The following is a 144,179-nucleotide window of genomic DNA, read 5'->3' on the forward strand; positions in this document are numbered from 1 at the left end:
GGTGTGTGGTGGGCTGTCATTATCTCTCCTTGAATATTCTTTTTTTTTTTAAGATTTTATTTATTTATGTGACAGACAGAGATTACAAGTAGGCAGAGAGGCAAGCAGAGAGAGAGGAAGGGAAGCAGGCTCCCCGCTGAGCAGAGAGCCCGACACGGGGCTCGACCCCACGACCCTGAGATCATGACCTGAGCCAAAGGCAGAGGCTTTAACCCACTGAGCCACCCAGGTGCCCCTCTCTCCTTGAATATTCTTGTCTGATCTTAATATCAGGGAAATCTGGCCTCATAACACAAGCTGGGAAGTATTTCCTCTTCCTGTATTTTCTGAAACTGTGGGAAGTCTTATATTTGGTTTTATATGAAGATTTTTAGTTCTTTAATAGATACAGATTATAAAAGTTTTCTATGTATTCTCCTGTTAGTTTTTGTAATTTATAATTTCTATCTACCTTGAATTTGCCTATTTCATCTAAGTTGTTAGACTTACTGGTATAAAGTTATTATTATTATTATTTTAAAGAATTTATTTATTTGACAGAGAGTGAGAGAAGGAGAGAGAGCACAAGCAGGGGGAGCAGCAGAGGGAGAGGGGGAAGTAGCTCCCTGCTCAGCACGGAGCCCAATGCAGGACTTGATCCCAGGACCCTGAGATCATGACCTGAGCCGGAGGCAGAGGTTTAACCCACTGAGCCACCCAGGTGCCCCACTGGTATAAAATTATTTATAATATCCCTTTTTTCCCATTAATTGTTGTAGAGTATATAATGATGTCCCCTTTGTCATTCCTGTTATTAGCTATTTGTGCTCTATCTCTTTCCTTCATCAGTCCTGTTTGATAATTATCAATTTTATTACTCTTTTTAAAAACCCAATTTTTGTAACATTGTTCATTTTTCTGTTTTTGTCTATTTTCTATTTCACTAATTTCAACTCCTATCTTTTCTAGATCATTTCTTTTACTTATGCTGATTTTAACTTGCTCTAATTTTGCTAAGGTCTTAAGTTGGAAACATAGGTCATTTCATCTTTCTTTCTAATATATTGAATTTTTTTTTTTTAAAGATTTTATTTATTTATTTGACAGAGAGAGAAGTCACAAGTAGGCAGAGCAGCAGCAGAGAGGGAGGGGGAAGTAGGCTCCCCGCCGAGCAGAGAGCCCGATGCAGGGCTTGATCCCAGGATCCTGGGATCATGACCTGAGCCGAAGGCAGAGGCTTTAACCCACTGAGCCACCCAGGCACCCCTAATATATTGAATCTTATAAAAATAAATATAAAATTATAAATAATAAAATAAAATAAAATAAGCTCATAATATAGCTTTCTATTATGACTATATATACTCTAAGCATTTATATTTGAAATATAAATCTACCTCTAAGCACAGCTTAACTGCATGCCACAAATTTTGAAATGCTGTTTTTTAATTCTTATTCCATTTTAAATATTTTTAATTTTTCTTGTGATTTCCTCTTCAGTCCATGAGTTATTTAGAAATGTGTTGTTTATTTCCCAAAATATTTGGAGATTTTTTTTAGATTAATAACTTTAGTGACATCTTAATATTATTAATTCTACTTTAGTACTCTTGTGGTCAGAAAATATACTTCAAAGATTTCAACCTTTGGAATTTATTGAGACTTGTTTTATAGTTCAATATATCATCTATCTTGATAAATTTTCTTTATTTTTATCTTGATAAATTTTCTATGTTCAATTGGAAAGAGTTTATATTCTCTTATTTTGGGCTATAGTGTTCTATAAATGACAATTAGATCAAGTTAGTTGATAAAGTTTCTCCAATCTTCTGTATTGTTACTAATTTTTTGTCTACTTGCTCTTTCACTTACTGGAGATGCTAAAATTTCCCACTAGATTTGTCTATTTCATACTAATTACTTCAAGCATTTTACATATTATCTTCTGTTTTATTATTAGGAAATGTCTTTTATCTAGGAATAGTTTTTGAAGAGTCTGATGTATGTGTCTTTGTGGTTTTCTTAGTGGTTGCTCTGGGGGTTACAATACACACCTTTAAATTTCACAGAGTATCTCCCCAAAATGTCTATTATTTCATCAATAGTGTAAGCACCTTATAGCAGTGGAGTTGCCTCCCTTCCCTCTCTTTATGCTGCTCTTCTTTTATGTCTAATTTTATGTATTATATAAACCATACAATATACTTTTTTAATTTAAGGAATCAGTAATTTCCAAAATAAAATTTGAATATATGTGTGTGTGTGTGTGTGTGTGTGTGTATGTGTGTGTGTGTGTGTGTATGTGTGTGTATTTTTTTTTTTTTTAATCTGGTGACATTTCTACCTGGCATATTTTCTCTTCAGTCTCAAGAAATTCTCTTAGCACGTCTTTTTTTTTTTTTTTAAAGAGTTTATTTATTTACTTGAGAAATAGTCACAGAAATAGGGATAGAGATAGTGACTGAGAACAAGAAGCAGGCTTGCTGCTGAGCAGGGAGCCAAGCATGGGGCTTGATCCCAGTACTCTGCGATCATGATCTGAGCCAAAGGTAGATGCTTAACTGAATGAGCCACCCAGGCACCCCTCTTAGCATGTCTTTTATTGAAGATCTGATGAAGATGAGTATTTTCCCAGTTTTTCTTCATAGACAGATGTGTTAACCTTCATTTTTTAAGACATTTTTTGCTAGATATAGAATATTAGATAACATTTTTTTTTCTTTCAGCACCTGAAATTGCTCTATACTCTTCTAGCCTCCATTTTTTTCTAATGCGGAGTTAGTCAACATTCTTATTGCTGCTCACCTGTATGCCATGTATTTTTTTCTCCAGATGCTTTCAAGACTTTACCTTTGAGTCTTTCAGCTGTTTGATTATGATGTGCCTTCCTTTAGTTCACTTTATATTTATCCTGCTTAGGGTTTGCTGAATTTCTCAGATATGTAGATTAACGACTTTCATCAATTTAGGATTTTTTGGTTCCGTTTTCCCTCTGTCCTTTTTCTACAACTCCAATTACGTGTATTATTGACTTATCTCAGATATGTGTTCCCCCTTTTCTTTCTTTCTTTTTGTGTTTCACTTTAATTTATATTGACTTATCCTTAAGTTCATTAGTTCATTCCTATGTATGGTGCATCCTCTGGGCTTATAACCCTATTGATGAATCTTTCATCTTGGTCATCATAATTCCATTTCTAGGACTTCCATTTGGTTCTTTGTTATAGTTTGCATATATTTTCTGAAACTCCCCATCTTTTCACATATATTGTTCATTGTTTTCATGAGTTCTTCTAACACTTCCTATTATGGCCACATAGTTGCGTTAATCATTCACCAGAGTTTCTCTCTTTTGTGTCTTTGATTGGCAATACATACCAGAATGGCAATAGTCAAGAGATAGGTGTTTGGCCCACAAAGGTACAGCCAACAGAACTAACTGATAACATAGCATTCTCCTAAAACTCAAATTATAAACCACAAGTCTCTTAGGATTAAGAACATTGCAAAAATTACTGGCCATCTTACTACACTGCAAAAATGCATGCCAATTTTTCCTCAGCTTTCATATTTATGTTGCATTTGAGGCATAAATTGAAATCATTGGATTAGTAGAGATCAGAATATTACCTTTAGATATGTTTGAGAAGGAGAGAAGTCTTTCTTCCAAAGGCTTAAAGGAAAGTAGATTCCTCAACCCTCCCCAGTAAATTTGTTTGACATTTCTCTGATAGGCATATATTTCTTTTTTCTTTTCTTTTCTTTTCTTTTTTTGACAGACAGAGATCACAAGTAGGCAGAGAGGCAGGCAGAGAGAGAGAGAGAGGAAGGGAAGTATCCTCCCTGCTGAGCAGAGAAACCGATGCGGGGCTCAATCCCAGGACTCTGGGATCATGACCTGAGCTGAAGGCAGAGGCTTTAACCCACTGAACCACCCAGGTGCCCCAGGAATATATTTCTTAAAAAAAATTGTGCACTGCTGAAGAACAGTTTTGTTTATTATTTTCTAAAGAGATTGCTAATAGTAATCAGCATGGTTTTGTGGGGCAAAATAATGACATATCTGAAGATTATTTCTGAAGATTTCAAAGAGGCTGGTTTAGTAAAACAGAACAAAACAAACTCAACAGTGATAAAAACAATGCAACAGACATTTAAAATATTTTAATAATTATGAAGCTAAATCTTTGGGGTTTATGTTGTGAAACTGACAATTTAGAAGAGAAGACTAGAAGAAAAAGAAGAAATCTCCATAATTATCAACAACCTTTGTTAAAGGTAGGAGAGAGGCAAGATGGCAGAGGAGTAGTGGACTGAAATGACATCAGGTTGCAGGAGTTCAGCTAGATAGTTATCAAACCATCCTGAACACCTACAAACTCAATAGGAGATCCAAGAGAAGAAGAGCAACAATTCTAGAAACAGAAAATTGAACACTTTCTGAAAGGTAGGATATGTGGAGAAGTGAATCTGAGGTGATGGGAAGTTAGACTGCAGGGAGAGGGGCAGCTCCTGGCAAGCGGTGGAGCAGTGGAGCACAAAATCAGAACTTTAAGGAGTCTGCTCCACTGAGGGACATTGCTCCAAAGGCTAAGTGGGGCTGGAGCCCTTACAGGGACAGTGTGGTCTCAGGACTCACGGGGTCACTGAAAGATCGGGGTGTCTGAGTGTAGCAGAGCTCCCAGGTATCTGAGCAAGGAAGCTGACTACAGAGACAGAGCTGAGGAGTGAGCTCTCAGCTTGGGGTTATCTTAAACTGTGATCCACAGCACAGTCAGACCACTGCTCTTTGAGCAGGGACCCCACAAGTGGCAGATCCAGGGAGACTCACCTTCCTCCTCTGAAGGCAGGAATCTGCTGGGTTTTGCACTGAGGAGTGGGGCCCTGAGCTCTCATCCCCTCTGGGCTGGAGATTGGGAGGCTGCCATTTTCATTCCCACCCTCCAGAGCTCTACGGAAAGTGATCAGGGAACAAAAGCTCCCAAGATCAAAACCAAGCAGATTACTTAGCCTGGCCCCTGGCAAGGGCAGTGCAATTCTGCCTCTGACAAAGACATTTGAGAATCACAGCAACAGGCCCCTCCCCCAGAAGATCAGCAAGAACATCCAGCCAAGACCAATCTCACTGATCAAGGAGAACAGTGGAATTCCAGAGGAGGGGAAAGCAAAGAATGGAATTCATGGCTTTCTCCCAATGATCCTTTAGTCTTGCAAAATTAAATTAAATTAAAATTTTTTTCTTCTAATTTTTTAAACTTTTCCTCTTTCCTCTTTTAACGTTTTTTAGCTAGTTTATCTTAACAATACCTTTCCGAAAAAAAAAAAACAACCACTTTTTAAACACTCATTATCATAGTCATATTTTATCCTTCATTGTATTTAAACTTATTTTTTGTATACATACAGGGTTTTTTATTTCTAAAAATTTTGGGATACAATTTCTTCTAGTAGATCAAAATATACTCTAAATCTAGCATAGGGCTTTGTTCTAGTCTCCAGCCTGAGCACATTCCACCACCCCACCTCACCCCCCTGCTTTTTCTTCTTTCTTTTTCCAATCAACTTATCTTATCAATTCTTATTTTTTAAGATTTTATTTATTTATTTGACAGATAGAGATCACAAGTAGGCAGAGAGGCAGGCAGTGAGAGAGGAGGAAGCAGGCTTCCCAATGAGCAGAGAGCCCGACATGGGGCTAGATCTCAGGACCACAGGACCAAGACCTGAGCTGAAGGCAGAGGCTTTAACCCACCGAGGTACCTAGGCACACTTATCAATTCCTTTTTTAGAATTTTTTAAAAAATTTTCATCTTTACAGTCATATTCCATCCCTTCATTGGTTTACCCTTATTTTGGACTTATTATGGCTCTGTTCCATTCACCAGTCAAATATATATCTATATATCTATATATATAGATATATATATATATAATTTCTTTTTACCCCCTTTCTTCTCCCCTAGTTTGGGGTCTCCTCTGATTTGTTTACATTTTTCTGGGATCTTTGCCATCCTTTTAGTATTTTATTCTCTCATTCATGTATTATTATCTGGATAAAATGACAAGGTGGAAAAACTCACCACAAAAAAAAAAAAAAAAAAAAAAAAGAGCAAGAGGCAGTACCAACGGCTACATATTACCCAAACATGGGTAATATGTCAGATCTAGGGTTCAGAATAATGATTCTCAAGGTGCTAGCTAGGATCAAAAAAGGCATGGAGGATATTAGAGAAACCCTGTCCAGAGAAATAAAATCCCTTTCTGGAGAAATAAAAGAACTAAAATCTAATGAGGCTGAAATCAAAAAGGGAACTAATGAGGTGCAATCAAGAATGGAGACTCTTATTGCTAGAATAAATGAGGCAGAAGAGAGAATTAGTGATATAGAAGACCAAATGATGGGGAATAAAGAAGCTGAGCAAAAGAGAGACAAGTTCTGGACCATGAGGGGAGAATTTGAGAGGTAAATGGTACCATAAGATGAACCAATATTAGAATAATTGAGATTCCAGAAGAAGAGGAAAGAGAGAGAGGGGCAGAAGGTATATTGGAGCAAATTATAATAGAGAATTTCCCTAATATGGCAAAGGGAACAAGCATCAAAATCCTGGAGGCACAGAGAACCCCCCTCAAAATCAATAAAAATAGGTCCACACCCTGTCATCTAATAGTAAAACTTAGTAGTTGAAGTAACAAAGAGAAAATCCTGAAAGCAGCTCAGGACAAGAAGTCTGTAACACACAATGGTAGAGATATTAGATTGGCAGCAGACTTTCCCACAGAGACCTGGCAAGCCAGAAAGAACTGGCATGATATATTCAGAGCACTAAGTGAGAAAAATATGCAGCCAAGAATACTATATCCAGCTAGGCTATCATTGAAAATAGAAGGAGAGAAAAAAAGCTTCCAGGACTAACTAAATTAAAAGAATTTGCAAACACCAAACCAGCCCTACAGGAAATATTGAAAGGGGTCCTCCAAGCAAAGAAAGAGCCTAAAAGTAGTAGGCCAGAAAGGAATAGAGACAATATACAGGAATAGTCACCTTACAGGCAATACAATGGCACTAAATTCATATGTCTCAATAGTTACCCTGAAGGTAAATGGGCTAAATGCCCCAATCAAAAGACACAGGGTATCAGAATGGATAAAAAACAAAACCCATCAATATACTGTCTGCAAGAAACTCATTTTAGACCCAAAGACACCTCCAGATTTAAAGTGAGGGGGTGGAAAAGAATTTACCAAGCTAATGGCCATCAAAAGAAAGCTAGGGTGGCAAACTTATATCAAATAAATTAGATTTTAAGCCAAAGGCTATAATAAGAGATGAGGAAGGACACTATATCATACTTAAAGGGTCTGTCCAACAAGAAGATCTAACAATTTTAAATATATATGTCCCTAACGTGGGAGCAGCCAACTATATAAACCAATTAATAACAAAATCAAGGAAACACATCAACAATAATACAATAGTAGTAGGGGACTTTAACATCCCCCTCACTGAAATGGACTGATCATCTAAGAAAAAGATCAACAAGGAAATAAAGGCCTTAAATGACACACTGGACCAGATGTACATCACAGATATATTCAGAACATTCCATCTCAAAGCAACAGAGTACACATTCTTCTCTACTGCACATGGAACATTCTCCAGAATAGATCACATCCTGGGTCACAAATCAGGTCTCAACCAGTACCAAAAGATTGGGATTCCAATCCCAATATCATTTCCTGAATATTTTCAGACCACAATGCTCTGAAGCTAGAAGTCAATCACAAGAGGAAAGTTGGAAAGAACTCAAATACATGGAGGCTAAAGAGCATCCTACTAAAGAATGAATGGGTCAACCAGAAAATTAAAGAAGAATTTAAAAAACTTATGGAAACAAATGATAATGAAGACACAACTGTTCAAAATCTGTGGGACACAGCAAAGGTGGTCCTGAGAGGAAAGTATATAGCCATACAAGCCTTTCTCAAGAAACAAGAAAGGTCTCAAGTACACAACTTAACCCCACACCTAAAGGAGCTGGAGAAAGAAGAGCAAAGAAAGCCTAAACCCAGAAGGAGAAGAGAAATAATAAAGATCAGAGCAGAAATCAATGAAATAGAAACCAAAACAATAGTAGAACAAATCAATGAAACTAGGAGCTGGTTCTTTGGAAGAATTAATAAGATTGATAAACCCCTGGCCAGACTTATCAAAAAGAGAAGAGAAATGACCCAAATAAATAAAATCATGAATGACAGAGGAAAGATCACAACCAACACCAAAGAAATACAAACAATTATAAGAACGTATTATGAGCAACTATATGCCAGCAAATTTGACAATCTGGAAGAAATGGATGCATTCCTAGAGACATATAAACTACCACAACTGAACCAGGAAGAAATAGAAAACCGGAACAGGCTTATAACCAGGAAGGAGATTAAAGCAGTCATCAAAAATCTCCCAACAAAAAGAGCCCAGCTCTGTTCTGCAGAGTGCCTGCTTCCTCCTCTCTCTCTGTGATCTCTTGTGATCTCTGTCTGTCAAATAAATAAATAAAATCTTAAAAAAAAAAAAAGAGCCCAGGGCCAGATGGCTTCCTAGGGGACTTCTACCAAACATTTAAAGAGGAATTAATACCTGTTCTCCTGAAACTGTTCCAAAAAATAGAAAGGGAAGGAGAACTTCAAAACTCATTTTATGAGGCCAGCATTACCTTGATCCCAAAACCAGACAAAGACCCCACCAAAAAGGAGAATTACAGACCAATATCCTTGATGAACACGGATACAAAAATTCTCACCAAAACACTAGCCAATAGGCTGACTCATCCTTGTATTCTGGGCCCTGTTATCAGGAACTGGCTGACCGGGCCTTATATTCTGGGCTCTGTTATTAGGAACTGGCCAACCATATTTTACTGGTTTTCCAGACTTGCTTCTAAGTTTCTCTGGGGTGGGGGGGGGGGGTCAGTTTAAGTTTTACTGCACAAACAACAAAATGGCTTTTTAACCAAGATGGAGTCGCTCTGGCTAAATAGGTCCTTACATTAATAAAGATAAAAAATTAAAAAAAAAACTGGACTTCATTAAAATTAAAAACTTCTGCTCTGCAGAAGACTGTAAAGAGAATGAAAAAACTCAAGCCACATAAGCACCATGTCCTACCTAAATATCCTGGCCAGTCATAGATTTCAATGTCAAGTTCAGTCCACATGCTGCCCTTTTCCCCTTGTCCTTTGACCTGCACCCCTTCTGTTTAATAGTTGTAATGAAAGGCATCTTTAAGAAGCAATCTGTTTTATCTCATAGATTTGCAAAAAACCCCCACTATGTTCCCAATTTGTTTTTAGTGATTCTTGACAGTATTAACTAAATGTTAGTAACATCCAGAGCCATCTTTAAAAAAAAAAGACATTTCGGGGCGCCTGGGTGGCTCAGTGGGTTAAGCCGCTGCCTTCGGCTCAGGTCATGATCCCAGGTCCTGGGTTCAAGCCCCATATCGGGCTTTCTGCTCAGCAGGGAGCCTGCTTCCAATCCTCTCTCTCTGCCTGCCTCTCTGCCTACTTGTGATTTCTCTCTGTCAAATAAATAAATAAAATCTTAAAAAAAAAAAAAGACATTTCAAATGTGGTATCAGTGTTAACAATTCATGATGAAGCACCAGTTTGATCAATGGCTATTTAAGTAGGTTTTAAAACTAAATTATATGTTTATCCTATTGGCTTGTCATTCTAGGTATTAAATAAATTGATTTCATACTGAAAAAAAAAAAAAAAACTAGCCAATAGGATCCAACAGTACATTAAAAGGATTATTCACCACAACCAAGTGGGATTTATTCCTGGGCTGCAAGGTTGGTTCAACATCCACAAATCAATCAATGTGATATAATACATTAATAAAGAAAGAACAAGAACCATATGATTCTCTCAATAGATGTTTTTAAAAAATTTGACAATGTACAGCATACTTTCTTGATCAAAACTCTTCAAAGTGTAGGGGTAGAGGGTACAATCCTCAATATCATCAAAGCCATCTATGAAAAACCCACCGCAAATATCATTCTCAATGGGGAAAAACCAAGAGCTTTTCCGCTAAGATCAGGAACACAGCAGGGATGTCCACTATCACCACTGTTATCACTGCTATTCAACATACTACTAGAAGTCCTAGCCTCAGCAAATGGACAGCAAAAAGAAATTAAAGGCATCCGAATCAGTAAAGAAGAGGTCAAACTATCACTCTTTGCAGATGATATTATACTTTATGTGGAAAACCCAAAAGACTCCACTCCAAATCTGCTAGAACTTCTACAGGAATTCAGTAAAGTGTCAGGATATAAAATCAATGCACAGAAATCAGTTGCATTTCTATTCACCAACAATAAGACAGAAGAAAGAGAAATTAAGGAGTCAATCCCATTTACAATTGCACCCAAAACCATAAGATACCTTGGAATAAACCTTACCAAAGAGGCAAAGAATCTGTACTCAGAAAACTATAAAGTACTCATAAAAGAAATGAAGGAAGACACAAAGAAATGGGAAAATGTTCCATGCTCATGGACTGGAAGAACAAATATTGTGAAAATATCTGTGCTACCTAAGGCAATCTACACATTTAATGCAATCCCTATCAAAATACCATCCATTTTTTTCAAAGAAATGGAACAAATAATCCTAAAATTTATATGGAACCAGAAAAGACCCAGAATAGCCAGGGGAATGTCGAAAAAGAAAGCCAAAGTTTGTGGCATCCAATTCCAGACTTCCAGCTGTATTATAAAGCTGTCATCATCAAGACAGTATGGTACTGGCAGAACTTGGCAGAACTTCAAGGACAAATAGATCAATGGAACAAAATATAGAGCCCAGAAATAGACCCTTAACTCTATGGTCAACTTATCTTCAACAAAGCAGGAAAGAATATCCAATGGAAAAAAGACAATCTCTTCAACAAATGGTATTGGGAAAATTGGACAGCCCATGCAGAAGAATGAAACTGGACCATTTCCTTACACCACACACAAAAATAGATTCAAAATGGATGAAAGACCTCAATGTGAGACAGGAATCCATCAAAATCCTTGAGGAGAACACAGGCACAACCTCTTTGACCTTAGCCACAGCAACTTCTTCCTAGAAACATCACCAAAGGCAAGGGAAGCAAGGGCAAAAATGAACTAATGGGACTTCATTAAGATCAAAAGCTTTTGCACAGCAAAGGAAATAGTCAACAAAACCAAAAGACAGCTGACAGAATGGGAGAACATATTTGCCAGTGATATTTCAGATAAAGGGCTAGTATCAAAAATCTATAAAGAACTTATCAAACTCAACACCCAAGGAACAAATAATCCAATCAAGAAATGGGCAGAGGACATGAACAGACATTTCTGCAAAGAAGACATACTGGTGGCCAACAGACACATGAAAAAGTGCTCAACATCACTCGGTATCAGGGAAGTACAAATCAAAACCACAGTGAGATAGACCACCACACACCAGTCAGAATGGCTAAAATTAACAAGTCAGGAAACGACAGATGTTGGGGAGGATGCGGAGAAAGGCAAACCCTCCTACACTGTTGGTGGGAATGCAAACTGGTGCAGCCACTCTGGAAAACAGCAAGGAGGTTCCTCAAAAAGTTGAAAATAGAGTTACCCTATGACCCAGCAGTACAGGGTATTTACCCTAAAGATACAAATGTCTGAAGGGGCACGTGCACCCAAATATTTATAGCAGCAATGTCCACAATAGCCAAACTATGGAAGGAACCTAGTTGTCCATCAACAGATGAATGGATAAAGAAGATGATGTATATATATACATATACATATACATATACATATACATATACATATACATATACATATACATATACATATATATAATGCAGCCATCAAAAGAAATGAAATCTTGCCATTTGTGATGATGTGGATGGAACTAGAGGGTATTATGCTAAGTGAAATAAGTCAATCAGAGAAAGACAATTATCATATGATCTCCCTGATATGAGGAATTTGAGAGACAGAGTGGGGGTTTGGGGGGTAGGGAAGGAAAAAAATCAAACAAGATGGGTTCAGGAGGGAGAGAAACCATAAGAGACTCTTAATGTCACAGAACAAACTGAGGGTTGGGGCACCTGGGTGGCTTAGTGGGTTAAGCCTCTGTCTTTGGCTCAGGTTATGATCTCAGGATCCTGGGATCAAGCCCTGCATTGGGCTCTCTGCTCAGCAGGGAGCCTGCTTCCCTTTTCTCTCTGCCTGCCTCTCTGTCTACATGTGGTATCTGTCTGTCAAATAAATAAATAAAATCTTTTAAAAACAAAACTGAGGGTTGCTGGGGGGAGGGATGGATGGAGAGGGTGGTTGGGTTATGGACATTGGGGAGGGTATGTGAAATGGTATGTGCTGTGAAGTGTGTAAACCTGGCGATTCACAGACCTGTATCCCTGGGGCAAATAATACATTATATGTTAATAAAAATAATAAATTTTTTAAAATTTGCAAAAAAAAAGAACCTTTGTTAAATGTGTAATAGTGATGTGGTAGGTATTATATTAATTTCTGTGCAAAAAGTTCAAGGATCGGGGTGCCTGGGTGGCTCAGTTGGTTAAACAGCTCCTTTGGCTCAGGTCATGGTCCTGGAGTCCCAGGATCAAGTCCAGCATTGAGTGCCCTGCTCAGCAGGGAGTCTGTTTCTCCCGCTGATCCTCTCCCCCTCACACTCTCTAACTCAAATAAATAAATAAAATCTTTTAAAAAATAAGTTCAGGGATCATTATTATATACATCAGTTATCTTTTGTTGTATAGCCAACTACTCTAAAACTGATGATTTCAAAGAGGAAACACTGATTAATTCTTAAAGCTCTGAGTGTCGCTTTCTGTTTTGTTCCAGCCAGGTCAGGGACCACTCATGTTTGGTGCTTGGCAGGTTGGTTGATCTGCACTGGGGCTGTTGGGGGTGCAGAGCTCACTTTCATGTGTGACAGTTGGCTCAGTGTCAGCTAACAGGATGGCCACAGCTGCTCATCATCCAGCAAGCTTAGCCTGGGCTCATGCACTTGATAGAGGAACAATTTCTAGCATCAGGAGAGGACAAGCCCCAGTGCCTAAGACTATTCACGTTTCCCTGTGCACCATGTTTGGTAATAATCCACCGGCCAGAGCAAGTCATATACCTACATTCAAACCTCTTGCAGAGGTGTAGATTCTTAGTGTAAAATAGATTCTTAGTGTAAAAAGGCTAAAACTGTAACTAGGATCTGATTAAAAACTCAGCTTCAGTGTTGGGCATCTCATTTAGTCTCAACAGAGACCTCTTACTGGTAAGGGACAGAAAGGGATTAGAGAAAGGGCTATGGTGCAATTTCCCACATCACACACCTTTGTTTGTAGTAAATATCAGGCAATAATTGCTATTGTATTTGAGTTGGGAAGAAGGTCAAAAGCACAGCTTACTACAGGAGATTTTATACATCTGTATCTTTTTTCTTTTAACTTGTGTTTGCTACTGGGAAGAAAGTGTACAAATCTTAAACATTTACAAGTCAATGCACTGGCACAAAAGACAATGTGACACTCACACCTATGTCTGGAATTAGAGCAATGCCAGCATCCCCATAGTCCCATTTATTCTTTCTTTCAACATTTCCTACCTTCTCCCCAAAAGTAACCACTATTCTGACTAGATTCATTTTGCCTGTTTTCTTACTTCATATAGTTGAGAACATATAGTGTGTGCTCCTTTGTGTTTGACTTCTTTGGTTCACCATGTATGCTCTCTTGATTTATCTGTGTTGTTGGACATAGCTATGGTCTCATTTTTATTTCTGTACAGTATTCCACTGCATTAACTAATTTATTTATCCAGTCTACTGTAGTTGTACGTTTGAGCTGTTTCCAATTTTTTGCTATTAAGAATAATGCTATTATGAACATTCTTGTAAACATCTTTTGGTGAACATGTGTACACATTTCTGTTAGGAAGAAAAAAGATTGAAAATGTCCACAGTGTTCTTTAATGTTTGTGTATCTAGGTACCCAAGATGCAGTGTCTTTTTTTTTTTTAAGTTTTATGGAGGTATAATTGACAATTGACAAATAAAATCATGAGGTATTTAAAGTATACAAAACGATGATTTGATGTATGTATACATTGTGAGTTCCTCCTCACAGATAATTAACCTATCATCCCGCTTCTCACTTTTTTGTGGGAGAATATTTAAGTTCTACCTTTTTAGCAAACTTCAATTACACAAAGTAGTATTATCACCTATTGTCACCAGGTTATACATTAGACCTTCAGACCTCATTCGTCTTATAACTGAAAGTGTGTACCCTTTCACCAACCTCTCTCCACTTGCCAAGGGTGTTCTACTATATTGTTGAACACATAGGAGTGGAATTGTTGGTGAATAGGGAACATGTACATTCAAAATTAGCTGATACTGTCAAACAATTTTCTAAAATGATTCTACTCATTTATACTCCCTCTGCTTTTTATATATCTTACCTCTAATACACTCTTATGCATAAATTTTACCTTCATTTTGGTGTCCCAGGTTTTAAGCTAATATGTTCTTGAGTTTTGGTTTCTCATGCCCTATGACAAAAAAGTTACATTTGGACTCCAATTGAGTTAACAGTAGTTGATCTGAGTTTAAAATTTCACAAAACCCCACGAATCCCGAAGTGCGTAAGATTATTCTGCTTAGCAATAAACCAAAATATCCTGCTTCCTCATTCCTTCTTCAAATGCTCATTGAGCATCTACAGGAGATTTTTAGATTTGAATCTGGAGATACAAAGGAATGTAAGATTGAACTTCTGACCTCTGAGAAATATGTACAGTAAAAGATGACTTTTTTTTATCAGCAGCTACCAGCTCCTCCCCAGTGCCTCCCACCTCTCCTATCACTTCTCCAATACTTACCTCTAGCCTAGATGAGCAATTCAGGATCTTTCATTAAGCGCAAACACAATTTTTCCTCCTCTCTTTTCCCTCTTAGGGCTAAATACCCCTAGGAGTTTCACCTTCTCCCTTTTTAGACAAAAATTAATATTAGGACATAAGCAAAATTGTTCCCAAAACTTGAGGAATGGTGGCAATATTGACTTTTCACATTTTTTCCTGTATTTCAAGGAAGAGTCTGCAGGTATTTGTATATAATGGGATTTTCAGGCTGCTTATGTGTAAGATTGCAAATGTTTGCAGTGTTCTTACTGTTCAGTACTTCATATTGTAAAATGATCAGGAGGATACATTAGTTGTTAAGGTAAAGTATCTTTGTGGCTTAAGGGTGGTAATATAGCCCTCAAAATAGTTGCAGTTAGTCCTTTTCATTGGTAATATGAAACCAATTTTTGTTTGTGAATTGACCTGTTGCATCTGTGCAATACATTTCAAAGCCCAAGGAGAGTCCTGTAGGAAAAGTGAGGTTCTGTTATTTATAGAAATAGATCACTAGTAATAAAATTTACCTCATTTAAAATCACTGGTAATAAAATTAACCTCATTTAAATCACTCATTTAGATGTTTCCGTGAAGTATTAAGAGCCATCCACAGGTACTTTGTTGTATTTTTTTCCCATAGGTCATCTTTAGTGGGTATACATTTATTTCCTTCTAGCCTTCTGTAAGTAAAAGTATGCAAGCAAAAATATGGCGAGGTGGGAATAGCTGCCCAAATGATTCCATCCTGTCCATCAAGAGGAATCACCATGAATTAATACAGATTTTTTTTAATCACAAGTGGTATAAATCAGAATCAAAGTAGCTTAAATAGAAAAAGGATTCATTAACTCACACCTGGGAAGTGTAGCTTCTGCCACAGTTCAGTTAATCTGGGGACTCAAACAGAATTGTTTCCTCACCCAGTGGGGGGCTGCTCGCTGTTGAGTGCACTGGTCTGTGGACTGGCCTTTTCCCTAGGACTATGGTTGCTCCAGCTTCAATAACCACCCTTCTTGCTCTGTTGACCCTTAGACATGGTCCTGTGTTTCATGCTCTGAAGTGAAGAATAATTGGGAACGATTCTGAGTGTACCAGCTTGGGTCACATGCTCATTCCTGAACCAATTCCATTGTTCAGGGGATTGGATATTCTGTATGGCCTGGCCAGGGAGGGATTTTGTTGGCAAGTTCCCCAAATTATTGGATCAGAGAGAAGAAATCATCTTTCGACAGAAACAGCAACTGTTCGGTACAGCCTTCATGGGGACTTCTCATGTATTGGTCACAGAAATAGTGGGGAAAGATCTCTGGTTACAGTGCTATATAGAGTATGGGACTCATAAGGACTTTTAATTCATACCAGATACTTGTTCCAGGAAATAGTCTTACTTGGTGGAGATAAAATCCCATTTGGCTAATCCTTTAGGCCTTATAATGCATGAAATTACTGATTAAATGTCCAGTTAATTCACTTCAGCAACCATTTGATGGTCACTGAAGTGTTTGATCAAAAATTAAGATGTTTAGATACTGGATAATCTAATTCTCTATTGTAGGATTAAAAATAATAAAATAGTCACAGCTCATTGTTTTCCATCTCTGAAATGTGTTGGTTATAATAAGTAGCTACAGTGATAAACCAGAACCTATAGGAGACAATCACATTAACAGGCTAATAATCATGCTACTGTTTGCAGAAAACCTACCTCTTAAAATGTCAACTAGAATGTCTTCCCTAGAATATCAGAAAATTTTGCTAAACAAAAACAATTGAAATATTACTGTCCACTATTAAATATTAAATATTAAATAGAATATTAAATAGTCTCTTAAAACAAATCTTGCCCTTGCAAAAAGAAGAGGGCAGTATAATAGACATAGCTTTATATGAATAGGCACAGTGGTTCGTCCAGAACAAACACTATCATTGTGATCCACTGAAGAGTATTTCCTAAATGCTAGGTCTATGGTTATGGTGGTCAACTAGGGATACTTTGCCTTGGAGGGCATAGTTGGCAATGTCAGGAGACAATGGATTGACCTTGTCAAGACTGGGAACCTGGTGCTACTAGTATCTACCAGTTAAGGTCAGGGATGCTGCTAAACATTCTACAATGTAGTAGTGATCAAAGGATGGCAGCTCCTAGAACAATCATTAAGACAGGTTGAACTTGAACTTTAAAAAAATTTTTTTTATTGTTACGTTAGTCACCATAAAATACATCATTAGTTTTTGATGCCGTGTTCCAAGATTCATTGTTTATCTACAACACTTGAACTAAAGAAACTAGAATAACAGGCTGGGAATTTATATTTATCCTGAAAGCTGGAGGAGTCATTGAACTTCCGTGTAGAAGAAAGTAACAGGATGGAAATAAGGATTTAGATTATTGAAGTCAGAATCGAGGTAGTTTATAGGTGGTCACTGCACTATTCTTTTGGTTTTTCTGAATAGCTAACATTTTTCAAAGTGTTAAGTTTTTATTTATTTAAGATTTTATTTATTTATTTGACAGACAGAGATCACAAGTAAGCAGAGGCAGGTAGAGAGAGAAGAAGGGAAGTAGGCTTCCTGCTGAGCAGAAGCCCAATTCGAGGCTGGATCCCAGGATCTGGAATCATGACCTGAGCCGAAGGCAGAGGCTTAAACCCACTGAGCCACCGAGGTGCCCCAAGTTTTTATTTTTTAAGCTTTGTTTTCCCTTGCAAGGATTTAGGGTCAATTGAAGACAGGGCCTGGGGGCACCTGGGTGGCTCAGTGGGTTAAAGCCTCTGCCTTCAGCTCAGGTCATGATCCCAGAGTCCTAGGATCGAGCCCCACATCGGACTCTCTGCTCAGCAGGGAGCCTGCTTCCCTTCCTCTCTCTCTGCCTGCCTCTCTGCCTACTTGTGATCTCTCTCTCTCTCTGCCAGCCTCTCTGCCTACTTGTGATCTCTGTCAAATAAATAAATAAAATCTTAAAAAAAAAAAAGACAGGGCCTGTTTACTTTTTGCTCTCTCATTGGAGCAGTACTTGGTACACAGGAGGATGATGTATAAACTACTGTCCAAATCCAGGGGTGTCTGGTTGGCTCAGTTGGTTAAGCATCAGACTCTTGGTTTTGGCTCTGGTTGTGATCTCACAGATCCTGAGAGGAGAGCCAGCCCACAGTGGGTTCCCACATTCAGCAGGGAGTCTGCTTGAAGATTCTCTCCTTCTGCCTCTGCCCTTTCCTCCCTTTCTCCCTCTCTAACATAAATAATAGATCTTTTAAAAAGATACTGTTGCAGTTTGGTGGTTTGGGGAAAGGGGAACTCAAAAGTGATGGGAGATTAGTGGAATCAGCGGCAGTTAGAAAGGCTGAGGATCTGAGGAAAAATGAATTGTATTTTGGATATACGAAATTTTAAGGAGTAGGCCAATGAAATACAGAACAAAACTTGGCAAAAGTTTTAGAGCAAGAGGGACTGCTGAGGTTAGCGAAGTAAATGAGTTTTCTTAAGAAAGATGATAGGACTTATCCTCCCACTCTAATGAAGAGCAGAAAATGAAACAGTGATGAGGTTTGTATAACGAACGCTGTCATTTCAAGATTAAATAATAAATAGCTTTTGAGGAACTACAGTGGAATCACAAACTAGCTATTCAAAAGGCAATTCACCTGAAGGGATCATTTTGTTTGGACTTTTAACAACTTCGGGCTGTTTTGATCTTAAAAAAAAATCACTGTCAACATTTAAAAATCAGGAGTCATATAAAAATCCTACTTCTTCAATTCTCTTGAGAATCAGGCAGCTTTGTCAATCTTTGGTCTTTTTTATAGGCACAACTGGATGGAGCTGAGTAACTACTGCTGCCTTTCAGTCACTCCAGCTCATTGCCCAAGCTGATTTATCTTATTTGTGTTATCCCCTGTATTCGAGTTTGCAATTCTTGGTCTACTGGTACTATGTCAGCATTTATTGACCAAACAACAACAACAACAACAACAACAACAACAACAACAACAACAAAAAAGACCTTAACACTGAGCATTTAGCTCCAGGCCCTGTTCATGCCACAGAGACCATTCACTATTTAAGGGAGTTACCATTCTACCACTGTCCACAGGAGGAAATGGACACAAATGGAGACACCAAGGGTAAAGGTCCTGCCCAAGGCAACAGCCAGCAAGTGGTATAGATTAGATAAAAGCCTAGTAAGACTTAAATGTGCAGTTAGCCAAATAGTTTTCAAATGAAATGGTAATAAATTACTCAATATGAACCTGAGTCTTTTCCTAAAAGCAAGTGAAAGAATAGGGGGGGGGGGCGATGATAAATTTGAACAAAGTCAGTACATCTGAAGTTTTGATGAAGTTATCGGATTCCTAGACTAGCACTACTAGAGAGAGTGAGTGGGATGGGCAGTGGTCAAAGTACGATGCTTGAAGAAGAGCTTTCCGAGATGGTGTGGATTTTGAAGTCAACATAAGGTGAATGACCATGGGTGCAGGTGGTTGGGGATACAGTAGGGATAGAGAAACCTTGGACGCCGAGAAGTTGAGAAACTGACAAACAGTGAGTAATGGCACGCAATATACACAGGACTCAGCTGATCTTCAAAAAATGCTAATCCTAAGAAGTAAAAATTCAGAAACAGCAGACATAGTCAACATGTTTCTTGTCTGCATTTTAAAAGGATGAAAGTGGAAAAACCTGCCCAAATGGCAGGGCGGGGCATCTGAGCCTGTCACATTTGATGTGCTAGAAATGCACCCTGAAGGCAAAAAAAAAAAAAGTCCATTTCTGCCCCAGGCCCCTATTGACTGTGCCCTGATATGACTCAGTTATACTCAGATATTTTTCTGCTTGAAGGGAGTTAGGTGTTAACTGCTTTTGTTAAAAATAAATAAGATAGTGAGGAGAAGAAAAATCCAACTAGTTGGATAGGAAACGTTAACATAAATTCCCAGGCAATATTTGTTATAAATAAACATCTATACTTCAGCAATCCCTTCTGCCTGGGTTCTCCCCACAATAGTCCACAGGGTTCAAGGTCTTACTTCCTTCAACAATCTGGGCAAACATCACCTTATCAGAGATCTCTGACCTTCTTATGGAAAATTACCAACCACCCCAAACCCCCCAGTATCATGACCACATTTCCCTACCATAGTATCAGCCCTGTTAAGAGTTGAAACTCTTGTTTTTTTCATGGTTTATTTATATTCCTAGAATAGGTCTGTGTACATAATAGAAGCTCAATATTTGTTACATTTAAAAAATTATCTATTTTAACAAATCTTTAAGGTCTTAACGACTTAATAAATCAAATGATTTCCCATTTCTACATTTAGAAATTATAAACTTAAAGTGAAGAAAATAAGCTAAAACTTCTATTCCAGTTTTCTTCCTTTTTACCACCCCCAAAGACCAGTGTTCGGTTACAAAAATAAACTCTCATTTATTTTCTTTTAGGGCTCATAGCCTACGTGTAAATAAATCCGATTTGCTAAGCTTCATAGTTTTGTGAAATGCACTGTGTCCATGACAGTACCTTCTAATGACAACTCAGCATCTTCTAACCACCACAGTAGGAGAAAACACTAAGAAGAATTTTTTCAGGCTGTCATATTCAATTAATGCTCTTCTTCTTTTTTTTTTCCCCCCCTCTTGCAGGGGCAGGAGGATAGGAGGAGAGGATAATATTTATTTATATGGACTTTACTGTTATTTATACTCAAGTTTTTGAACAAAAATAAAAAACATTTTGAATCAGAGAATGCCTGAAAGTCAAACATTGAAGATGGTGGTCCCATTATTCTTGAAACCAGACATCAGCTAAAATGGACTTTATGTACTTTAAAAGTGAACAAGCACAAGCAGTCTATTTGGTAAGTAGGTTAAATGTCAGCAAATCTAAAATTTCAGAGGCAATATTTTATTTCAAAAGTAATAAATAATATGGTCACATGTTAACTGGTGAGAGTTACAATGATGGAAACCTTCAAAATTCTTAAAAAATTTGGAATTATTTCACAGTTAGGCTGTTCACATTTCTCATGACTATATGTTTTCCAATGACCTATTAACCTAAATTAAAAGTTAAATACACATTACCTTACCAACAATGATATAACTTCAAGGCTGAGAAAAAGCACTAATCACAAAGAATTTCAATTAAACATTAATCTAGCAGTCCAAAGAGAAGAAATGTTATTGATAAGTCCTAATTCTAAATAATATAGCTATGCATCTGTTTAAAAGACTAATATACCCTTAGCTTCATCAAAACACTTGTTAAAAAAATTATACATACCTACTTTGTTCAAGATGTAATATAAAACTTGAAATAATTCCTATTAAAAAAAAAACGGTGACTCCTAAAAAGGTTCATAGCATCTCATTGACAAAGCAAAAATATTACATTGAAATGGTTCATCTATTTTGGTCTCTAGTTATTAAAAAAAAAAAAAGCCACTGATAATTCATTATAATAATTCTATAAACAACTGATAACATTATCAGGAAAAAAAATTTTGTCAATGAAAAAAATCACTGATTCAATGAGCATTTGATCATTTTATTAACAAAATATAAGCAAGAATTACATCCCTCTCTGGTGAAACTTCTCAAATAATTTTATGTGGAGGGCCTTGAGATGTACCAATTATAAAACATGTTAAAATGAAAAAATTTTTAAATGTACAAATACAAACCAGTACTTTATACAAGAATTCTTATAAAGTTCGTTAATATAAAAAATAATTTGTTTCAACTGAATATAAGGCATGTTCAGTTTCTGTAATTTTGTAGAACTATTTTTTTTGCTTTGTTGGAGACTTTTCTCTTCGCCAGTCCTGATGTTTGTTTGATTCTCTGGATTGTTTAGAGTATCTGCTAGATTTTTCCCATCGCCTTTCGGCACCATTCTGATACCTATCTTCATCACTTCTAGAACCTGAATGTTTTCTATTCTTTTCTCTTGACTTTGATCTATCTTTTCTTATAACATTTTCACAGTCTTTATTTCGGTGTCTGTGCTCATTTTCAGAAAAAGAGTTTCTTCTCTCTCCTCTCTTCTTTTTAGGATCACCATACTTATTTTCCAAATCTGTGTGTGCTTCTTGGTCTCTGTCATTCATGATTCTACTGTAACTATTTCGTTCAGAAGGAACACCTCTGTCTGAAGTGTACTTTGTTATGGGATCTCTCCAATTTGGATCCCTTGAATTTTTATCTTTATGTTTTTCTGACCTTCTTTCTCTTTCAGTCCGTGTTTCCCGATGCCTTTGCTCTGGCCTTCTTTCTTCTTGTTTCCTATCATGGGTCTGTTGTTTCCTGATCAATTTATCTACTTCCTTACTTCTGGTGTTTCCTTGTCCCTTCTTTCTTCTATCTTTATCTGCATACGTAAAATGAAATCGTTAGCTTTTATTTTAATCTTTAATTTAATAATTTAACAATTACATTTATTAATCCACTGTAGGTTTATTAATTCAGACAAACTGGATGCAAAACTAAATTGAATGGCAAGTCTTACAACAGGATATTTTACAAGATGAGTAATTTTTAAGAATATGTATCTTATCACCAAAGTACTGTTTTGATCCTTAGACTCAAAGCTATAAACAGAAACTTTAAATAAACTATAGCAAATGTAAAATTTTTTTATAAAGTGACTAACAGGTACATTTCCACTTATAAATTTTATTCAAAAACAGAAATTCCAGCCCTGTGCATTATGTCATAGGGAATATTATTCAGATCTGACATGTTAAGAAAAACACAGTGAGCACACATGTGAACAACATCACTCCTAAAGGTGGGGAAGTGGGGTTACTGTGTTTGTTTACTGTGTTTGTTTAACAGCATGAATATGTATTTTTCAAATAAAAACCTCTTCCTACAAAAACAATAGTTCTGCTCTCCAGTGCTATCAGAGAAGCAGTATCTACACCAGGAAGAGAAGCTTGTTAAGACATATAATCATAGGGGCGCCTGGGTGGCTCAGTGGATTAAGCCTCAGGGTCCTGGATCAAGCCCCACATCAGGCTCTCTGCTCAGCGGGGAGCTTGCTTCCCCCTCTCTCTCTGCCTGCCTCTCTGCCTACTTGTGATCTCTCTCTCTGTCAAATAAATAAATAAAATATTAAAAAAAAAAAAGACATAATCATAGGCCTTATCTTGATTTCTGAGAAAACTCTTTTGAAATGGCTGAGAACAATTCAATCTTACTGATACAATCACAAATGTAAATATTAAATAATCACAGTGAAATTTTAAGCTATAAAACAAATTAAATCAGTTTATCTGTGTTATTTACTTTGGGTACATAAATCAAAGGTGCTGAGAAGACCAAAAGTTTTGTCAAATTCATATATATACAGAAAGAAAATATGGTAGAAAACTGCCTACCTTCGTCCTGTCTCCACCTAAATCTCACTGTACCAACCTGTATTTCTTCTGCCGAATGCCTATCCTTGGCATAGTCCATTGGTTTGCCACTAAGGATTTATTTCTCTGGTTCCTACCAAGCAGCTCAGCTGAGCTGCAGCTACCCAAGCAGAAACCATCTGGCTGTGTGCTAAATCAACATCTCTCTGTCCCTACTATTCACCACTCTCAGGGCAGTGCTGACATAAAACCCTGAGCCCTACCATAATAGGCAACCAACCCACTGTTGGGTGTTTGCTTTACAATTTTCTAATTTTGGGACAGTTCATATTGCTTTTATGCTACTTAATATTTTACTAATAAAACAGAAAACTCTCTACTGAAATTGTATGATGAGGCAAATTAATTTTGAATCAGCAAGATTCCTTACTGCAGCAATTCAAGCTGTGTTATCACCTGTTCTCAAAACAGATATCATGAAATACCAAATTCTTTAGAATTAAGAGGTGAGTATTAAATGATCAATGTTAACGTATTTTAATTCAAGAATAAGACTTCCTGTGGGCAAATGCAATCTTGCTCTAATAATATAAAATACTGAGAGTCCCACAATTCTGGCTGCCACACACACTCTTTTAAGTGCAATAAGCCAGAGAACAAGAGTGTAAAGATCAACCTCCCAACTACTTTTTCCTGCCACTAAATATGCATTAAAAAGTAAGAAATGATATGATTTTGGACAATAAGACTATCTCTTATTCAGGCTAAGATACTGTGATGGAAGAAAACAGGGTTGATCCTGGGGAAAACAAAACAGACCTTCTCAGAAAATGGCATATTTAAAAAAATCCTTTACTACTGCATTTCTACTTCTAGGAAGGATGGAAAAAGCTGTGGAAGACCAGTGCCCCTGCTGAAAACAACTAGAAACGCCAGATAAAAATTTAAAATCTTCTGCTTAAAGGCACTAAAGATCTTGAACAGCTTGAGATATTATAAAGAAAGGCAGTGCTCAAAAAAAAAAAAGGACAGGATAGGTGTATGTTGAAAGAACAGAGGGTCAACTTGAAGGAGTTCTAACTGCCAAAGCTGAAATGACCTGAACAACAAAATAAATTATAGTAATGGATTTTAACTAATTCAGTAAATACCCAAGAGTCCACACTGATAAAATATAAAGTTAATAAATAAGTGGGGGTGGGGGAGAGGGATAATTCTTTCTTGCAGAAGAAATTCAATCACTAAATGCAGAAGAAAAAAGACAAATGGAAAAATCACATTCGGCAAACACCACAGTAGTTAAGTATTGCAGACAAGATCCAAAGAAGGATGCTAAAATTAAAGAGCGAAAGGTAGAGGAGAAAGAGAAGATTTGCATAGTATCAAATTATTTCCCTACAAGACATTAATTTATAGAGAAAAGGAGTTTCTGTCCTTTTCTGCTCAAAAGAAATTGAGCAGATATCACTTTAACCAAGTGATCAAAGTTAATGTCACCAATAAGACATATCAATATTATGAACTCCAAGATAAGCTGCATTAAGAATACATTATTTCTATGGTATTCTGTCCAAAAATGCATAACCTCATTCTAATCATGTAAAAACATCAGACAGATATCTGAGTTGAGGGACCAATTCTAAAATATAAGTGACTTCAAAAGTCTCAGAGCCATTAAAGCCAAGAAAAGCCTGAGAGGAATAGGTTATAGAGGACTAAGAAGAAACTCAGTTCAATCCAAGTAGGATCCTGGAATAAGAAAAAGGACATTAATGGAAAAACTGGTGAAATTCAAGTAAGAATATGTTTAATGTATTGTTACAATGTTAATTTCCTGGCTTCGGTAATGGAACTCTGGATACATACAATACTAACACTAGGAAAAGTTGAGTGAAGGCTATATGGGAATTTTCTGTACTATTTGCAACTTTCTTTTAAGTTGATTAAGGGCCAGCATTCTAGAGAGGGCAGAACCATGGAGAAGTAAGCTGACATTCTACAGCCACTTTCTCCCTATGAGCATCTGCTGATCCAGGGTTACTGCTGAAGGACAGAGAGACCAACAGAGCTCTGGCAGCTGCACAGGCTGGGAGAGACAAGAATGGAATGGAACTAGCTATTTGCAATACATACATGTGACAAAAGATACATATCCAGAAAACCTAAAGAACAACAAATTTATAGAAGAGACAACTTCATAAAGCAACAAAAAGGGGGGAAGGGTAGCAAAAGATTTGAACAGACACTCAGAAAAAGGAAAATACCCAAATGACCAATAACATTATAAAATAGTGTTCAACTTCATTAATGATCGAGAAAATGCAAATTAAAACCACAATGCAATACCATTACATATCTACCAGAATGGTTAAATTGAAGAAGATATCCAACCAAAGTGCTGAGAGGATGGGAGCTACTGGAACTCTCAAACATGGCTGATGGAGGTGTAAACTGAAATACTGACTTGCAAAGCTGGCAGTAACTACTAGAGCTAAATATACACACAACCTACAACCCAGTGATTCCCAAGACAAACCCAACGGAAATGCACATAGGTACATATACACATATTTACCGAGTATTAATAAGGATATTCACAGGACTACTATTTATATATCTAAATTCCTTCTGAGTAAAAGGGATGTTAAATAGACTGTAGCATATTCATACAGTGGAAAACTATACAGCAATAAGACTGAAGGAACTATAACTAAATGCAGTATTACAGATGAATCTCACAAAAGTAATTGTGAAAGATAAGCCAGACACAAAGGAGTTCACAAAACACAGTTATAAAGTTAAAAACAGGAATAATGAATTACGGAATTACAAATGAGAGTAGTAGCTGCCCTGAGGCAGTGGACGGGAGGAGTGGCAGTAGCTAGTAACTCTGGTTATGGGTAGCTAGCATGTGGATGTGTTCTCTTCATGAACATTTACACTTACAATGTGTGCAATGAATGCATGGCATTTTTCGGTAGCTAACATGACCTCACTACAGTAAAAAACTCTTTTTAAAAAATTTTTTAAAAAAATAGAACTACCAGGGGCACCTGGGTGGCTCAGTGGGTTAAAGCCTCTGCCTTCGGCTCAGGTCATGATCCTGAGGTCCTGGGATCAAGCCCCACATCGAGCTCTCTGCTCAGCGGGGAGCTGGCTTCTCCCTCTCTCTCTCTGCCTGCCTCTCTGCCTACTTGTGATCTTTCTCTGTGTCAAATAAATAAATAAAATCTTAAAAAAAAAAAATAGAACTACCAGGAAAGCTATAAACTGGACTATAGGAACTATGAATGAATGGCATTTCAATCGTCACTCAAGTAAGTATTTGCAATGAAATATCTTCATTTCTATGAAGAGGATTCCAATAGGTAATCTTAGCATTATAAATGATGCAATTCACTACAGGCTCCAGCAGTGATAGATGATCATTTATATTAGTAATTGTGGCTTTTAAACAACTGAACTCTAAAATAATCAAGCAATCAAATTATTTTCTTCCCTTGCTGTAAACATCACCAGCAATATACTTGTTAGAAAAGAGCCCAATCCATTAGAAGTGAGTTTCCATACCTGAGGCAGAGCTCTGACTACTGCTGGATGAAGACCCGCTGTCTTCGCTGGAAGACTCTGAACTACTGTCACTGCTGTCCGAGTCAGAGGCAGAGGAGGCCGACTCTGAAGAGGAGGACGCGGAAGAGGAAGAGGAAGAGGAAGGGGATTTATTTGCCTCAACATCTGGTTTCTGTGCCACAATGACCTTCGGTGTGTTTTTGAGATGCTCACGCAATTCATCCCTAATTAAAGATATAATCTCTGTTAGTTTCTGCTTTGAAGGCACCTGTGAGATAATTTTATAAGATGAAAATAAAATTTTGAAAACTATCCTTACGTTAAACCTCCAAGACCTATTGAAGTGAAGAAGTTGATGGCAAACCGAGTGTTTCTTGGATTATCTCGGGGTAATAACCCTTCAAAAAACGGCTGTAGGGTTCTAAAACAAGAAAAGAAAATGAACAAAAGAGAACACATTGCTTAAAGATAAAAAGGCAAATTTCTTATATTATCATTTTTCAGATTTTCTATGTATTTTTAAATTGGTAAATGAAATACAATTAAGTAAGCAATTTACATAATTTATTAGATTAGGCTACATGCTATTTAAATGAAATAAGTAGGGTCAAGTCATAATTTACTAAACTTACAACAGAGGAGGTTTTTTTAAAAAAGATTTATTTATTTGAGAGAGAGCTTAGGCACACGGGCATACAGGGTGTGGGGCCTGAGGGAGAGAGGGAAAAAGAATCTCAAGCACCTCCTCAAGGAGTGCGGAGCTCAACACCAGGCTTGATCTCACAACCCTGAGATCATGACCTGAGTGGAAACCAAGAGTTGGATGCTTAACTTACTGAGCCACCCAGGGGCCCCACAGAAGTTTTTAAAAACTTTTTTATACATCACGCATACATACATATTGTATAACATACACAATCAATCACACACACACACACACACACACACATACACACAGTACGTGAATGTATACAATAAAGTAAAAACAAATCTCTGTTGTATATATACACACACACATGCACGCACAGCACTGGGGGATGGGAAAAAACAGTCAACAAAAGGGCGAAATCATGGATGAAGACTGCATACAATCATTATTTCCAGGGATAGGAACAATACAAGGTGGTTTGGACATGTTGTTCTGAGTGCCACACTGAATGACTAACCAGCAGGGTCAGGACAAACTGTTACACAGAAAAAAGTGACATACAAGAAAAATAATTAAGAGTTTTGCTGGATAGACCAAAAGAGGGGATTTCTAGCTCTGGAAATAGAGGTAAGGAAGCATGAACAAGCTGAGCAATGTTGGTGAAGTCTATGGAGAGAGAGGAGATAAACCTGGTGAAGTAGACAGGGACCGGTAAGTTAGTCTATGAAACCAAGAGGAGCGATGGACTAGCCCAGAGAGGGCATGTTGAAGCCAGAATGGAAACTGTGGCAAAGAGGAGAGGTAGGCTGAAGAGTAGAGACCATGAAGAGTGAGGCAGAATGAAAAGAAAGTGAGGAGCCACAGTGAGCAAGTGGCCAACTGCATTAGTAAGGCCGGAAAGTCCGGGGGCAGGAGGATTGAGAAAAAGTACTTGACTTGGCAGGCAGTCACTAAGAAATCTGAAAGGATGATTCAGCAGTGTGAATGAAGTAGAAGTCAACAGTAATATCTGAATAAATTGGAAATAAGAAAGCAGGTGTAGGGATTACATGATAGTCCTGGAACAAGATTCTCATTCAGTGTAATAATTTGAACTACATGACTGAGTCATCTAAATACATTTATAATTACCATTGATAACAAAAATTAATTAATTTTCTAAGGTTCAAAATTTGGGTTAAAAATGAAAATACGCGGGCGCCTGGATGGCTCAGTGGGTTAAAGCCTCTGCCTTCGGCTCAGGTCATAATCCCAGAATCCTGGGATCGAGCCCCGCATCGGGTTCTCTGCTCAGCAGGGAGCCTGCTTCCTCCTCTCTCTCTGCCTACTTGCAATCTCTGTCTGTCAAATAAATAAATAAAATCATAAAAAAAAAAAGAAAAGAAAACTGTAATACTCATTAGAAAACTCCAGTGAACATGCAAAATAATTGTGTGTTCTAACTAAATTAAAAGAGGCACTGCTTTATAAACATATATTTTTATCCCCAGGGTACAGTGAAATAAGTCAAGCAGAGAGAGTCAATTATCATATGGTTTCACTTATTTGTGGAGCATAACAAATAGCATGGAGGACAAGGGGAGATGGAGAGGGGAGTTGAGGGAAATTGGAAGGGGAGGTGAACCATGAGAGACTATGGACTCTGAAAAACGATCTGGGAATTTTGAAGGGGTGGGGGGTGGGAGGTTGGGGGCACCAGGTGGTGGGTATTGTGGAGGGCACAGATTGCATGGAGCAATGGGTGTGGTGCAAAAATAATGAATACTGTTATGCTGAAAAAATAAAAAAATTAAAAAAAAAAAAAAAAAAAGAGGCACTGATTCTGTGTTTACTCTCCTGCAATTAAAATCCAACATTAAAAAACCGCATGTTGTCCTGTGCCACAGAACATGAGATTCAGAGTAGTAACTAATGGAAGAACAAAGACCTAGGGGCTTAACTCTTGTTTTTACAACCAAGTGTGGATTTAGGTTGCTACAATGGAGGAAAATTCCTGAGGACAGTAAGAATAAAACGTGCATAATGATAAACTTACTCATCCTTTAATCTTGCATTAAGTTTAGGAAGACCCATATATTCACACAGTTCTTGGAAAAATATTTTAACAAAAATTCTACTGGACGATGTAGTGGTTTCTTCACTTAGCTTTATACATTCAAGAACCTGAAAATTAAAATTAAAAGACAATTTTATTTTGTTCTAAAGATAAGACAAAATGACCAACACTTATAACTTTAAGCCTCTCTAAAGAATTATCTGGGAGTATCTTTCTTTGTCCTAGTAAGTATTATTTTTTGGCAAAGTTTAAGACTATCTCTCTATGCTAATTTTCATAATGCTAAGACACTACAGAAATAGAGTTCATTCTTTCTTGAGTAATGTGCTTTTATATTCTGCTGTAAGTATATAATGCTGAAGCAAAGATTACTAGCTCCTAAAACTCACTCATCAAAATCTGGATATATATATATAGGGGGTTTGGGGCAAAATGCCACTTAACACATTAGGCTACAGTTTTGTATAGTACATATACAATAAGGGTAAAGACAGGAAGAGTATGGTTTGTTCTGAATACTAAGATTGAGGCTTAAAAACTGAAGCCAATAGAGATGTTTTAGGACAAATAAAACTAAAAGTAACCTCCAGTTTCTATGTTCCAGGAACCCGTTTGCTTCGATTGTTTAAAACTTTGATTTCATTTTCATTCCCAGAGGGGAAAAAAGAAGTAAAAATATTATTATAATCAGGCTCCTAGGCCAGCTTACAAAATACCTATTAATGCAGCTAGACATACTTAGTACTTACAATATTATAAGAATCTATCTAACGTTTATAAGGTCACTTTGCTGCCTCATTCTACCATCAGGTTGTGGTATAGTACAGTGTGATCCTCTTCTTTCTTTCTTTCCTCTTGGATGTAATTTCTTTCTTTCAACTTCACTTTTCTTTCAACTTTCAACTTTTCTTATAACCTATCACTTGGTATTTTGTACTGGCACTATGGGCATATCTTACTTTATGTATTTCTTATATGGTATGTTCCTTTAAAGCAGAGATCATATATAGTTCACTTTGGATGCCCAGTATCTCTCTGAAGTGACTAGGCACAGAGCTGGTAACTAAATGAATGGCTGTTGGATGAACAGCAGTTGTACAATAAATTCCAGTGTCACGAATGCATTTTAAATTCCAGTCCAGTATTCATTTGTGTATCAAGGATATCTTATCTTGTTCTAAAGAACTGACTATATGATGCATGGACCACAAAGCTATTCATGTATGTGGGTATGAGTATATATGCACGTGTGCACACACAAAGAAGAGGAAAATCTCTATTTTCCCCTGAAAGGACCATTAGCCATCACTATTAAAAAGCACTATTGAAAAGGGCTGTTAAAATCATCACAGGTAGTGTTTCTTACACTCACATTATTTACCTAACTTCTCAATCCCATGTTGTATGAATATAACCTCAAAGATAGCCATTACAATAAAAGTTTGCTATACATATCATTTTAAAGTACATTTCCTACATAGGAAAACTATGGTTATATTATACTTAATACCTATTTGAGAATAATGGGATAAGGAAGGAAGAATAAATATCAGTTCATCTACTTACACTCCATGGAAGTGAATCAGTGTACAAAAGGTGAGCAAACATCTTGGCAACATTTCTCAATTTGTTTGTTTCCAAGCGATGGATGGTATCATATTGTTCTTTGAATATACTTTCAAAGGATTCCATGTATTCTTTTTTTAGCATGCAAAATCGCTAATAAATAAAAAAACTGAAGGTCAGTATCACTAAACACTGACTCTCAATACCATTATGAGCATATTAGATCCTTCTAAATTTACTGAATCAAAAATTAGTAAATATTTTGTATATCCTATCACTCAATCTTTCTGTGCTATATGATGGAATGCTTAAAAAAGAAGGTAATATATATCATCCCTATTTACCTGGGATTTATACACTAAAACAAAATTATATAAGTAGCTTATCATAGACACATACATTTATATACTATGCAAATATATTTCTCTGTGGGTACAGTTTAGATTTAAAAACTTATTTTAGCTCATGCTCTATTTGTGTTGCCTGAATATGTACTTGACATCAGAAAATGCTTTGAGATTTTGAAAAGGCAACATTTAATTGTCCTCTTTGGGAAACTGTTACAAAGCATATAGAATTTCAAAAAGTTCTGGAAGAGTCATAAACAATGTTAATAAGGCACTGCAAAATGAAATAGGAAAGGAGGAAACTACAGAGGATGGGAAACCTGAGGGAAGGAAGAGCAACAAGCTCTTAGCAAAGACTTGCTCTTATATTAGACAAGACCACAAAGCAGACACGTTAATTCACAATATTCATGTTATGGATTCCCTTAGTGATTCTACTAAATTCCAACAAGAAAAATGAGGCTGTAACTCACCCCAGCTAATAAGCCAAAAAATTTCTCATATGTCCTTTGTTGGGCACAACAGTCAAGTATCATGTTGCAGAGTTCTTTCTATTTGGAAAAAAAATTGCATTAGTGATTCACAAAACAATGAATCCATGCTGTATAGTAATTTATCAATATGATAGAGACAGTTTGAAATTTTAAATAAGGTTTTAAATACACAAAACTTCCAAAGCTTTGTGAGCTTAAGTTATCAGGACAAAATTAAGAAATTCAATCTATGTCAAACCTGTATAGTTTTTCAAAGCCTTTAGCCTGGCTGACAGTTTCCATAGTCATCCATGCTAATTAGATTGATTATAAAATTCTAAATTTATATTAAGTATGAACCACCTCAAGAATATCTACTATATGAAACAGATATACCATGAAGAGACTACTGAATAGACTATATTCTAAAAAGAGCCTACACAAAAACTTTAAAAATACAGATCAATATGCCACCTAATAATCCAGTTATATACCTTTAAACTCAATTATTAAGGAATATATTTAATTAGTATGGAAAAGGTAGAACATGAGTCTTCATAGAAGCATAAATAAACATAGTTACAACATTAACTTAAATGATACTCTGGTTAATAAAAGGTCTTTTTAAAAGAACAAAGGAAATAAACACCTCTGTGGCTGGATTTTCTAGCCTCAAAATAAATGCTACACATATAGATCTATTGATAAATCTATACGAATAGATCAAATCATTCCATAACTACCGGAGTAATACACTGTCTAATCAGCTATTTTTGTGCCTTGACAACTCCTGTGCAAAAATTCTGTTGAGCTAATAAATGCAAGAGTTAATCCAGGACCAGAAATACCATCATCACAAATGATTTATAATTTTAAAATATTGTAATGAAGTATGTATTGATTATATCAATTTCATAGACAAAGAAACTCAGACAACATGGACATATCAATGGAGACAAAATTTAAAAAGGCCTAAATTCATTCTTTGACCACTGCTGTAGAATTGACTAAGTATATATTTTTCTACAAAACATTTACCAAAAGTTAAAAATTATTTTTTTTCCAAACATAGTAACTGCAATGTATTTGTGTTCTATAAATGGAAAATATAAATATAATAATATATTTATTATATAAAATATAATATATACCCTTTCAGTTCATTTTTACTTCTATTTAATTTCACCTTAGTATTTTAATGAGCAATTTTGACATTTTGTCATATTTAACAATGTGAGACGCAACCTAAGTAAATATGTAAATATATTTTCTTTTATTTATTTGAGACAGAGATATAGAGAGAGACAGCATGAGCAGGGGAGAGGTAGAGGGAGAGGGAGGAGCAGATTCCCTGCTGAGCCAGGAGCTCAATGTGGGGCTCAATCCCAGGACGCTGGGATCATGACCTGAGTGGAAGGCAGATGCTTAACCATCTAAGCCACCCAGGCACCCTACTGTAACTATTTTTAAAACTTAGGTCTATCTATATTTACTGCATATATCCATGTGCAAGAAGGAGGAAAAGGGTCCTAAAGAAGCACAGAACAGATACTCTAGAACTGTGCTGTCTAGCATGTTAGCCCCTAGCTAATTAATTAAATACCATTATATAAAATTAAAATTTTCATTCTTTTGTCTCCCTAGCCACATTTCCAGTACTCAAAAACCACATGTGACCAGTGGCTACCATACTAGACAGTGTAGAACACAAACATTTTCACCATTGCAAAAGTTCTATTGGATAGCGCTGTTCTGGAAGTTGATAATCTACTTATAAAACAATCTACTTAAAAGGCCTTAATTCACAATTTGAAGTTGTTTTCAGATGTCATTACATTACTAAATGATTATTTTTTTATGATTAATCATAACTCACCTCAATTAAACAAAATGCTTATTAATGAGTAAGTTCTGAAAAGATGTACTATGTCAAAATTTAATATAGTACTAAAAAGTTAAAATGAGGTTTTCTGAGTTCTGCCACATTACGTTAATTTGATATATTAAAATGCATTTTCAACTCTTTCTACTAACATTGTATTTTACAATAACATAACAGTTAATCGGGTTTTAAACAATATAACATGGTATATTTGGTATATATATATGATATGATATATATGGTATATATATGGTATATATGGTATATATATATGGTATATATATATAAACAATATAACAATATTTTAAACAATATAACATGGTAATATGCTGATAGCCAGTGCTACTTGCAAAACAAATTACTTTCTTCCCTAGACTAAATGCAATTATAAGAGTTATTCCCTGTGGCTTATCATAATCAAATATTTTAACATTTTAATTAAATATTACAGCAATTTTAGGAGAGCCTTTTGAGTGAATGAAAATAGATGCACCAAGACATTCTTCCAAATGCTATCAAAATATGTTGAGGTTAGTTCTAGAACAACTACCCTCTGAATTAATATTAATAAAACTTAAAATGACTTAATTATACTCCTCTAATAATGTGACAAGATCATATAGTAATTTCAGTTTCAATTATAATTTTAAAGGTTAATTCACTAATTTATTTCCTTTCAAAAGTGAACAATGAAGTGCACCCTGGGTACAAATAGGTACACGGTTACTAATATACTAATAAACAAACTTTAAGAGGGGGAAAAAAGAACTTTTTAAATTTGAAAAGAATAATTTCTTCTCAAAATTACGTATCATGGCATTTCAAGAAGAAATTTATAATCTAGAAAAAGATTGGTAAACTTTTTCAAAGGCCAGATAGTAAATACTTCAGGCTTTAGAGGCCATAAAGTGCCTGTTGCAACCAGTCAATTCTGTTGCCATAAGGTGAAAACAACTATACACAATATACCAATCAATGGGCATGGCTGTATTCCAATAAAATTTTGTTTACAAAAATGGATAGTGGGCCTGGGCCACCGTCTGCCAATCCCCGTAACAGATCATATTCAGAGCCTTAAGACAAAGCACTTACACCTTAACGGTAACAGCTCAGATAGTCAAGATCTTTTAGAAATAGAAACAGCCTAGAGTTGATATATTCACTCTAGCATCTCTGCTGGGTCTACCATGTGTAAACCAGGGTGTAAAAAACAAAACCCCCAAAGCCTTGGCTCAATGGAGATGGGCAGGGAACAATCTAAATAAGAATGCAATTAGAAAAAACACCCAAGATAATCTACTCAATCCAGTCTTTATCATTTTTGGCATTAGGGTTCTATGATACTTTGAACAGTGAAGTATACACTAAGTTGTAAGATTATGAGTCCCATGGACTAAGGGGCGGGGGAGGCTAACACGTACTGGATTATTGAATCCCTGGTATCCTGTAGAGAGTCTGACATGTAGTATACGCTGAATACATTTTGTTGCATTAATGAATGAAAAAATGACAGTCTTCTATATCCAATTTAAGTGATATAACAACATGTATGGGGCGCCTGGGTGGCTCAGTGGGTTAAGCCGCTGCCTTCGGCTCAGGTCATGATCTCAGGGTCCTGGGATCAAGGCCCGCATCGGGCTCTCTGCTCAGCAGGGAGCCTGCTTCCTCCTCTCTCTCTGCCTGCCTCTCTGCCTGCTTGTGATCTCTCTCTGTCAAATAAATAAATAAATAAAATCTTTAAAAAAAAAAAAAATAACAACATGTATGGTGATCATTATAATTTCTACCACAAAAGATGCTTTAGTGCAGTAAGTAGATAGAGTAGGCAATTCATTAAGGAACAAATTTCCTATTGTATTTTAAGCTACCATTTGATTTACAGGCAACCACTCAAAATTTTCTGTAAAGTTCAATGGATCAGAGACTTCCTCCTTTTCCTACATCCCGTTTAAGCAGCCAATTTAATTCACTGCAATGAGGAGCATTTATGAAGCACCCCAGAACTAATTTTTAAGTTATTTAAAAATTTTAGAATATCTACATTAAAAAATGAATATTCAATACCGAGTTATTATTTCAATTCATAAAACCTATATTAACTGTCTTAAACATTTTTATAAACAATATTATTGTGACTTACTGTTTGGCTTTCAGGGAACTCCATTTTAAGCAATTTGTGTGCACATTCTTCAAAATCTAAACTGTAGAGACAAAGTGGTCACAACAGTTAGGTTAAAAACTTGCTCTTTCATAAACAAGGATCTTACTTCAACAATTGTTTAAAATAACTTTTTAACTGTAACTTCACAGTACTGTGTCCTGTATGTAGAAAAGACATAGCTCTTAATTCTACAAAGAATGAAGTACTGAGACGTACTACAACATGGATGAACTCTGATTTACGTGAAGTGAAAAAGTCAGATATAAAAGGCCACATAAAGTATGATTCCATTTATATAAGATGTCCAGAATGGGCAAATATATAGACAGAAAGTAGACAAATTTTTATGATGTTGCTAAATATTTCCACTTATCTCTGACCCAAGACAGGAAGAGGGAAGAGATGTTTCAGAGCCCAGCCTGACATCTAGTACTTAATTACCACATTTACAAGTTATCTTGATTCATACCCAACCACAGTGCTTCTACATTTTCAAAAACTAAGTATAAAAATAGTAAATAATCAAAATCACTTACAAGGAAAAAAATTTGCTTTTATACAACATTCATTAAGTTTCATTAAAAATATTTCCAATATACTTAAGAGAATTACCAAATTTAATGTGAGCTCAATACATGAATAATGCTAATGTATTTGTACTTTGTGTAGAATGTTCAAATCTTCATTCTTTTGCTATCAGCAGTATAAAATAAATAGTCACTGAAATAGAATGACTATAAATTTAGTTTTATGGTTCATCTAATTCCTCAGCTTCTGATACTGAGTTTCTGTAAACATAACAGAGCAATAGCCCAGGATGGTACAATGTAATGGAATTTAAAAAAAAAAAAAACCTAAAATGAATAAAGAAATATATCAGAAAGCACTTCTGCAACAGGTAATATTAAACAATATCTGGCACTAAGATTAAAATATTAAACTGTAGTTGATAAACTTCAACAATACAGCAATATTACCAAAAAGTATTTTGAAAGATGTGACACTTTCTTTCCTAGTTTTGATTTAAAAACAGAATTAATATGCAGGAAGAAACCCTGCAATTTCTGAAAAATGAGTCAATTAATTAAGAAAAATACTTTACAACTTTGTTTATCTAATAAGTACCAGTGAGTTAGCTGTATGACAGTCTATTTTCCTTGTTCTTGTTTTATTTGAGAAGTATCTGGTAACACCTTACACGAGACTGTTTTGAAGTTGTACTAAATGTAAATATTAAATGAATTAAATTTGCTTGATATTACAGTTATCGTACGTTGCTAAGTCAAATAAATTTCAGGTTTAATACAAATAAAAAGTGACTGAGGGGAAGAGTAAAGAAAAATGATTTTACGTGATGCTAGTTTTCCAGCTGTGTTTACAAAATGGTTTTATTGATGTTTCCATCTAAGAAACTTTGGTGGGAAAATGATAGACCCACCTCCCTCTGATGCTAGAGCTTCAATAATGAAAAATCAGAGTGGAGCAACATTTGAAAACAAGAACAAACAGGAATGTTTACTTTTCAATAACAAAACCAACTGTAACATTTTATGTTTTATGTAAATGAGAGAGGGTCATTAAAGAGCCAGGATAGTAAGAAGTTAAGAGTACTGATGAGATCAGTCAACAAATATAAAAGGAAAGAAATTAAAAAAATAAAATCACCACACAGTTCAGTTGTCAGACCTTAGTTCTGTCTGCAAGATTTCCAAAAGCAAACTGTATAAAATGCCCTCACTGCCATCTGACTAGATGATTATATTTCATTCTTGATTTATATTATATTTGGTAGAGACTGGTTTACACATAAGACTTTTGAAAAATACTAAAAAAATTGGAAAACACAGACACAAAAAAACCAATCTCTTCTCAAGGCAACCATGGTTGATATGTTAATGTATCACTTCTAGAATCTGTCTACCTATCTAAACACTTAATACTACTGGATTATATGTTTATAAAAAAAATAAAAATAATTAATAAAAAAATACTACTGGTACAGTACTATATAATCTATGCCGTTTTTGCCCCATTTCACATTAAATCAGAACACTTGCCCATACCAATAACAATTCCCCATTAGCCTAACTTTCACTAGTGGCATAAACTAGACATTTGATTATTTGTATTGGACAAGATGGTCTTTTTCTTTTTTGTACTGAACAACTCCATATAATTCTCTGTCAATTTCGAAAAATGGTCAAATGGCATCAACATTAAGCTCCTGATTCATGTTACTAAAAGGCTTTCCATAAAGAGCGTATCAATTTAAATTCCCACCAAGGTCTACCTGTATCTCCCTAAAGTCATTAATATTGAGGGCTGTTCCTTTGAAGAAAAAAAACACACAGTAAATCACTTCAGCTGTTTTAACGACCAATAATAGCACTTCTTAGTCTAGATTGATATTTGTTTAGTAACTTTATGATTCAGGATCCCATTACATGAATCCCTCGACCACGTCCTTTAAACGTCTGGTCTACCAAAGTCTTTGTGGTTCTTTCTAAAATACGTATGAGATTTTAAGTATAGTAAACTTTGTCATATATATGTTATTTTTACCAGACATTTAGGGGCTCAAAACGCTTAACAAATACCGACACATGAAATGGTATTGCCATTACTAGAGTTGATACCACTCGTAATTCCGACTGTCACCTGTCTAATGCTTTCATTTTTAAAATATTTTCTGTGGTTCAAGGACTATTAAGGTTTGGTAAACTAAAAAAAAAACAGTTTCCTTTAAGTAATTATCCAAACAGCTCTACTGTAACTCTTCAAAGTTAATGTGAACACCAATATTAAAACAGTGAATCTGCTATTTACAACAGATTACTGTTGAATTTCTAAAAATGGATAAATGAAAGGTCAAACTGTAAGAATTTTTACCTATGACAAAAAATTCTCATTTTCCACTTTAAGTTTGTATGAAAACATAGTTAATGGATTTTTCTTCCATGCAAAAGGCAAAGAAATAGGTAAGGATAAACCAAAAGTATTTCTAGCCAATGTTTTGCTTTGTAACATTTCTCTTTCTGAAGATGAATCTAAGCCAAAAAGTTTTCAGACAGAATAAAAACAGGATGACTCCTACGTATGAATCATTTTTGCTATTACATCATACTAAATGGAAATATACAAAACCTAGTAAGAAAACAAAACTGAGAAAACATTCCTCCTCCGGTGCAAAATGTAAACACTGTGCCATTAAATCAATAGGCTGATTTGCATAAAAAATAACAGATGTACTAAGCATTTAATATTTCATTTATTTCTCTTCCAAACCAAACTCATAGCCTTCAAAGGGAATAAGATATTTACATGACATCACAGTAGTTCTTACTTAACATTACTTCAAAGGGTCCTCAAAACCTTCCTAATTCCTATTTCCATATATATTCATTTCCATCTGCACACACACAAAAATCAGTGTCCAAAAGTTATCATAACAGTGTTTCTCTGCTTAGAATCAGAATTAGAAACCAAATAAAAAAAATAATAAATTTCCACTACAATTACATACTGTGCCAGCTCTGTAACACCAAGCTGTCTTCAGGTTTTTATTAGTGATATTTAACTATAAGGAAGGACACAGTTTAAAAAAAAAGAAAAAAAGTTAAATTCTGTGACACAATTAGACCTTCCAAACAAATAAAGGTAATTTTCTCTTGAAACAAAGAATCAACAGCAGGGATCTATGAAGTTGGGCAGGTAGTCTGAGAATCCCTAAAGTGCCATCTAGTTTTCTGTCATCAGATTGTAAAAAATCCCATCTTCTTGTCCATCCTCTTTCAAAAATAAAGATCAACTGAGCTACAGTATCTTACCTTGACTGAATGGCAAGATAAATTGTACGACGAAATGAGACTAGATTAATTTCTGTTTTGTCATGAATAGTCACTTTCTGTCCTGAAAGAAATTAAACATAACAAAATTATGAAACTACAAAAATAAATGTGAAGGACTGAAAAATGTATCTCCAGATAATAATCTTTCTTTCCTTTTTTTTTTTAATAAAGACTTTATTTATTTTTAAAGATTTTATTTATTTATTTGACACACAGAGAGAGATCACAAGTAGGCAGAGAGGCAGGCAGAGAGAGAGGGGGAAGCAGGCTCCCTGCTGAGCAGAGTCCGATGCGGGGCTCGATCCCAGGATCCTGGGATCATGACCTGAGCTGAAGGCAGAGGCTTAACCCACTTAACCCACTGAGCCACCGAGGCACCCCTAATTTTTCATAAGTATTTAGAATCTATGAGTAACAGTAATGCAATTTTCTACAGTGTAAAATAGTTTTTGTGAGCTCAAAGTAGCCATTTCTAGTCTTCTGCTGTATCTTAAAATATTTTAATAACTTTTGTCAGTTCAAAGAAGTCCAAAATCAAGCCAGAAATATTATTTTTGTTTCTGTGTCGTTTGCTCATTTAGACATAAAAGGTAGCACTCATGCTGTTGTTTGGCAAAATATTATTTCCAGAATTATAAACAGTAGCTTGATAATTTGGAAGAACTGTAAATTATGGTTAGAAATTTAGTCTCAGAAAAAACTGGATCATCGTGACAGACTAGATGGGTCCAATATAAATATGTGTATTTGTCAAAATTTTCTCTTATCTAATGCATGACAACTTCTATATTTAGTATTTCTTATTTGAACAGTATTTTCACGTAAAGAAATTCTGAAGCTAAATATAGTACACAGGAAATGTTTTATGTAAGAAAGACACCAGAAAAAAACTGAATTTATTTTTATAAAATATGTTGTAGAAGAATAATTACATTTTAGGACAGAACTAAAATATGTTTTGTCCTAAAAGGGAAAGACATACTTTTAATATTTTCAAATACGCAATTTAAGTAAATAATGGCCAGTCTTATGTATGTTCTGATGTTTTAACTAAGACTTAACCAAAATAAAGTTCTGAGCTTATTTTTCTGTGAAATAAAGCAATCGAAGCTGAAGAAGAACATCATGCCTGCTTCGTGCAGACACAGCTTTTGGCCTCCCCATTCTATCTGCCAAAATGAACAGCAAATAAATACCTGGCCACTTTCATCAGTCACATTCACGTCTGGGCTATAGAATCACATGCACTCAACACGAATGCATCTTTTTCACAGTTTATACTCAAAGGCATAAAATGTCAACTTAAAATTATGCTGATATTACAAAATGATTTCCTTGTTTAATACTTTTAGAGCAGGGTTTTTCAACCTGAGCAATACAGACATTCTGGGCTAAAGAACACTCTGTTGTGGTGAGGGCAGTCTTGTGATTTGTAGGATGTTGAACAGCATCCCTAGCCTTCACCTACTAGAGGCCAGGAGCAGCCCCCCAGCCCTCCAGAGATTGGGAACCACTATTTTAGAGGACTGCTTTAGAATTAATTTAATTTCAGAGTATTTTACAAGATTACTTGAATGAGCTATACTTTTACCTTCTTCATCTTCTTCTCCCTCTTCATCCTCTTCTTCCTCTTCCTCTTCACTACTTCCAGCATCTTGGTCTGTGTTTGAGTCACTATCTCCCTCATCAAGAATTTCTATCAGAACAAAGTATGGGAAAATATTAATGAGCAAGTGATACACGTGAATCTCATTCTGAGAAGATAATTCTCAGTTCACCAAAATCCACAGTGGCTACAGTTTATCACCCAACAAAGTGAGCACATGGGCCTGTGTTATTGTTTAGGTGGTCAGAGAACCATCTGTATCATTCTTCTGCCAAGCAGAAAATGGTCATAAAATAAGGGCAGGAAGAGAAGAACAAGAACAAAAAAAAGTAGATGAAGTTTTCCAAAAGAGCAAGAGCACCGGAAAAACAAGATTGGAAACTAGTACCTTGGAGTCAAAATATTATTAGTTCAGCATCAGAAAGGAGACAGTCTATTATACAAAGCTAAAGTAGATATAGAAAACAAGAATTGAGGCTATGAAAGACAAAGAAGGGAGAAAAAATAATTGCATAATTTAGTGTTTACTTTAAACAGTAATGAGATTTTTATTCTAATGTGTACCTATTAAATAGAATATTATAGTTAATCTTACAACTGTCCATATCAGAAACAGAAGTCTAAAAGCCTTAAAAAAAAATTGGTAAGATGAGCACTTCACTGGAAAAATCACTTCTTAAAATCCAGCTTACGTCTAGAACTGGATGAAAACAGTGATGTAAATAAGAAACTACCTAAGGCTAGTCATCACATTAATAATTAACAAATGAAAAAAACTAAAGTTATATTTTGCCGAATGGTGTGTACTCTGTTGATCTGATAAAGATTTTACAAACCCGGCTAACACTTCACTTCTGTATTTCTTTTAAAATCGGAGTTTCTAAGATAAAGTTTTAGGGTAAACTTACTTTTAGGGAAATTCTAATTTCTTATATTTAACTGAGCATTATAAATCAGCAGCCACATATAATATTTAATGCTATCAGAAAACATCATACCATGAAAAATAAATCATTTTATTGAAACAAAGAGCTGTCAGTCAGCCCTTAGCTGACACACAAATCCCAGGAATATCTCTACCAAATGTGACCTCAAGAAATAATCTGAAGTGTCTAGTTTCCTATTACATAATGTGGCTCAGACAAAAGAGGAAACTATTTAGTATTCAATAGTAGGAAGACAGGCACTCCTGCTGTCTTCCCAAATGCTGTAAAACCTAAAACACAAATGCACCTGGGTCACGCTAAGGTGCTAATTACTAAAGCTGAGCCCACTTCCTGCTGTGGCCATTTTTTTATGCCAGTTCTAGAAGAACATTTTATGAAAGAATGAAGGTCAAATGAATTGTCTAGTCATTTACATCATCCTCTCATCTCTCCACTTAAGAATCTACTTACTGAAATCACTTAGTCAATGACAACTGGGTTTCACTAACTGAATGAAGCAGCACTTTCAAGGTATGGTCTGTGAGTCCCTGGGGGATTGGTTAGACCTGTCAGGTGGTCTGTGAGGTCACAACTATTTTCCTAACAACACCCAGACATTATCTGCCTTTTCTCTGTGCTGCCATCTACAAGGGTCTGAAAGCAATGGGAGTTGAAACTGCTGCAATCTGAGCACAAATCAAGGCACCAGACTGCACCAGCCGTCACTGTGCTCTTTACTGCCATGCTGTTGGAGGCGGGAAAAGAGCCAGTGTGACCTGAGGATGCCCTCGAGGAGGAAGTAGAAAACCACTAATTTCACTGAAGCTCAGTTCTGAAGGGTAAACACAAATAACCAGAGTAGCAAAACATGAATTCATACACAGCCTTTCTGTTAAAGACAGATGCACAATGGTGATGGTTTCCTCAAAGAAAAGCACTTGTGTGACTCTTTGACTTGTAAGGTCAATTAGTGAAGTTTTCCATTTTTACTTGAAAGAATGGCTGGCAAACTAGAATTGTTAGGCATTTGGCAGACATTTTCTCAAATATAAACAAAGTGAGATTGTCACTTCAAGGAAAATAATTAACAGTACTTACTACCATTACAAAATAGGAGTTCTCAAGAGAAAATTAGAATTTTGGAGAACTTGGATCCATTCCTGTGAGCTTGATAGTTTCCCAATACTTAGACTTCTCTGATGAGGTAGGTGGGAATACTAATAAATGTGATTTCTTGATACTGTGTTAATGTGTTAATTTAATTTTGATAATGTTAACACATTAACACTTAGAAGATATGCATAACTGATGAATGGGTATTTTCTAAATGACCAATGGAACATGCTGCAAAATCATACATGGGTAAAAGATCCACTCAAAGTGACAGGCCAATGGATTTTAAGGTAATAGAGTATGAAAATTCATGAATATTGTTTCAGGTTTCACACTGCAATTAATCTTGAAGAAACAATTAGCTTTTAAATACTGGCACAGTATTAAGGAAGAATATACACACTATCTGGAAAGGTTATTAAAATGCTTCTCTCTTTTCCAAATACATATTATCTATGAAGCTCAATTTTCTTCATATACTTCAATAAAAACAACCTATTGCAAGAGATTGAAATCACCAACAATATGAAAATCCATTTCCTATTAAGTCAGACATTAAACTGTATAAAATATATAAAACATGGCATTTTTCTTAAATTTGTTTCATCGAGTAGTTATTTTCTTAAAAGTATGTAATGTATAACACTGTTTATTACTCTTACTTTGAAATGATTTTAATATTCTCAGTTTTAATTTCTAATAAAGTAAGTGTCGACAGATGTAACCCACACAAACAAAAGCTCTTTGGGGTCCTAAATAATTTTCAAGAGTATAAAGGGATCTTAAGTTCAAAGAGTTTAAGTGCTACAATAAAGAAAAGTACTACTTTCCTGGCATTGCTCAACCACAGATATCCTAAACAAATGGATATGGAATTTCCAAGTTAAAAAAAAAAAAATCCTACTAGATATGATAAAAATTCCATAAACCATTTAGAATCTTTGAGTGATACTGTAGAAAAAGAAGTTCATAAGAAGGCAAAATGGGTCTAAGGAATTCTCCATGTTTAGAAACTAAATTGTAATAGCAAAAGGAATCTGGCTAATGCAGTGAAATGCCCCTAGGAAATTGGCACCTAAGGAGAGCAATCTACTTATTGTACCAGATTTTTAGAATAATGTATAGAAATGGAAAGCTGCTTACACCTTACTTTCTACTTCATTTTACTTCCAAGTCTGGACTAAAGCCAGAATGCAGGAAATGACAGAGCCCTAGGCCTCCTACTGTCTTCCTGAGCTTTCAGAACAGTAAGTACTTCTCACATAAAAAAAAAAATCACAACTCAAGGGAAATACAAATGTCCAAAAATAAAAAAAGCATTGCCTAAATCCTTGCTCTATGATAATACAAAACACTATATTTTATTTATCCTTAAACAAACAAGTAACTTTATATCAAACAAATAATTTGTACCAGGTCACTTATCTAGTAATGGCACAGACAAAATACAAACCAAAATCTGTCCAAAGTTAGTGCTTGTAATATACTGATGATGTACAAATGATAATAATAATCAATTCACTAATTTATTGAGCACTGATAGCCTATCTGGAATTATGACTGATTTTATCAGGACATCAATCTGCTCTCAAGAAATAATGAAGTATAGCACTTTATAATAAAAGTATAGCATCTAGTTGAATATTATATCGGACATCAATTTAAGCACCAATTCTTAAGTGGTCGTGAAGTTCAAATAAGGGCTACTAGTAATATATGAACATTTCTTTTTTTTTTAAAGATCTATTTATATATTTTAGATTTATTCATTCATTTATTTTATTTATCTATCTTAGAAAGAGAGAGCGCGAGAGCATGCACAGATAGAGGGGCAGGAGAGCGAGAAAATCTCAACCAGACTCCCCGCTGAACACGGAGTCTGCCACAGGGCTCAATCTCAGGACCCTGAGATCATGACCTGAGCCAAAACTGAGTCAGAAGCTCAATCGAGCCAGCCACGCAGGCACCCCAATATAGACATTTCTTAAAAGGAATGAGACTTAAGCGTTGTACAATTTAAATAGAGGGAAAGAGGACAGGGACAATGAGGTAAACAACTGAGAATGAAGTAATACCACAAACGAGAAACAATAATGAAAAGAAAAATAATGAATGGAAAAACAGGGAAGAGAATGGCATCATAATAGCAGAGATTTCATTAGGTCAGTGATTTAAGCTTTCCTACCAGTATTACATATCTACATGAATTGCTTCTACTTATCCAAAATAGATTATAAAATTCCACATACCTTTCTTAATAGCTTTGTATTTCTCTTCATTCTCCATAAAATTAGGATCCATCTTGAAAACATCTTAAAAAAAATTAAAAATTATTTATTTTCTCTATTTACATCTGTTGGTGCCCCACTTCCCAACTCACCCTGTAGCCTGCCCCTCCCCAACTCTAACTCACTAAGAACATCTTCTGGATTATAGTCATCTTCCAAAGGGAGCATATGGGTAAACTGATCATCTTCTTCCACTAAGTCAAGGCCTTCTAGGATAACTGGGTGGTCCTTGAATCCATCCTTCCGTACAGCAAACATCACTTCAATCATATATTGAACTCTTTTGTCAATTTCAGACTCATGGAGAATGTTTCGGAGGCGCTCAAATATAGCTAAAGTGAAAATGAAAGAAAAAAGCAATAAAATAAGCAAAAGATATTATAATACTCAAACAAAAGCTCAATATCAAACCAAGGTAATATACTTACCATTGATTCCTCTTGGTGACACTTGTGTTAATTTGAGGCCACATTCCTTGAGAAAACCAATAGCTACTTCAACACTATCATCTGTTGGTCTTTCTAGGAGCAAAGTGAGCATCTCTAGGCATAAAACTTCATGTGCCTTAAATAGAATGAAGACATATGGAATTGAGAAAATGCTTTTACATATATTAACCTACTATTGATAGTAATTAAAAAAATTGGCAAATCTGGTTTTTACAGCAATAATATTATACATATGATGAGCAAAGTTTTAGAATGCATACAGAAATACTCCAAATATGGGATATAATTTTTCTTTCACTCTTATTATGTCTGTTAAAAATTTCCAGATGATTGTTCCAAAAATCTAAACTGATTACATTAAATACAACTACTTGATTTATCTCCAGAAGAAATAATTCTTATATATTATATAAAGGAAACAATAAAATATCTATAGGAAATGCCATTAGTTTCAAAATAGAAGTTAAAAATTATGCTACACTTTTTCTAATGCTGTTCTTCACAACCACAACTCTTTATATCTATTTCCTAGTTCATTCTATCATCCAATTCTGTTATACAGAAAATAGTTCTTAAATTACATGAACAATTTTATCAGAAAATATCTGGGACTCAAGGAAGGTTTTAAAATACTTCCCTCTTTTTTTTTTTAACTAAATCAAGTTATTGACAGTGACTATGCTAAAAATTTAATACTTAAAAACAATGCCAGGTAGGATGGGAATAAAATTCTATTGAGCAGCTTTGCTGTGAAAAGGAAATGTACTAGGAAGCATTTTCAAGCCACCAGTACATAAGCCTTCCTAAGGTCAGATACTTTTTTGAGATGGGGGAGTAAACAGTCTAAGTCTTAACTTAGGAAGATACTCTTTCCATTGAGCACAACATCTAAAATATATATTGCTTTTATTTTGTAGTATGGTGTGGAGGTCTAACAGTCTTAGTCTTGTATCAGTGATAAGAAAATATTGCCCTGTACCACAGCTGAAAGACCTAACATAATTAACATTTTAACAGTTTTGTGGCAATGCCAAAAATATTTTCAATATAAATGAATACACATTCAAAAACCAAAACTTACTTTCTGTGCTTTCACATAGATATGTGAAATTAAGTCCCCATGGTCTTAAGAAACAAGTTATCATTGTAATAATAACTTAACTCATTACATTAAAATCTAATGGGTTTTTAAGAATGAATACAGGAATTTCATTTGGAAAGAATGAAAATAATGGTAAATAAATTAAGATTAAATGTGACTTCAAAATTCTTCCTCTTATATATAATTAAACATAATATACATCTGAAGGAAACCTTTGAGTATGAATAAGAGAAATCCTATTTTTCATTAGTTTAAATAGAAGCTAATTCAAAACTCTCAAATAAAAAAAAACCATCAAATAGGTGAACGAATGAATACAAAATAAACACAAAACCTGAACATAAAGAGAAAATTACTTGCAATTAAAACAGATTAAAATTATTTCATTTACATTTTATAAACTGATTCTTTTTTTTTCTTTTTTTGATTTTATTTACTTATTTGAGACAGAGAGTGAGAGTGAGAGAAAGCAGTGGAGAGACAGAAAGGGAGAAGCAGGCTCCCTGCTAAGCAGGGAGTCTGATGCGAGACTTGATTCCAGGACCCTGAAATCATGACCTGAGCCGAATGCAGACGTTTAACTGAGCCACCCAGGTGCCTCTATAATCTGATTCTAAGAATATATGACTATATACTAGTTGTTGCAGAGAAAAGATTTTTTTATAGAATATCAGATAGTATTACATTCTCAACAATAGGTACGGGAAAAAAGAGTGGAGGAAATATTAACTTTATTGTCTTATAAATATGATTAAATTACATTCTTTGAAGGAATAATTTGTAGCTGAATAACCACGTACAATATTAAGAGTCAGATCAATTTGATAAAATATTTGTTCTGAGTTCCTTTTTCTATTTAAGAATATTAAACACATTTATTACAGTTTTAAAACTAAAATATCATCTAAGATTCTCTTCTGAAAGACCACAAGGCAAAATAAAGATAGAGATGTGTCAATGAAGTGGCATCAAGCATGTGATGTCTAATGCCACTGCCTGGTACCAAATTTTGAGAATTACTTACCACATTTTGGTTAATAAGATGTGCCACAAATTTTGAAGCGGTAAGACAAAGTTGCTGAAAAGTGAAGGCAGAGACAATTTAAACTATAAACTAAAACCAATTTTCATTTAACTACTAAATCTATAGCTTACTTATTACATACTTTATTTAAAATACATAGCACACAGGATAATTTTTATGATGTAAGAAAGTTACAAGACAAAAACTATTAAATGTGAAATAGTGTCATTTCTGGCTAAATAATTATAATCCTACAGTTATAGCTATCATTTCTGTGGCTCACTGTTAGCAGCCAGAGATATTTAATGGAACAAAAAAAAATGTTCTCATGAAATGCAGTTTTTAAAAAGAATTCCTAAGTAACAATCAACATTGCTTATCACTGTTGATACTGGATTATTAGTCTGTCCCTATGTAGCTGTCGACTTAACATGCCCATCATATATACCTTATCATTTCTTCGATAGCCTTTTCGGAAATTAAGAATTAACCTCTTAAGGATTAATTCCCCAATCTGTGGAAATTTTGAGTTGATAATTGCCACTAACGCTGCATAAACATGGGTGAAGATTGGAGAAGCACTCTGCGCTTGCAAAACAGATCTGGACAGCAGGCCTCTGTTTATAAAAGAAAAAAAAGTCAACAAGGTTCCACTTCTAACTCATTTTGAAATGACCATGGTTCTATATGCATTTGATAAAGGGAGAGATGCAAAGTTATTTCTAGCAATGTAATGACAAATAATTACTGGACTGCCAAAAGGCAGGAAAACAGTTTATCTTAATAGTCATCAGGTTTAACTTTGACAACTGAATCAACAGAGTAGAAAATGAGAAAAGAAAACCCAGCTTATATAAATTGTGAGATCTTAAGCAACCCATATAGCCTCTGCTGCTTTCTGACTAAAATGGGAGCACTCTACCAACCTACCTTTGAGGACAAGCTGCCTCTTGGTCAACTTTCTATATCCCCACAACATGTTACATCTTACTTTACTTGCTCCCTCACCAATGTTTTGGAAATGATAAATCAGAGTCATGTGAAATGACACAGGAAAATATCCTTCAGATTTCAAAATAAAAAAAAAATATGACATATTTTTATTTCTTGATCCTTTTAAAATCACAACCAATTAAAACTACACAAAAAATGACTGTCATTCCCTTCGGCTTTTCTAACATTGATCACTGATTTTCTTACACCTTCCCACTTTTCATTAGAAATTAAAATTATATATACATATATAAATAAAATGTTCATTATTCCTTATGAGTTTAAATTATTGGAAGTATTCAGTAAACAAATGTCTACACAAAAATCATTGTGACATTAGACCTTTTCAAAAGCAAAAACTGCACAATTTCTAATGGTGAAGTACAAGTTATTTGTTAGTGGCCGTACATTTTTATAAGAACTGCTTTTTATATAATTACTCTCAACTACTACTGAAGTAGCACAATAAATCAACAATTATTGTCCATGTAGGTATTCTGTTCCTTTGAAAAACTGCTATGAAATACTTAAATAAAATAGCTGATGCTTACCTTCCCCTAACTATGTTTTCTTGAAGAAGTTCTTGAATAATAATACCTATATTAGAGATGTTGACTTTGTTGATAAGACCATTGATTGACTTCTTTAGGGCCTCCCAGCTCATCCTCTGGTATGCCAAGCTAAAAAGAATTGATTTTAATAAACATGAAAACTTAGTCAACAATTACAGTAACCAGAGATTATAATAAGAACATAAAGAGTACTTAGGCTTCCTTTGTTTTTTAACATTATTTTCACAAAATGACCTCAAAGTGCAGTAAAATAAATGACTATAGGAATACCTGAACCTATATTTGATGTTCTGTATATATGCTCAACTACAGATCACTTCTCTTTAATAACATAATAAAATTATATAAGGATATATAATGTTTTGTTTTTACATCCACGTATATTAGAAATTATAACATTCATTTATTAGATTCAATACATACTTATTTTACATTATAATACTTCAATTAAAATTGTCTTTATATTTAATTTTAAAATGACAACTTTAAAAAATTTTAAATTATAATATGAAGTATCCAAGTATAAGCCTTAAAAGGAGATTTTTATCTTGTCCTTTTTTATAAAAGCATGATAAGGAAAACAAGATTAAATATTTTAAACTGTAAAGAAATGGCAATAAATACAGGAAAAGGGAGTCACATGAAATCATGGGGCGGAAGGACTGTTGTATTTTAAAGAACATGTCCGCATTTAGGCAGTAGTCCCACATCTGTATTGCTTGTTTTTTAACTCAGACCTTAGGCAAATAATTTAGCCTAACTAGATTTATTTAGGTTTAACTTGGTAACACCTAAGGTCTTTTAAGCTCTGTAATTCTATGGTTTTTATATTTATTTCCCCGTGGAATATGGTTTCAGCTGTAGAGCGTCTTATCTTCCTCATCTTCCTTATACTTCTCTGGTAGTCTCGTGAAGCTGAAGGACTTTTTTGGAGTAATATATATAAATATATAGAATTACAAAGGATATCAATCTATTTAAATAGTTTTCAAAGCATGAAAAGAAAAAAGTTTGATACAGAATTCTATGTGGTTCTTAAACATTAAATAACAGAAGTGGTGGTAGAACTAATAACTTCTTTAATTTCCAAGTAGCATGGATATAAGCAATATTTTCATATATTTGCAGCAAATACTCTTGTTAATGCTAGATCTACTGCCTACATTATTCCTGATAAAAAGAAATGCTAAATTTTAGTTAGAGGAAAGTAAAAATAAAGATGCAATTTTTTCTTTCCATTTATGTGTTGCCAAATTCTACCTTTGCGCCTCTTGAAGGTCTGTAGGTTAAGGATCCCTGTTCTGGAGTGGTATACTAAGGGAGAGGTGGTGAGAGCAGTCTACTCTGGTGGGAAGAGTACTTTATCACTGACATTGTCCTCAGCAGACAGTGAGGATAAAATGCAGACTGATCTGCAGTTAATTATATTGTTTTTAAATTCCTTATAGATCATGTACTTCCTAAATGCCTGCATTTGAGGTGGGTGCAACACTTCCAGGGGCCCCCAACCCCAACCCCTTGGTATGCTACTATTTGAGAAACAAGATCAATGGCTTAAAAACTAGCCTAATGAGTAAGACTGCTGATATATAATCACAATCTCTCCTATTAAACTTTGGTCAAACAAACAAAAACTATAATCAAGTACAACTGCACTTCCTAATTAAGAAGCCTAAAATTCTCCTGACTTAGTATCTACTAAAAGTAAAGTCTATAGACTTCTCTTAAGAGACTTCTACTTCACCTTGTCCCCTTTACAGCTATGAGCAGATTTAAACTGTATGAAATTATCTTCTAGGAATCAGTGTAAAATTACGTGTACTGGGGACTCATCTCCACCCACTTTATTTATAAGGATATAAGAAAGACATGGCTTAATAACAATGTTTCTGGTCTTTTATAATTAGGATTGCTTTGGGCTGGATTGGAGACAATGACTCTCTCACTAAAGCTACCACCATTGCCTCCTCCTAAGAGCAGAGAGCAGAAGGCCTACATGCTCACGAAACTCCTGCTAACCACAGAAGCCATCTCCAAACTCCTTCTAAACATAACACTGCAGGCATTATTACCATGTACTGGAATATGACACATACAAAGAAACTTACTAATTAGTTTTAAATTTAATGTCATCTAATGTCCCTTTCTAGCTCATAAATTTTAAAAATTTTATTTCAAATATTTATACTTTATACATGACATTTCTACTTCAAACTAATTCATGAAGTAAATTTAGATTTCATTTATGTAAGGGTCTCAAGTACTTTCAAGTTGCCATTAAAATACCTATGAAAGATGTGGGAATACTCTTTCTTGGCTCACTTCGAAATCTATTTTTCTCAAAGTATAGCTACCCTTTGTCCCAATCTTTTTGTTACCTAACTGGCAACTGAGTGACCATTTCAATCCTGGACCACACTTTCTGTAATTATCCTCTTTCATGCCGCTGAAGAAAGAGGTCCTGAAAACTTAGCTATACTTTCATGTATAGCTCCTCTCATCTCAATCATTTTGAAAAGGAAGTGAAGGTGTTTTGAGGGTGAATGTTCATAAATGAATTTTGATTGTTTGCCTTAGCAAAAAATTACAGTCTGAAATGGTATGGTCTAAGAAAACTATGGAGTAGAGAAGATTCAACTTCATTTCATGGTCAACTTCATTTCATAGATTAGTATAGGGGTTGACAAACTACATCTATGACTCAAATGCAGCCTACAGCCCATTTGTGTAAAGAAAGCTTCATAGGAACAGAGCCACACTCATTTAAAGAAGCTGAGCTAATGTCAGGGCAAATAGTAAGCATAGCTCCAAAGGAGCTTATGGAGTAAAGAAGAAAAACCTAATTTGAGGTCTCTACCACTGTGGACTAATAATGTGAACTCTCAATAGCCCATGTTGATTAGTCCACGGTTGACTTTTTTTCAGTGAGGGTATCATTACTTTAAAACTCAGTGATATTGACATGCCTGTTTTTATCTGTAATTTGCTCTTGCATCATCCTGAGCTTTGCAGGAGGAATATATGCTCCACCCGTGCGAGTAAGAAGAGGATCCAGCTCATCTTTCTTCTTCTTTGCAGTAGGTTCATCCTGAGCAGAGGAACTCTGGGTTACTGATGGTTCTGGGCTTCTTCTCCCAGGAGTTGGGGATTTCCGAGACCTTTTACGATCCGTATCTCTTTCTCTTTCTCTGCGTTTTTCTCGGTCCCTACTTCTGTAATATTAAAATTTTTTTAATGGAGAAAAGATAATATAAATTACATACATTACATTTTTTCAAAGGTTTTTATTTATTTGATAGCATAAGTAGGCAGGGCAGCAGGCAGAGGGAGAGGGAGAAGCAGGCTCTCTGCTGAGCAGGGAGCCTGACGTGGGGCTTGATCCCAGGACCCTGGGATCAAGACCTGAGCTAAAGGCAGAGGCTTAACCCACTGAGCCACCGAAGCGCCCTATAAATTACATACTTAAATGAGCTGCATACCAAATGAGCAAGACCATTTGCAGGCCACAAATTCAGACAAGGGCAAGTGGTTTGGAATGGTGAGGAAGTGCTTCATAGAAAAAATGTAACTTAAACTAGGGCTTCAAGGCTTGACAGACTTTATACTGGGGCAAGAGTGGGAAGGTGGAGGAAGAAGGAGGACATTCTGCAACTAGTGAACAGAATAACTACTGGAAAAGGGAGTAGGATGTTCAAGTTATTAAGTAGTACTGTCAGAAAACAATAAAGAGTCATGTATAATGGTAGTTGGCAAGATGAGTTTGAGTCAAGGTATGAAATTTTAAGACAAGAAACAGACTTTAAGCTTTTTATAATAGTCAATGGAGACTCATTAATAGTTTCTGAGTACGAGAGTGACATGGAAACAATGTTTTAACAAGACAGTTTAGACCATGATGTACATAATAAACTGTATAAAGAAGAAACCAGAGCATACTTCTAATAATGGCAATCCAGGAATAAAAAATGTCCTAAAAAACTGTAACATTTGAAATTACTTTTTGATAGAACTGGCATTTAAAACCTCAGAATATCAGAAACATCTGGTTATTTGAGATGGGAAAAAAATAACTATTTTCCTGCTGTAACTCTTCCTGACTATTGTAGGTGAGTATCCTTTCTTAAGGTAACATTTTTTTAAAAATCAAGGTTATTATTCTCTGAAACTATCAAGAACTAACAGGAAGAGTAAATTCTTGTTTTTTTGCTATCATTTCTGAGAGAAGAGTCTGTCCACTTAGCTGTTTGTTTGTTTTTTTTTTTAACCTATACTGCTTTGGAAACTTAGATCATTCTGCTCATGCTTTGTGCAACCATTAGTTAAATGAATACAGTAAATAAAAACAAGTGTTATTTATCATTATTACCAGGAAACCACTCGATAGATTTTTAGCTAGATCTGGGGGGTCTGTAATTGAGATAGTCTGTCTTAATATATAGTAATACAACTTACAAAGAAAGAGAGAAGGAGTCACCTAGCCAGGTAGATTCAGAGGAGTTGTTTTGAACCTGAAGTATACCACTGTATACGGGAAGACAGAGTGAACAGAAGGGGGAAAAAAGTAGTTCCAAATAGATATCCCAGTTAGTTACAAAGGCAGGTGCACTGCAATCTAGGCACTGATTTGTAACTGAGTTGCTTCTTATTGTGAGTGTAGAAGGCTTCAAGAGAGTAACTACAGCAGGGATTTACTGGCATTTGGTTATCATTCTTCTAAGAAACACTAGGTAAGACAGCTAACTGGCTGATAAAATTGCATCTTTACAATTTCACTGTTTGTTCCTGTCGAGTGCAGAGATGACAGAGTCTTCTTCAAGTCTAAATTTCTCTTCCAATGCTTTCATACTGTTAGCTTTTATTTTCTACATAATACACAGTCTGCTTGATTCACAGTGTGAGTATATGAATCAAATGAGACTTATGTACATATACTGGACCAAACACAGTTACAATGAAGTAATACAGTCAGAGATTATGGAAGAAAAAATGGGTTTTGGGAGTCAAAATTGAGTTCAAATCCCACTTTCATTGTCTACCAAGTAGGCAACTGCAAACTCAGGTAAGTTACATAATCACTTCAAACCCACTTCACTTTTTTTTTTCCCCTGAGAAATTGTGAAAAATAATATCTAGTTTGTAAGAGTCTTAACAGGATTTGAGAAAGAATGCAAGATGCTTAGCTCACCAATTATGGTAGCTGGTTCTCCCGAGGGGTCGTTAAGGTGACAGCAGACGAGTTTGGCTTTTGGAGGCTAATTTAATCTGACATTTTACTTTTAGGTATATATTAAAGTAGTGAGAAGGAAATTTAGGTTGCAGATAGCAAATAATGTGATTAGCTCCAAACTGCAAAGGAGTTTCATCAAAAATTTAGCGGGAAGTATAGTTTTAATAGTCATGGAATGGGTAATATGAGGGAGACATCAAAAGGATACAGATCTTTGTTAACAATAACATTTGGTAGACAAGTTTTTGAAACTGGATGACTAACAGGGTGGGTAGCCAAATTCTCCAAGGCTCAAGAAAGAATAAGTTCTATTTAGATAAAAATTAGACTGGTAACGTCATTCTCACTGTCCCAGTGCCATCATGTAGGAAAGTATATTTTGATCACTCTATGTCATATGATGTAAATGACTTTCATTCAGTAAGGAATCTAAAAAACTCACACTGCTAACTCCTCATACAATACAGTCCCATATAATGAATAAGAGCTTAGGCTCAATGTCAGACCAGGACTTTCCACTGACATGCTTCTAAAACACAAACAAATGACTTAAATTCTCTCTGCCTCAGTTTCTTCATCTATAAAATACACAATAATAACTACTTCATATACTTACTGCAATAAGGAGTTAATTTGCATGAAATCCTTATTAGAAAGCGTGGTCCTTAAGAACATCCATTTAATGCTAGTTTTACGGTTTTTTTAAGAAGCATAAAGAAAATTTAAACAAATATGATTTTTCTGTAGTTAAAATTTCCAATACTAACCGTGACTCCATGCTACTATCATAAGAACGCCCTCTTCTTGAATGCTCATACTCTGACCTGTTGTAATCAAAGTGATCTCTATCCCGAGGGGATCTTTCTTGTTCTGCATATCTAACACATAAAATAAGAAAACCAAGTTATAAGATGAAAGCTATGTTATAGATACCTATGAAAATCATATATTGATAATGCTGAAGCAACTCTATGACTGAACAACATCTCACCGAACTTCTCAACTTCTCTTTTGTTGACATCATTCATTTAGTCTTGATTATAAAAGCTTTCAGCTTGTGTACAAAACAACTACTGGAGTTCACATAAACAAACCTGTCATCCTGATTCACACTGTCTAAAGTAAAAGATCTATATCTGGATATCATATACAGTTGGCATGAAAAAAGCCCACCCTGCAAATGCTTTATCAAAGCAATGAACAAATGACATCAATGTCATTGGCTGGCCTTCATGAAGACCAGTTTAACTCATTCCAAGAGATATCCAAAAAACACTGGCTATTATTCTTGAACCCGTTTAACTAAATAGCAGTGAGAAAGGATTTAAATTATTAGCAAACAAAGATGACAGTATAAGATCTGCCATTTGAACTTTAAATATCAATAAAGTCAGAGAACCTTAAGAGAAGTTAAATACATATACACGTAATAAATATACATAGTAATAAATATACTAATTCATATTTTATATACAGCTAACCTTTTGAACAGTTGCGGGTTTGAATTGTGTGGGTACTGAATTTTTCCTAATACAGCACAGTATTACAAATGTATTTTTCTCTTCCATATGATTTTATTAATAACATTTTCTTTTCTCTAGCTTACTTCACTGTAAGAATAGAGTATATAATATATGTAATATATATAAAATATTAGTTGATTGTTTATGTTACCAACAGCAGGATATTAGTAGCTATGTTTTTTGGGGAGTTAAAAGTTACAGAGGCAGATTTTCAACTGGGCAGGGGGGCATTAGTGCCCCTAACCCCCCAGGCTGTTCAAGGGTCAACTGTATACATCTATAAGTCATTTATATAACATATAGATATACATGTTTTTCTGTGCATGTAGAAAGGTGTTTTTTTTTCTTTTAAAGATAGAAAGTAGGTGATTGATGAAAGGTACTAAGCACTTGCAAACCATGACAATTAATTCAATGTCCATGAAACAAAAGTTTTTAGAGACAACGGAGTGAAATAAGAAGAAAGTATGTATGTGGTAAGGAAGAGATGAAAACCACTGGAAGGAAGTTTAGAGGATGCTTCTACCATCATAAATTATTTTAATGATTTATTAAAATTTAAAATTTAAATTTAACTTAATTTTAATTAAAAAATTAAATTTAAGGATCATTTATTAAAATTTAAAATTATTTAATGATCATAGCTCACTAAGTGAAATAACTGAAGTACTACTACGAATGCCTGATGAACATTAACAGTAATATTTCTAGATCTTTCATCTTAACACAATTATAAGATATGATATATACATAAAAGTACTCTGAAATCTATAAAGAGCTATGTAAAGGATAGTAGTAACAATAAAAGCAGCACTTCAAAGTAAGGTGATTTCAACTCAGTTTTCCATTTTATAAACTTCCATTCAGTGTTTCATTCAGGATTCATTTCATTTTATAAAACTTTTATGGAGTATTGGGCATGCTGAAATTATTCTCTCTCACCTCCAAAATTAGATAAAATCTAGAAGTATCTACTAGAAACTCCTAGAACAGCCACTCAAAAATGATTTGTCCTCGGGACGCCTGGGTGGCTCAGTTGGTTGGACGACTGCCTTCGGCTCAGGTCATGATCCCGGAATCCCGGGATCGAGTCCCACATCAGGCTCCCAGCTCCATGGGGAGTCTCCTTCTCCCTCTGACCTTCTCCTAGCTCATGCTCTCTCTCACTGTCTCTCTCTCAAATAAATAAATAAAATCTTTAAAAAAAAAAAATGATTTGTCCTCAAGCTTATTCAAGTAATACTGCAAAACCATCTAAAAGAAATTGTTCACCCTAAAATGAAGAACCTAAGAGATAAATAATTTTTTAAAACTTATTACAAAAAATTTAAATTGCAGGAGCACATAAAATTATTTACCTGTCTTCTGGAGAAGAGGTTCTCTGATAGGAATTATAATTTTCCCTTCTGTCATGACCAGAAGAATGCTTTCAAAGGAAAAGAATGAGGGGGAGGGGTTATTTTTAAAAATTATGTTAAAAAAACGCAGAAAATGAAATATGCATCTCAGAAAATTGGTAGTGCTTTACAAATTTTTTCAAAACTTTTTTTTAATCATAAGAATAATTCATGTAAACAGAATGTAAGACAAAACAAAATTTTTAGGCCCTCCAAGGTGGGTATCTGTGGCAGATAATGTTTTCACTATGGACCACATACTTTTTTTAATAAAAAAAAATTCAAAGTAGAAGAAAATAATTCTCAAATTTTCAATGCCACTTAGTTGATATTTTATTCCTTTATATTGTTTTAAATATACAGAACATCACTTTTATAAACGCCTTTTGGTGAAAAACAAGAACAAAGTTTTTTCTTGGTGAAAAACATGACTAAGGGCCAGAGGTCTTCTAGCAAGAAGAGTTCACTCTTGTGGTTATATCAAAGTCTTATAATACTGCACTTATCTCCCTGAATCTACTTTGGCTTATAAAAACCACTTTAGAACAAGAGGGGATTAGGAGGGAGACAAACCATAAGAGACTCTTAATCTCACAAAACAAACTGAGGGGGGCCGGTGGGGGGTAGGGAGAGGGTGCTGGGGTTATGGACATTGGGGAGGATATGTGCTATGGTGAATGCTGTGAAGTGTGTAAACCAGGCGATTCACAGACCTTTACCCCTGGGGCTAATAATACATTATATGTTTATAAAAAAATTAAAATAAATAAAAAAAAAAACACTTTAGTTCTAGAAACCAACTCTAATATATTTATGAAAATTCATTTTTACTTTCAGGAAACACTGTTCAAATGTCTGACCTGTATGGCACTATGTTAGATTCTACAGATTTGAAAAACATGATTTGTGAGAGAGAGATCCTATGCCAAGTCCTTTGAAAAACAGCAAGACATACAAATAAATAACTCCACTATAACATGAAACTGAAGAGAAATGTCACACAGAGATATGAACTATCCAGTTGGAGAACAAATCCTAATTTAAAAATCCAAAAACAGTTAAAAAGCAAAATATTTAACTCTGTAAATAGGTAAAATTTTTACATCACTGATGAACATTCATACTGTCCAGTTTTTTTTCTTAAGGATTAAAACCATTATAACTAACCTGAACCATAAGAAAGGAAAAACAGCATGATTTTTAAAAGTAGCTTTACCTTAAAAGCTAAGAAATAGGAAATAAAATAATGAACAACTTGTTCTGCACATTTAGATGCTTGCCTCCTTAGTGGGAAAAAGAACGTTTAAGGATAGAAAATTATACTGCACAGAAATATAAACAAGCTCCAACTTCCTCTTATTTTATGACTAATTAACAGCAGTTTGAATCTAACATTATCACAAGTAAACTGCCAAACAGTCTCATCAACTATTGAATTTTTCTAATAGTATATACAAACTAAATTAATCTATTTAGGTGAGTAATAAGCATGTGATCAAAATTTGTAATTTACGATAGCCATAGTTTGGATGCTATTTTATACTGAATGCAACCATCTTAAAATCCTGTTTCTCATGTATATAACAAAGTTTTAAAAATTACTTCACTTAGCAACAAAATGAGGTAAAATTGTTCAACATGTATGACATAGTTTTCTATAAAACACAGCCTGTCCTGTGTAGACACTCTGGAGGATACAAGTTAGGAAAAACCCTCAAGGAATTTATGATCTTACAATGGAAAGATGGCTATAAAGATTTCCACAATTAAACGTATCAGATTATATGTTCCTGAGAGAGCAACAGAGAAAAGAAAAAGAGGAGGAGGAAGAGAAGGAAGAGGGGAAGGAGAGGGGGAAGGGAGAGAGACAGAGAACAAAACTGCAGTCTACTTTTTCTTTTACAAGGCACAGCAATTATTTTGATTACATTAGGGAGAAGGCCTCAGTTCTGTGCTAATGATTTTTAACACATCTCCGCAACATCTGTTGTAAGCAAGGGGGGAAACCAAAAATATTGAAGTCGTGAATCAAGATTTTGTAAATATGATTACGTTAACGTGACTGGCACACAGAGAAATGCTAACAGGACATCCTGAGTAGGGAACAATAACTGAATACTGAGGAATGACAGTGGGTAGAGGGGGATTCGAACTAGGTTTTGGTAGATGAACAGGATTTCACTATGTAAAATATCATTTTGAGATGAGATTCAAATAATAACTTGAATTTTCCTCGTTTCTTAATCATAGTGTCCAGATTATAAATCAGAGTAGGCACTGAAAATAATATATTGTCAAAATTACCTTTAAAAATTCTCCAATTGTTCATTAAGCAAAACAAATGTTTATACCATGTGGTTCCCTATAATCTCTAACAATATAAAGACAGCAGTATGAAAAGGTGAGTGGAGCAGGGAGCCTGAGTCCAGATCTCTGAGCAACCACTAGGCTCAGGAACCAGTCTTTAACAGCAAGGAGAGGAAGGGCTGAAACAAGTAGAAAACTTGGTTCTTGATAGCTAAGGATCAGTGGAAAAACAAAGATCCTCAGCTGAACCCTCCTGAACCCAGCAAATGAGTCCTGAGAACACTGAGGGGAAGATGTGAGCTTTACCTGAGGTAAAAATGGGCCCCACCCAGCTAGCAGACTTGTTTGTGGCTAACAGGATAGAGAAAAGGAGGCAGACTAGGCTACAAACTGGTAGACAGAGCTGAGCCACTAAGCTTGGAGGGCATGCTGACTGAAGAAGATACCCACTCCTAGGATGGGACGGTGCCATCGAGGACCCACCAGGACCACAGGAGGTAAAGGTGGAGAAAGCACAGTGTAAGAGGAGCAGGAAGAGGATTCTGAAAAGACTAGACACATCTCCCTCTGTGGAAAAGGTATCCGGCTAAATCTGAGTGCTCTCGTCTAACATGGCTCAACCAAGAGCCAGTTCCACACCAGTTCTCCGCTTTCTTTATGTTGCCAACGTTCAGCACAGTATACCAGCTACTAGGTCCACAATTAATTAACTGCTTAAGTGCCATTGGACCAATGAGTACAAGCCCCAAAGAGGCAGATTTCAGAACAATATATGAAAGTATCTACTGACAGATGGGTCTAGCTTGAGATAGTGAACTCCCACCAAAAGAGATCTGCAAGCATGGGCTGGGTGTCTACCAAGCCTTATACCCTACAGAATTTAGCAAAGATGGCGGCAGAGCCTGCCCCAGTCTGTAAGTCTATCAATTCTGTTTATTAAACACTTACCAGGCACCAGGGCTAGTTCCTAGTGTCCCCTGCTAAGCTCAGTTTACTGTTTCTCTTTAAAGAAGGTGGTTTAGGGGTGCAGAACTGGTGGAGGAGAGAGGAAGGGAGCAGGGCCTAGATCTGTAATTAAATAAAAATATACCTTCCCCTTTACTGATTCCAAGATCCAAGGCATGATGCGTCTGCTTGTAGATCTGTGCAGTTGAATAGAAGTGGAATGGTTTGCTCTCCTGCTAAGTCCACTGACAGGCAGAGGAAAAGTTCTGAGTAGACAGTTATTGGCTCCTGTTACTGCTCTGACTGCATCTACTATTCTCCCTTTCTTATAACCTGCCTCGGCCACACTAGACTCTTTGTCTTTATACTTGCTGTTCCACCTGCTTGGCATACTCTTTTCCCAGTTATTTGCATGGCTAACTTCCTCATATCCTTCAAGAGTCTGCTCAAATGGCTACCTATTCAGTGGGCCCTCCCTATCCAAAATTGCAACCCCCAATGCTAATGATCAACATTACCCCATATCTTTTGTCTGTAGCATAAGTTTAGCTCTTAATACCACTATCCTACACCATTTACTTATGGATTAAGTTTATAATTTATTTTCTGTCTTCCCACACTAGAACACAAACTCCATGAGAACACGGATTTCTGTTTTGTTCACCATTTTATGTAAAGTGCTTAGAATAGTCACTAGGACATAAGAATTCAGTGAATATTTGTTGAATAAATGAGTGTATGATGTCTAACGGAGAGCACAGAATAAAGAGCTTGTTTATGCACCAGAAATGCAATAAGAGTCTCCCCCGTAGATAGACATGCAGGAACTATGATTAACTAAGGAAGGAGATGCCTGTCTTCCATTTCATGCTCATTCAGGGAAGTATAATCTTTAAGAAGAATGGTGGAATTCCCTGCCCTGTTAATTATTCTTTTGCAGGTGCTCACTCACATGCACTTTCTTGATTTGTGGAGGCAATGATAGACATACATGCATACATGTACATGGATACACACACATCATACATCTTCCACGTTCTCTCACTTGCCCTCTTGGACACTACTGCTTCTATGTGACCATGTGGCTACACTTGAAATTGTGTAAGTTAGAAATGTGTATGATGCCTTTCTACTGTCTGGTTCTAACGTCCTAATTCTATAAATGCATTTTTTGATTAAAGGACAAATACAAGTTTATGTTCTTCATTATAAATTTCAAACACTTACTTTTATCTGTGCCACGCTACTCTTCATTTTCTGTTGCCAACTGATCTGATAAATCAAAGACTCCTTAAGTTGTTCCAAGTAACAGGTAGAAAATGGTATGAATTCCTTGACAGTTTAACTTTTTTTGTCTGCAAATGTCACCTGAAAGGTATACCAAAGAAGGCTTTGTTAACAGTGATAAAATGTATCTGACATAACAGCTTATTATTTATACACAATGAACATTTGACCATTTTTCTTAATTAGTAGGCACAGATATATAATCAATAATTAAATAAAAACTCAAAAATTCCTTAAACAGTTTCACATACCAATGTATAAAGAACACAATCACAGAAAAGACTCTGCATAATAGAGCAAATAATAAGGGCTTATTAAGCACCATAAGGTATTTTAGTCTAATGACTGAGAGGAACAAAAATTAATTTAATTACTGATGTCAGATAACTTTATTCAAATTGCTTTCATGAGGGACACCTAAACCCACATTATAAAATAGTACTGTGATATTATAAAAAAATAAGTGAACAGAATAATTATATAAGATAAAATCTACACGAACTGAGTATAAAATATCCCATGTTTTTATATAAACTAAGAATGAATTATCCAATATTCTTATAACGATCACTCAAAAATAAATATGCTGAGTAAAAATACAAGGTGTTAAAATAATTAAATTTTAACGTAATCTATCAAAGGCACATGACCTTAGTCATGCAGGTGTGAGAACTAAGTTATTTGGCTCAGAATAAACCTAGTCATCAACATTAAATGCTAAAACAAAAATTTTTTCAGTATCCATCTGTTAATTATATTTTAGGAATTTTTAAAAAATGCTGAACTGCTACTTATGTTAACAGAGAACTACCATTTGAGTATTTAATTGTAATTGCTTATCTAAGTGGTTTATGGTTTTGTGTACTGCAATGAAATCACAAAAATCAAATGAGATAGAAGAAAATAAGAGAATTAAAAGAGGTAGAGAATATCAGAAAGAACTGTCCCTAGTACCAAAATAACTGAATGCAACTAGGAAAATGTTTGTATTTGAATGCCAGAAAGGATCATAGATCACCCAGTTCAATTCCTTTTTAAAGACAAAAATACTGAAGGTCGGGTAAGTCCTTGCAATGTCCTAAGCTATACTACCAGTTAGTGGTGAACCTATAACTAGAAACTTAGCCTAAAGATACTCAATTAAATTTTTTTTCCACTAGATCACATAATACACAAATAATCTTGACACTATAAAGTGACATAGAGCGACCATCATTTAATGCAGACAGGGAAGTACACAAATGATTAGGTTAAGAAAAATTTCTATTACAGTGGTTGGCATGGCATCAAAGTTCTTACAAACAATATATATGAGATTATTTACAAATAATCTATAAAAGATAATTGCAATCTAAAGCACATTACTACTTCTGTATTTGTAGCTGCAGTCAGACTAACATGCCCCTAGGGCATGCACATCAGGGAAACAGCCAGAGGAGAGGAGCCCAAGGTGCCCAAATCTCTGACCACCTCTAAACCAACACATGTGCAAAACAGAGTATTACTAAGGATCAAAGAAGTGAATTGTGATATGAACAGCCACCTAAGAGAACTTACAATTTAAGACTAACCAAGTTAATTACCTAAAAAGTCACTCCTCCTCAGAGGAATATAACAGAATCTATAGTCTTAACGTAACAATAACAATGCCCAGGATACAATTAAAAATAACTTATCAGAAAACTGTGGTCTAAGCTTAAGAAAAAAAGACAATCAAAGACCAACACTGACATGACCCAGATGTTGGAATTGGCATACAAGGTTTTTAAAGCTTATTCAAAAGTGCAAAGGAAAACATGCTTGCAAGGAATAAAAATAAGAAAGTTTAGCAAAAACAAAGCAAAAGAAAACAAAAAGAAAATAGAACCCAAAATGAATTTCTAAAACTGAAAAATACATTAAGTAAAAAATTCACTGGTTAAAAACTTAAAGCAAAATGGAGATAAAAAAAAGTCAATGAATGTGAAGTAAAATCAAAAGAAATAACCAATCTAAAAACAGAGAGACAAAAAAAATTTAATGAACAATATCAGGGACATGTGGGACAGTATCAAAGGACATAATACCGGTGTACTTGAAGTCCAAGAAGGAAAGAGAGGAAAAATGGAATAAAAAAATTTTCAAAAAATAGGGAATTTCTCCCATATTTGGCAAAGTGCATAAATTTACAGATTCATGAAGCTCAGGGAATCCTAGGTAGAACAAATACAAAGAAAACCACCCCTATGGACATGGTCGTAGATAATGGTCAATAGTCAAACTGCTGAAAATCAAAGATAAACAGAAAATGCTGAGAGCAGCAAGAGGGGCAAAAATGCATTAGATACAAGGAAATAACCATTCAAAATTACTGCTGACTTCTCATCAGAAACTAGGGAGACCAGAAGACAAACAATCTTAAAAGTGCTGAAAGATAAAAAACTTGTTACCCTACAATTCCAGCAAAAATAAATTTTAAGAATGAAAATAGACATTTACTAATTAAAAGAAACAAAAGAAAACTAAGAGAAAGTAAGAGAATGTATCACCAGCAGACCTGTACTACAAGAAATGCAAGAGTTCTCAGGCTGTAGGTAAAAGATACCAGTTGGGAGACTTGAAAAATGAATGAAGAAACGGTAACTTTCTCAGGAAGCATAAAAGGCTACTTTTCCCTTCACTTAAAATATGGTGGTCTCGGGGCACCTGGGTGGCTCAGTGGATTAAGCCTCTGCCTTTAGCTCAGGTTATGATCCCAGGCTCCTGGGATCAAGCCCCACATCGGGCTCTCTGCTCAGCTGGAGCCTGCTCCCCCCTGTAGTGAACAATCATAACAAAATCCCCTCCCTACATGGAGCTTATATTCTAGTTATAAAAAGTAAATCTATATTGATAAGCAAAGCTTAATTAAGCCCGCTCAAGCAAAGTGGCTTGTGTTTTTTTGTTTTGTTTTGTTTTTTTGGATTTTTTTTGGTGCATGTGCAAGTTTCAAATCATTACTTAATGTAAAGCTGGTTCCCTAAGTCATTATGTTATATTACATCTTGAACACTTGTTTGATGTAAGTACTAGTACCTATATGGGGGCTCAGCTGACTTACTACATCAGGTGTGTATGTATGTACATATGCGTGGGCAGAGGGCATGCCTAGGCATGCTGATTCTATGAAAGCATCCCCAAGGTATTTCCAGTATCCAACTCTTCCCCAGGTTTCCTCAGCTTTCCAATTTTGGATGAGAAATCTTGGTTCTCAATTTGTTGTAAACCATGAACTAGTTAGGTAAAATACAGAGACTTCATAGCCTACCTCCCTAACAGTGAAATACAAAGTCAACAATCATTTGGAAAGGGACACATACATTCCAAGTGTATTAATCCATACTAACTCACTGGTAAGAAGCATATATATGGATGCAAAAGAATATCAGTATCAGTGATTTTTAAATCTGAGACATTCTGGCACCAACTCATAGGGAGAAAATTCTCACTGGTTATGCAATGACTACCACAGCACAGGTTCTTTGGGAGTTTTAAGATATACGCCTTAATAATTAAGTAATTATTGCAACATGGGCAGGAGCACAAATTTAAGCACTGAAATGGAGTAATTCAGATGACAAAATATGTTTATAAAGTGCTTTTATTATTCTTAAAATGAATGTAAGACATGAAAAATTGAGACAAGAAAAGAGAAAAAAACCTACATTAACTACCTTCCTAGGTAAACTCGATACAAATTTCACATATAGTCATATATAAGGACTGAAAAAATTCCCGTAAAAATTTTTTTGCCTTTAGGTTTAAATATACTTATTAATTAGTGAGATCTGGAATACACTTTATAGACAAATTAAAAGCCTAGAGAATTGTTAGTGTCCTTAATTTTTTCTTATGTCTAGGATAATCAGTGCTAAGTCCTTATAAGATTGATACTATATTTTACCTCCATGGAGGATTCCACTCTCTTATATCCTAATATTATCAGACAAATTAATCAGTTACTTATTGTCCACAGGAGTTTTTGCTTCCCTACAGTCACCTAAATATTTCTATAAACTAACATTAAGAATTCAATTATGCAGAAGGAACATTAAAAGAAATCTGAGTGAAAGACTCTACTCAGTACTGTTCACTATTTACAGGAAATAACCTGATGGACACTGCTGCTGTGATCACCACCACACATCACCCGTCACGGATTTCCAGGACTTTTTGGGTTCTGAAGCAGAAAACACTGAAAACTGCTACTGCTTAACGCTATCAGAATAAGGCTCTCCCTCCTCTGACACTAGCAATGCTATTTCTTTGCATATTGTTGGTTTTTGTCCTCTTGTTTATTTATTTTTTTTCCCTCTCTGCTGGTTGATGCTTCTAATTCTGTACAATGGAACTTTCTGCATTGATGGAAAATTCATATTCTACACCGTCAGTCACCACTTCATTAACACAACAGCTACTGGCCACATGTGGCTATTGAGCACTTCAAATGTGCCCAGTGGATTTGAGAAAATCATTTTTGTAAGAGTTTTACATACTGGACAACATATTTCTAAATGATTACTAGACTTAAGGCCTTTTCATCATGGTACTTCAAGATCCTTGTCCTTGACAATCTCCAGATTTGGTGTAATTCTTTGGATACTGACAAAGCAAAATAACTCATATCCAATTTACAGGAAAAGTCACTTGGTTATTTTCTAAAAGGTTCAGATTTTGGAAAATAAGGGATAATATAATAATCCCGGTATAGTTGGTCTATGTTGCAATCACCAATGTGGAATCTCCAGAGTCTTAAATCAGTGCAGCCACCAGAACGTCAAATGATCATTTAACACAAACAGCAAGAAAATCTGCCACCAGAGATATTATGACAATCACAAACCTGATACATGATCATGATCCACTGAAAAACAGTGTAGATATGGACTGATTGCATTTCCAGAAGATAATGGTCTATTCTGCAGCTTAGGCTGAGTAAACAGGGGTACTAATAAAATTTCAAAATAACCCTGATGACAGCTATGAAGAGAGAACTAACAAAAGAAATGTAAATCACTACTTGTAAAATGGATTCCACTAATTTGCAAATCAGAAATATGCCAGTTTAAGTCACAATATACTTATCATGGATTAGCTATGGTCAAGTTCTTATTTCTAGTTACTTTAGATCCATCCGTTCCAAAGTAAGATCACGAAATGTATGCAAGAACCTGTATGTTCTAAAGATACGACTATCTACTGTTCTAGCAACTCATTAGTTTACAATTTCTGCCTAATACTTTATGGACAAATTAAAAGCCTGGAGAATTGTCAGTGTCCTTAATTTGTTCTTATGTCCAGAATAATCAATGACTAAGTCCTTATAAAACTGATTCTGTATTATACTTCCATGGAGGATTCCACTCTCTAATATTCTAATATTATCACATAAATTAATCAGTAACTCATTGTCCACAGGACTTTCTGATAACTACCTCTACTCTCACAAGGTGTGTAAGTACCCTTCTTAAGACCCCTTTTTGAGGTATTCCATGGTCCCTCAGAGTATGTTTGTTGTCTCCCTTGCTGCATCAAATTAATAAATTCGACTTTGATTATTAATTAGGTATGTTATTGGTGATTACTCACTGATGAGCTTTAACATGTATGACAAATGACCCAGTTTCTCAAACAATTCAATGCGAGGGGGACAAAAGAAGAAAAGAAGGAAAAAAAGCAGGATAGTTATTACAGAACAAAAGAGACTTAACAGAGTTAATGTAATGTGCGGCCTTTGTTTAGATCCCGAGTTGAACAATTTCCCTTCTCTAAAATGGGATATATTTATATAGTAGAACCCATGTTACTAACTTGAACTCAGTACTAACTCAAAGGACTAATAAATTCTACCCAACTTTCCTTTTAAAATGGAGGATGAGCTGAAGTTCTTATTTCTGCATAAAGGATGAACATTTTCTAATCCAACTCGATTGTGAACTTGCTGAAATTAGTATATTCACATCATGGTTTTTTGGGGAAGAAAAGATAGGGTTGGATATGGACTCTTGGCATTATTTAAATCCTTATTACATATTTTCTATTCGTGAGGACTTATCTTAGTATGTACCTGAAATAAAACTCATTTTAAAATCACCTGCTACCTAAATACTGTGCCCAAGTTGATAATGGAGATACTTTCAGCTCTAATGCCAATAATATGCAAACTTTTAAAAAGTATTTTCTGGAGTGCCTGGATAGCTCAGTTAGTTAAACATCTGACTCTTGGTTTTGGCTCAGGTTGTGATCTCATGGGTTGTAAGATGAAGCCCCACATCAGGCTCCATGCTCAGGGGGTGTCTGGCTTAAAGATTCTCTCTCTCTGCCCCTCCCCCACTCTCACGCATGGGGGCTCTCTAATATAAATACATTAAAAAAATTTTTTAAGTATTTTCCTCAACTATATAAACGTGTTCCAATGATACAAAAGTCAATTAAAAATACTAAAATGGTTGGTGTCCCAAAGCTGATGTGCACTGGTGAATGTAGGCTAACCATTACTGTTCAAAACCAGCCAATAGGAGAGCTGTCAATGTATACAGCAGCTCTTCAACAAACTAATTTACCACTGACACTATAGAGCACATTACAATAAGATTCCTGAGATATCCGGAGATTAACCAATTAAGTACATATACTTCCCATTTTAGAATTCTGAAATGTATAATTTATATTAAGATAACAGCAATAATAAAGAATGATAAATTACTGCAGCCACAAAGATACAACACTAAGCATTTCATTTGTATCTTCTTACTCAATTTTCACAATTATCTTGCTTTGTTTATTTTTTAACCTCATTTTTCTATTTTTTTTTTTAAAGATTTATTTATTTATTTATTTGACAGACAGAGATCACAAGTAGGCAGAGAGGCAGGCAGAGAGAGAGGGGAGGAAGCAGGCTCCCTGCGGAGCAGAGAGCCCGATGCGGGGCTCGATCCCAGGACCCTGGGATCATGACCTGAGCCGAAGGCAGAGGCTTTAACCCACTGAGCCACCCAGGCACCCCTCTATTTTTTTTTTTTTAAGATTTTATTTATTGACAGAGATCACAAGTAGGCAGAGAGATAGGCAGAGAGAGAGAGAGGGGAAGCAGGTTCCCTGCTGAGCAGAGAGCCCCATGTGGGGCTCGATCCCAGGACCCTAAGATCATGACCTGAGCTGAAGGCAGAGGCTTTAACCCACTGAGCCACCCAGGTGCCCCTTAACCTCATTTTTCAATGGGAGAACTGAGGTTGGAAGATTTAAAACAACGTGTCCAAGTCAATTATAGCTAGTAAATGGCAGAGCTAAAAATCAAAAGGTTTTTCTGATGCCAAAACCATCTGATATTGCAACCCAATGAAAATGGTAACAATGGGGCACCTGGGTCGTGATCCTGGGTCCTGGGATCAAGCCCAGCAGGGAGCCTGCTTCCCCCTCTGCCTGCTGCTCTGCCTACTTGTGATCTCTCTCTCTCTAATAAATAAATAAAATCTTTAAAGAAAAAAAAAAAAGAAAATGGTAACATTAATATACTGACACCAAATTGGTAAACTACACAATGTAAACAGATATAGAAAATTTTCCTATCCTAAACTGATCCATTTGCCCAAAGTTCCAGAGAGCAAAGGTACTGATATTAATATAAGGCCCTATCTACTTCTTTTTAAACATATGAAATAATATTTTAAAGATTCCCTTTATTTAATCAACATAGCTAGAATTCACTCTTTAAGCAAGTAAGTCACTTAACTCTATTGTGCAAAATTTAACATTTTCCTTGGTTCTGAAACCTGGCTTCTCTTCTCAACTTACCTAAACATATATACACACAGCAATCTTCTGTGTATTTTATTTCAAATTACCTTACTTATCTAAACTTGGTGCGTTTTCTTTCTGATCAGTGTGTATCGTCTCTCCCTTTCTACCCTTCGCCCATCATCAGCAAGTAATTTTCTGGCAATCAAGCACAATCTGTTAGATTTCCATGTCCCAAAATGTAACTGTGAAATTGACATTATTATAAAGTAGACTGCTACTACAGTTCTAACACAAAATGCATAAAGTCCTATCATCGTCCAGATTTATACAGAATATGCTCATAGGGACATTCTGAGAGTTCAACATGTGCATGCTTGATACTTAGACTAATTGGAAATTCCAGCAATGAGAGCAATTTATCTAGAGTTTATAGCTCTCACTGATCTTCCTAGTATCATTGTGTGGATTTTATGATGAATTATTAAATTTCTCTCTCCTGTCACAAGTAAGCAACTCAGCAAAACCACACCTACTCCCCTGAACAAGGAGGGTATTTTATAATAAGGAGATGAAGTTTAGAAATAATTTTCCTATCAGTTCAGCAAGCATCAGAAAGCAAAATATTTAATAACAATTGTAGGATGCACTTTGGGCTGTTAACTGCAAACTATGAAATTGTAAATTTTGCAATTATCTCAAAAATTCATACTCAACTAATGGTTGAAATGCACTGGTTTCTCAATGACTTTGGGTGAGTACTCTTACCAGTGGCCCTTAGGTGTCCTCAACCAATGTTAAAGGAACTTGCTGTAACTTACTATCAAAAATTAAAAAGAAGTCAACAAAGTAGATTCCCTTTAGTTTGCTCTCTGGCATTCTACATAGCAGCACACTTGGCAAACTTCAACCATTGTAACAGAGTTTAAAAAAAAAACAAACAAACATACCCAACTTAGTTGTTCAACTGGGAAAGTGATAATATTAAACAGTATTCAAAAGAAAAACTAGTTTGAATATGTTCTAAATGCAAAACTGAATGGGGGTGGGAGGTGATAATGGGATCCTCAAGAAAATCCCCAAATAGGACTCAAGCCCCTGGCCCTTCCACATGGTGATTTTCCTTCCCAGGCAACAGATATGAAAAACAGGTTGGCCACATTTCTTAACTTATATATGTCATAACTATGACAAGATTGCTATGGTCTTTACATATCTGTATTGAACAAAAAAATCATTTGTTTAAGAAAACAGCTTTCCTGGGGCACCTGGGTGGCTCAGTGGGTTAAGCTGCTGCCTTTGGCTCAGGTCATGATTTCAGGGTCCTGGGATCAAGTCCCGCATCGGGCTCTCTGCTCAGCAGGGAGCCTGCTTCCCTCTCTCTCTCTCTCTCTGCCTGCCTCTCTGCCTACTTGTGATCTATCTCTGTCAAATAAATAAATAAAATTAAAAAAAAAAAAAAACAAAAAATACAGCTTTCCTACTGTTTTTTCTTGTTATTTTTAAAAATGTGTACATATTAGTGAGAAATATGCCCCATAATATGTCACATAAGGAAAAATGATTTTGTGATTTAATTCAGCATAGTTCTAAAATTTCAAGAAAATAAAAGTCCCCAAACACATTATCATTTTGAGAAAAAGTCACCAGGTACAAGTAACAATCCCTTACCTGCAATTATAAAATCTGAAAAGCTCTGAAAACACAAAGGTTTTTCTTTATCCTTTTTAAAAGAGAAGTATAGTTGACACACAATGTTCTATTAGTTTCAGGTGTATAACATATAGACTTAACAACTCTATACATTATGCTGTGGTCAGCACAACTTCCAAAGATTTTTCTTAAGCTCAAGGGAAACTCATCTGGTACCAACCTGAGACTTAAGGTGACTCTTCCCAGAAATACTAATGTGTTTGATTAGAAGATGTTACCTTGGATCCCAAAAGAGTGATTACTTCATAAATATATGTGCATTATATTTCTTTAAAATCTGAAAAACTCTGAATGTCAAAACAGTTCTGGCTCCAAGAATTAGAAATAATTGGGAGACCTGTACTCTCTGCTGTTTGCTTCCTTGTCAATGAATAAATCAGGTGTGCTTTTTGACTCAGAACCATTTGAATGACTGAAGATTCCCATGTTCAAGTACAGGGATGAAAGTTGTATAGACTGTTTTTAACCCGCATTACTGTTTTTCTTTATATAGGAATGGACAAAATATAAAAGACTTAGATTAGTTTCTGACTCTGTGTAGAGAAATATAGAATTTCTTAACATTTTAATGAACTCAGTGATACCAACAGCCATACTAAAATTATTCATTATAAAATGAGGAGTTATTATCCTTCATTCATTTCCCAGTATCATGAAGTTGGCACACAATGGTCTGTACTTAACCAAATAAATCAAAAAGTGAGATGACCATTTCAGCATGCTACTTATTAAAAAAAAAAAAATTCTTTTGTTGGTACATAGGAATATTCTCTAATGTGCTCCTTTTCACCAGAATGTAGGTTCTTTAAGAACAGGAATTTGTCAATTTTTTTGTTTCAAAATTTCTATCGGCTTTTTCTTTATTTTCCAATTTAGTTGGTTTTCAAGAAAAATTCTACATACTGAACTTTACTGATTCATTTAAATCTAAATTATGACATCTATGGGGCAAATTTCCTTTATTCTGTTCCCTCTCAAGTTCCATTCTTTCTCTTTTCCTACAGAGTCAAATTTTTATTAATATTTATTTTGACAGATGTGTCTACACGTGATGCCTATAATTCTTAATCTTCCATTAACCCCTTTTACACTCCACAGTTTGCTTTTCCACTCCCACTACTCCATAGTACTTATTAAAGTTATACAATGACTTTCCTGTTGCTAAATCCAGGGGCCACTTCCTTCTTTTACCTGACACTGGTCTAGCAACTGGTACTGCTAAATCTCTCTTCTTGAAAAGACCACATTTATCTGGTTTTCCTTGTCTCTCTTCTCTGTCTACCCCTCTAACATTTACTATCCTGTAGAGTTTAATCTTTGTTTATGCATTTTGACTGTTTTGCTCATTTCCATTTTCCTAATACAGAAAGCCCTCAATCTATATTTGTTAAATGAACAAATGAATAGTCTTTATCTTTTCTTTCTCCATATTGTGTCTGGAAGACTATCTCCATCCTCACACTTTCAACTAACATTTACAAGAATGACTTTTACTTTCGCCTCATCTTCTCTACAGAGGTCCAAACCTTTATGTCCAAATGTCTATAGAAAAAAAAAAAAAATCAATCCATGTGGACGCCTCAAAGGCCCTCAGAACTAGGGAAGCTTTGGTAATCATCATTTCCTCTTCTCCTCAAACCACCTCTCTTCCTCTAAGATACTACCTACAAAGCCAGCTAAGTGACAATTTCCTTTTCTTTCCTCCCAATTAGTACCAAATCTTAATATTTCTACCTTCAAGTTTATAAATAGGACAAAGAATCAAATCTACTCCCCCTCCTCATTCTCTCTGCTACTGTATACAGAAGAAGATATGGGGAAGGCTCGGTTTCAAACGCTTCCATAATTAGACAACCTTAATCTCATTTCAGAGGAAGGCAATTTTTTTTTTTTTTACCTTTCCAGTAACATTTCTCACAAGGTCTTCTTTATGTCTAGGTTATAAGAACTTTTCCAACTTGCTTCTAAAATATTAATTATTTATGTATACATCGAACTTGTCCATTTCCATTATATTTCACCCATACAGGACAAAAGTTTCCTTTAAATATCTGCAAAGCTGCCCACAGGGAAACCTTGTCCTTAAATTAAAAGCACATTCCACCACAATATATTCAATATTATTTCATGCTTTTCAAGTTACCTTTTAAGCTTTTAAATGGAAATTCTGTCTTAATGGACCAATTATCAACAATCTATTTCTACATATAGTTATTGTTCAGTAGCACTCCTCTAATTATTGAATAAAAACAAATCCTAAGGGAGCTCTCTGCACCTACAGTACCCTCAGTCACTTGTATTTATATTCTCCAAAGCCCACCTCATCTTGCCCATATATCCCTTAGTTCACAATTCAACTGCATGGCAACAAGATTTAACTTTCCTCACTAACTCCAGCATCTTCATTCACTGAACAAATATTATCATTCTGGGTTTTCTTGGTCTAGTGACTAAACTAAGTTTACATCAATTTTCAGCAATACAAAAAAGAGACAAAACCTTAAATTTCAAATCTATACTGTAACCCTCACCACTTAACAGTAAAGGAACAGACTTGTAGTCAAGAAATAGCTCTAGTGTTCCTTTTTAGCCACTGAATGCTTCCTTGTTCACTGTGTGTTAAAGTTCGAGTTTGTGCAGAAGAGACTCTTCCGTGAGGTCATAAAAATTGAGAAACTTTGTACAACACAAACAGGTAAACAGGACTACAAAAACGATGAGGATGGAGTGAAAACTGACACCTTGAGAAGTTGTACAGTAAAGTACTTACAGAAAAAAAATAAGAACATATAAGGTTAAGAGAAAGAGCTGTATGGTCATGGTCTTTTTCTTTCTAGTTTTTTACTTTATCCCCTATTCTTTGAAATCAAGAATAGAGATTAAAGGCAGTGTCTGTGAATAGTGAGGAGATACATACATTACAGTGCACACAAGGTACTGATGTCTAAGAGATGAAAGTTCCTATCCTCAGGCAGAGAAGAAAAGTCCAAGTGCTGTAGCAATGTTATAGACATAGTACTTCTGGAAAAGAGGAAGTGCAACCAAGTGGATCTAGGGCATACAGAAAGAAGTGGTTCTAGAAGCTGAAACCTGAAGAACAAGTAGGAGCACGGGTCGGGGAGAAGAAAGGTCACTTCCCATATGGAAAGGGGAAAAATCAGCATGTGTAAAGACTCCAGACATAAAAGAGTTTAGGGGATTCTCAGCTGTTTGAGCAGAGTACAGAGTATATACAGAAAACTGAGCAGAAATGAGATGGAACATGAGATTCAAAAAGCTAACGCATGAAAAGACCTTGTATGAGATCCCTAGATTCTGAGGTTCTCGGTCACTACTGTGTATCGAGAACCTAGGACTGTGCTTGCCACTTAATAGGTTCCAATTTTAAAATTAAATATGGGGGGAGGGCATGTAGACTTCTAATGATTATCCCTATTTCTTCCTACACAGAACTCCCTATAATGATATTTTGACAAATGCTTTACCAAAGAATACCACAACAGACTTGTCTCACCTATCAATCCTGATTTCGAGGAACCCCCAAAATGTTTGCCATCAACTGCATCAAGATAGGACTATTATCAAGCATTATCCCTTGTCTTCACTCCATGTTAACCTGGAGAGCTCCCTGAATAAACTTCCCTATTGAGATGAAAACAAAAAACAAAAAAACGAAAAACAAAAACAAAAACCAGTTCCTTTAAACGCATTGCAAGAGGAAATCTGACCCTGAACATATAGTTACTTCAACTTACTAAACCATGTCTATTACTGAATATACTTCATGCCTTCAAACATTCATACCACTTTATTCCTTGTCCCCAGAAGTGTGTTCCTCTGCTTGCCTGCTTGGCTGATATTTTGCCAACACTCACAGCACAGCTTTGAAAGTGGCCTGATTATTAATTAAAGGGCCACTTAGTCAACCACAATCTAAGTTTTTAAAGAAAACCTGGAAGTGGTGGCCTCCACTGAGAAATTTATGAAGTAGCCCCCAGATACAAAGCACTACATTCCATTACTGAGGCAACTGTCACCAAATCTAGAATAAAACTGTCTTGATAAAATAATTGAGGGAAGGAGTCACAGGGTGACTTTTCACCTGGAAGAGCTGAACTCTGTCTATCCTGATTCATTTGAATTAGGCCCAAAGTTAAGAAAAATATGAATCTTCACTGAGTTTCTTCCTCCCTCATTTCTCCTTCAAGATGAGTTTTATTTTATATTTTATCTCCAAGTTTTTATTTAAATTCAAGTTAGTTAACATACAGTGTAGTATTTGTTTCAAAAGTAGAATTCAGTGATTTATCACTTACATATAACACCCAGTGCTCATTACAAGTGTCCTCCTTAATGCTCATCACCTATTTGGCCCATTATCCTACCCACCTCCCCTCTACCAACCCTCAGTTTTTTTCTATAGTTAACAGTCTCTTAACTATGCCTCCCTCTCTGTTTTTGTCTTACATAATTTTACCTTCCTTCCCCTATGTTCCTGTTTTATTTCTTAAATACTACATATGAGTGAAATCATATGGTATTTGTCTTTTTTTTTTTTAAGATTTTATTTATTTGTGAGAGAGAGAGGGAGAGAGCAGAAGCAGTGGGGAGAGGCAGAGGGAGAAGTAGGCTCCCTGCTGAGCAAGGAACCCAAGGTGGGACTTGATCCCAGGACTTTGGGATCATGACCTGAGCTGAAGGCACAGGCTTAACCGACTGAGCCACTCAGGTGTCCCTCTCTGACTTATTTTGCTTAGTATAACGCACTCTAGCTCCACCCATGTCATTGCAAATGCCAAGTTTCATCCCTTTTGATGGCTGAGTAATATATATACCACAATATAATATATATAATACATCCTCTTTATCCATTCATCACTCAGTGGACATTTGGGCTCTTTGTATAATTTTGCTCCCATTAGCTTCTATAATCACAGGAGCCCTAATGTCTCCAGACCGAGGCAGCTTATGCTATCTTTTTGGTATCTGTTCTCTAGGAAAAGACTTACTAACTTGGCTACAAATAGCAAAGGCTTACTTTAATCCATCACTTCCTCTCCTGATGTATTATTTTTGAAGAAAATGCTTTGAAAATTTGCACTTTCTTGTAGGCAATGAATTATCTCTTCCAGTGTCCACTTGGGAAATGTATACACGGATAAAATATTTAGGCTAACATTTAGTTAGTCCAGAAATTTGCTGAAACTAACATGCCAGAGGCCTTTTTGTTTTATCACCTTCCCATGCTAAAATTTTCAAAGTTTAGATGGTAGAGAAATGCCACAAGGAAGCCCACAGAGTCATCAGTAGGATCAGCATATTGCAAATAACTACCTCTTTCTTAAACTAGCTCTAGGCCAGCGATAACTTATATCAAGTTAGGGACATATCAGGTAGTACAAAATTCAGTCTCTAGATACAAGTTGGTAACAAACAGAAGATAATGTTTAAGTTAGGGCACAAACATTATAAATATGTGTGCTCTTAGATGGTCTCAGGTACAAGACGTTAATGTATACCAACTGGCAATGTACAATCATCAGGGAGAAGAGTTAAGCAGACCCCAGCCAAATGAGGTGGGAAATGCTCCATGAAAGCAGCATGGGCACTTAAAAGTGGAAGGGCAACGTTCAAAACCAAAGGACAAGAAGTGAGGCAAGAGAACTCATCAACTATATCACAGTAGTAACAATAATAGCTACATTATGTCAGGCACTGTGCACAGTGCCTTATACACATCATTTTCCTTTATCCTCAAAACAACTCACTAAGTTAGATATTATTATCATTCACATTTTTCAGATGAAGAAGCTGAGATTAGAGATGTTAGGTAAGGTGCCCCAAGTGACAGACCTAGTAAGGGCTGAATCAAGACTGGAGTCTTGGCTTCCTAGTCCATCATCCAGCATCAACACAAGTAGGTCTCCTCCTACAGATGATGCTTGTCACAACGCTTCTGCGAACGAAGTCACATTTTCAAGGCCAATTCTAAATTCGCTTTTCTATAGTAGGACCATAATTGAGGTTAACTCCCAAGTTCACAGGCAATCCTAAAACAAGCTTAAATAGGAGAAGGAGGAGGTAGGTTAACTAGTTTTCTGAAGGACAAATCTGCTCGTTTTTTCTATCTGCTATTGTCAGTCTGTGGGACACCTAAAAATGTAAAGGGAACTCTTACTATGCTTTCAATCACCACTTATTTCTTGCATCTGGAATATTCTTTCTCAAAGTTTTTCCTTCTCAATCTCAAAAAGTCTTTGTGTGCTCGCTTCGGCAGCACATATACTAAAATTGGAACGATCAAAAAGTCTTTGTGAGGATTAAGTCAAAATAAGTAAAGTGGTTACTGCAGTTAGACTCAGCGAAATGAACCATTACCGACATGTACAAGTGTATAGTAAGATCCGAAGCTCGATGGCTGGACACACTGGAGACCCAACTTGGGGAGTATCACCTTACTGGAAATAGATCAATTTATGGAAGGATAAAAGACGGCAGAAAGCTCATTTTAAAAAGGAACGAAAAGCCCCAGAACTAAATACTAGAAAGCACCTTCATGGGGCAAATGAATGGAAAAGAATCGACTAATGAAATTCTAAAGAAGCTGTACAGGTATATTACGCTAGAAAGGGGCATAAGAGCGGAACTTCCGCTATTTTCTAATTAGCTACAGTTCATTAATCCCACTCCCACCGCCTGGAGCCCGGACACTAAAAAAGGGGCCTTGGGAATTCCAAACGACTGGAGAAGCTCTAAGTAATCCGCGCCGACAAGACAAGAGGCCCAGGGCAGCGCTAGACTTCCGCAACAAAGACACCGCGGAGAGACAGCTGCAGGAACCTCACCAGGAACCGCGCAGTCAGGGACGGAGTTCACGCTCGCACTTCCCACCCGCTCAGACTCCTCCGCCCGACCGGCTCACACACCTCGGCCTCGCGGGCCCCGGGCGCCTAGAGGAAAGCCACGCATACCCTGGCGCTGCCGACGGCGGTCCCAGCCAGGCGGCACCCACTCCTGGTCCCCTTTAAATTCCCACCCGTACCGGCAACCCGCCAACCCCACTTCGGTTGGCGGCCTGAAGCGAGTCTAGAGTTCGGTAATTACCTGGAGCTACACCGCGCCGCCATTACACCGGATTCACGTCACTTCCCCTTCCCGGCCCGGCAGTACGAGGAAGGCGGTACGTGAAATACATTAAAAACCTGACGCTAAATTCACTTTAAAACGTTATCCTATTAACTTACTTTAAATGCCCTTTCGTAATACCAAATTTAGAGCAGCTGGTCTGGCCTTAATTTTCTCTTTCCAAGACTGCCACAAAAGAGAAGTTAACTCAAACTACAAAGTCCGGCATTCACCGCCTGGGAGGGCGGAAATGACGTCACAATTGTACTCTTCCCCCCCCCCCCCCCCCCCGGCTGTGAAGATCGCAATGTAGGGCGGGAATTGTAGTTCTTGGTAGGAGCCGGGGACATCCCGGCGGCTTCTTTGAAGATTGTTAGTGATGAGGTTCTGGCAAAATTTACTCTAAAGCTAGTTCTTTACAGTTGGCAAAAAATAGACCTTTCTAGTCACTTTTCCGTGAAAATCTTAAGAATAACAGACACCTTTTTCAGACTCTTTTCAGTAGTTATATGAAGAATCTATATAAGCGAAAATGTCAGAAGCGTTAAGTGTCTTTAACGATCCAAGATTTCAAGCCTCCGGGAATGGGAGAATATTGGACCACAAACAAAGTGAAGTAATGAGGAGAAGCTAATTTTGTAGAGAGGATGATGCCTCTGTTTGAGTTTAAGGTACCAGCTGGCAAGACATCCTGAGGGTAAGGAGACTGGCTGGCCAACTTGGAAATAGCAGACGGTGCAGAGATCAGAGGTAATTAGTGAAATAGTTTTCTTAGTCTTTACAGTAGTAACAAAATCAAAGCCTAACTATTTCTTACTGTTTTAAAAATTATCTTTTGCTATAGCAACTGTATCTTTATGTTACTCAACGTTCTATACATCAGGCCTGGTTTCTCTGAACATTTCTCTATTAGAATTTTACAGGACTTATGTTACTGACCCTTTCTTTGAGGCAGAAGAGTATAGCAATTACAGATAAAGACACTGGAGCGGGCCTACTTATGTTTAACTCTTTCTATTGAGGTACTCCTGGATGATTTTTCTTGGGCAACACTGTGTGCCCATTTTCTGTTAGGTAGGGAAAAAAATTAGTACCTACCCCATAGAATACTTTCAAGAATTGAATTAGTTGATACACTTGTTGTAGGTGACTTAATTCCTACTACATAACAGTATTATCTATTCTTTTTCATATTTAACATATTTGACCATAGTTAAAGCATATTTTTGTGTCTTTAAATATTTAAGTGAATAGATTTCAGTTGTACCAACACAGGGAACAGGAGCTGAATCTGATAAACATTTGTATCTGTATCTGAATAAAAAGCACAATACCACCCCTACAATTATCAATAGATATAAGAAAGTTAGAGTTGAAGCTAGGGGAGTTAGATGGAGTTGGAAAAGACAAGTTTGTCCTTTCAGAATTTGCTTCAGGAAGCAAACTGTGATATAGGGTTCAGAATGTCAGATGGTAAAAGGAAAAGGGAGGAAATGGAATTGGGCACGGGTAACTCCAGAGCAAAGATGAAGAGTCCTCCACTGTGATAAAATGGCTCAGCTCTCATAACACATTCTTGCTCAGTCATTGGCTGGAGCCCCCTTAAGAAAAATGTGGCCTCGATTCAAAACCTGAGATGTGCTTGGAAGTGTTAACAGTTGAAATCTGTCACCTAACCACACTCCTAGCAGAGTTTTTTCTTGGAAAGGTATCTGAGCAGAGTATCTCTTTTCAACTGTCACAGTCCACTGCTTGCATCATTCAGATCCACTCTGTATATACACTTAGTAATTCCTCCGGGGTTCCAGTGGCCTCTCTTCCTGAAGAGAAATTCAGAAAAGTTAGTAGAACAAACTCCAGTCCCCATCTTTGCCAGTGGCCTTGAGCCGCTGCTGAACCTTTCTCCTCCACTATTCATTCTAAATTCCTCTCCCTCTCAGCTACCAGTTCTGCTGGTCTCAGTAGTTTAACTAGTGGTGTGAAAACCCTAGTTTCTGAGAAATTTGAGCCCCTATTAATAATTGTCTTCTCATGCAGGTGTTGCTGTACTTGCCTATTTATAGTCGCTATTGGGCAAGGTAGCATTAAGAGATGCCCAAGTGGATCACCTGTGTGCCACACATCTTCTTACCTGTTCCTGTTATGTAACATCAAGGATACATTCTCCTCCTGATCAGTGTTAACTTCTCCTACCAGGGTGTTGAGTCCTCTTTTTGCCTATTTGTTCTGAACGCTGGAAGTTCAGAGTGCCCATGCAGCAGATGTGGAAGCTTATTTCATCTTGCTGTGTCCTCTGACAAGAATATAACATCTTTGGGGACTAGGACCTCTAATTCCATAAAGTGCAGAATTGCAGGAATGGGTCAGTGGGAATGACGGTAAATGGGGCTAATCCCGTTTTAATCCCTTGTCGTGTAGACCCATGTATTGTTCCTACTGGGGACTTTAACCCATATCAGAGTCTCCTGCACCCTGGGGAACAGCACCTCTTCCTTGTATTGTCTCCTGTTAGGTGTTGAACTTTACCCTCAGCAGTGTTCTTAGGCCTCCAACTTCTGGATATAACTAGTGGAACCCATGGTCACAGGCACCCTCCTACTCTACCTTTACTGTGAAGTGATTACCTGGTTGGATGCTATATTGTATTGTATTCCATGTCAGTGAATCCGGCATTGTATGAGTTCCCAAATAGTGGTGCTGGATAAAGATTGGTGGTTATGAAGTGCAAACTCATACCCCATATAGCTAATCTATTCCCATGGGTTGGAACTGCTTCCCCTTCCAGGATGAAAGTTTCCAACGTGGTCAACTTGCCATGTAACTGCTAGTTCATCTCCTAAAGGAGTGAAGACATATTAGAAGCTCAACATTGTGTTCTTTTGCTGGCAGAATGTGCAAATGAGGCAGTAGGTAGGTCAGCTATGGTAAATGGGCTTCATGCTCATGGGCTCCATGCATAGACTCCATTTTTGTCACCCTGACCATTTTACTCAATTGTCTATTGTGCCATCACTGGAGTGGCCACAAAGACAGGCTAACATCACCTAGATGAATAATTTTGTTTACTTGGTTGTTTAGTGCTTATTCCATAATGTATGCTTTCTTGTGGATATTGATGTGTGTTCAAAATATCTTCACACTTTTGACCCACAACAGTACTCATATCCACATACACGTAGCCCTTTAAGATCGCTTTGTCTGCAATTTTTAAAATCTCTTTCTTTTAAGACCTCACACCATCCAGCCAAGCTTTTTGCCATTTCCTGTTAATCTATTTATATTCTGACATCAAGCCACTTTTCCTTCTCATACAAGTGGATTACCAGTTGCACCCTCTGAAGCTCTACCTATTAGGAAGCTTGTCCCATTGCTGTCTTCAAGGCAATTTGAGAGAGAGGCTATGCTGTAGCTGCTGTCCAGTTTCAGGTTTCATCCACAGACTCAGCCAGTTCAGCTGTAAGCTAAGTTCAGCCATTTTCTTTCTTCAGCTTGTTGTTCAAGACACCATCCCTACCCAATACAGCCATCAGTGCAAGCTGAGAGAGGGGTGTTGATGCAACTGAAGGGTGACATCAAGGTCTGTACTGTCTGTTGATCTGAATTGTTTGTGTCTTCTCATCTTCTTGCACTCCATCCCAAATAGAATACTTTCATCTTATGATGAATTATGGCGGGACCTTCCAGAATTTATGACATGATGGGTTCAACAACACAAATTTCATTTTGTATCATTTAGTGTCCCATGGTCAAACATTCCCTTTTTTTTCCCAGTAGCATGCTGAGATCTAATTTTTTAAAAATATTTTATTTATTTATTTGACAGACAGAGATAACAAGTAGGCAGAGAAGCAGGCAGAGAGAGAGGGGGAAGCAGGCTCCCTGCTGAGCAGAGAGCTCGATATGGGGCTCGATCCCAGGACCCTGAGATCATGACCTGAGCCGAAGGCAGAGGCTTTAACCCACTGAGCCACCCAGGCACCCCTGAGATCTAATTTTTTTAAAGAACTCTGGGCTCCTGAACTGGGATTCTCCTACTATGATTTCTATAAACTCCACAATGGGTCTTTTTCTAAAAGTGGCAACTCTTAACACCCTAGAGTGTGCCAGATCCTACACCACAAGTGTCAAGGCTCCTTGTGCCACCACTTCAGACCTGCTGTAGAGCTCTTTTGCCAGATTGTAAGGCTGGCAGGTTTTTATGTCACTTGGCATGAAGGCCCAAAAAATATTCCTAGACGTGAAGTATGTTGCTTACAGAACTCAAAGCACCCTCTTAGGCACTGTGCTTTTTTCTTTCTTGTAGGGGATACAAGAGGCAGCAATTTGTGTTTTACTTAGAAATTTCTGTTCCTGTCTTCTACCCATTTTTGATGAGATTATTTGTCTTTATGGTGTTGAGTTGTATAAATTCTTTATATATTTTGGATACTAACCCTTTATTGGATATGTCATTTGCAAATATCTTCCTCCAATTAGTAGGTTGTCTTTTAGATTTGTTGGTTGTTTCCTTTGCTGTACAAAAGCTTTTTATTTTGTTGTAATCCCAATAGTTTATTTTTGCTTTTGTTTACACTGCCTAAGGAGACATATCTAGAAAAATGTTGCTATGGACGCTGTCAGATATATTACTGCCTGTGCTGTCTTGTAGGATTTTCATGGTTTCAGGTCTCACATTTAGATCCTTAATCCATTTTGAGTTTATTTTTGTGTATGGTATAAGAAAGTGGTCCAGTTTCATTCTCTTGTGTGTAGCTGTCCAGTTTTCCCTATAGCATTTGTTGAAGAGACTGTCTTTTTTCCCATTGCATATTCTTGCCTTCTTTGTCAAAGATTAATTGACCATACAATTGTGAGTTTATTTTTGGGACCTCTATTCTGTTCTATTGCTCTTTGTGTGTTTTTGTGACAGTACCATACTGTTTTGATTACTACAACTTTGTAGTACATCTTGAAATTTAGAATTGTAATACCTTTGTTTTTTTTCTTCTTTTTTAATATTGCTTTGGCTATTTGGGGTCTTCTGTGGTTCCATACAAATTTTAGGGTTATTTATTCTGGTTCTATGAAAATGTTGTTGGTATTCTGATAAGGATTACATTGTTGGGTAGTATGGATATTTTAACAATATTTGTACTACTAGTCCATGAACATGGAATGCCTTTCCATTTGTGTTGTTTTACATGTCTTTCATCGATGTCTTTTTTTAAAATTTCTTTTCAGTGTAACAGAATTCATTGTTTTTGTACCACACCCAGTGCTCCATGCAATACGTGCCCTCCTTAATACCCACCAACTAGCTCCCCCCAGCCTCCCACCTCCCACCCTTCAAAACCCTCAGATTGTTTTTCAGAGTCCATAGTCTCTCATGGTTCACCTCCCCTTCCAATTTCCCTCAACTCCCTTCTCCTCTCCATCTCCCCATGTCCTCCATGTTATTTGTTATGCTCCACAAATAAGTGAAACCATATGGTAATTGACTCTCTCAGCTTGACTTATTTCACTCAGCATAATCTCTTCCAATCCCATCCATGTTGCTACAAAAATTGGGTATTCATCCTTTCTGATGGAGGCATAATACTCCATAGTGTATATGGACCACATCTTCCTTATCCATTCATCCGTCAAAGGGCATCTTGGTTCTTTCCACAGTTTGGTGACCGTGGCCATTGCTGCTATAAACATTGGGGTACAGATGGCCCTTCTTTTCACTACATCTGTATCTTTGGGGTAAATACCCAGTAGTGCAATTGCAGGGTCATAGGGAAGCTCTATTTTTAATTTCTTGAGGAATCTCCACACTGTTCTCCAAAGTGACTGCACCAACTTGCATTCCCACCAAGAGTGTAGGAAGGTTCCCCTTTCTCCACATCCTCTCCAACACATGTTGTTTCCTGTCTTGCTAATTTTGGCCATTCTAACTTGTATAAGGTGGTATCTCAATGTAGTTTTGATTTGAATCTCCCTGATGGCTAATGATGATGAACATTTTTTCGTGTGTCTGATAGCCATTTGTATGTATTCATTGGAGAAGTGTCTGTCATATCTTTTGCCCATTTTTTTGATATGATTATCTGTTTTGTGTGTGTTGAGTTTGAGAAGTTCTTTATAGATCCTGGATATCAACCTTTTGTCTGTACTGTCATTTGCAAATATCTTCTCCCGTTCCGTGGGTTGCCTCTTTGTTTTGTTGACTGTTTCCTTTGCTGTGCAGAAGCTTTTGATCTTGATGAAGTCCCAAAAGTTCATCTTCTCTTTTGTTTCCTTTGCCTTTGGAGACATATCTTGAAAGAAGTTACTGTGGCTGATATCGAAGAGGTTACTGCCTATGTTCTCCTCTAGGATTCTGATGGATTCCTGTCTCATGTTGAGGTCTTTTATCCATTTCGAGTTTATCTTTGTGTACAGTGTAAGAGAATAGTCAAGTTTCATTCTTCTACATATAGCTATCCAATTTTCCCAGCACCATTTATTGAAGAGACTGTCTTTTTCCCACTGTATATTTTTTCCTGCTTTGTCGAAGATTATTTGACCATAGAGTTGAGGGTCCATATCTGGGCTCTCTACTCTGTTCCACTGGCCTATGTGTCTGTTTTTATGCCAGTACCATGCTGTCTTGGCGATCACAGCTTTGTAGTAAAGCTTGAAATCAGGTAACATGATGCCGCCAGTTTTATTTTTGTTTTTCAACATTTCCTTAGCAATTCGGGGTCTCTTCTGATTCCATACAAATTTTAGGATTATTTGCTCCAGCTCTTTGAAAAATACTGGTGGAATTTTGATTGGAATGGCATTAAAAGTATAGATTGCTTTAGGCAGTGTAGACATTTTAACAATGTTTATTCTTCTGATCCAAGAGCATGGAATGGTCTTCCATCTTTTTGTGTCTTCTTCAATGTCTTGTAGTTTTCAGAGTACAGACATTTCACCTCATTGGTTCAGTTTATTCCTAGGTATTTTGTTATTTTTGGTGTAATTGTAAATGAGATTGTTCTCTTAATTTCTGTTTTTGCTATTTTATTATTAGTGTAGAGAAATGCAATGGATTTCTGTACATTGATTTTGTATCCTGCAACCTTATTGAACTTATTTACCAGTTTTACTAGATTTTTGGTGGAGATTTTAGGGGTTTCCATATATAGTATCATGTCATTTGCACATATTGAAAGTTTTACTTCTTCCTTACCAATTTGGATGCCTTTTATTTCTTTTTGTTGTCTGATTCCTGTGGCTAGGACTTTAGTACTATGGTGCATAAAGGTTTTGAGAGTGGATATCCTTGTATTGTTTCTGATCTTACAGGAAAAGCTCTTAGTATTTCACTATTGAGGATCATGCTATCTTTGGTTTTTTTCATACATGGCAAGACAGCCTTTTCTATTGTCAGCTCTTACCTGTAAAGAGGAGCCAGCAGTGGACATCCTCATGACACTAATATCCCTGTAGCTAGCACATTCCTGTTCGCCTTGTGGAATGATATGTTCTCCATTCCCTCCTGTGGAAAATACTTTTCTGGTAGGTTGTCTGGCCTCCTATGTTCACTCTCCCATACCCACTTGACTGGGCTTTTTATTTCCTTTCTCTGGGGTCAGCTGTGACAATTTAGGTATTTCATTTTTTACTCAAGACAAGTCATTGCTTTCTCCAGGTGTCTGGGAGTCACCCTACCAGTGAATTTGCCCTGTCCCCTTGGATCCTTTCCAGAGTGTTCAATCCTGTATTCCAAGAAAGTACCCCCAAATCAATAAACTCTTCCTATCTAGTGTTATGCTTAGCAGTTGTGCTATGGTACTGTGCCAAAGACTAATTGTGCTGCACATATCATCTGGAATGGGCTCATCTTTGCCAGTTAGGCAGTTAGGGATATAGTCTCAAAATTCCAACTTACCACTTGCTTTTTTTTTTTTTTTTTTTTGGTCATTCTTGGTACCACTGGTGTCAGTTAGGTCTTCTGAGAAGTTGACACTGAGATGAAGACAGGCATATAAATGGTTTATGTGATAGTAACACCTGAGAAAGGAAGACAGGAAATAGGATTGAGCGGGAAGAGTCAACAGTACTATGATGCAGATCTGACGAGGTGTCTGAAACATCAACAGAGAGGTCTAGAGTGAAGATTGCTTAATAGAATAGAGTTGCAGGGATGCCTGGGTGGCTCAATCGGTTAAGCATCTACCTTCAGCTCAGGTCATGATTCCAGGGTCCTGGGACTGAGTCCCACATTAGGGTCCTTGCTCAGTGGGGAGCCTGCTCCTCCCTCTGCCTGCTGCTCCCCCTGCTTTTGCTCTCTTTCTCCCTCTCTGACAAATAAATAAATAAAATCTTAAAAAAAAAAAAAAGGAAGAAGAGTCTTGCATTGGGTGAAACTCTAGAACCATGTGACACATCTTGCTTGGCCATTAGCTAGGGACCATGACCTGAGCTCAAAAGCAGAAGCCAACTGAAGGAGTTAATAGTTGGAGGCCACAAGTCTTTTCTTGAAGAGGGATGTGAATGTCTGAATGCTGCATTTCTATATCTTACACAACCGGTACCACTGGAAAGATGCTAGATGTTATTAGGTTTGGTATGTTCTGTATTACTCTTGTAATAATTGGATGGGAAGAATTGTCAGAGCAGAAGAGATCTCAGCCTTCCCTGGAATAAGTTTATGTAAAAATCTCACAGGTGGCAGATTTTAAGGGAAGGCCTTGGAAATTTCTCACTGCCTTTATTGTCCACAATAGGTTCTTAGTTCATGGGAAACATTGATTAAACCCTTACAAAATAGACAATACAAAATTTTACTGTGCTTCATTCTGATTTTGCTGGTACTCTAATCAGTTGTCTATAGCAATTCAGCCTCATCGTTAAACAGGTATCTGCTTCACTTGGAGCTTGCCTGAGATTCAGTTTAGGCAACGAGCTAGTGATTATGTTTTTAAGGAGAGACAGTTTCAGGGCCCTGTGGAAAGAGACTGCAGTCAGTACTCTGAACTATGGCCAGTTCAAAGAATAGAGACTTGGGTACAATCTTCCAAGGTAACATTGCTTAGGAAACTTTCAGTCTGTACCCATAGACCAAGTCAGAATTTGCAAGACTCTTTTCTGTCCAAAAGCCGATGATGCAATTTATCAAAGCTAATTGCTAGATCCAAAACAGAGTAAAGTAAGTATTTTTTAGCAAGATTTTATTAATTTGAGAGAGAGAGTGCACATAAGCAGTAAGAGGGGCAGAGGAAGAGGGAGAAGCAGCAGACTCCCTGCTGAGCAAGGGAGTCCAACACGCCTACATCTCAGTGCCCCAAGATTGCGACCTGAGTCAAAGGCAGACACTTACCCTACTGAGCCACCCAGATGCCCCTAAAATAAATATTAATTACAGTGGACTTAATAAATTAATGAGGAAAGTTTTAATGTGATAATTTATTCAGAATATTATTTTATTCAGAATATTTTTGGTATTAATGTATTTCTCATACACATAGGAGAGAGTCCTTTCTTTTTTTTTTTTTTTAAGCCATTTCAAATCTTCAATAGACTCTGCCTTTGGGATCTGATGCTCACTGACTTCTAAGAATTGAGAAACAAATATTTTTACTGAGTCTCTTTACTTTCACAGCAATGTGATTTTTTTACATAGGATCAATAAGAATATTTCCTCCCTTGTACCATGGTACGATTGGACAAATCAATTGTGCAACAGGGTCATACTTGAAGTGTTGCATTTGAGAATAATTCTCCTTTAATCATGTATCAACAAGGGTTGACTCTATATGGAGATCAGCTCAGGAATGACACTAGCTGTTGACTTTAACTATGGAGGCCAGCCAGCTGAGTAATGAACGTTGTCTTGGAGACATGAGGACCTGGGAACACTACACTGATTTAAGGGTCCTGGCTAACACCTTTTTGTGTAAAGCCCAGATGCCATCTTGGGGAGGAGGTGGGGCAGTTAAGGGTCTCGTACACTAAGTAATTTACCCAAATATCTGAGCGATACTTAGATTTGTTATTTTTTAAAGGGAGGGCAGACCCTCCCTTTACTGACCCAGATGGTGGTGGTTTGGAAGTGTGTAAGGATGGTTAAGATTGTCAGCATGCCAAGAAGGGCTGCTACTGGCATTTTGTAGAAGGAGGTGATGAGAGGGAGAGGGTGGTAAGTGTCTGCCAAGCTCTAAGCAGAACTGTCCTACCCAGAATGACCCTTGAGTTATCATGAGAAATAGGAAAGGGGCTGTTTAAATCTCACTCTTCATTTGGATCCAGAGGAGCAGCTTAACAGCTTGTTTTTATGCACATTGTGTTTTCTTTCCACACAGTCTAGTGGGTAGGGCTCTTGAGGAAGGTAAAATGCGTTTAAATCAAATAAAGATTTACCTTTGCCTCCCATATCTGATTTGTAATATGAGCAGTCCTGTTATAGCTATGCTTAAAAGCTTAGTTAACCCAAATACAAAGGAATTACAGGCATATTTTTAAAGTTAGCAATGTAGGTTCTTGGAAGGAGCAAAAGATATCCTTTAATTGATTTTCTTTAACATCTGTTTTTGTCCAGGGTGCCTGAGTCCCAGACAATCATGTTAGTCACACTGAAAAGCTAAAGCTTTGACCCCGCGGTTGTATGACTCAATTCATATCATATTTTGAATGTTTTAACAAGCTTCCAGTGCTTATGCAACCCACATGTAATAAGTTAAAAGTGCTCTGGGAACTATTTCTGACAGTTTCTTTGAAAACACTTTAATTGGGGTGGCCAGCAGATTTTAACTGCCCTAAGGGATGTTTTGATATAGGAGGCGGGTGGCAACACTAAAAGTAAAACACTAAAGAGGGTTCTCTTGCACCATCCCCCCAAGCCCACCCTCCACCTGTGTTTTTCTTTCTGTTGATGTTTCCAGAAAGCTGTTCTTTTCAAACAAACAGTAAAGTTTCCAGGTGGCAAATAGTGCCTTTTTCTGTAAGTGGAAATAGAAGCAGGAGAAGAGAGTTTACAGGAGAACATAGAAATAAAGAGGAAAATAAGGTCTTAGACTGAAGAAGAACAAAAAGGGAGCAGAAAAACAGTAAAAAAAGAGAAAGTAGGGAATAGGAGGGAAATAACTGAAATGGTGATGAGAATGGATACAAGAATCCAACCGGCATTACCAATGACTTTTTTTAAAAATAATTTTTTAATAAAGATTTTTATTTATTTATTTGACAGAAATCACAGTAGGCAGAGAGGCCGGGGGTGGGGGAAGCAGGCTCCCCGCTGTGCAGAGAGGCTGATTTGGGGCTCGATCCCAGGACCCTGAGATCATGACCTGAGCCGAAGGCAGAGGCTTTAACCCACTGAGCCACCCAGGCGCCCCACCAGTGACTTTTTAGTTCAAGCAAAAGGAGAGGAATCTTTCTTTAGTACAAGAGAAGGAGTTGAGGGTGGTGTGTGCTCTGTGCAGGCACCTCAGCACTGCTCAGACCTTTGGGAGATAGGAGGGAACATACTGGGACTGGCTGCACATGGTGGCCTCCGTGATAGAAGCTGAGAGAACCAATCCCAATTCCTAGGGAGCAGAAGAGCATGCTGGCTAAAACTTGATGTCCAGAGCCAGATCACCTGAGTTTAAATTTACCAGCTATCCTAGTTATTTATTGTCATATAATACATTACTTTAAGGCTTAGAAGTAAGCCTTAGTGCCTTAGTACACTATGCCTTATGCCTTAATGCATAAAACAACATTTATTATCTCACTTTTTTTTTAAAGATTTTATTTATTTATTTGACAGACAGAGATCACATGTAGGCAGAGAGGCAGGCAGAGAGAGAGAGAGAGAGGAGGAAGCAGGCTCTCCACTGAGCAGAGAGCCCGATGCGGGGCTTGATCCTAGGACCCTGAGATCATGATCTGAGCCGAAGGCAGAGGCTTTAACCCACTGAGCCACCCAGGTGCCCCTTATTATCTCACATTTTCTGCAAGACAGGGGTTGGGTGCAGCTTAGTTGGGTCCTCTGGCTTGGTCTCCTCTCATAAGACTGTGGTCAAGGTGTTGGCCAGAGCTTCAGTCAACTCAAGGCCCAATGTGGGAGAGGATCCCTTCCAGGCTCACTCGTGTGGTGGTTGGCAGGCCTCAGCTTCCCACTGGCTGTTGACTGGTGGCATCAGCTCCCTGGCATTGATGAGGATCTCTCCCTAGGACAGCTCACAATATGGGGGCTGGCTTCCATCAAAGCAAACAAGTGAGAAAGGGTGAGAGAAGGCACAACTTATCTCAAAAGTGACATCTCATTACTTTCACCATCTTCCTTTGGTTAGAATCAAGTCGCTGGATCATCTGAAACTCAGTGGGAGGGGATGACCTAAGGGTGTGAAGTCCAGAGGTCATCTCAGAGGCTGCCTTATCACTGCAGCTAGGTAGCCCAAACTACCACGTCTCAGTTTCCTTCACTATAAAATGAGGATAAATAATAGCAATATTGAGGATAGATAAATAATGCCAATAATAGCATAAATAATAGTAGTAACATTAAACAATACGATAAACAACATTAGGGTTATTTAAGGATGAACTATGATAATGTATGTAAAAAGGTGAAGTGGTACCTTATGCAGAATAATGATTTTGAAATACTGACAGTTTCTTGCTCCTAGGGATTTCCTTTTCCTTTCTACCATGGAAGTAGTTGGTTTTCTTGGCTCATTCCTGAGCAGTAAGATATGACAAAATGGATGCTACAGGCCTGCTGGTCTTCCTGGTCTGGTTTCCAAAAGCCTAGATCCTTACAGAAACAAAGTTTGGGATGGAGAACAGATACATGGGAAAAATCATAGGGAAAGAGCAAGTCCAAGGAAGGAAGAGTGGTGATGGCTGAGCTTTCTCCTGCTTAAATCGTATATAGCATATTAAAAAGGTCTTTTTTTCTAAGTCTTTTGAATAAGGAATTTGGTAAAAAAAATTGTGGACATCTGAATAAGCAATTCAGTGAAGGAAAATGGCCAGACTATAATAATGAAGAGGGAGAGTCTCTACAGTCTCATTCAGTCCTGCAGCATGTGTCTGATAATCCTTGGATTAAGTAGAATGAAAATACCCTGGAAAAGCAATAATGGGGATTTCACTGCCTGAAGTTGAGGTTTATATTGAGTTAAAATTTAATATCACTTGGTAGTATTTTTAAAGTCATATATCTATAGTTAGCAAATTAGTGAACACTGTATTAGAATACTACAGATACTCTGTCATACACTCAAAGCTGTACTAGGAAAAAATGCTAACTGGTTGGACAGCTTAAAAGTCAATGTTCAATATATTGGGATGTTTAGGTATAAAAGGAAATATAGGACATCTCCACATTTGTGCGTTTGATCACTAACTAGGAATTATGTATGTGAAGTTTAGGAACTTGGTTCTCTCCTTTCAAATTTTCTGTCTCTTTGAGAATTTTTGTGAAAAATGATTTTTTTCCCATCTACTTGAGAGCTTCTGTGAAGGGCCTGATTTGCCATACAGTTCTCTTAGAAGATTTCCCTCCTGATTTCTGAAAATCCACAGGGAGTAGGTCCTTATTTCACAAACCTGTCCCAAGAAATAGAATATCACAGTGGTTACAGCCCTAAGACAGCACCAGAATTTGTACCTTGACTCTGTCTTTGTACCTGACTTGCTAGCTGTTTGATCCCGATCAAGTTACTTAGTATCTCTGTACCTCAGTTTTCCTATCTATAAAACAGGAATAATAATAATATTAATATTATGTACATAGTTATTGCGAGAATGGAATCAGATGATCTATGAAAATACTTGGAACCTAGTAGTTCAAAGGTGTCTGGCTTAAAAAACATGCATGTATTATTATTATTAGCTGGAAAAGTGTTGCTCACTTTTCCCCACAAAATCACTGCTTCAGGCTTTTCTGCTTATCACCATCGTATGCGTCTTCCATCTAGTTTTCTTATCAGACTAGTTATTGCCCCAAAGACAGACATGGCTCCTAACCCTTAATTACCCAAAGCACACAGCTTTGGCACTTTATAAAACTTTACTAAAGCATTCAAGAGATGATAATGCAATTCAGGAAAAGAAACCTAAGTTGAAACATTGGGTGCCATTTCTCCTAGAGTTGCCTTCCAAAGAGCCTCCTTAGTAGGCCTTCTCCTTCCTTTCCCCTGCTTTGTCTCTGTGGCTCTGGGCTTGACTCATTTTCCCCAGATGGATGTGTCTTCACTCTTGCTTTCCCCTCTCAGGAGTGAAGGTCCCCCACTTGCTCTGTCTCAAGGTTTCTCAAGGAAAAGCAAAAACCAGCCAACATCATCATAATCTCTTCAGGGATAACACGTAGCCACAAGGAAAATAGAGCAGATTCCTTTCTCATGGTCTCATGAATTCTATTACCATTTTCTCCTTTGCTTTGCTAAACCTAAAGGGGTATAAAAATATATTATTTTACCAAGGAGCTGTCTTTCCCCAAATACACATCTTCTGCCATGCCTACAACGGGCACAGATTTAAAAATCTGATTTCATCTATGCAAGACTCCATCCAAAAACCCCCACCGTTTTATAGTGTGTCACAGTTTCTAAATTAATGTTTTCAGTGCAGACAAAGTGGGGGAGATATCAAATCAAAATGGTTGGGCTGTTAGTGTGGGCATTTACAGCTCATTTCTGCAAAAGAACTTTAATAAACTATATATAGTGCTGTCCAACAGAAATGTATAAGCCACATATGTAATTTTAAAATTTCTAGTAAGTAAAGCGAGAAAATGTTATATTTTATTGTTATATTTTATTTAGAAATTTAGATGTTATATTTTATTTAGAAAAATATGTCCAAAATATTGTAATTTCAGCATTTAATCAATAAAAATATTAATGATATAGTTTATCTTTCTTCATGCTATGTCTTAGAAGTCCAGTGTATATTTTACATTTAAAATGGCTATCTGTTTGGACCAGCTACACTTTGACGGCTCAATAAGCACATTTATTGGCAGCTACTGTATTGGACAGCATAGAGAACATACTTCGTAATTGCCCCTAATGGGACAGTGTGATCCTTCATTGACTAAGAGTTGCTCCTGAGGGAGTTAATTTCTTCTGGCAGGCTGGCTTGCATTCCAGCTAAGCATGCTTCTGTAGCCAGAGAAAGGCGTCAGTCAGAGAGATGCCAGTGCTTGTGCTAAAAATCCTTTAGGGGAACAGTCCACCAAGGTAGATTCTGCAGAGGCCCAGGTACATGGTCACAGTGTCAACAGTATTTGCTCTAACCATTTGAAACAGTAGCTGGCACTGTTCTATTCCAGGGCGAGTTAAAATTGGCTAAACGACATATCAGGAAGATTACTGAACAAATGTTCTTTCTTTGCAACAAAAATGGGTCTTGCTAGGCTCATGAATATAAAATGAAGATGTACTGAATTTGTTCTCCTTAAACTCTCTACTTTCCCCATTTCAAGCCTGCAGGTAGATAGAGACCACCTTCCTCCGGGAAAGTTAGTGATAGGTCTGGAAATAGAAACCACTTGGCCTAAGATTTTTGCTGGCTTTTGTTTTCTGCCGGCAGGTACACCTGGAGGGGAGAATGGGTAGTGGAGGGGGAAGAGAGGCTCACATAGTAAGACAGGGAGAAAGCTGCAGGTGAATGTCTGTAAGCATGAGGAAATTAGGCCCCATTCAATGGTGGTGCCTTGTTGTGGGAGAAAAAGATGGCAGGATTGCAAAAAATGACTGCCGGGACAGCTAAGGTGCCAGGACCCCAGGTTTGCCAGTATTTCATTGCCTTTAAGTCTGGCACAGAAGTCAAGTACCCGTGGGCATCTCTACAGTAATGGACCGAAGATTAGATGGGGCCTTTCTGGAGATTGCTCTGGGTGAGACTTCTGGACATCTGCAGGGCTCTGGACCCAAGTAAATGCATTCATTTTTTTTTCTTCTGGATTTGATATTTAAAGATTTCAACATTATCTTTAAAAAGCTTTCAGGAGGTTTTCTGGAAGTATAGGCAGGATTTCAATTTTTTTTTTAAATTTTGAAAAATTAAACAATTTTTTAAAAATCCCCAATTTCATGAAATCGGTATTAAAATTTCACTTTTCACACTCTAAGACTGTCCCTATATATCTGTTTTTCTGGCTTCCTATTAAAAAAGCATTTTTATTTCAAATAGTTCATATTCTTACATATGCTCACATGTATATTGAATTATATACTCCAAAAATATAAGACGTTGAGGCAGTAGCTAAAAAATTACATGTGCATTTTAAGCAAGTTGAGTGAATATTTAAATAGAAGCATCTGTATTGTTGCTGTTATTTATGAACTCTAAAATTTTATTTTCCTTTAATTTTAAATAAACATACTTTAAGTCTTACAGGGAATTTATAAGAATAGTGCAACAAATTCGTATATGTGTTTAAACAAGATTTCTCACATTTAACACTTTGCCACATCTGCTTTATCATCCTTTCTTTCTCTCCACTACACAAACATATACACAAATATTTCTGTCTTCACCACCTCCCTCTTGTGTACATGTGTGTGTGTGTGAGTGTGTGAATCATTTGAGAAGAAGCTATAAAAATTGTGTATTTACCTTTAATGATTGGCTTTTATTTTCTGAAGACAAAGATATTCTCTTATGTAACCATAACATGATTAGAATCAGGAAATTAACATTCTCATAATACTGCCCTCTAATCTATAGATCTTAGGCAACTTTTGCAAATTTACCAGTCCTTGATGGCAAAAGGATGTCCTAGAGCACATGTTGCTTTGTCTCTTTTGTCTTTTTAAGTCTAGAATAGTTTCTCAGGTGTTTTTGTTTTGTTTTGTTTTGTTATTTGCCTTTTATAACATTGACATTTTTGAAGAGATGGGCCATTTATTTTGTAGAATGCCCTTCGATTTGGATTTGTCTGATGTTTGATGTTTTCTCATGATGAGATTTAGGTAATGTGTGCATTTTGGTAGGAAAGCCCCAAAAGTGATGATGGGTTCCCCGCCACTTCAGTGCATTATGTTAGGAGGTACATGATGTCAGTTTCACTGAGTCTTATTATGAAATAAATAAATATAAGCTAAACTATGTTTAATCTAGTGGCATAGTGATTTCCATTATAGTACAACTTTTGTTATGTTGTCCTTAATTGGTAACAAACAACTCAGGCACTGATACTTTGAGTGGCATTTTTCGAGTGTTCCTTTGTTGTTTATATTCCCAGTGTCCATTTCTCATCTTGTCCCTTTCATAGAAGACTTTAATTTTCTCTTTGGGGTTTCTGCTGTACCTGAGGAAACTATCTATTTACCCAACCAGAGGAGCATGTGAGCAAGGTCAATGAAACATTGCAGTCCCCTGGAATCAGTATTGTCTTATCTTTTTGATAATAGCTACCCTAGCAGGTATGAGGTATTAGCTCATTATGGTTTGGTTTGCATTTCCCTGATGTTTAATGGTATTCAGCACCTTTTCATGTACCTACAGGCCATTCATATGTCTTCTTTGGGAAAAATGTCTATTCGGTCTTTTACCCATTTCCTCCTTCCTTCCTTTGCTATTGAGTTGTATGAGTTTCTTGAATATCTCCGATATTAACTGCTTATTGGCTATATGATTTGCAAATATTTTCTTCCACCCTATTCTGTAGGTTACATTTATTTATTTATTTATAAGTAGGCTCCATAGTAATCATGGAGCCCAATGTGGAGATTGAACTCATGACTCTGAGATCAAGACCTAAGCTGAGATCAAGAGTTAGACACAACTGACTGAGCCACCTAGGCACCCCTAACTTTTTGTTTTTACTGATAGTTTCTTCTGCTATGCAGACACTTTAGTGTGATATAGTCCCACTTGCTTATTTTTGCTTTTTTTTTCCTTTGCTTTTGGTGTGAAATCCAAAAAACTGTTACCACATCCAGAGTTAAAGAGCTTACACACCTATATTTTTTTCTAGGAGTTTTAGGATTTCAAGTCTTATGTTCAAGTCTTTAATCCATTTCAGTTGATTTTTGTGTATAGTATAAGGGATACAGTTTTTTCATTTATATGTGGCTATCCAGTTTTCCCAACACCTTTTTAATGAAGAGACTATCTTATATTCTTGACTCTTTTATCAGAAATTAATTGACCATCTATGTAATTGTTTATTTCTGGATGCTCTATTCTGTTTCACTGATCTATGTGTCTGGTTTTATGCCAGTACTATTCTGTGTTCAGTACTATGGCTTTGTAATCTAGTTTGAAGTAAAAAAAAATGTGATGCCTCCCACAGTACACTTTGTTGTTCTTCCTCGAGGTGCATTGTCTATCCAGGGTCTTTTGCAGTTTCATATAAATTTTAATATTATTTTTTCCATTTCTGTAGAAAATTTCATTGGCATTTTGATAGGGATTGCACTGAAAGTGTAGATTGCTTTGAGTAGTACTCCCATTTTAATATTAGTGATTCTTGCCATCAATGAATGTAGGATATCTTTCCATTTATTTATGACTTCAATTTTTTCATCAATGTCTTCTGGTTTTCAGTGTGTAGATCTTTTACCTCCATCATTAAATTTATTCCTAAGTATTTTATTCTTTGTGATGTTATTATAAATGGGATAAATTTCTCTTTTTGATAGTTGATTAGAGAAATGAAACTTATTTTTGTGTATTGATTTTGTAATCTACAACTTTACTTAATTTGTTTATTCTAACAGGTTCTTGGTAGATTCTTCAAGTTTTTTTTATATATGATATTATGTTATCTGCAAATAGAAATGATTTTACTTTTTCCTTTTCTAATTTGAATATCTTTTATTTTTTTTCTTTCCTAATTGCTCTGGCTAGTATTTCTAGTACTATATTGAATAAAATTGGCATTATTGTCTTGTTTCTGATCTAGAAGGAAAAGTTTTTAGCATTTCACTGTTGAATATGATGTTAGTTGTGGGCTTGTCATGTAGGCCTTTATTATGTTCATGTATGTTTCCTCTATACCCAGTTTATTGAGTGTTATCATCATGGAAGGATGTTGAATTTTTTTTTATTAACATATAATGTATTATTAGCCCGAGGGGTACAGGTCTGTGAATTGCCAGGTTTATGCACTTCATAGCACTCACCATAGCACATACCTTCCCCAATGTCCATAACCCCACCACCCTCTCCCTACCCCCCTCTGCCCAGCAACCCTCAGTTTATTTTGTGAGATTAAGAGTCTCTTATTGTTTGTCTCCCTCCTGATCCCATCTTTTTTCATTTATTCTTCTCCTACCCCTGAAATCCCCCATGTTGCATCTCAACTTCCTCATATCAGGGAGATCATATGATAGTTGTCTTTCTCTGATTGACTTATTTCACTAAGCATAATACCCTCTAGTTCCATCCACATCATCACAAATGGCAAGATTTCATTTCTTTTGATGGCTGCATAGTATTCCATTGTGTGTGTGTGTGTGTGTGTGTGTGTGTGTGTGTATACACACACATATATGTATGTATATGTGTGTGTGTGTGTGTATCTCTCACATCTTTATCCATTCATCTGTTGATGAACATCTAGGTTCTTTCCATAGTTTGGCTATTGTGGACATTGCTGCTATAAACATTCGGGTGCACATGCCCCTTTGGATCACTACATTTGTATCTTTAGGGTAAATACCCAGTAGTACAATTGCTAGGTCATAGGGTAGCTCGATTTTCAACTTTTTGAGGACCCTCCATGCTGTTTTCCAGAGTGGTTGCACCAGCTTGCATTGCCACCAACAGTGTAGGAGGGTTCCCCTTTCTCCGCATCCTTGCCAGTATCTGTCATTTCCTGACTTGTCAATTTTAGCCATTCTGACTGGTGTGAGGTGGTATCTCATTGTGGTTTTGATTTGTATTTCCCTGAGGCTGAGTGATGTGGAGCACTTTTTCATGTGTCTGTTGGCCATCTGGATGTCTTCTTTGCAGAAATGTTTGTTCATGTCTTCTGCCCATTTCTTGATTGGATTATTTGTTCTTTGGGTGTTGAGTTTGCTAAGTTCTTTATAGATTTTGGACACTAGCCTTTTATCTGATATGTCGTTTGCAAATATCTTCTCCCATTCTGTCAGTTGTCTTTTGGTTTTGTTAACTGTGTCCTTTGCTGTGTAAAAGCTTTTGATCTTGATGAAGTCCCAATAGTTCATTTTTGCCCTTGCTTCCCTTGCCTTTGGCAATGGTTCTAGGAAGTAGTTGCTGTGTCTGAGGTCGAAGAAGTTGCTGCCTGTGTTCTCCTCAAGGATTTTGATGGGTTTCTTTCTCACATTGAGGTCCTTCATCCATTTTGAGTTTATTTTCATGTGTGGTTTGAAGAAATGGTCCAATTTCATTTTTCTGCATGTGGCCATCCAATTTTCCCAACACCATTTGTGGAAGAGACTGTCTTTTTTCCATTAGACATTCTTTCCTGCTTTATCAAAGATTAGTTGACTATAGAGTTGAGGCTCTATTTCTGGGTTCTATATTTTTTTTTTCTCTCATGATTCTTTTTTTTTTTTTTAAGATTTTATTTATTTATTTGACAGAGAGAGAGAGATCACAAGTAGGCAGGGAGGCAGGCAGAGAGAGGCCCCAACCCACTGAGCCACCCAGGTGCCCCTCTCTCATGATTCTTTTTTTTTTTTTAAATTTTATTTTTTATAAACATAGAATATATTTTTATCCCCAGGGGTACAGGTCTGTGAATCTCCAGGTTTACACACTTCACAGCACTCACCATAGCACATACCCTCCCCAAGGTCCATAATCCCACCCCCCCTCCCAACCCCCCTCCCCCCATCAACCCTCAGTTTGATTTTGTGAGATTAAGAGTCACTTATGGTTTGTATCCCTCCCAATTCCATCTTGTTTCATTTACTCTTCTTGGGTTCTCTATTCTGTTCCATTGATCTATGTGTCTGTTTTTGTGCCAGTACCATACTGGCTTTGTAATGATGACAGCTTTGTAATAGAGCTTGAAGTCTGGAATTGTGATACCACCAACTTTGGCTTTCTTTTTCAATATTCCTCTGGCTATTCGAGGTCTTTTCTGGTTCCATATAAGTTTTAGGATTATTTGTTCCATTTCTTTGAAAAAAGTGGATGGGATTTTGATAGGGATTGCATTGAATGTGTAGATTGCTTTAGGTAGCATAGACATTTTCACAATATTTGTTTTTCCAATCCATGAGCATGGAACATTTTTCCATTTCTTTGTGTCTTCCTCAATTTCTTTCATGAGTACTTTATAGTTTTCTGAGTATAGATTCTTGGCCTCTTTGGTTAGGTTTATTCCTAGGTATCTTTTGGTTTTGGGTGCAATTATAAATGGGACTGACTCCTTAGTTTCTCTTTCTTCTGTCTTGTTGTTGGTGTAAAGAAATGCAACTGATTTCTGTGCATTGATTTTATATCCTGATACTTTACTGAATTCCTGTACAAGTTCTAGCAGATTTGTAGTGGAGTCTTTTGGGTTTTCCATATATAGTATCATGTCATCTGCAAAGAGTGATAGTTTGACTTCTTCTTTGCCAATTTGGGTGCCTTTAATTTCTTTTTGTTGTCTGATTGCTGAGGCTGGGACTTCTAGTGCTATGTTGAATAGCAGTGGTGATAATTGACATCCATGCCATGTTCCTGACCTTAGGGGAAAAGCTCTCAGTTTTTCTCCATTGAGAATGATATTTGTGGTGGGTTTTTCATAGATGACTTTGATGATATTGAGGTATGTACCCTCTATCCCTACACTTTGAAGAGTTTTCATCAGGAAAGGATGCTGTACTTTGTCAAATGCTTTTCCAGCATCTGTTGAGAGTATCATATGGTTCTTGTTCTTTCTTTTATTAATGTATTGTATGACATTGATTGATTTGCAGATGTTGAACCAACCTTGCAACCCTGGAATAAATCCCACTTGGTCGTGGTGAATAATCCTTTTAATGTACCGTTGGATCCTATTTGCTAGTATTTTGGTGAGAATTTTCTCATCTGTGTTCATCAAGGATATTGGTCTGTAATTCTCTTTTTTGAGGGGATCCTTGTCTGGTTTTGGGATCAAGGTAAAGCTGGCCTCATAAAATGTGTTTGGAAGTTTTCCTTCCATTTCTATTTTTTGGAGCAGTTTCAGGAGAATAGGAATTAATTCTTCTTTAAATGTTTGGTAGAATTCCCCTGGGAAGCTATCTGGCCCTGGGCTCTTGTTTGTTGGGAGATTTTTGATGACTGCTTCAATCTCCTTCCTGGTTATGGGTCTGTTCAGGTTTTCTATTTTTTCCTGGTTCAGTTGTGGTAGTTTATATGTCTCTAGGAATGCATCCATTTCTTCCAGATTGTCAAATTTGCTGGTATATAGTTGCTCATAATATATTCTTATAATTGTTTGTATTTCTTTCGTATTGGTTGTGATTTCTCCTCTTTCATTCATGATTTTATTTATTTGGGTCCTTTCTCTTTTCTTTTTTATAAGTCTGGCCAGGGGTTTATCAATCTTATTAATTCTTCCAAAGAACCCGCTCCTACTTTCATTGATTTGTTCTACTATTGTTTTGGTTTCTATTTCATTGATTTCTGCTCTGATCTTTATGATTTCTCTTCTCCAGCTGGGTTTAGACTTTCTTTCTTGTTCTTTCTCCAGCTCCTTTAGGTGTAGGGTTAGGTTGTGTATTTGAGACCTTTCTTATTTCTTGAAAAAGACTTGTATTGCTATATATTTTCCTCTCAGGACTGCCTTTGCTGTGTCCCACAGATTTTGAACTGTTGTGTTTTCATTATCATTTGTTTCCATGAATTTTTTCAATTCTTCTTTAATTTCCTGGTTGACCTATTCATTCTTTAGAAGGATGCTCCATGTATTTGGGTTCTTTCCAAATTTCCTCTTGTGATTGAGTTCTAGCTTCAGAAAATATGTGAAATATGTAGGGAAAATGAAAATATGTAGGGAATGATCCCAATCTTTTGATACTGGCTGAGACCTGATTTATGACCCAGGATGTGATCTATTCTGGAGAATGTTCCATGTGCACTGGAGAAGAATGTGTATTCTGTTGCTTTGGGATGGAATGTTCTGAATATATCTGTGATAGGACGTTGAATTTTGTCAGATGCTTTTTCTCTGTTTATTGAGACAATCATATGATTTTTATCCTTCATCTTATTGGCGTGATATGTCATCTTGATTTGTGTGTGTTTAACCGTCCTTGCAACCCTGGAATAAATCCCACTTGATTATGGTATGTGATCTTTTACATTGTTGAACTCTGCTAATATATTTTTTTAAAGATTTGATTTATTTATTTGACAGACAGAGATTACAAGTAGGCAAAGAGGCAGGCAGAGAAAGAGGGGTTGAAGCAGGCTTCCCACTGAGCAGAGAGCCCGATACGAGACTAGATCCCAGGACCCTGAGATCATGACCTGAGCCGAAGGCAGAGGTTTTAACCCACTGAGCCACACAGATATCCCGAACTCTGCTAATATTTTTAATTGAAGACTTTTTCATCCATGTTTCTCAGTGATATTAACTTGCAATTTGTGTGTGTGTGTGTGTGTGTGTGAGTCTTTGCTGATTTTGGTATCATGGTAATGCTGGCCTTGTAACATGAATTTGGAAACGTTCATACTATTCTATTTTTGGAAGAGTTTACAAAGGGTTGATATTAGTTCCTTTTTAAATATTTGTAGAATTCACCAGTGAAACCATCTGGTGCTGGACTTTTCTTTGTTGGGAGATTTTTATTTACAAATTCAATTTTATTACTGGTAATTAGTCTTTTCAAATTTTCTGTTTCTTCATGATTCAGTCTTGGTAGGTTTTATGTTTCTAGGAATTTATCCATTTCTTCTACATTGTCAAATTATTTGTTGTATAATTGTTTATAATAGTCTCTTCTGATACTTTATATTTCTGTGGTATTAGTTGTAATGTCACTTCTTTTATTTCTAATTTCATATATTTGAGTCTACTTTTTTTTCTTGTAAGTGTAGGAAAAGTTTGTCCATTTCATTTATCTTTTCAAGGAGACCAGGTCTTATTGTCATTGATCTTTTCTATTCTCTTTTTAATTTCTATTTCATTTATTTCCACTTTAATTGTTATTATTTCCTTTTCTACTAACTTTGGGCTTAGTCTATTCTTTTTTTAGTTCCATGAGGTGTAGAGTTAGGTTCTTTGAGAACTTTCTTTTTACTTTATTACTATTTAATAATTTATTTATCATACAAGTTATTATAATTATTTATTATATAATTTATTACATATTATATAATTATTTATATAATTATTAAATTATTTATTATATAATTCCTTCTTTGAACTGCTTTTACTGTGTCCCATAAATTTTGGTATGTTTTGTTTCCATTTTTATTTGTCTCAAGATTATTTTGATTTATTTCTTGATTTCTTTGACTTATTGATTGTTCAGGAGCATGTTGTTCAATCATGTTTGTGAATTTTCTAGTGTTCTTATTGATTTCTAGTTTCATACCATTGTGGTTGGAAAAAATGTTTGATAGGATCTCAATTTATTACAACTTGTTTTGTGGCTTACCATATGATCCATTTTTTTTGTAGGCAGTATCATGTGTGTATGAGAAAAATGTGTAATCTACTGCTATTGGCTGGAATGTTCTATATATACCTGGTAGTTCCATCTGCTCTAATATATCCTTTAACTCCAATGTTACCTTATTGATTTTTTTTGTCTGAATGGCTTACCTATTGTTGAAAGTAGATTGTTGAATTTCCTTGCTATTATTGTATTGCTTTCTATTTATTTATATCAATTAATATAAACTATATATATTAAGTTGCTTCTATATTAGGTATATAAATATTTACAAATGTTATATTCTCTTGATGGATTCACCTCTTTTGTCATTATATAATGATCTTCTTTGTCTCTTGTTATAGCCTTTGGCTTAAGTCTGTTTTGTTTGATAGAAGTGTAGCTCCCTCTTGTTTTGGCTTCAATTTGCATGCAATATCTTTTTCCATCCTTTCAGTTTCAGTCTGTGTGTGTCCTTAAAGGTGATGTGTCTCTTGTAGGCAGCATATAATTGGGTCTGTTTTTTGTTTTTTTTTTTTTTAAATACATTCAGCCACTGTATATATTTTGAGTAGAGAATTTTTGTTCATTTATATTTAAAGTGATTATTGATAGATATGGACCTAGTCTTGCTATGTTGTTGTTTTGTTCCTTTGTAAATCCTTTGTTCTCTTTTGTCTAGGGAGAATTTTTAATTTGTAATTTGATGATTTTCTGTAATGGTATGCTTTGATTTCTTGCTTTTTATTGTTTGTGTATCTACTATACCTTTTGCCTTCTAATTACCCTAACGCTTATATAAATTATCTTGTATATTTATAAGAGCCTATTTTTAGCTGGGAACAGCTTAATTTTGAGTGCATACAAAAGCTCTACATTTTTAAGTTCCCCTCAACATTTTTTGTTTTTGATAGCATAGTTTACATCTTTTTATTTGCGTCACATATCCATTGACAAATTTTTATAGTTGTATTTATTTTTAATACTTTTGTCCTTTAACTTTTATACTAGAGTTAACAGTTATTTTCCTACCGCCATTACAATATTAGAGTATTCTTCATTAAGCTATATATTTACCTTTACCACTGAGTTTAATCTTCTCATATGTTTTTATGTAATTGATTAGCACCGTTTTGTTTCAGCTTGAAGAAGTTACTTTTACATTTCCTGTAAGACTGGTCTAGTGGTGATAAAATCTGTCAGCTTTTGTCTGTATGGGAAACTTATCTCTCTTTCAGTTCTGCAGGACAACTTTGGCAGGTAGTGTATTCTTGGATAGCAGTCTTTGTCCCCCCCCATTACTTTGACTATATCATCCAACTCCCTTCTAGCCTGCACTTTCTCTTGAAAAATTTGCTGTTAGTTTTATATGGGTTCCCTCTATATAACAATTTACTTTTCTCTTGATGCTTTTAAGATTCTTTCCTTACCTTTAACATCTGACAATTTAATTTTAATGCATCTTAGAGAGGGTCTCTTTGGATTTCTCTTATTTTTTTATTCTCAGGATTCTTTGACTTGGGTATCTGTGTCTTTCCTGAGGTTACGGAGATTTTTAGCCATTATCTCTTTGAATAAGCTTTCTGTCTTTTTCTCTGTCTTCTTCTGGGATCCCTATTATATAAATATTGGCCCATTTGATAGTGTCCCATAAATTTATTAAGCTATTTTCACTCTTTTTTATTGCTTTTTCTGCTAACTTATCTAGTTGGAAGAATTCTACTATCCCTTCGTTTGAATTTGTTGATCTATTTTTTTTTTAAAGATTTTATTTATTTGACAGAGAGAGAAGGAGAGATCACAAGTAGGCAGAGAGGTAGGCAGAGAGAGAGAGAGGAAGCAGGCTCCCTGCTGAGCAGAGAGCCCGATGCGGGGCTTGATTCCAGGACCCTGAGTTCATGACCTGAGCCGAAGGCAGATGCTTAACCCAGTGAGCCACCCAGGTGCCCCTGTTGATCTATTTTTATGCTTCATCTACTCTGCTTTTGAGTCCCTCTGTTGAGATTTTCAGGTCAGTTATTGTGTTCTTCAGCTCTGTGATTTTTGATTGACACTGTTATATTTTCTATTTGTCAAAATTTTCACTGAATTGTTCTTCTGAATGAAGTGAGCAACTTTATGACCAGTATTTTGAACTCCTTATCTGATTAATCACTTATCTTCATGTCATTAAAATCTGTTTCTGGAGTTTTATCTTGTACTATTGTTTGGTACGTTTTTCTCTGTTCTTCATTTCCTTAGACTCTGCTGGTTTCTGTATATTACATAAAAGAGCCACCTGTTACACTCTTTTTTAAAAAATTATTTTATTTTATTTCAGTGTTCCAAAATTTGTTGTTTATACACCACACCCAGTGCTCCACGCAATACGTCCACTCCATAATACCCACCATCAGGCTCACCCAATCCCCCACCTCCCTCCCCTCCAAAACCCTCAGTTTATTTCTTAAAGTCCACAGTCTCTCCCTCTGATTTCTCCCAACTCACTTCTCCACTCCATCTCCCAATATCTTCCATGTTATTCCTTAGGCTCCACAAGTTAGTGAAACCATATGATAATTGACTCTCTTCTGCTTGACTTATTTCACTCAAAAAAGTCAAAGTTCTTCACTGGTTAAAGAAGAATTTTGGTAGGCACCAAAGTAGAACTTTATAGTCTTCACACAATCTGTGAAGGTGTTCAAAAATCATAACTCTTATTTCTCATGGTATACATTTTCTGTATACCACATAATTATATATTGCCTTAGATTGTATTCTACAAGATTCTCCTAACCTTGTACAGACATACATATATATATCTGTATGTTCAAAGATATTTCAGGGCTAAATCTTACATGGCCTTTGTATCTCCCACTTAGAATATCTAACAGAGCTAGGCATATAATTTTTTATTTTGGATTACTTAAAAATTTGATGGTCAATTTATTCAAGTTTCTTAGTTGATCATATAGCTGACAAATATAAAGCATTAAGTAAATACCAGCTGAAAAAAAAAATGATTGAGGTTGATGAGATGACATGAAGGTTCTCAGCATGTTATGACCTCAGATACCTTCACATTGGGCTATAGGAAAACAGAGACTATTTTTGGCAACACCTCTTGCACTCTTGACATAATATCTCATGTAGGATATCAACCTTGTTAATCAGCCCAGGCAAGCTCTTGGTTTTCTCTCAAACATTTGTGATTCACCAAGATGCTTTCTTTGTTTTAGCAGCTCCCAGTGGGAAAGGCCATCAGTGTTCCAAAAGGAAGGATTACAGTTGGGACTTAGATGTAGATTGATTAGAAGCTGGAATCTCAGGCAGAAGCTGAGAAAGTATCTATTTTTTTCACAGTCAGGACCTAGATATGTATTAAAATTAGAAGCCTGAGTCATGAGCTTTTAAGGTTTGCAGCTATATCCCTTTCAAGGAAAACTTGGAGAGCAGCATTTTTGCCTGCTTCTTTTGTGTTGAGCCCTGGAGGGATAGTCAGTTAAGACCTCTTCTTTATTTCCTATACTTCTGTGGGACTTGGCGAAAGGTAGCCCCACTGGCTATGAGAGCCAGGTGATTGTGAATCTATGGAGACAGCTGAGAAAGTTGGAGTGCAGACATGTATACAAGCTTCTTCCAGGAGATACTGGTGAGTTACTTGGAACAGGCTGGAGGAAGAAGATGGGAGGTATCTGTTGGTTTTCCCAGTGTCTGGAGATGATGGCTACCAGCCACTAGAGACATGCTAAATTAGAAACCTGGCCCTCAGGCAGCAGATCTTAAAGTATGCAAGTAAATCCCTTTCAGAGGAAGACTGGAAGATGGGCATTTTTGCCTGCTTTTTTTGTGTTGAGCTCTGGGATGATAGCTAGTTAACATTTGCCTCTTTATTTGCTGTATCCCCGTGGAACTCATGAATGGAAACTCCATTGGCTGTCAGAGCCAGGCAGTCCAGAGACTGCATCAGCAGCTGCAAAAAATGAGGTACAGATGTATATACAAGCTTCTCTCAGGGAATCACTGGTGACTTGGAGTAGGCCTGAGGAAGAAGATGGGGGAAATGTGTGCCAACTTTCCTAGTCTGTGAGGAGGATTAGAGCCCCTAGGTGCCTGCTGACATTTAGGCAGCAGCTTTTGAAATGTGCAGATAAAGTCCTTTTAGGGAAAAAAAAAATGGGAGATGGATATTTTTTGTCTGTTTCCTCTATGTTGTACCTTCACCAAGATAGCCAGTTAAGAACTGCTTTTCTGTTTGATATAATTCTTGTGAGTCCTATGGATGAAAACCTCACTGGCTTTCAGAACTAGGTGTTTAGGAACCTGTCTTAAATGTGGGAGTCTTGAAAGTTGGAGTGTTAGTATATGTGCTGCCGAAGCGAGCACAAAAGTTGGAGTGTTAGATGTGGGTCCCAACCCCCTTTGCTCCTCAAGAAGAATTTGGCAATTGGGAGTTCCATTCTGATTGTATGGCATGGGTTTTATGACAAAAGTGTGTCTCAGCCTTTCCTACCCATTTCAGTGTATTTTCACTGAAGTAACTCAGCTGGTTTCTGGATCTTTTTCACGGGGAATTCCTCAATGTGCAACAGTATATTTGGTATATCTATGGGAAAAACAAATTTCAGGAGCCTCCTATGTTACTATGTTGATTGATTCTATGTTTTGATTCTGTTCTCCTGAAGTACTGAAGTTACTATTGTTGGAAACATGAGGAATACTGACAGTGAAATGGGTACACATCAGAGGGACACAGACCTTAGCATCCTGTTCTGCCTCATGAATAAGTGGACTTACTATAAAAAGGAATCATGGCAAAGAAGGAAGACAGATAATGGCAAACTATTTAAAAATCTATCAGATTTAACAATGAACAGTCCAAAGGAAAAAAAAAAGGGAAAATAAGAAAACAATTACATTTACAATAGCATCAAAAAGAATAAAATACTTAGGAATAAATCTAACTAAGGAGGTGAAAGACTTGTACAGTGAAAACCACAAACACTGCTAAAAGAAATTTAAAAGAACACAAATAAATGGAAAGACATCTCATGCTCACGGATTGGAAGATTTAATATTGTTAACATGTCCATAGTACTAAAACTGATCTACTTGTTCAATGCAATCTCTATCAAAATTCCAACAGCATTTTTTGAAGAAATAGAAAAATTTATCCTAATATTTTAATGGATTCTCAATGGGCTTTGAATAGCCAAAACAACTTTGAGATTAAAAAAAAGTTGGAGGACTCATACTTCTTGATTTTATTTTATTTTTTGTTCATTTTTTAAAAACTTTATTTTTTCAGTGTTCCAAGATTCATTTTTTATGTACCCCACCCAGTGCTCCATGCAATACATGCCCTCCTTAATACGCACCATCAGGCTCACCCATCTCTCCACCTCCCTCCCCTCTAAAACCCTCAGCTTGTTTCTAAGAGTCCCCAGTCTCTCATGGTTCATTTCCCCTTCAATTCCTCCAATTCACTTTTCCTTAAAACATATCACAAAGCCACAGTAATCAAATCAGTGTGGCATTTGTATACAGACAGTCAACTACATCAATGGAATAGAGAGCCCAGAAGTAAATCCTTACCTATATAGTTAAATGTTCTTTGCAAAGCATGCCAAGACTACCCAGTGTGTGTGTGGGGGAGACTCCTTCACAAATATTTTTGGTAAAACTGGGTATATGTACGCAAAAGAGTTAAGTGGGCCCCTTATCTTTTACCATATACAAAAATTAAACTAGATTAAAGACATCTTAAAGATCTAAGACTATAAAACTCCTACAAGAAAACAAAGAGGGAAAAATTCATCATGTAGAATTTGATAGTGTTTTCTTGGAATATGACATCAAAATCACAGAAAACACAAGCAAAATGGAAAAAATATGACTACATTAAGCTGAAAAACTTTTGGGTATCAGGGGCTCAATCAACAGAGTGAAATGGCAAGCTACAGCATGAGAGAAAATATTTGCAAATTACATATGTGATAAGTGATTAATATATCCAGAATAAGTAAAGAATTGCTACAACTCAACAATGACAAAAAATAACCGGATTAAAAATAAGCCAAGGCCTTGAATAGACATTTTCTAAAGAAGAAATACAAATGACCAACAAGCATTTGAAAAGATGGTCAACATTAGTAATTATCTGAAAAATGCAAATCAAAACCACAATGACTTATTACCTTATACTCATTAACGTGCCTACTATTAAAAATAACACAGGAAGTAATTAATGTTGGTTGAATATGTGGAGAAATTGGAACCCTTGTACACTATGGGATTGTAAAACGATGCAACTGCTGTGGAAAACAGTATGGCAGTTACTCAGAAGATAAAAACAAAACTACCGTATGATCCAATAATCCTACTTTTGGCTGTATATCCAAAAGAATTCAAAGTAGATATTCAAGAGATATTTACATTTCCATGTTCATAGCAGAACTATTCACAGTACCTAAGAGTAGAAGCACCCCAAATGTTTATCAACAGATGAATGGATAAACAAAATGTGGTATATACATACAATGGAACATTATTCAGCCTTAAAAAGCAAGGGGATCCTTTTTACATTTTTTCCACATGCTACAACATGATGGACCTTAAGGACGTTATGTTAAGTGGGATAAGCCAGTCACAAAAAGACAAATACAATCGGTTCCTTTTATATGAGGTATCTAAAATAATAGAATTCATAGAAACGGAAAGTAGAGTGGGGGTCATCAGGAGCTAGGGTGGAGGAAATAGGAGTTATTTAATGGCTATAGAGTTTCAGTTTTGCAAGATGAAAAAGTTCTAGATACCTGTTTTACAACAATATGCATATACTTAAAACTACTGAACTATATATTTAAAAATGGTTAAGATGATGAATTATTTTTTTAATAGTACCATGAAGTTTTATTAATCATTCAAGTACAGTAGTATCTGGTAAGATCTGGATAGATTGGGGTTTAAAATGAGCAGATGTTCAGCATCCAACAGTTTAAAAGAAGCCACTATATACTCTTTTCACAAACATCAAACATGTTTTCACAGAGCTAGTATGGTATTAGCCACTAACCCAGAATTCCAAGTGTACTGAAGTAGAAAAGAGATGCAACAAGAAAAGTAGTTACTTTAGAAACAAGAAAGTAGTTAGTTTCTAAAGTAACTACATTTAGAAAAAAATGCAACATTCAGTTTTTCCCCTTTAGCCCATAAAACAACATCATACTGTCTAGATCTACCAATACAGTCCTACATCAGCTTCTAGAATATTTGTTAGGAGGGCAAATATAAAATGACGCTGGCCAGTATAGTCTTTGGACATTTGGGAAAGGGAAGGAGAGAAAGTCGGTTCTCAGAACAAATTAGTCAGTGTCAGTTTTATCAATAGGATCTTTGGATTCTTTGTTTGCCCACACTTCTTCAATGTACTTGTCCTTCTCTCACAAGCACTCCAGTTTGGCAGCCATTTATGCCTCCCGATTCTCTTTGTTGGCTTCCATTTTGTGAGTCAGTTTTTCTTCTGCCATTTTCCTGAAGTTGTTCTTTTCTTCTGTTGCTTTTTGAAGCACTTCTTTCTCATGCTGTCCTTTCTCAGCAAGCTGCTTCAAGACCTCTGCTTTATGGGACTTGTGTTTTTCTTCTGCAGCTTCTGATTTCTTCCAAATTTCCTCTAGGGAAAGATCCTTCTTCTTTGGAGGGGAAAGGGGGAATTCTGGGATGAATTCTTTTGGTTGAGGGCTGACAATCAACTCAAAAGCTTGGCCTGAGTCATGCTTCTCCAGTTTTTTCACTGGGGTATCAGAAGCAGCCACTGTGAACAGCAGACAAGAGACTGGCAGTGCGTTCTATAGAACCCAGTGGCAAGGAAAACCATGCTCAGTCCGAGCCACCTGGCCATATTCTCCAAGATGGTAAATTTTATGTTAGGTACTTTTTTAATCACAATTTTAAAAACTGAAAATATGATGTGGTTTTTGAACTCTGTGTAGATTCTGATGTATTGATTAAGGATATACCATAGTTCATTTCATAAATCTATAAAGATGCCTTCAAAATTATCTGTTTCCTTCCTCCAGTAGTAGGAAGTATATAGTCTTATTCTGAAGGAAGGAAAATGTAAACACAAACAAGCAAATTCCTTTCTCCTCCATGTGGTTCATTTCCAAATTACTTTAGAAATTGACTTAACTAAAGGAATCCCCAGCTCTTCCTGACACCAGTTCTTTTAAAGTTAACTTTGAAAGGCTCTGGAAAAGGCAAATGAAAAGGTCAGAGTCTATCTTCTGCAACTTACCCCATTAGAAAATTTCTAGCACTATGTCTGTGCCCTTCTGTTATAGGTATAGTATAATTTGACAAGTGTTGATTTGTGAAGGAAAGTGAGGAATAAAAAAGAAATGCAAGTTGAAAGAAATAAAATCACATCTGATATTTAGAGACATTTAGAAGGCGTCTCTTAACTATTTTACTTAACATGTTTTCTTGACCTTACTGAGGTTGTTTTTCCTTTATTCTACAGCTGAAGATAACTTCATCTTTAGTTTGTTCCTTCCATTCCTTTAGTTCTTTTATGCTTCATTCATTCATTCATTCATTCAGCATTTGGTGCCTATAATCATCTTATAAGTTTCTTTTAGGTCTTTAGAGTCTTTACAACATCCCTGTGATATAAGGCAGTCTGAGATGCAATGCTATACCAGAGAGGAAGAAATGACCAGAGTTATTCTACTGTTAGTAAATGTGAGGGCCTATTGCCTGTTTATTTTTGATTGCCCTCTTCTGGAGGTTTCTTCATGGTTTCTTCTGGAGTCTATACTTCTCAGTTTTCATAGTAAGCAATATTGGAACTATTTCATTAGATATTATGAAAGGTTAGAGAGTATGAAGCAGTATGGAGAGGGTATATTTGTTGTCTTCCAGTAGTGTCTGATCTATCTCTTGTATTTAGAACAGAGAATAAATCTTTTCAGTTATTAGGGATTATTAGTAACATTTCTTGAATGGCCAATGGTGCCATTATGGATACTGTTATTTTAACTGAGATTCCAGAATAGTAAGGTAGAACAGTTTTTTGAATGCCTACTTTTGCTAGACATAGTTATTTTTTCCTTATAATGCTATGATGTATGCATGATTTATTATCCTCTTTTATGTGAATGAGAAAATTGAATTTGGGCAACTGCCTCAAGATTACCCAGCCAATAAATGAAAGACAAGGGATCCAAACCTAGGATAATCTGTCTCCAAAGTGTCCCTAAGCTTTCTATCTTGATGATTGGCCAAATTTAAAATACTTACTAGCTACAATTTTATCTCAAGAGGAGTAATTTTATGTATGATACCAATTTCACTTCAGGAATGCATAGATTGGCACTTTTAACCCTTCTTTCTTTTTTTTTTTTTTAAGATTTTGTTTATTTATTTATTTGACAGACAGAGATTACAAGTAGGCAGAGAGAGAGGAGGAAGCAGGCTTCCTGCTGAGCAGAGAGCCCGATGCGGGGCTTGATCCCAGGACCCTGGGATCATGACCTGAACTGAAGGCAGAGGCTTTAACCCACTGAGCCACCCAGGCGCCCCAACCCTTCTTTCTTGACATAAAGCCATTTTATCTTCATAAAGACATTTGCATGAAAATGAGCCAATCCAGGTTGTAGTCTTTCATCTGTTCAATCCACATCATAGTGGTTTATCTGTTCACATTTTCCTTATTTCTTACCTGAAAGCATAAGCCTTGCTGTGCTGAAAGATGACAAATAAGGAATTTAATCAAAACCCAGAAGTGAAATCTAGAGCTAAGAGTCCTTACCAAAATGTTTTGAGTCAAGAGGAATAACATGGAAATTAGTAATGTTTTTTTTACTGACGAACACAGTGTCTGGGCATGTGCCTGTAGTGAAAGACATGGTAAAAGTAGGGATATTTTAAGAGTTTGTTAGTGTGCAACACTTAACTTTTGGAAATCATTCTCTAGATCGTATGAAACATTCTTAAGTGTACCCACATGTCTCATTAAATGTAATATCTGTGCAGTGAAGAGGATGTAAATGCTTTTTATAGTTTTGTTTTTGAAATTATGTTTAGTTCTGATTTCTAAAGAATCATTGTGCTTACTAGAGAACTACTTTGAAATGAGACAATCTAACCTACAAATTGTTCTGGGTCCTTAAATTGTTATTAGTATTAAATTTAACAATATATGAAATAAATATAACATTTATTTTGTGGCTATTTTTTTGTTTTGTGTTTGGAGTCAGTAACTTCTGTTTTGCAAGCCAGAACAATGCTTTTTTAAAAGGATCTTTATTGAAATATCATTTACGGGGCACCTGGGTGGCTCAGTGGGTTAAAGCCTCTGCCTTCGGCTCAGGTCATGATCCCAGGGTCCTGGGATCGAGCCCCGCATCAGGCTCCCTGCTCAACGGAGAGCCTGCTTCCTTCTCTCTCTGTCTCTGCCTGCCTCTCTGCCTACTTGTGATCTCTTGTCTGTCAAATAAATAAATAAAATCTTTAAAGAAAAGAAATATCATTTACATACAATTCACCCATTACATTGTGCAGTTCAGTAGATTTTAGTACACTCACAGATAAATGCTGCAGTCACAATAGTAGATTTAGAGCATTTTAGAGATTTAGAGCATTTAGAGATTTTAGAGATTTTAGAACATTTGCAGTCACAATAGTAGATTTTAGAGCATTTTAGAGCAGTCACAATAGTAGATTTTAGAGCATTTTAGAGCAGTCACAATAGTAGATTTTAGAGCAGTCACAATAGTAGATTTTAGAGCATTTTCACCTCAGAAAGAAACTCCACCCACTTTAGCTATTACTCTCCCTACTTGTTTCCCTTCACTCCCTCTTTAGCCCTAGGCAATGGCTAATCTTTTGATCTCTATAGATTTGTCAGTTCTGGATATTTTATATAAATGGAATAATATGCAGTCTTTTGTTACTGGATTCTTCTACTTAGCAGTGTTTATCCATGTTGTAGCATGTATCAGTAGTTTGCTAATTAATATGGTTGAATAATATTTCCATTGTATGGATATACCAATTGTGTTTATCAATTCATAAATTGAACTTGAGGGTTATTTCTACCTCTTCCTATAGTGAACAATATTGCTTAAGTATTTGTGTACAACTACTTCCAATTCTTTTGTGTATATATAAGAAATGGAATTACTGCATCATATGGCTACTCTGTATTTAAATGTTTGAGGAACTGCTATTCCAAAGTGGCTGTACCATTTTACATTCTTACCAGCAGTATATGAGAGTTCTGATTTTTCCACATCCTTGTCAACACTTCTTACTATCTGGCTTTTGATTTTAATGTTCTAGTAGGTATGAAGTACTATTTCATGGCTTCAATTTATATTTCTCTGATAACTAATGATGTTGAGCATCTTTTTATGAGCTTGTATATTTTCCTTGGAGAAATGTTTATTTAAATATTTCATCTCCTTTTTTAATGGCTTATTTATCTCTCTAGTATTGAGTTTTAAATGTTCTTTGTATACTTTGTTTTTTTGTTTGTTTTAAAAATTTTATTTATTTATTTATTTGAGAGAGAGAGTGAGAGGAAGCATGAGCGAGGGGATAGAGGGAGAGAGAAGCAGGCTTCTTACTGAGCAGGGAGCCCAGTTTGGGGCTTGATCCCATTACCCTGTGATCATGGCCTGAGCTGAAGGCAGATGTTTAACCAACTGAGCCACCCAGGTACCCTATACTTTGGATACAAGTCCCTTACCATATATATGGTTTATTTTTTTGTCCATCTTGTGGGTTGGCATTTTACTTTCTTGGTGGTATCCTTGGGAGCACAGAAATTTCTGATTTTGATGAAATTTAGTGTATCTATTTTTCTTTTGTTGCTTGTTGCTTGTCATAGCCAAGAATCTTCTCCAAACCCAAGGGAACTTATCCTTTGTTTTCTTTTTAAGAGTTTTATAGTTTTAGAAATTATGTTGTTTATCTATTTTGAGCTAATTTTTGTGTATGTGTAGGGCAAAGGTCCTATGTTTTGCATGTGGCTATCCAGTAATTCCAGCTCCATTTGTTGAAATCTAGCTATTAAGTGGTCTTGGTGCCCTTGTGAAAGATACAGTTGGCCATAGACACATGGTTTTATTTCTTAACTCTTAATTCTATTTCATTCATCTATCTGTTTATTCTTTTGCAAGTACCACACAGTTTTGATTACCATTGCCTTGTAGTAAGTTTTAAAATCAGGAAGTATAAGTCTTCCTACTTTGTTCCTCTTTTTCAAAATTGTTTTATCTATTCTGGGTCCCCTATAATTATGTATGAATTTTAAAATCAGTCTGTCAGTTTCTACAAAGAAGTTAGCTGAAATTCCCAAAAGTATTGTGTTGAATTTTTAGATCAGTTTGCGGTATATTGCCATGTTAAGTCTTCTAACCCATGATCATGGATTTTTTTTTCCATTATAATTGATTTTTGTATATTGTCTTTATATCCTGAAAACTTGCTGAATTCAGTTTTTTAAAGATTTTTAAATTTAAATTTGATTGATTAACATGTGATGTATAATTGGTTTCAAAGGTACAGGCCTGTGATTCCTCAATGCTCATTATATAGCACCCAGTGCTCATTATTTCACATGCCCTCCTTAATGTCCATCAACCAGTTACCCCATGCCTCCACCCCCTCTCCTCCAGCAACCCTCAGTTTGTTTCCTATTATTGAGAGTCTCTTATGTTTGTTTCCCTCTATGGCTTCATCTTGTTTTATTTTTTTCCTCCTTCCCCTATATATCCTCTGTTTTATTTCTTAAATTCCACATATCGGTGAGATCATATAATTGTCTTTCTCTGATTGACTTATTTTGCTTAGCATAATACCATCTAGTTCCATTCCCATAATTGCAAATGGCAAGATTTCATTTTTCTAATAGCTCTGTAATATTCCATTGTATATATATTTATAATACTACATCTTCTTTATTCATTCATCTGTCAATGGACATGTGGGCTCTTTCCATAGTTTGGCTATTGTGAATGTTGCTGCTATAAATATTGGGGTGAAGGCCCGCCTTTGGGTCACTACAATCGTGTCTTTGGGGTAAATACCCAGTAGTGCAATTGTTGGGTCATAGCGTAGCTCTATTTTAAACTTTTTGAGGAACCTACATAGTAATTTCCATTTCTTTTAGTTTTAATCATTTTTTAATGCATTCCTTATGATTTCATGTATATAGAATCATGCAGTCTGTGATTGGAGATAGTTTTAACTTCCTCTTTTCTAACCTGGATGTATTTTATTTCTTTTTCTGGCCTAAACTGCCCTGGGTTGAACCTCCAGTACAATGTTGAACAAAAGTGCTGAAAGAAAGCCATTTTTGTCTTGTTACTGATCAAGCAAAAACAAAGACTAGATGTCCTTCACCCTTAACTATGGGTTAGGGTATCTAGTCTTTCACCCTTAACTATGATATTAACTCTTATGTTTTTTAAAGATCACTTTTATCAAGTTGAAGAAGTTCCCTTGTATTCCTTGTTTGACTTGTGTCTTTATCATGAAAGTTACTGGACTTTTCAAATGCTTTTCTTGTGTCTATTGAGGTAATCATGTGATTTTTATTTTTCATTTTATTGATATGATGTATTACATTAATTGATTTTTCAGATGTTAAACTAACCTTGCATTCCTGGGGTAAATCCCAGTTGGTCATGGTGTATAAGTATTCAATTTGCTAGTATTTTGTTGGGGATATTTGTAACCATATTCATAAGAGATACTGGTCTGTAGGTTTTTTTTTTTTTTTTTTTGTGAGGTCTTTGTCTGATTTTGGCATCAGGGTAATACAAAGTGATGAGTTAGGAAGTGTTCTCTCCTCTTACATTTTGGAAGAATTTGTGAAGAATTGGTATTAATTCTTTGGTATAATTCCCGAGTGAAGCCATCTGGGCTTGGCTTTCCTTAATTAGGTTTGGTTAATAATTCATTCTTTTCACTTATAGATCTTTTGAGATTGTCTATTTCTTTTTAAGTCAGTTCAGTAGTTTGTGTTTTCCTAGAACTTTGTTATTTCATCTAGATTATCTAATTCATTGGCATACAGTTGTTCATGGTATTCCTTTATTTATTTATTTTTAAAGATTTTATTGATTTATTTGGGAGTGAGGAGAGAGAGAGAGAGAGAACGAGTCAGGGGAGGGAGAGGGAGAAGCAGGCTCCCAGCTGAGCAAGGAGCCCAAAGCAGGGCTCGATCTCAGGACCTCTTTTTTCCCTATGAGTTTGGTAGTAATAGCCTCTGTTTTATTTCTGACTCTAGTATTTTGAGTTTCTCTATTTTTTTCTTGGTTGATCTATCTATAGATTTGTCAAAATTGTCGATCTTTATAAAGAACTAGGTTTTATTTTTATTGATTTTTCAATATTGTTTTTGTATTCCCTATTTCATTAATTCTTGCTCTAATTTTTATTAATAAAATAATTTAAATTTTTTGCTTCCTTTAGATTTTATTTGCTCTTTTCTAGTGTTTTAAGGTGGAAATTTAGGTGTATTATTTGAGATCTTACTTTTTAAAAATATTGTATTTATTTATTTGACAGAGAGAGACATAGTGAGAGAGAGAACACAAGCAAGGGCGTAGGGAGAGGGAGAAGCAGGCTTCCCACCAAGCGGGGAGCCCGATGCAGGGCTGGATCCCAGGACTCTGGGATCCTGACCTGATCCGAAGGAAGATGCTTAATGACTGAACCACTCAGGCACCCCTCTTTTTTTCTACATAGTAAGCATTTACAGATATAAAACTTTCATTAAGCATTACTTTAACTAAATCCCATATGTTTTGTATGTATGCTGTGTCTTTATTTTCCTTCATCTCAAAATATTTTGTTTTCTTATTTGATTTCTTCATTGATCCATTGATTATTCAGATGTTGTTTAATTTCCATGGATTTTCCTAATCTTTTTCTGTTTTTCTACTTTCATCCCATTTTGATTGGAAAACGCACTTTGTATTATTTCTCTCCTTTTAAATTTTTGAGATTTGTTTTACAGACTAGCATATGATCCAGCCTGTCTTCCTCATGTGTTTAAGAAGAATGTATATTCTGTCATTGTTGGATGACATATAGGTCATATAAGTATCATATAGGTATCTATTAAGTCTATTTGATTTATAGTATTGTTCCACTCTTATATTTCCTTGTTAATCTGCATAGGTGCTCTATCCATTATTAAAAGTTGAATATTGAAGTCTCCAACTATTGCTGAATTGTCTTTCCTTTCCTAGCATTCAGCTAATAACTTTTATAATCTCATTTTTTTAGGGCACTCAGTTATCACAGGCCAAGATCTCTATGCCTCTGGTTCTCAGTGGGGAAAATGGTGCAAGGCAGAAAGTCTTCACTGACAAGGTCAATGTTTTGACAGATATGAACTTGTTTTGTCAAGATTATTTACTCTGGATTTGGACCCAGACCTCTGGATTTCCAATGATCTAATTTCCACTGATTGAGGATGGGGGCTAAATTCATTCTAAATAGAAAGATTGTTTTTTAGCTTACCAAATGTTAAAAACAAGGAGAAATTCATTTTATTAACTGGGGGGTAAAAAGAAAGTCTGATTTCTTCCTTAGATATTATGTGTAGAGGCAACAAAACAAGAAAGGAATAAGAAATAATTACAGAATAATGTAATTTATTGTTAGTGGGGAAAACTGAGGAACTTACTGAGAAACTATTTGCTTCCATTAAACCCACTTACCTTCGAGTCGCTATTGCTGAACTTATATTCTCAAGATGTATGGTAATGAAAACACCCCTGGTCAAAGACACTCTGTTTCTAAATGGGCCTTCTATCCTGAAATTTTTTTCCACTTATCTTTCCATATGAGTGAGGCATAGTTACCTCTTTTATGATTATCCCTTGAAATTACCATAAGACCTAGGTCTGGGCATCCCGATGAGGTCCTTTCTTTCTTCAGGGCTAGACTCTTGTTCCCTTAGCTAACTATGGTCAAAGATGTACCCAAACAAAAGGCTGGATCCCCAAGCATTTGCCAAAGAGAAGAAAAAATGGAGGATGTAATGCCATATTTCTGTCATCCTTTATTTCCATCCATAAAATGTTCCATCTGTTTATACCAAGGAAAAGAGTGAGTTCAAGGCATCATTTCATAGTGGCTTTACTGTGTACCCCTAACATGGCGTTGTGCCTTGATAACATGACAGAACCTTTGCTTGTGGCATTTGAAGTGGGAGTGCTGCAGATGATTGCTTCGTTGCTAACTCTGGCAAAGGGGCTTGTGGAAAAATACTGTGGACCTTATGAATTTCTTTTTAATATATTAGTGTTTAATAATACAGTTATAGCCAATGAGTAATAATGCTTAACAGACTTTAACTTCCTAGTAATAAACAATTTTTTAAGCTAAAAAAAAAAAGAGTCTAATAAGAGTAGAATATATGACAAGTTAAGTTTTGACTAGAAGTTACTGTGAGGTAAAGACCTAAGTAATGAGGCCCTACTTAGTTTGGGCCAGTCAGAGAAGGACACTACATGGGAATATCTGTCTCACCAGGAGGCATTAAGAAGAATTTAAGTGCTGAGGGTTTTGCACAAAGTGACAGAGTAGAGAGTAAGTGATGTTTGGAGGGGCCAAAGAAAACTTTTCTTTTTCATAAATTTGCCTACAGCTAACTCTGCCCTGTTGACATTAAACTGGGCATCACCAATTTCTGGATCTTAAGACATATAAAAGTAAAAATGTTATGTATTACCTAATTAATTTTTAAATAACAGCATTTATTATTTTGGGACACTTTCTCAGATTGCATCAACCCATGACAGCAAGTAATGGTGGACATTTATCACTTTTAATGATCCAAATGAGCACTCCCTGTACTTCCTATACTGTTCCCCAGAGTTACTCAGAATAAATCCTTGGGAATGCAGAAATTCTATAGAACATTTACTTCGAAGTGCTTGTAGGACTTCCTGGTTTGATACATAAGCCTTCGGAAACTTAGCAATCTTTATAAACAGTTTTATTGCCCCAAATGAAACAATAATTCCAGAGGGAGTGTCCTTTTGGGGTTTCTGATTACACTCAGAGTTACCAGAGAGGTGCTATTGATCACGGAGATTAAAAAATAATAATAATAACAAAAGCTCTGTTCCTAGAGCCCCAACCTCTGTTAGAACAGTTTGTCCTACATCTAGAGGCCTCAAGGAATGAAAGACTGGGCCTCTGGGCTTTGTCTCCAGAGTCCTAACCTACGTTAGGCGTGAAAGATGATCACAGGAAGTTATGTGGAAGTGTACTATCGTGTGCATGTTGGAAGGAAGAAACAAGGAGGAAAGAATGGAGGGAACCAATTCCAGATCTTGCATGACTTTAAAGCTTGAACCTTTATTGAGTAAGTTAAAGCCAAATCCTCAACCTCAAAATCTCAAATGCCCTTTGAGTTGCTTAGGACTTTGCTTAGAACGTCAAGAATAAGAGAAAAGAAATCTCAGCCACTGCACCTGCTCGTGCTTCATTCTTATTTCCTCATATCCAAGATCTGAAGGATTATTTTTATGCTGGGTTAAGGTCTAAGGTAGTTTTAGGCCTGAGCTTCTTTCCATCTGCCCCTCCTGGGCTTCTTTCATCCATTATCCATCTTGGGTCTTTCTCGATGTTACTCTTCCCCTTTGAGGCAGTAAAGAGAGAATTGATCCCTCTGGCCTGATTTATTTATTTATTTTTTAATTAAAAAAATTATTTGTTTGACAGAGAGAGAGAGAGCTCACAAGTAGGCAGAGAGGCAGGCAGGAAGAAGGCTCCCTGCTGAGCAGAGAGCCCAATGTGGGGCTCATCCCAGGACTCTGGGATCATGACCTGAGCTGAAGGCAGAGGCTTCAACCCACTGAGCCACCCAGGCGCCCCCCTCTGGCTTGATTTATAATCCCTTTGTTTCTCTCTGTGGCAATCAAATGAAGGGAATGAACTTTGATCCCCTTTAAAAATCATTTTCCTCTCCCCTCTCTCATCTGTCCCTTCCCTCCTAACCCTTTCCCACAATGATGGTAATCATTGATTATAATATTGATCTGATAGTGAAGACTGGAGGATGCCATTACAGTACCGATCTACTGAAGATCTTGTTCTTCCTGAACTTGGGTGAAATCAAGGGAGACCTCTGCAAGGTCATGTCTCTGTTGCCATAGAAACTGAGAGGAGAAAGTTGTTTCAAATATTAACAAAAGGCAGTTGGGGTTGATATATTTTCCCCATGTTATGCTTTTAAGAAATCATATTATTCTTATGCTTTGCAGATGAGAAAATTGAGTCTGAGACAGGTTAAGAAACTTGCCTGATGTCTTAAAATGGCACAACTCAGACTTCTGATTGGACTAGTTTTCTTTCCGCTACGCCATGGCTACTACTTAACAGTTTATTATTTTATGTTTTGTTTATTTTTATAAAAGGTTGTGGCCAAGAGAATTTCCCAATCATAATGTATGAAGTTAGTCTGATTCAGGTTAGAAGAATGAAGTCTTGAGAATATTTCCTAAGAGAAAAAGAAGAGAAAAGAAGAAAAAAAAATTTAGATTAGGTATTATATATCAAGGACTATTTATAATAAAGAACCAGTGGATACCACACGGTTGTTTTTTTAAATACAGAGTCAATTTAAAGATCTACAGGGACTCACTGAAAGAAAAGTGTTGTGTCATTGGATTAGAAAAGAGCACTCACATGAATACAGTGTGTTTTTGTATATTTGGTTTCTTTTGATCTTGTTTTGGTTTGTCAAATATAGTACAACTAAATGAACAACTTCTGGTAAATGATTTGTAAGGAGTAGGGTGTAACAAATGATAAAGATTATGAAAAATGTCCTTTAGTAAGATGAGTTTAGGAGCACAAGCACTTGCCTTTCTTCTCTTCTGCAACCGACTTCCCTCCTTCACCCTGAATTGCTGTCCAAAAGGACAGAACCAATATGTATTTCTACTGATTGTATACGTGGGTACTACTTACTTCACTTTCTTGCTAACACTGTATACTATTGATTCCTTTATAAAATTTAAGCACTCAAATATGGTAAAATTAAATCTTAATTTATAGTTTCCTGATTACCAGTGAGTTTGAGTCTATTTTCTGATAATAGCAATAATAACTATGTTTATTGAGTGGATATACTATAACAATTATGAGTTAGAATATCTGATCCTTACATTGTAGATCAAAAGGCATAGAAGGATCAATGACTTGTCCAAAATCACTCAGCTAGGAAGTGATAACCTAGACTTGAATCCAGATGGTCTGACTCTATTTTCTTTTAATTTATTTATTTTTTGACATAGAGAGAAAGAGAGTGAGAGAGAGAGCACAAGCAGGGGGAGCTGCTGGCAGGCACAGGGAAGGGGAGAAGCAGGCTCCCTGCTGAGCAAGGATCCCGATTCAGGGCTCTGTCCCAGGACCCTGGGATCATGACCTGAGTCGAAGGCAGCCACCTAACTGACTGAGCCACCCAGGTGCCTCTAGAGCCTCATACTCTTAAGAGTTATGAGTTTTGTTACATTTTTTCATTTGTTTACTGTTCATGTGGATTTCCTTTTATGTGATAATCTGTTTTTCAGATCCCTTGTCCTTTGCTTTATTTACATAGCCACTTGATGATGAAATTGTATTACCTAATGAGAGTGGCTTTTTTTTGTTGTTGTTGTGTTTCCAATGCCTTGGACCTATAGCATATCAAAAGACCCAACTTGGAGCAGATCAACAGGAAATGATTTTAATAATTCTTAGAAATTCTTAGACTTGTAAAATGATGTAGCAAACCATTAGGGACTATTTTGTGTTTTGTTATGATAATGGAGAAATTTCTGGGTCTTCATTTTCAATGCTTAAAAATAGTAATTTAAAATGTTTATTATATTTTAAAAATGAATATTTAGTGTTTAGGCCTACTTAAGACATTCCTAAATTAAGCACTTAAAAACCCAACTTTTAATTTTATTTTTTTCCAAGGAGATGTAGTTGCCAAGGATATTTTAATCTATGAGAATATTGCACAATTTTAATTGGCAGAAAACATTTGTACCAACCAAGTTAAAAATTGCTTGAGAGAGGCTTCCAACAAAATTGTCAATCTGAGATGTTGACTTCCTTTTTCCCTGTTGAAATAGTGAAGGTCACACATTCCACTTAGTATGTTTTGGTTAGTTTTACAAAAATGAATACAGACCAACTTCTGCTCTTTCTCTTAATTTTTCTGGATTAATTTGTTTACAGAGTTTCTGCCTTCAGTTAAATTCTTTATTTAACTATTTATTAAAGGAATACAGAGAAGTTACCTGCTTGACTTCAGTAACATAAACCAGCCAGAATAAACACACACACACACACACACACACACACACAGAGACACACACACACACACACAAAGTCACTGACACACACAACACCCTGTGTTTGGTGAATATTCAAATATTGTTCTCAGTTGTTTTAATAGTATAATTTCAGTTGTCATATAATTCTAGATTCAAATGGGAAGTAGAATGAAACCAGTGCTCAAGTATTGGCTAACCATGGACATTTCTTTGGAAATGTTTAGTTCACATTATTGCTATCATGTTTGTGCCATGCCTGCCCTGAAAACAAGTGAAAGACTGAAGGGTTTGCTTGGCTGGTATCGCCAACACTGGATGTTGGCCAAACTGAGGATGAATCTCCTTTGCATTCATGAGAATGGCTACACAGCCTAGGATTGTCTCTTGCTTTTTCAAAACTTCCATTGCTCATTTTCTCACTATGTTTTGATGTAGATTCCATGGAAGCAAGTGGGAAAGGTTGCACAGAGGTAGGGAAAGAGTCAGCCTATAAGCCACTAAAGCAGCTGTTTCCTTTCTTACCCTTTTTCTGTCTTAGCCTACGACTGGTTCAGATTGTTGGAATGTTTCCCTTCATTTCTCAAAACCTACCCCTTTCTCCATTTAGCTTCTCACCAAGAGACTATGCCCCATATGCTCTTATGAAATGCTTTAGGATTCTTCTAAACAGAAGGCATATTTTACTGCATAACACTGCCCTTACCATCTATGTCTTCTTTTATCTTTTCTATTAGCATTGAAGCAGAAAAATAAGAAAAAAACAAACTAGGTATGTAGCAAGCAGGCTTTTTAGTCACATTTTGATTTATTCATTTATTATTTTTTTAGCTTCATTACAGTAGAATCGACAAAATTTTAAGGTATTTAAAGTGTACATTATGATGATTTGATATACATATGCATTATATAAGTAACATTTTATCTTTAAATCACATTTTATCTGTAACTATTAAAACTGTGAGAAAAGCCACAAAAATGGTTTTATGCTTGCTTTCAGACCAAGAGAAAAGGGCAAATGCTGTGAGATTGCTATTTCTTTCATTTGGCCAGAGAAAAGCCCTAGGCAGAAACAAAAGACAGTACCAAAAGTAGAAGTAGCTTGGTTAATTCTCAAGGGTTTCAGGCGATAAGGAAGGGGTGACATGGTGCTGGCCAAGACGGTCGCCTTATTTATCATCACTACAATTCTCAAGAACCTCATTAAGCCATGTTCTGTTGGAGCCCCACCTCAGGCCATAAGAACTGCATCAGAAACTTGGATTTAGGGAGTGTGAAGAAGTCTTGGGGAACAAATGGATGGAACCACAGCGGAGTCTACTCTGTTGGTATGTTTTGTTTGGTGAATATGGTCTGGTTGTCTGCCTTCCTTCCTTCCTTCCTTCCTTCCTTTCTCCTTATTTCCTTCTTTCCTTATTTCTTTACTCCTTTGTTCCTTTATTTCTCTGTTTCTTTAATTTGAAGGTTTTCAGGTGTGGAGTCTTCAGTTTACCACTGACCCTACCACTGCCTCTTACTAAATACATAACAGTTTCAGTTATTTATCTTGGCTGCCCAATCTTGAAGACATTTATGATCCTGATTACAGTCCCATAGCTGGAAATGAAGTACAGGGAGATGTGTTTTTACTTCTTCCCAGGAGTTTGGTAGAGTGAGGCCTTTTATGGCTAGATCTTAGGAGAAAGGGGAAGGTGCTTCTCCAAAGCTCTATAAATGTTTTTATGGTTTAGGGCGCCTGGGTGGCTCAGTGGGTTGGGCCACTGCCTTTGGCTCGGGTCATGATCTCGGGGTCCTGGGATCGAGTCCCACGTCGGGCTCTCTGCTCAGCGGGGAGCCTGCTTCTCTTCCTCTCTCTCTGCCTGCCTCTCTGCCTACTTGTGATCTCTCTTCGTCAAATAAATGAATAAAATCTTTAAAAAAATGTTTTTATGGTTTAAAAAAATTTTTTTAACTTCATTTCTAAAGCTAGCTGCATAGATTGTATTCTCCATCATTGTTTATTTTTTAATACACAGGCCTTCATTTTGCTCTGTACTGACAGTGCTCATGCTGAAATGCTGAAAACAGTTGCCTACAGGAATGTGTGTGTGTGTGTGTGTGTGTGTGTGTGTGTGTATTTATTGTTCCTTTGAAAAATCAGTAACAACAAAATAGAGAAAATTCTGACACATACCTACACCCACATAAAAGTTAAAAATAGAGCTACCATGCAACCCAGCAATTGCACTGCTAGGTACTTACCCAAAGAATAAAAAACACTGATTTGAGGGGGTACATGCACCCTTATGTTTATAACAGCATTATCTGCAATGAGCCCAAGTGTCCATTGAATGAAGAACGGGAAAAGAAATTGTGGCATGTTACTCAGGTATCAGAAAGAATGAAATGCTGCCATTTGAAATGACGTAGATGGAACTAGAGTGTATTATGCTAAGCGAAACAAGTCTCTCAGAGAAAGACAAATACCATATGATTTCACTCATATGTAGAATTTAAGGAACAGAACAGATGAACAGAGGGGAAGGGGGGAAAAAAAGAGAGGGAGGCAAACCATAAGAAACTCTTCACTATACAGAATAAACTGAGGGGTGGTGGTATTAAGGAGGCCACTTATGAAGATGAACACTGAGTATTATATGTGATGGATCACTAAATTCTACTCTTGAAACCAGTATTACACTATGTGTTAACTAACTAGAATTTAAATAAAAACTTGAAACAAGCAAAAATATAGCTTAGCTTTTCAATTGAGAATTCATTTGTTGAAACAAAAGACTTCCTTTTTGAAAGTTATATTTTTAAGTTTGATTTATTTACATGTTAGTAAATGAAAAGACTATTTTTTAAATTAGGATTTCAAATACATTGCCTATATTTTTGATATGAAACAAAAGTATTACTACTGTAAGGAATTTCAGACCTTGACCTTGTTCTCACCGTACATGGCAGTGTATTATATTTTCTCTTTGCTGTTGGCTTCTATTGGCAGTTTCTGTGGATGGTGTGACTACTTGGCTCTAAAGAATCAAAAACTGAAAGAAAAAAGAAAGACAACATAGAAGGGTCCAAGAAGAAGAGGCTTTCTTTTTCTTGTTAATTTTCCTTCAGAATCAACCAACCAGTGACCTGTCTAAACTTCATTTCTGGGGAGGAGTTAGGAGAGAGCTAGACATAGACTGAAGAAAAATATCTGATAAAAAATAGATCAACAAATTTAGTGTTTCAAATGAAAATGAAATTTAATAAAAATCATGTTTGTTGTCATGTGAATGATATTCTGTAGAAATGAGTAAGAAGTGAAAAATGGTTATGATGGTAAATAAATTATGTGTATTTTACTGCAATTAAAAATGGAAGGAAAGAGAAATCAGTAAGAAGTGAGAAAAGTTATGAATTGTGATTTGATAGAACTTTAGTTTCCAAAGATCACAATTTTAAGTATGAGAATGGCTACTCAAATAAAGCTAATTGGCATGTGTTTAAAATCTTCAGTGTCAACTACAATTGAGTTTGGATATTTTTCCCTTGATTTTTTATTTTTAAGTTTTTATTATTATTATTTTTTATTATGTTATGTTAGTCACCATACAGTATGTCATTAGTTTTTGATGTAGTGACCCAGTGCTCCATGCAATATGTGCCTTCCTTAATACCCATCACCAGGCCAACCCATCCCCCCATTCCCCTCCCCTCCAAAATGCTGTTTGTTTCTTGGAGTCTACAGTCTTTCATGGTTCATCCTCCACTCCGACTTCCCCCCCTTCATTTTTCCCTTCCCTCTCCTAATGTCCTTCCTGCTATTCCTCATATTCCACAAGTAAAGGAAACCATATGATAATTGACTTTCTCTGCTTGACTTATTTCACTCAGCATAATCTCCTCCAGTTCCATTCCTGTTGATGCAGAAGTTGGGTATTCATCATTTCTGATGGCTGAGTAATATTCCATTATATATATGGACCATATCTTCTTTATCCTTTCATCTTTTGACAGTACCATGTTGTTTTGGTGATCACAACTTTGTAATAAAGCTTGAAATCAGGCAGTATGATGCCCTCAGCTTTGTTTTTCAACATTTTCTTGGTGATTTGGGTCTTTTCTGGTTCCATACAAATTTTAGGATTGATTGTTCCAGCACTTTGAAAAATGCCATTGGTATTTTGATTGGGATGCGTTGAAAGTATAGATTGTTCTAGGCAGCATAGACATTTTAACAATGTTTATTCCAAGGTATCTTATGGTTTTTGGTGCCATTTAAATGGAATTGATTCTCTGATTTCCCTTTCTAGAGTTTTATTGTTAGTCTATAAGAAAGCAACTGATTTCTGTGCATTGATTTTGTATCCTGCCACATTACTGAATTGCTGTATGAGTTCTAGTAATTTGGGGGTGGAGTCTTTTGGGTTTTCCATGTAAAGTATCATGTCATCTGTGAAGAGAGAGAGTCTGACTTCTTCTTTGCCAATTTGAATACTTTTATTTCTTTTTGTTGTCTGATTGCTGTTGCTAGGACTTCTAGTACTATGTTGAGTAGTGGCGAAAGAGGGCATCCTTGTCATGTTCCTGATCTTTAGGGAAAGGCTCTCAGCTTTTTCTCCAATTGAGAATGATATTCACTGTGGATTTTTCATAGATGGATTTTATGAAGTTGAGGAATTTTCCCTCTATCACTATTCTGAAGAATTTTAATCACAAAAGGATGCTGTATTTTGTCAAATGCTTTTTCTGCATCAATTGAGAGGACCATGTGGTTCTTGTCTCTTCTCTTAATTTATTCTGTCACATTGATTTGCAAATGTTGAACCACCCTTGCAACCCAGGGATAAATCCCACCTGGTTGTGGTGGATATTCCTTTAATGTACTGTTGGATCCTATTAGCTAGGGTCTTGTTGAGAATTTTGGCATCCATATTCATCAGGGATATTGGTCTGAAATTTTCCTTTTTGATGTGGTCTTTGCCTGGCTTGGGAATCAAGGTAATGCTGGCCTCCTAGAGTCTGGAAATTTTCCTTTTGTTTCTGTTTTTTGAAACAGCTTCAGGAGAATAGGTGTTATTATTTGTTTGGTAGAATTCACTAGGGAATCCATCAGGTCCTGGAATGGAGGTTTGTTTTTTTTTTTTTTGTTTTTTGTTTTTTTTTTTTTTAAATCACTGCTTCAATCTCGTTACTAGTTACTGGTCTATTCGGGTTGTCAGTTGTTTAGTGTTTCAGTCTTGGAAGTTTTTAAGTTTCCAGGAATGCATCCATTTCTTCTAGGTTGCTTAACTTATTGGCATATGGCTGTTGATAATTTCTGATGATTGTTTCTATTTCTTTGATATTAGTCGTGATCTCTCTTCTTTCATTCATAATTTTATTAATTTGGGTATTTTCTCTTTTCTTTTGGAGTAGTCTGGCCAGTGGTTTATTGATCTTATTAAATCTTTCAAAGAACCAGCTTCTGGTTCCCTTGATGTGTTCTCCTGTATTTCTGGTTTCTAATTCATCGATCTCTGCTCTAATCTTAATTATTAGAGGGAGGGAGGCTTAATTTGTTGTTGATTCTCCAGATCTTTAAAGTATAAAGAGAGTTTGTGTATACAAGATTTCTCTATTTTTTTGAGTGAAGCTTGGATGGCTATCTATTCCCCCCTTAGGGTCACCTTTTCCATATCCCATAGGTTTTAGACCAGTGTGTTTTTGTTCTCATTGTTTTCCGTGAATTGTTTAAGTTCTTCTTTGATTTCCTGGTTGACCCAAACATTCTTGAGCAGGATGGTCTTTAGCTTCCAAGTGTTTGAGTTTCTTCCAAACTTTTTCTTGTGATTGAGTTCCAGTTTCAAAGTATTTTGGTCTGAGAATATGCAGGGAATAATCTCAATCTTTTGGTATGGTTAAGACCAGATTTGTGACCCACTATGTTGTCTATTAATGGAGAAAGTTCCATGTGCGCTCAAGAAGAATGAGTATTTTGTTGTTTTACGGTGGAGTGATCTGTATATATCTATGAGGTCCATCTGGTCCAGGGTGTCATTCAAAGTTCTTGTTTCTTTGTTGATTTTCTGCTTACATCATCTGTCTGTGGCTGAGAGTGTAGTGTTAAGAACCTCTACAATTACTGTATTCTTATTAATATGTCTCTTTATTTTGATTAACAATTGACTTATGTAGTTGGCTTCTCCCATGTTACAATTGTTAGATCTTATTGTTGGATAGACCCTTTAAGAATGATGTAGTGTCTTTCTGTATCTCTGACTACAGTCTTTAGCTTAAAATCTAATTTGTCTGGTATGAGAATTGCTACCCCAGCTTTCTTTTGAGGTCTGTTGGCATGAAAGATTCTTCTCCATCCCTTCACTTTCAGTCAGGGTACATTTTTAGGTTCAAAATGAATCTCTTGTAGGCAGTGTATGGATGGGTCCTGTCTTTTTATCCAGTCTGCATCCTTGTGCCGTTTTCTGGCAGCATTTGGCCATTCACTTTGAGAGTGATTATTGAAAGATATGATTTTATTGTCATCATGTTGCCTGTGAGGTACTTGTTTCTATAGATAGTGTCTGTAAATTTCTGTTCTATATCACTCTTGGGGTCTTCCTCCTTTTATGGAACCCTTCTTAATATTTCTTGCAGAGCCGGCTTAGTGGTTACGTATTCTTTCAGTCTTTGCTGGTCTTGGAAGCTCTTTCTCTCTCCATCCATTCTAAGTGATAGCCTTGCCAGATAAAGTAATCTTGGCTGCATGTTCTTCTCATTTAGTACCCTGAATATGCCTTGCTAGCCCTTTCTAGCTTGCCAGGTTTCTGTGGACAGGTCTGACATTATTCTGATGTTCCTCCCTCTGTCTATAAGGAATCTCTTCCCCCTAGCTGCCCTTAAGACATTTTCTCTGGTTTTAAGATCTGCAAGTTTAATTATCACCCATGGGGTTGGTCTGCCCTCCTTGATCTTGTTGAGAGGGGGTGTCCTCTCTGCCTCTAGGACATGAATACTTGTTTCATTCCCCAGATTAAGGAAATTCTCAGCTAGGATTTTCTCCACGATATCTTCTAGTCCTCTCTCTCTGCACCCCCTCAGGGATTCCAATAATTCTGACATTGGGGCGTTTCATGGCATCATTTATTTCTTTAATTATATTTTCATGGATTCTGAGCTGTTTGTTCCAGGCCTCCTCTTGATCCTTCTTTTCTTTCAGTTTGCCATCTAGATCACTAATTAGATCTTCTCCCTTAATTACCCTAGCTGTTAAAGTATCTAGTTTAGATTGGATCTCATTGATAGCATATTTAAGTTCTGCCAGATCAACTTTCACTTCTGCCCTTAGAGAATCTGTGTTGCCATTAATGGTTTTCTCCAACCTAGCTATTGTCTGCATAACTGTTACCCTGTAGTCTATTTCTGACATCTTGCTTATGTCCACATCCATATCTCTGAAATTTTCCTCTGTTGGGGGTTCCTCCGCCTAGTCATTCTGGTGAGAGGTGGTTGAGAGAATGTTCAGAGTCCAAACTATTGACTACAATCCAAGCAAGATTCACCTGTTTTATAGGGACTTTAGGGTTCTTGGCCTCTTGTTCTTTCAGCCTGTCTTTTGGGGGTAGGGGCTTGTTGCGCTGTTACTCAGGCACCCCGGTTTGGGCAGAATTGCCTTGCCCCCTGTGTTGGGGGATGGGCTCAGTGAAAACCTATTTTACTAGCATCCTGTGCAATTTGAGAACAAATATTTTAATTGGATGAAAATCAATTGAGTGTCTATTAAGGAGCTGTTTTAGAATATTGTATCATTAAGTAATAGCAGTTGCTGATTTTCTTAACTGCAAGTAGGAAATGTGAAGAAGAAACTGGAATAAAGAGGACATTTTGGAATGATGTAATTGACTTATAAAGCCTGCTCTATAGTTGTAGTAATTCTGTCTTGCATATTGTACTTTTTATAATTTCAGGGGTGGGCTTCTGGCAGCTCAGTTAGCTAAGGATCTGCCTTCATCTCAGGGTCCCAAGGTCGAGTCCTGCACTGGGCTCCTTGCTCAGTGGGGAACCTGTTTATCTCTCTGCCTGCTGCTCCTCCTGCTTGTGCTCTCTCTCAAATAAATAAATAAATAAATAAATTCCTTAAAAAATTAGAATTTCAGTGGTGCTTATCAGTAAGGAAAAGAGACTAAGACTAGGAGGAACCTGGACAGGAAAAACAGGTCTCTCTCCTGGTTGATGAATCTTAAACCTCTTTTGAGCTATGGAGCCTTTGAAACTTTGATGAAATTCATTTGCATATATCTAAATCTATATATATAATTAATGTTCACAGATTGTCTGAAACTTATCCATGAGTCATCCAGAGTTATGTGGATCTAGAGAGAACAATCTTTGCCTAAGATTTGCTTCAAGTTGGATACTTAGCAGTATGATCCCCAGAGTAAACTTTGGCTCAGTGGTGGTCCAGTTTAGAAGATGGTAGGTAGCAGTAGAAGGATTTAGGCAGTGCTGACATGTGAAGCTCAAGAGGCATCAGAATGAGTTCTCCAGATCATCCCATTATTCTAAACCAGACTCCAGACTAACAGTTGAGATCAGAGAGGGCAGAGTTTCAGCCCATAAATGAACAGTTTCAAATAGTTAACCAGGCTCACAATCCTCGCTAAAAGGACAGCCCTAATAGCACTATAGTACTGAGTCCGATATTGAAGCAAATCTTCCAGCCTGAGTGAACTCAATAGGGATTTGAATACTATGTGCTACTTGGATAGCCCACTGGAACTAAGGGCTTATGCTTGCCAAATGGCAAACCTTCTGCAGCAAATTAAATTTGCAAGCATCAAGAAGATTCTATTTGTACTTCATGCCCTGTTTGTAATTATCTTAGGAATTTTAGAACTAAAACGTATGACTGACTATCAGAGACTATAGTTTGAATATGGCTAAAAATGTGAGATAGAGTTCATGGTGCCTGTACATTTTATTTCTGGACATGAACTTGGACTGAAGTATATAAAAGATATTGCAGTAACAATACATTTATTGTTACTGTTATAAATAACATTTACCCTTTACATAGAAGGCCACACATAAAGGTACTTTGTATAGAAATGGTATCTTAAGCATTGTTGTTCTCCATGGGCCAACAGCAGATTAGAGCCTGTTATATTATGTGGTTTCCTAGCAGACTTTCTGAAGCAACCCAGTTGTTAAGTATAACCATATTTTTTCTTTTCCAAGTTAGTGGTTGAGGCTGTGTTTTAAGAACACATTTATTATTTCGTATTTTTTCCTTCTCGTTAAAGGCTTACATCATCAGACTCATCCGCCTGAGCATGGCCTGATTCAGTGTGTCATCTGGCATACCCACACCTGCCACATCTCAGCCCTGCTATATCATGCAGAAAAGTCCAAGCAACATGCTGTTTAAATGGAGCCATGCTGACAGTTTCTGTTCATTCAAATAACATCTGTGAGACTGCATGGATTAACATTCAGAAGACAGAAATCTTGTCAAATTAGAGAGATAAGGAACTGGTTCATTTTATCCATGGGCACTCACTAGAGAAGACTCACATCTCCTCATTGGCACGAATCAGAAACTATTATTTTACTAATGGCTTTATATCTAGCCTGCCAATAAATTAAGGCCAGTGTCCTAGTACCCTTATAGGGAAAACTTCACTGGATGTTCAAATAATACTACATTTCTTATTCTTGGGATATTACACTCAACTAAAAAACCTGATTAAATGTCCCTTCTGCTCACTGCACTGGGAGAATCTACTTTCGTAAACTACTAGGTTTGCCCAAATTCATCCACATACCTGCTTCATTATTCAGGGGGGTGGGCTATAAAGCATTATGTATGTTAGAATGACAGTCATGTATCAGGGATTGCTTCTGGTCAGTTAGATAACTATGATAACTATTACGTGTTCTGTGACCTTGAAGGAGCCTGTAGAGGATGGTGAAGGTCATTGTGCAGAGCACAGGTATTTCTAGTTTTTTCTATTGTGGGAGCTGATGATAGCTTTATCTCCACATTAGATATGGACACCTTGCATAGAGCTGCTCATCAGCAAGTGTAGACCTAAGGACAATTTGCAGAGCACCAGTCATAGAGAAGGTGGTTTTATGTAAGTTTCTTACCTGTGTAGCATGAGACAGATAGTCTCAGTGAGTGAAGAATTGCTTTCTTATTGTTGTTAATGCTACGTCATATATATAAGCCTAGACACACCCCTAGAGTCTAGTGTTTTTGAATTCTTTTTTCATGGGCCCTCCCTAGAAGAAATTGGGGGTGTAGAGTAGATTAGTGTCTGTTGTCTTTCTGTTGTTTGTTTCTACCTCGTAAACCTTTCTCTCCTCAGATGCTCTTGGTGTCTCAGGTCCCTTTTCTTTCTTATCTCCATTAAAGCCTGTGTCTTGTTAAAAAAAAAAAAAAAAAAGAATGATACCCACATCCACATTAAGCTTAAAATACAACCGATTGCTGACTTTTGACTTATCTGAAACAATAAAACTGGACAAAATACATGAAACGGTGGTTTTCAAGACATCAGATGAAGGAGAGTAATCTCTGAGAAATGGGAAAAATGGCTCCAACTTACTACATGAGAGAGTGCCAGCTGTGGTGTGCTGGGAGGAGCGGAGGGCCAAGGTGTAGCCTGGTAGACTCTCTAAGTTGAGAAAAATGAAGATTTTTTGGTAATCTTTATGACTGGGTATGCTGTAGACATCTAGTGGACCGCAGTTGTTGGAATGGTCCTGAACAGGATGAACTTTTCCAGCCAAATTTTATAAGTGCCACTGAGGAGAAACACAGAAAGGTGGTCTCTGCCAAGAATCCTGAGACTGGTTAGGGAATATCCAGACTTTCTAGGGTAATGCCATTGGGATGCCGAGAAGAACAATTTCTGAAAAACATGAGCAGCACACAATTCTTTAGTTTAAGAATATTCAAAGAAGAAAATATTATAACATGGCTTGTAGTTCAACCAGTCTGAAGGCTTCAAGGAGGATTTTTCTTTGCTTAGGATATTGTAAAAACCTGTGATCCTGAAGCACCCTTTCACCAGTAATACATTCTGATCTCTTTTGAATTTTAATTTCATCTTGGCATTGCCTTTTGTGAACAGTTGTCTTTAAATAAAGAAACATATGGTTTAATGTGGCTTCATGAACTGAGAGTCATATTCCTGCAGATGAAATGGCACTTTAGGCAAAAAGTGCTGGCTGCCCATCTCAGCGCATTCTCATCATTAATTAAGTAAACATCTTGCCCTCTTGGTGAGAAATGAAAAGAAACAACTCATCCTATTTAATGACTATTAATTATGAAAGCAAAATCATAATTGAGCTGGAAAAACAAATCTTTGCTTTTAAAGAACAACATTATTTTATCTTATAGTTTATTAACATAGCTAGAAATCAATACTTGCATGTTAACAGATGATTGGACCTATTCAACACAACTATTTTATAGAGTATTTTTATAGAGTCAGGAGAATTGAATATAATTGTTGGCTAAGATTCATTCACTTCCTTTGCCCTGTCAGTGCTCTTTGAGTGCATTCTTTGGAGAGGAACAGAGCTAGGTGCTGAGACAGAGTGAACAAGACAGCCACTGCCTTTTTTCTCTTCCTTGTTTAAATTACTGTCAGTTCATAAAGTGAGGTGGTTGGGGCTGGAGAGGGTGCTTCTAAGTGGGTTGGTGTGGGAAAGATACAGAGGAAGAATCACTCTGGAGTAGAGCGGGAGCTGGGGTCTGGGGACCAGCTCTGTCTGGCACCAGTGAATGACTCGGGAGCCAATCACATTACCCACTGGTCATCAGTTCCTTCATCGACAAAATGAATGAATTGCTCTTTGATCTCAGAGGGTTTTATTTTTTTTTTCAGCTTTAATTTCTGAATGGAGGAAATCTATTCTTTGCCTTGAGGGATGGGCTTTCCTCCCAAAGCAAAGTTATATGCTGAGCAGAGACCTTACTTTATCCTCCCCTGATGATTTTCTTCCTGGTACACTGTGTTGTACAGAGCAAGATGACAGAGTGGCTGAAATCATGAACTTTTCATTCTTTTCTCCAGATCTTTTTGCCTTAGGTGAGAATTTTGTTTGTCTTACATCCCTTAGGAAAATTTTCAGAAGGCTGAGGGCTCTTTAGTTCTGATGATTATTTATTTAGTAAAAGCATGGACAGGCCCAGTGTTCTTACATACCTGATTTAGCTTAATGAACTCTGACAGTCTGACTTAGCCTAACTTACTACATATTTAGTTTTATTGAGTATCTTTCCTATTATTCTGGTTATCATTGATGTCCTTTAATTATTTATATAAAAGTTTAGAAAAATGACTTTCACATTTTCATCTGGAAGCAAGAATAATAATAGCATTATTTATTTGTCATGGCAGTACTTTGAGCAATGTCTAAGACATGGTAAACATTCAGTAAACGGTAGGTGCTATTCTTTTTCTGAATACTAAAGTTTAAAAATGTTTTAATGTTCATTAGGGCAAATATGCCCTCACTATTTTAGAATTCAAAAAATTATTGACTATGATTGCTGAATATTTTTACAGATGACCTTTAGAATGCTTTCATTAAGACCCAAAGGAGGTTAGGGGAAAGATTGTTACTGTTATATTTACAACATAAGTTTCCCCATTTCACTTACCCGTTGCTGTGAAACAAGCCACCATAAAACTTAGCGGTTTAAAACAAGAACAATTATTTCTCACAATTCAGTGGGTTCACTAGGTGGAGTTGTGCAGTTCTTCTGCTCCATGTGGTATAGGCTGAGGTTGCCTGTGTCATACTCAACTGGGAGCTCTGCTGCAGTTGGACTGGAAGGTCTGAGAAGGACTTTCTCACATGTTTGGAGCCATAGTGCTCACTGTTGCTTAGTTGCCTTAGGTCTTGTCCACATGGGCTTCCTCTCCAACTAGCTAGGTTGGACTTCCTCTTAGCATGGAAGCATGCTTTTAAAACTGCAAAGATGGAAGCCACGGGTGTCTTAAAGCCTGGATTCAAGGCTGCAAGCATCACTTCCACTGCATTCTAACAGTCAAGGCAAGCTACAGATTTAGTCCAGTTTCAAGGAATGGAGAAAAAAGTTCTCCCTCTTGATGGAAGACGTAACATACCAAATCCAGGAGGGGAGAATCTGATGCTATCTGGTAGTGAGCCAAAACCAGTGTTGGTTAGCATGGCAGCTCTCAGGAGAAAGTGCTGCACATGGTGCAAAAGTGATGGAGGACAAGCTGGCACTCATTGAAACCTCTCTACCTGTCACTGTACATGATTATTATCAATTTCAAAGAGCAATAGCTGTTACTTTACTTTTACCTCCCAAATACTATTCATCTATTTCTTTTGGTTAATTCTTTTGGTCAGAAGCATACAGAGAGGAGGAATCTGGGAATATAGCTTTAGCTTAAACAAGTTGAAAATGTAATGATCCACTGCACTATTTAAGAATGTGGTTTATCTCTTCATTTACTGAAGTCCCCATTTATACCATTTAGATTTAGATTGTGTTTTATAGTTTTGTTCATATAACTCTCTTCATATTATTTGCATGTGTTAGTGAGATTTCATTGTCTTCACTGGTTTTGTGAATGGCATTTTTCCCCATTTTTTTGTTGATTGTTGTTATTATTAGCATTTATGTAGTACTTATCAAAACAGCTTGTTGAAATAATTAGTTCTCATGGCCCTCCCACCAATATAGTTATATTTTGCAGACAAATAATCATGTGCAGATATTGAGAGTTTCATTTTCTTCATTCCAAAATTTATAATATATCGTTTGTAAGTCTAGATACACTGGCTAGCACTGCCAGATGACGTATTTGAGAATCATACTTTCTAGGGTGTCATTTATCTTAAAAATACATAAAAATAAATTTATTAAAGAACTTACAAGTATCTCTGCCATATGGGATTCTGTACTCAGTCCTAATATAGTACAACCTGTAATCTCAAACATCGATTGTTTAACACTTTTCAGGCTCCAGAGAGATTCTTCTCCCCAACTCTTGCCAATACCCTTGAAATAAAAGCTGATAAAAAGTTTTGGAGATCGGGCTACTGTGAAGGGTTGTAGATTGTGCCACTGCTGACATTGGTGATGGGCATTATTTTGGGATGCAAGAAGTCTTTGAACAATGGAGATGCTTGGGTCATGGAAAAGATATATTCATTAACTCAAAAAAATCCTTTCTGTCATACAGCATGGAGGTAATAAAATTTTGTGTGTATCTGTTTTCTTGCTTCTCTTTATTTTCTAATTCAGTTTTAAAGTGCTTATGAATTAGCACAATTTTTGCCACAGTTGAACTTGGCAGCTGAGGAACATTTGCGGTATTAATCATTACTCTAATTTTTGCAATACATGTAGATCTAGGTAAAATGTATGAAAACTAATACAATTCTTTAATATATAGATCTGATGTTGCTTCAATGATGGTGAAAATTTCAATGTAAGTGCTGTAAACTGACAATGAAAATAAATATTTTATAATATTTTCTGTAATCATAGTTTATAATATGTGACCTATTATAATGTTTGAACATAATATGGAGAATTCATGGACATTTCTGAATCCAAGAATTACTTTAAGATTTTTTACTGATGCTTTCAGTTGCTGCTTCTCCAAATGAGAAGCTTCTCCAAATTGAAATTGTCAAAAAAATTATCTGAGATATACTATGAGTCAGGGAAGGTTGTCTAATTTGACGTACTGTTAATAGAATACAAATTATGGTAAAGTCTGGACCATAAGAGCCTAATTATTGATTTCATTGAAATTAAGAGAATGGATTTATGGAAAGAATCTATAATGATTTTTATACTGTTATAATTTTATTACTTACATATCTATATCCCATCAACAGAATACTAATATAGATGCACTTAGTTAAATCTAACCATCTTTGGCATTTTGATGACTTTTAAATCATAGTTTAAACACATTTTTTGTTATCAGGGCTGTTAAGTAGGTAAAGCCAAGAAACACATTCTAGATTATGGATATACTTGTGAGTTACCTTCAATACATGACTGTAATGCTGTGTTGGGAAGCATCTAAGACAGTGAGGGACCTCCTACTTGGAGAAGTGTATTTGTCTAGTTATTAGATAGACCATACTTTAATTAGGAGCTTTTTGGCCTAATTTTGATTTTTAATTAAAAAATTATCAATATAATTGGCATATAACATTACATTAGTTTCAGTTGTACATTATTTGATATTTTTATGTATTATGTATTATGAAATGATCACTACATTAAATCTAGATAACATCTGTCTCCATAAATAGTTATAAAGTTTTTTTCTCGTGTGAACTTCTAAGACCGACTTTTTTTAGTATATGTGCTGCCAAAGCCAGCACTAAGATCTACTCTTATAGCAACTTTCAAATATGCAGTGCAGTGTTATTAATTACAGTCACTATGCTGTGCATTACATCTCCATGACTTAAAACTTACAACGTAACTTATAAATTATAACTAAAAGTTGGTGTCTTTTGAGCTTCTTGACCCATTTTGCCCAATCCCTGATCCCAATCTCTGGCAACCATCAATCTATTCTCTGTTTCTATGATTCTTTTTTTAAGATTCCACACGTAAGTGAGAATATATGGTGTTTATCTTTTTCAGTCTGACATATTTCACTTACCTTGCTGCCCTTAAGTTTAATCAGTGTTGTTACAAGTGGCAAGATTTCCTGTTATTATGCCTGGATAATATTGTATTATATATGTGCACCATATTTTCTCTATCCATTCATCCATCAATGGACACTCCAGTTGTTTCCATATCTTGGCTATTGTAAATAATGATGCAGTGAACATGGGGGTGCATATATTTTTTTGAGGTAGTGTTTTTGTTTTCTTTGGATAAATAACCCACAAGTAGAATTGCTAGATCATATGGTAGTTCATTTTTAATTTTTTGAGGAGCCTCAGTACTGTATTCTATGGTGGCTGTACCAATTATATTTCCAACAGTGCACAAAGGTTCCCTTTTCTCCACCTTCTCAGCAACACTTACTTTTTCTAGTCTTTTTGATAACAATCATCCTAACAGGTGTGAAGTGATGCAGCATTGTGGTTTTGATTTGAATTTCCTGATTTTTTAAAAATTATGTTATGTTAGTCACCATACATTATGTCATTAGTTTTTGATGTAGTGTTCCAAGACTCATTGTTTACATATAACATCTAGTGCTCCATGCAATATGTGATGATGGTTTCTTTTGCTATACAGAAGCTTTTTAGTTGGATGTAGTCCCACTTGTTTATTTTTGTTTTTGTTACCTTTGCTTTTGGTGTTGAATCTAAAGAATCACCACTAAGACTGCCTTCATTTTTTTCTTAGGAGTTATATGGTTTCAGTTCTTATGTTCATGTCTTTAATTCATTTTGAGTTGATTTTTGACTATGGTATAAGACAGTGGTCCAGTTTCACTCTTTTGCCTGTGGCTGTCCAGTTTTTCCAACATCATTATTGAAGAGACTGTTCTTTCCCTATTGTATATTCTTGGGTCCTTTATTGTTGTGAATTAACTGATCTATATGTGTGGGTTTATTTCTGTGTTCTGTATTTTGTTCCACTGATCTCTGTGTCTGTTTTTATTTTATTTATGTGTCTATTTTTTTCTAGTACCATACTGTTTTGATTACTATAGTTTTGTAACATAGCTTGAAGTCAGGGAGCATGATACTTCCAGTTTTGTTCTTTCTCAAGATTGCTTTGACTATTGAGAGTCTTTTTTGGTCCCATACAAATCTTAAGATTGTTTGTTCTATTGTTGTGAAAAATGTCAGTGGAATTTTGATAAGGATTACAATGAACCTGTAGATTTCCTTCAGTAGTATGGACACTTTAATGACACTGATTTTTTCAAATCCATGAACATTGACTGTCTTCCAATTATTTATGTCTTCTTCAGTTTATTTCATCAGTGCATTATAGTTTCAGTGCATGGATCTTCATCTCCTTGGTTAAATTTATTCCTAGGTATTTTATTCTTTTTGATGCAATTGTAAATGGGATTGTTTTCTCAATTCTCTTTTTGAAAGTTTGTTATTAGTGTGTAAAAATGCAGCAGATTTTTGCATATTGATTTTGTACCCTGATAGCTTGATTTTTAACTTCTAATTATTTAGTAATATAGTACATGGGCCTCATTTTTTTTTCTTTTATCCCAGAACCTTTCAAAAGTTAGAAGGAAGCCTAATAAAAACAATATCAAATAAAGTTTGGCCAGTTAAATCTCTATCTGACTCTTAATTTAATAGAAAGGTTTTTATTATTGGTTATTTATTATTGCAGTTTCATATGATGCTGGTTATTCTGCTCCTTTAATTTGCTTTTTGATTAATTTCTTAGTGGGAGTAGTTCCTTAAGTAAATGTTAGGAAGAGTTCATAATTGTATATTTTCTGTATTAAGGACTATCTAGGAAGATCTTTTTGTTGTCCCCACATATAATCTTTCACCTTTCCATTAAGTTCTTATGTCACTATCTTTATTCTAAAATGTTTCAGTTGTTTTTATATTTGAAAAGATATACTGATACCAATATGATTTTTTCCCATTTCATTCAGTTCATTCAACAATTACTTATGGTGAGTCTGCTATGTCTGTGGTCTAGTGGAGATAACTTGATTTCTCCTCCCTGGATATTTATAATTTGTTTTTTGAAATTTACTTATTTTTAGTTTTTATGTTTATGTCTTTACCATTTTCTTCTGAGTTTAGGAGAATTTCTCTAGCTGGTCTCATTAATGTTCATGGTATTTCTGAAGTATATAATCTTTTTCAGCTCTTGCCTTTCATTTAAAAGGAATTTTTCCCAATAGCAGTGTTCTCTATAGAAACAGTGTCTTCTTAAATATCTTTGAGATTATAAATTAATATTTTATTTAAAAACCTGTTTTATAAGAGAATATTTGCTTTATTCCTCATTCATTCAACAAATATTACTGAACACATTATGTGTCAGGCATTGTTCTAGGCACTGGATATTTATCAGTAAACTAAAGAGATTTTATATTGATAAATGATATGAGCTAAAGGGATTTTTAAATCCTTGACTTTATGGAGCTTACATTCTAATGGGGAAGGAAACATTAGTGAAGAACATAATGTTTGAGGGTAACACAATCAATTACATTTTCAGTGACTTGTTGGAAAGGACTCACAGGACTCAGGGGTAGTTGTCGTCTCAACTATGTATACAAGTCAGAACATGCAAGGGAAAAGACAATTGGGCAGAGTATGGAGAATTTCAGCATAGCCTTCCAAAGTTCTCTGTTCCAGGGACTGGCGTGTCACAGAGAACTTGCTTCTTACAGCAATGAAATGCAGTAACACATGTGCAGTGGCTTTGTTTTCTGCACAGGAAGCTCACTTCAGACTTAAGAGTCCAAAGTTTTTATTATGGGCTACATGCAATCAGCCACACTTACCACAATTCCAGACTCTCAGAAGGAAAGCAGTTATTCATCAGTATAAATCACTCTGTTTTCATAAATAACTTAGGCAAGCAGAGCTCAGTGTCCCCAGCATACAAACCAACCTTATTAGTAAGTAAATTAGGAAAGATTCCAAAATCCAACTTACTGGGCCCAGCCAAGTAAGCAGGACTTTTTAAAGAACAATAACATCAGACCTTCTTTGTGAACAATTTCCTACACAATACTAAACAGTTAAATTATATAGTTTAATATAACATGATAGATGGCAAGAAAAAATAGTAGGGCTCCATTGTTCTCCTTGGAAATTTTTCTAACATTGACCTTTGTCCCCCCAAACCTGCCCCAGGACCATCCTCACACCAACCTTCTGAACTAGGTACTTTTTTTTTTTTAAAGATAATTTATTATTCATTTGAGAGGGAGATAGTGAGTGTGCACATGTGCCTGAGCACACCAGCATGAGCGCAATGGGAGCAGAGGGAGAAGCAGGCTCCCTGGTGAGCAGAGAGCCCCATGTAGGGCTTGATCCTGGACTCTCAGACCCAGGCACCCCTGAATTAGGTGTTTTTAAATTAGATTGGAGTTATGGTTGTGTGAGTAGAAGGCAGTAGACCTGGTCTAGGGATGCATTTCAGATCTCTGCTTCTGTATGGGTCAGTCTGGAATCAGCTGCAACAGAGACTGTTGGAATCTATTATGGCAATTCCATATTGAATTTGCATATTTGCATTTAAAAGTGCTTTTGCAACAGGGCTGGTAAGTAAGTGGCATCTAGAAACATTCTCTAGGTAAGAAATGGGCCTGTGAGCCTCCTTCAATAGATGGATTGTAATGGCAAATGAGTGGGTAAAGAAGATGTGGTATACACACACACACACACACACACACACACACACACACACACACACACACAATGGACTATTATGCAGCCATCAAAAATGAATTCTTCCCATTTGTAATGATGTGGATGGAACTAGAGGGTATTATGCTAAGCAAAATAAGTAAATCAGAGAAAGACAATTTTCATATGATCTCACTGATTATGTGGAATTTGAGAAAGAAGTCAGAGTATCATGGAGGAAGAGAGGAAAAAATGAAATGGGATGAAACCAGAGAGGGTTTAGTAAGAGTAAGAGACTCTTAATCTCAGGAAACAAACTGAGGGTTGCTGGAGTGGAGGAAGGTTGGAGGAATGGGGTGGCTGGGTGATGAACACTGGGGAGGGTATGTGCTATGGTGAGCACTGGGGATTGTGTAAGACTGATGAATCACAGACTTGTATCCCTGAAACAAATAATACATTGTATGTTAATTAAAAAAAAAAAAAGATGGGCCTGCAAACCTCCTTCATAGATGGATTGTAATGCTGTTTTGGGAAGGACCCTAAGATAGTGTCCTCACTCACCTGGAGAAGGTTTGATAACTGATGCCTACTGTGGCACAGGAGGAAAAAGCACATATTTTCCATGTATCTGGCATTTCTTTCCTAGATCTAGTGAAAGGAATGACTGCAACGGTAGTTGCTGGCACTGTTAAAAACCAATAAAGGAGCTCTTTGGGAACTGGAAAGGAACTAATTCCGGTATCCTTCACATGATACCATGGAGCCATGGTTACACAGAGTCTCCAAGTTGTGTATGTTTCCAGCAGCAGTATGAGCTTTCTTGCAGTTAGTACAGAGAGCATCAGTTTCATATAACTGGATGCTGC

The 144,179-nt window shown here is 36.2% G+C and overlaps 2 protein-coding genes across 5 annotated transcripts; both read right to left on the reverse strand.

Annotated features, from left to right (window-relative positions):
- Positions 1-20,569: 20,569 nt before the first annotated feature.
- On the reverse strand, positions 20,570-79,401 carry CWC22 (CWC22 spliceosome associated protein homolog). 4 transcript variants are annotated; one of them, XM_047722330.1, is made up of 20 exons: positions 79,322-79,401; positions 62,550-62,690; positions 58,032-58,099; positions 55,918-56,028; positions 52,890-53,135; positions 49,903-50,031; positions 48,807-48,975; positions 48,359-48,412; positions 46,212-46,347; positions 45,909-46,115; positions 45,745-45,807; positions 41,442-41,546; positions 39,830-39,911; positions 35,982-36,042; positions 31,960-32,037; positions 31,140-31,292; positions 29,553-29,680; positions 27,188-27,289; positions 26,869-27,092; positions 20,570-22,307 (listed from the first exon to the last, which is right to left on the reverse strand). In XM_047722330.1, the coding sequence occupies exons 2-20, from the start codon at positions 62,574-62,576 to the stop codon at positions 21,721-21,723; spliced, it is 2,730 nt and encodes a 909-aa protein (XP_047578286.1). In that variant the 5' UTR covers positions 62,577-62,690; positions 79,322-79,401; the 3' UTR covers positions 20,570-21,720. The 4 variants fall into 4 exon arrangements, with proteins under 4 accessions (XP_047578286.1, XP_047578284.1, XP_047578285.1 ...); XM_047722328.1 differs by lacking the exon at positions 79,322-79,401 and adding an exon at positions 79,182-79,315; XM_047722329.1 differs by lacking the exon at positions 79,322-79,401 and adding an exon at positions 64,286-64,302 and having other exon boundaries at positions 62,550-62,697.
- Positions 79,402-111,030: 31,629 nt separating this feature from the next.
- LOC125095566 (stathmin-like) lies at positions 111,031-125,203 on the reverse strand. The gene is given in 2 exon segments (XM_047722032.1): positions 111,031-111,479; positions 125,110-125,203. Coding segments are annotated over 2 exon segments (543 nt in total).
- Positions 125,204-144,179: the final 18,976 nt, after the last annotated feature.

Source organism: Lutra lutra, chromosome 3, assembly GCF_902655055.1.
Source record: "Lutra lutra chromosome 3, mLutLut1.2, whole genome shotgun sequence".
In the NCBI taxonomy this organism is placed as follows: Eukaryota; Metazoa; Chordata; class Mammalia; order Carnivora; family Mustelidae; genus Lutra; species Lutra lutra.

Coding starts and splice junctions, on each gene's coding strand:
- CWC22 (XM_047722330.1), bottom strand. CDS start 62,576: ATGAAGAGTAGCGTGGCACAGATAAAA. Junction 56,029..58,031: donor ACCTCTTCTCCAGAAGACAG/GTAAATAATTTT, acceptor TTTATGTGTTAG/ATATGCAGAACAAGAAAGAT. Junction 41,547..45,744: donor ATACAAAGCTATTAAGAAAG/GTATGTGGAATT, acceptor TTGTTCTGATAG/AAATTCTTGATGAGGGAGAT.